General features: G+C 34.5%; 3 protein-coding genes and 2 long non-coding RNA genes across 12 annotated transcripts; 1 reads left to right on the top strand and 4 right to left on the bottom strand.

The window, feature by feature from the left end:
• Positions 1 to 4,618: 4,618 nt before the first annotated feature.
• LOC125058785 lies at positions 4,619 to 8,780 on the bottom strand. The gene is made up of 2 exons (XR_007118507.1): positions 8,644 to 8,780; positions 4,619 to 4,928 (listed from the first exon to the last, which is right to left on the bottom strand). It is a non-coding gene; the product is annotated as an uncharacterized LOC125058785 (long non-coding RNA).
• Positions 8,781 to 13,814: 5,034 nt separating this feature from the next.
• On the bottom strand, positions 13,815 to 101,047 carry LOC125058631 (protein hu-li tai shao). 6 transcript variants are annotated; one of them, XM_047662743.1, is made up of 22 exons: positions 100,768 to 101,046; positions 76,203 to 76,261; positions 49,463 to 49,582; positions 45,493 to 45,666; positions 44,128 to 44,260; positions 42,845 to 43,015; positions 41,509 to 41,676; positions 38,925 to 39,145; positions 37,100 to 37,237; positions 35,871 to 35,965; positions 34,794 to 34,911; positions 30,924 to 30,947; positions 28,305 to 28,415; positions 26,441 to 26,572; positions 25,159 to 25,318; positions 23,363 to 23,458; positions 22,548 to 22,619; positions 22,085 to 22,138; positions 21,143 to 21,292; positions 16,499 to 16,566; positions 15,944 to 16,086; positions 13,815 to 14,469 (listed from the first exon to the last, which is right to left on the bottom strand). In XM_047662743.1, the coding sequence occupies exons 3-21, from the start codon at positions 49,559 to 49,561 to the stop codon at positions 15,946 to 15,948; spliced, it is 2,325 nt and encodes a 774-aa protein (XP_047518699.1). In that variant the 5' UTR covers positions 49,562 to 49,582; positions 76,203 to 76,261; positions 100,768 to 101,046; the 3' UTR covers positions 13,815 to 14,469; positions 15,944 to 15,945. The 6 variants fall into 6 exon arrangements, with proteins under 6 accessions (XP_047518699.1, XP_047518700.1, XP_047518701.1 ...); XM_047662744.1 differs by lacking the exon at positions 76,203 to 76,261 and having other exon boundaries at positions 100,768 to 101,047; XM_047662745.1 differs by lacking the exon at positions 30,924 to 30,947 and having other exon boundaries at positions 100,768 to 101,047.
• Positions 17,889 to 21,136, bottom strand: LOC125058629. The gene has a single exon (XM_047662739.1). The coding sequence runs from the start codon at positions 20,518 to 20,520 to the stop codon at positions 17,971 to 17,973; it is 2,550 nt and encodes an 849-aa protein (XP_047518695.1). The 5' UTR covers positions 20,521 to 21,136; the 3' UTR covers positions 17,889 to 17,970.
• A 1,750-nt stretch (positions 101,048 to 102,797) lies between the features above and the next one.
• Positions 102,798 to 105,535, top strand: LOC125058647. Its single transcript, XR_007118462.1, has 2 exons — positions 102,798 to 102,935; positions 103,443 to 105,535. It is a non-coding gene; the product is annotated as an uncharacterized LOC125058647 (long non-coding RNA).
• Positions 105,536 to 116,162: 10,627 nt separating this feature from the next.
• LOC125058636 lies at positions 116,163 to 127,014 on the bottom strand. Of its 3 annotated transcripts, none has more exons than XM_047662756.1 (9): positions 126,896 to 127,014; positions 126,380 to 126,516; positions 126,040 to 126,104; positions 124,744 to 124,896; positions 123,370 to 123,455; positions 120,456 to 120,538; positions 119,758 to 119,850; positions 118,795 to 118,882; positions 116,163 to 117,287 (listed from the first exon to the last, which is right to left on the bottom strand). In XM_047662756.1, the coding sequence occupies exons 2-9, from the start codon at positions 126,512 to 126,514 to the stop codon at positions 117,160 to 117,162; spliced, it is 831 nt and encodes a 276-aa protein (XP_047518712.1). In that variant the 5' UTR covers positions 126,515 to 126,516; positions 126,896 to 127,014; the 3' UTR covers positions 116,163 to 117,159. The 3 variants fall into 3 exon arrangements, with proteins under 3 accessions (XP_047518712.1, XP_047518713.1, XP_047518711.1); XM_047662757.1 differs by having other exon boundaries at positions 120,456 to 120,535; positions 126,380 to 126,519; XM_047662755.1 differs by having other exon boundaries at positions 126,380 to 126,519.
• Between the last annotated feature and the right edge of the window lie 17,165 nt (positions 127,015 to 144,179).

Below are 144,179 nucleotides of genomic sequence, written 5' to 3' on the forward strand. Positions count from 1 at the left end.
TGAAGACATCCAGAGAAACACTATTACATTTTTTTTTGAAGTGGAATCTCGGTGTTGGCCTTTAGGGCCTTTACAGCTCAGCTCGGGCTGTTTTGGCGAGCTTAGCTCGGCCTGAGTATCACGTACGGAATGAGGCAGCTTATTTATATTACATAACCGTGGTGAATGATTTGTCATAACAGCTAGAGGTATGTCGAGGGGTATTACGCTAAACTTCGCAAAAGTGAAGAGATGGTACGACAAGGGATTCCATCAAACAAAATACATATATTTTAATAACTAAATCAATTTTTCTTTAACGTGTTTTCCGGAAACGCGTTATTACGTCATTTACGTCAACGGGTACGTTTTCATTAACGTGGAGAAGTGCCAGTCCGGTTAGGCGATCTTCAACCATAGAAGATCTTAGCCACGATTTAATTCTGCGCAACGTAGAGAAAGACCTTTCTGCTGTCGCTTCGCTGACAGGGTAGTGTATCCAATTTTCCTATTAGGATACATATTGATGTCACAATTTAAAATAATACTATGTTATGATATGTTGAAGTTTAGTCGTTCCGATTCCGATTGAGGTAAGGTCTAGCTAGACGTTTCATAGCGACAAGCGCGCGCAAATATGGCGCGGAAAATTCAAATTTTCGATGCGTTCATTCCCAAACTACTCCAGTCAAATTACGAAATAAATAAACATGAGCGAACACAGTTTGGGGATTTTGAGGATCGATAGGGGGGTGTATTCTGAGCATAAATTCCAATTTGAGGGGTTGTACTGAGGTCAGCTCAAGGTCATTTCGATACAAACGCGTTTAATTCGATATCTCGAGAATGGTTAGGTTAGGTTAGGACCGTCAGGACCACGAATATTTACGAATCACTTCCATCGACCTCGGGTGCTTAATATTCCGAATTTTATAACCTATTTTTCTATCAATAAATGTGTGAAACAGTTTTAATTTTTAATTTACTTGTTACCCAAATTAACCTAAGAATTAACCCAAGGATTTACCCATATTAAATACCTAATTTTTAAATAGCTTAATCGATTGACCTTTTTATATTGCGACAGTGGCGCGGATTTCGCTCGGTAAAGTAATCTATAACTCCGAAGATATTGGCATTACGGAAAAAAGTTTAAGAACAAAATTGTTCATAATTAAAAGATCTACACTTCGATGATCGGTAAAATTTAATAAAATTAAATCGTTGGGGAGAAAACGACGAAAAATTGAAAAAAAAGTAAAATTTCTGCCTTGCGGGAGTAATAACTTGAAAAATATTAATGTTATAAAAAAAAGTTTCAAATAAAAAAGTTAGTAAATTTAGTTAGGAAAAGAAAAGGTCTCTACAATTTTTCGCCTAACACTAACCATTCTCGAGATATCGAATTAAACGCGTTTCCATCGAAATGACCTTGAGCTGACCTCAGTACAACCCCTCAAATTGGAATTTATGCTCAGAATACACCCCCCTATCGATCCTCAAAATCCCTAAACTGTGTTCGCTCATGTTTATTTAACCCGTTTTTAGCCATAATTTGACTGGACTAAACGTTTGCCCATCATACAAAGTTATTATATTATATAAAAATTAATTAAATATTGAGGGTATGTAGTAACATATAATCTGTATGGCGACAAATTTATATATAAAATCATTATGTTCAATTAGTGGTCCACCTAAGTCCTGCTCAGGGGGGGGTCATGACCCCCATGACCCCCCCCCTGGATCCGCCGTTGAATGGCACAAAACTAAAAAATGTTTTCGATATCTCACCTATTACAAAGATTTATTTATTTATTTACAAAAATAATTAAAAAATACATATAATAATATATTTATAATATTAAATACATAGATACACAATATCACTACTGTGAAGTGTGAACTCACACTGCGATCATATAAAGATGTCGACAGTCGAAGACAGCATTCAGTAGTTGCGCCTATTTTTTTTTTGTTTTTTAATGTAATAGGAGGCAAACGGGCAGAAGGCTCACCTGATGTTAAGTGACACCGCCCATGGACACTCACAATGCCAGAAGGCTCGCAAGTGCGTTGCCGGCCTTTCAAGAATTGGTACGCTCTTTTCTTGAAGGACCCTAAGTCGAATTGGTTCGGAAATACTTCTGTGGGCAGCTGGTTCAACATAGTGGTGGTGCGCGGCAAAAACGGCCTTAGAAAACGCTCTGTTGTGGAACGACGGACGTCGAGGTGATACGGATGGTATTTTGTATTTTGCCTTGACGTCCGATGATGAAACTCAGCTGCAGGTATTAGACCGAACAACTCCTCTGAACACTCTCCATGGTGAACCTACTACGTCTTTGATAGCGGGGATCTGCAACACACTAACTGGCCCACAAAAAACCGAGTTCTTGGAGCTCACCACCCACCACGACATTAAGTAGATTGTAGGCCAACTATAAATCCCGTCTTGTATCTAATTTATTGTATCCCACGAATACTATTAAGTGAAAGTGTCATGTTAGGGGCCTCATAGCCTAGCGGTCTTCGGATTAAGTGGCAGCTAGGTGAGGGGTACCGGGTTCGATTCCCGGTTCGAGGGCAAGTTTTAATTTAATTTAAATTTGTTCTCGGCCTATGGGAGGGTTGTGCGGTACCGGGCGAGTGCCTAAACCGTACATGGAGGACATGGTCGAATTTCTAAGGCAAAAAGCACGAATTATAAAAATCCTATACTTGACGCTGGCTAATGCACAAACCGTGCCAGAGCCATAAAAAAAAAGTGTCATGTCAAACATAAATCAACCTATAAAGAGGAAAGATTTGATTGTTAGCATTGAATAGACTCCAGGTCTTCGAAAAATTATTCCACCAGAACCCTGAAATTACGATAGTCGGATAGTGTAACCCAAGTGAAAACTAATAAAATATTGACAATAGAGCAAAGTGATGTACTACAGTTTTATGGAAGACATTTTTATCTACGAAAAAGTCCAACAAAATATTATTTTTCCATTTAAAAGTCTATTTAAGATGGAGGTTCTATGTCCAACTGACAATGCAAGCATATTTTTTATATTTAATAAGTGCACAAAATAGAAGAACAAAAAAAAACAATATCTAACCTTAAAATATAATAACTAAAATATATTATTAAAAGGAGTCCCTTTAGGCAAGGTTCCGAAGATACTGGCAGCGTTCCCCCTTTGAATAGCTAGACTAATTCTTTGTCCGAAGTCAGATCTTCGGTCTCCTGTGATGACGACTTTTGATATTTCCTTAAAAAGCCTAGCGTTAGGACCCCACGGACCAAGGGTCTCGACACCGCCTAGACCCCTGTATTTGCAGGCTTTAGCTTTAGCCGCATCACAAGCCGCACCAGCTCTGTTGTTGGTTCCATGTAGATGGGAAGTGGCCAGTGTGTCTGAACAGGATGCATCCCATACCAGCATATTATGGTTCCGAAATGTTACATTGCTATCTACTGTTCAAAGTTATGTTTTTCCATAGGTATAAATTAAACTTCAATATTCATATTTAAGTTTTGGAAATAAAGGCTATTTTTATAATTATCAAATTGATATAGATGTACGATAAATATATCTTACTAGCTGACCTGGCAAACGTCGTTTTGCCATGTATATCATTTATAATAAAAATATTGGGGTTGATCGTAGAGGGGTGAAAATTAGAGGTTGTATGTATTTTTTAATGCTTTATCTAAAAATTAGGGGTGGACTACCCTTAACATTTAGGGGGATGAAAAATAGATGTTGTCCGATTCTCAGTTATACCCAATATGCACACAAAATTTCATGAGAATCGGTCAAGCCGTTTCGGAGGAGTTTAACCACAAAACCGCGACACAAGAATTTTATATAAGTATTAGATTTATCTGGTATTATTTATGATGATAATATATATCTTATTTCTTCATTATCCTAAAAGTTTACTGGTCAAAATTTTATAATAATTTTTAAGTTGTCAAAATTAGTTAAAACTGCGGTGCTGTGTACGTTTTTATCGCTTTATCCTAGCCCGTAATAACTCGACTGTCGGTTCTTTTGCTCACAAATTGGGATTGCTTTATCACGAAAATGCCTCAATATCGCAAGATATGAATAAAATAAGTAAAAAAATACAACATAATTGCAGCAAAAGACATCAGGCGATAATAGCAGACTACACGCAATAGCGTTTAAATAAGAATTGTTATGTAATTACTAACACTAGTCTGAAATAAACTTTTTCTTTTTCTAATACAGATATTTCATCTTTCCATTTCACATCAAAATATGGATAATCCCTTGAGTGTCGTTATATAGACTTTACACTGTAGGTACTTAAATTGATTTTACTTGTGAAGTATTGAATGCTATTCAAGAATATTCTTTTAGTATAATTATAATCTTGAAACTTGTTTTAGCCAGAAACAAAAATAATACTTAGCTTTTTATTTACGTTTTAATCAATCAACAAGTTTTATCTCTGGTTTAAGATACATTGCATTTTAATCGTGACAATAATTGCAGACACATTTAAAACTATTATTTTCCACGACTTCTTGAGAGATCGCCAGATATACTACTGTCAGACACCAAAGTTTGGTCCAACTTAAAGAGAGCTAATCAAAGGTTCAGGTAGCTTCAATAAATAGTTTATCAAATTATTTATTATTTATGAATATCATCGACAATACAGCAACACAATTTACGTATAAAACGAAAACAATCACTTAAAATAACCAAAAAGTGAATCAATAGATTACAGAGCGCCTTCCCAATCTGTGCATCTCTGTCACAAGTTAATCCTTTATAACATTGGAGTAGGAATTCGACGCACGCGCAACAGCAAACACAACAATGCGTGCCTTTAAAACTTCGCTTGCTTTTCTCTTTCACTGGTTTATTGGCACAGGATGGAGGCTTTTTATTCGTCTTTGACAGCAAGTGGAATTGTATTCCCTAGACACAAACGATTAATTTATTATTTTAATGACTTCTAATAATTTAGTATATTATTCTATTCTTGAGTATTAAAATTTTATTCCAATTAAATAACACAGATCCATTTTAAGTAAGAACAACTTCAAGACAATTTTATACCATTAACAATAAACATAATTTAAATTAAAAAAGCGCGTGCGTATAAGTACAAGGACAAGTACACATGTCAGAAGTGAAACTTCTTCGGCAAACTTATTTTTATGTCTTGTTCATATTTATAGACCACAAGCCCATGAACAAAAAATACCTGTGAAATGACCCAACCTGAATTACGCTTAGAAGGCTGTTACTATATCTGAAAATAGCTCTGAGCACTATGCCGTCATTTCTGAGTGGTACATGTGAGTACGTGAGTGAATGGACTTTCTCAGGTACAATGGGGGAATTTCGACTAATTATTAATGTACGGCTTTGTTATAAGTGTATAGATTATTAAATTAAATGTCGAAAAACCTAGTGCCGTACAAAAGTGATGGTGCCGGAAGTCGGTGCAAATTTTTCATTCGACGACAGTTGCAGAAGCAATATAGGTCATTTATTACTGTACGGCATTTGTGTGATTCCTTTTGGACACATATACAGATACTTTACCCATAACGCCGTACATATTCCCAGCGGAGCGGTCGAAAGCCAAGGGTCGGAACCCTACCCCTACACCCATATACCCTAAGGTCATTGTAAAATGTACGGCAACATGTTCAAAATATTATTTAACATGGACAATAATGTTTTATAACTATGCCGTCCAAATATTATAGTTAACATTTGTGTAATTAAATATTTATCGAAATTTCAGGATTTACCAAGTTCTTACTGCTGTAAGATCAGAGAATAATGTACGGCAACTTGTTTTTTACATAATGTTACTAAATATTACCGTTGTACATTATAGCCGTTCATTATAAATGGTAACAAATAAAAATATTATGATAAAAAATATATGAAATTTCCGAAATTAAGATGACTTTTCAAATGCTCCTAGAGTAATATGGGGAGTAATATTTTCAAAGATTATTGTTATTTTATATGTAACAAATATAAATAAACAAAAAAAACCAGATGCCGTACATTTTACTCCAGATTATTCTTTACAGCTGATAAAAACTTCGACGACGTTTGAGGTGTCCCTAAAGGTCATTAATAACTGTACATATCTGAGTATACTACCATAAGGCTGTAAAGAATATTTACAGCCTTATCGTACCAGCAGAGAGAGGTAACAGTCTCGTAGGGGATTTTTTTAGGCCGAATACGATAGATAATGTTTTTAATTTGATTAAAAAGATATATTCACGCTGTTCCTTTCTTTTAAAATACTATGTTACTTAAGAAGAGTTATTAGTTTTTGGCCATTCTTTCGATTGGCATCATAAAAGTAGGGGTGTTTTTTTTACATTTAAGTCGGTTCGATTCCCAGACGAGGCAAGTAATTTTAAAAAAATCTTTGAATGCAGAATTAATAACTTTAAAAAATAACATAAAGTCTTCTTTTAGTAAAATACCCTATCAACGATATTTAAGGTACTTTCCCTTCATTTCCCATAACTTTGGGACGCCCTGTATTGGTAGGCGGTGGTAGCGGACTATCGAAAGTGTACGGCATTTATCTTTTATTGAAGATTGTCTAAAGTATTAATAACATGTGTTATTGCCGTACAGATAAAAGTCACCGGAAAATTACTCTTTTCTGAGGAAAGTAATTTACCCCATACACCTATGTGTTCCACAAAAAATGTACGGCATGCTGGAAAATTTTATCTATTTGTGAAGTACTCTCAAGATCATTTAATTTTATGTTGTTTCATATCATCATCACCTATATGCTAATCAGACATATGTTGCGACCCTTGGCTTTCGACCGCTCCGCTGGGAATATGTACGGCGTTTACGGGTAAAGTATCTGTATATGTGTCCAAAAGGAATCACACAAATGCCATACAGTAATAAATGACCTATATTGCTTCTGCAACTGTCGTCGAATGAAAAATTTGCACCGACTTCCGGCACCATCACTTTTGTACGGCACTAGGTTTTTCGACATTTATTTTTAATAATCTATACACTTATAACAAAGCCGTACATTAATAATTAGTCGAAATTCCCCCATTGTACCTGAGAAATTCCATTCACTCACGTACTCACATGTACCGCTCAGAAATGACGGCATAGTGCTCAGAGCTATTTTCAGATATAGTAACAGCCTTCTAAGCGTAATTCAGGTTTGGTCATTTCACAGGTATTTTTTGTTCATGGGCTTGTGGTCTATTATACACATCTAAAACTTTAAATTTCCAAGACTTAGAGGGAGGGAAAAAGGAAGATATGTTAGGAATTTTATGGATAATAAAAACACGTTTTAATTTACAATTCATCATTTGAGATTTCTATAAAGTATTTTGCATAAAATATAAAGTACTAAGATTTCATGAATTCTCTTTACGAAATTTTAATTATATAAATAGATGGGAAGGTAATTCGCCCCTCTCACTCCCTCTCAATCGGTCTCAATCGCTCTCTCCCTTTTCTTCGACAAAAACGCTGCACATCATCGTGACGCTAATATTATTATTGTGTTTCATCCGTAAAAAATTTACCTCCATGCGCCTAAAGAAGTTTCACCTCAATAAATAAACAGCCGACGCGTACTCTTGTCTCCCAAAGCCGACAAACTACCTACCTAACAAATAACAATTTGCAACTGAGTACAGTCATCTAAAGTACTAAGGATTCTGTTCCTACTGCCTCGCAATCTGTGATGCCGGTCTTTTCCGACGATTTGTTGTATTGGTCGGGTTGAACATACGTTTGATCCCTTAAGTTGTACGTTCGAATCACAACTGCACCAATTAACTTTTCAGGGTGCATGTAACACTCACAAGAAAGGTAACATATTTGCCTATTAAATATCAAGAAACAGATACTTAATATGACCAAGTCGGATTGTTACTACTGGTTTTAGTTATGTTTTTAACTAAATAAACAGTAAAGTAATGTGCCCTAGTGGTTTCACTCAGGACAATTTAGAATTTAGATACAATATAGACTTGTAAGAAAGCAATCGCGCGCAGCATGAAGCCACGCATCGATATTAAATTATAAGTTTTATTTTAATTAAATTACTTAGTTCTGTTTTTGAGCTCAGGCGGCATCCAACATAATTTACTACTATATGTATCAGATACTTATGTTAGCGAAATGTTATATGTTAACAAATACAATATTACATCGACATAGTAGTATTTCAAATTGGTCGTATTAAAGTATTTTTCCCCATTGGAATTAATTTAAATCCCATTAATCTGTTCCAGCACCCAAAATCAGTGGTTTTTGTTGAGTGTTTTTGAATAAGAATAACGCTTTAATTCAACAGATATCATCTTCGGACCCATGGTTATGAAAATAAATGTGATAACGTTTTGTAAATATACAAAAAGCAAAAATGCGAATCCAACTTATCAAATCGCTTGAAACGAGAACAGAAACAGACTGAGGTGGGAAAAACTGTTGGTGTAGTGTGTAGTGTGAGATTCCTCGTATCTCAAATCTTGCTCTCATTTTAAAGCAAAATATCACTCGGCTGTTTGTATCTCAAAACACATATCGAGGTATTACTGTAATGTGTACGGGCGCAATTGATTTTCAAAGATTACTTGATCAGATTAAGAAAAATTACCTTATTTTTGCAATAGTTAGTAATATACTCCATCCTAGTATATATATTATCTAGGCGTCTTCATTTCAAAAACAATTAATTTATATAAATCCAAGATCTGATGACAATACTCTAAATTAGTGACTATTTCTTTTTTGTAATCGCCAAGTAATCTGTCAAATGATGAACCAGAGACACCAGACAGCAGAATGGAGCGACAGAGGTCGCTATTTAATAAGTAATATTATTTTTTAATTGATTGTAAATGTAATTTGTAACAACAAAGATAAAGTACTTATTTACAATTTTCTTAACGAAAAACAATAACTAACCTTTAAATATATTATTAAAAAGAGTCCCTTTAGGCAAGGTTCCGAAGATACTGGCAGCGTTCCCCCTTTGAACGCTAGACTAATTCTTTGTCCGAGGTAGCTGTCAGCTCTTCGGTCTCCTGTGATGTCGACTAAGCTTTTTGCTATTTCCTTAAAAAGCCTTCACCGTTCGAGCGACTGTTAAATGCGCACATAGAAAGAAAGTCCATTGGTGCACAGCCGGGGATCGAGCCTACGACCTCAGGGATGAGAGACGAACGCTGAAGCCAATAGGCCAACACTACTATACAAAAGATATACCTACACGTGTGAAAATTACATGAGAACTTAAGAAGGCCCAGCTCTAACCAGATCCACGCAACTTCCTCGCCAGTAGCCCGCAATATCGCGGCACAACTCACGAGGGAACTTTTTGTATTGAAGTAGTCGCATGGGTAGATGCTTAGCAGCATCCGCAAATATATAATGCAAATACCATTATGTAGGAATAAAGAAAATAATTAACACATCAAGGTTGGTATAACGACGATAAAAATCTCTATGGAGGCATTTATAACATTGAAATACACATTTCACAGTCCATTATCTGGCAAGCATTCCTGGTAGATGCTTTTGCGATTTTTTAATGGACAATTTTACTGTTAAAATTTTCAAATGTTGCTGATTTTTGAAGTTATACTTCTTTAGGCGCGTTATGAAAAATTGATGAGACTGAAATTTTACGATGCGCGCGCACCGTGACACAAAATTAACAGAATGAAGTTGCCCACGGAAGATGCTACGGCATTGGACATAATTTAAAAACAATATAAGAGATGTAAGAGAATAATAATAAATATTTATTTATTTAATTTTTTAAATGTAAATTGAACTTTATTGACTATAATGACTCCTTTTCTAGTCTTTGATTATTTAATTGTAATTAATTATTTGCATGCAATCAAAAACTATTTTTAATAATAGAAGAAGAAGTATAACTTTTTACGCGCGTACATAAGTACACGTACCCTTTTTTTTGACTACTAAAGTATAATTTTTATACAGTTTGCCCTGAGTATCATACACTTAGACTTCTAAGCACATTCTATTTCGTGTACGTTTGTTCAGAGATTTCTCAGGAACATAGTATTCGTTCATTATAATTGTAATAAAAACCAATTCCAAGTCGATTAAATAAAAACTGAAAATGAAAGGAATAAAAGTCACATTAAAACTAATAATTTATTTCAATACAAATACACAAAATTGCATAGAATGCCAGTGTCATAATTTTAAAGAGTACAGAATAATTCAGTTTTATAAGTGGACCATTGTCAAATGACGTTAAGATTCACGGAACGGGCTTTACCTGGTAAATGTTTATATTTTATAGTTAAGTAGAAAATTTATGGCAACACCAAATCATATAAAGTTCCAAATTACTGAGTTTTTGACTAAAACTTTGGGTTTACAGTCCCATTGGTGACTGAATTTTATTGCACCATTTTTATTAATGATTTGGGGCCGTTCAAGTATTACGTAAGCACTATAGGAGGCTGGGGGGGGTCTTTGATTTTCTTATTTAGTGATTACGTCAACAGTAATAATTTACTTTTGTACCCACACTAGGGTGGTCCTTATTTTTCGACTTTTGAATTATCCTCGGGGCACTTTCTCATTCGATTATATACCTCTAAATATGAAATACGTGTTTTTTTGTTTTTGTTTTTGTTAAGATTTAGAGGTCGCTACCAGCTGTCAAATTTTTTACAAATAAAATATTTTTTATATTATTAACAGTCAATTAGATACCAGTCTTGATGTCTCTTAATTGAGTGACAGACAAGCAACTACGGTCGTGACATCTACTTTGAAATGTGCAGGCTATGGTCCATCAGAATTTAATGTCAATAGATCTACTATGCGTCGGTAATGGGTCAAAAATCGCAAAGCTGTGCAGATTCGCTCAAAAGCGAGTTTAAACCTAATTCGTCATTAACAATCCATTGGGACGGTAAACTTCTCGAAGATATTACTGGACACAAAACTAAAGATCGGCTGCCAATTTTGACATCAGGATATGGAGTTTATCAACTACTCGCTATTCCAAAATTGGAACGTGGAACAAGCGAAGCTTGTGCGTCCAGCTGTCTATGAAGCTATAAAGTCATGGAATTTGAGCTATAAAGTAAAATGTTAAACAATGTTTTGACACTACTGCTGTAAATACCGGCTTAAGGCGTGGAGTATTCGTCCTTCTGGAGCGCAAAATGAATAAAAATAAGCTTTGGTTTGCTTGTTGTCACCACATAATGGAAATTATGTTGTCAGCTGTAGTGGATCAATCGCTTGCCCCATCTAGTGCTCCTGATATACAATTATTCAAAAGATTTAAGAACAATTGTAACACTATTGACCAAAGCGACTTCAAATCAATAACAGCTGATGACGCTGAGGCAAATATTCTTGCAGAAGTGGCCGCAGACAGGATTTCGTTTGCATAAAAGCAACTTCAAGTACATGAACCTCGACATGACTACAGAGAACTGTTGAATCTTACTATCATTTCCTTAGGAGGTGTTCCTGACAAAAGCGTTTCATTTCAGAGACCTGCTGGTCTTCATCGAGCTAAGTGGATGGCAAGAGCCTTGTACAGTTTAAAAATGTTTTATTTAAGCATCAGTTTAAGCTAACGAAGAAGGACGAAAAGGCTGTGAGAGAAATATGTATTTTCACGGTGATGATTTTTGTCAAATATTGATCAAGCAGTCTTCGAGTCAGTCAGCACTAAGAATCGACTTACAATTATTAATAGACCTTAAAGCTTCAACAGAAATATAGATACTGATGCGCTGATAAAGATTTTAAATAATTTGTCAGAAGACATAGTTTCGCTTGCGTTTTTCAATGACGAAGTTTCAGTTCAAGAAAAGAAAAAAATGGTAGAAGTACTCAAAATTTAAGGCACAGAAGATTGCTTAAAACGAATAAACCTTGACATCGCACACATCGACAAAAAAAAAGAAAACTTCGTCAGTAGTCATTCCTTAAGATTCTTCCAGACCCTAGATCGCTCATCATGTTTTTTTTAAAAGACGTCGAAACCTGGAACGAAGACGCTGATTATATAGCTGCCAAAAATATCGTTCATTCATTGCGAGTAGTGAACGACATAGCTGAGAGGAATGGAAGAATATAAAAAATTAATTACCACAAATGAAGAACAGAAGCAATATTTGCTTTTGATGGTAAAAGAGTATAGGATAAAGTACCCTAATACTAACAATTCAACCCTTGTATCTTTAAAATAAACAAATCAGATATCTATATAATATCTTAATTAATAACAATAACAATAATTTCGTAACATTTTTAAGACCTGGGTATAAAAATAAAGAATTCTAACAAATACAGATTTTCAATTTTTATTTAAAATTCAAACCTTGGTAGCGACCTCTAAATATCATTTAAAAATTTCAAAAAAAATACTGAAACACTTTTTTATGGTATATATCCAAATTACGTGGTGCCCCGCGAAATTAAAGAAAAAAAATTTTTTTCTTAGGAATAAGGACCACCCTAACCCACACATTGTCTATGCTTGAAAACGAAATGCATATTCGAGGTCTCCTACAAAAAATTAAAACGTTTATTTTTTTGTTGACAAGAGGGGGGGGGGGGGGAAATGGATAAATTGCAGTAAATCCGCTTACGTAATACTTGAACAGCCCCTTTATGGCAACACCAACCACTTCAAGATAATCTTTTAAAATCCAAAAATGACAGTTATTCACTAAAACCTTTAAATCAAGATGACGGCTAACACAGGAGTCAAGTTTGATCGCCATTTGGGTTTTATAGCCATTGATGATTGAATTTTATTGCCCCATTTGTAGTTAGAGGAAAGCTCAGTTTGTATTCCACTTATAACACCGAATGCCTTAATAATATTTTGTAAATACAGAATATTGAACCATATTTAACTTTAACACCAGGTGGCGTTTAACAAAATACTAAAACCGTCCTATAAAGTAGCAAAAAAAGTGTAAAAATATCTAAAACATGGGAAAATATTTAATGGCAACACTGGTGTTAAATATTAAGTCTATGGCCCAACGTCCGTCCTACTACAACGCTTTAATAAAAATCAACTTGTCATTTTAACAACGCTAGACTTATTCTAGGTAATGTCAAATTGATAAAACCCAGAAAAAAATAATAGAAAAAAATATAATTTCTTGTAAAATTATCGTAAAAGTAACAAACTGTACTTAATGATTACTCCAACATGGCGGCTTTGACGTTAGTGTTGCTAGTCAACAATTCCGTGAAGTGACATTTAGAACCGCCGCCATGTTGCATAAATCAGGGCATAAAATAATTTAAAAATCTACCAAAGTAGGCTAGCCGATAAATTCTTAAATGTACATTCATAGTGCTATATATTATATTAAATTTGTAATGGCAACACAGTACACGTCCGCCATTTTGCGGAATGTATGCGTGCGCATTTAAAAAGCACGAATGGCGTAGGGCGAGACCCCAACATTTAAGCATTACATGCTAATATAAAAAAATACGCAATGCACCGTCCGCTTATTTTGAACACCAACAAATTTAAAAATTTCATTCAAATCAACGCAATAATTTCATTGAGTATTTAATCGCTCAAAATTCGCGGACAAATAAAATTATTAAAACAAAATCTAAAATATCAACATTGGGCTTGGCAAGTTTCAATTTATTGCCATACGAAAAATTAATTTTATACAAAATTCTGCGTTTTAGCTTTTAAATGACTTATTCAGAACTAAATTTTTATCAAGACATTACAATTTTTTGTGCAATAACACAATTTATTTTAATAATTTCATTACTCCCAAATATTTTATTGACGAGGGTAGATACAAAAAATCAGACAAGTTCTAATTGGCCGACTTTTTAACCAGTGATTTAGTTCTGAATAAGCAAGCGATGCCCAGAGCCTAAATATTAAGAAATAAAACAACCAACCCAATTCGCAACAATAGTTTCAATTATTAATTATTAACTCGGCGGAACATATATTATTGAGTCTTCAGAAAGCTAAAGCGTGCATCTAAGCGTTCGTGCTATTCGAAACTGATTGAAACCATATCATTTCCACACGATATTTTATTTATGCATTAAAACGATAGCGCGTTTTAAAACACCACAGGCGCCATCTAGCGTAATATTATTGCCCATTTTTCAACATTATACAGGGAATGTAACTGCACACTGCCATAAACATATTATATATTAATCTAAGGTCCATATTCTAAAACGTAAGTCAAATATGTCAAACTTTATACAGAATAAAATGGTTTAACAGCTTTTGGAACTAGATTTAGATTGTTGACATTCTAGAATTTGGGCCTAGATCTAGTAACGAATTGTTTGGTTGTTTTATCTTTTAACCGGCCCGCCATAGGTGGGTAAACCAAGCGATAAAATTAAACTCTTAACATTACACGTATTTTGAAAGCGAGATGGCAGTGTAGTTTGTCAATATTATCTGTGAACAAAATGTATCCATTAATTAATACAATATAGTTGATATTAAAAACTAACTGGGCTCGAGACAAAATCACTTTTCGAATTAGAGTCTGGCTAATGAAAGAAGATAATTGAATAATTTGCAAACTTTCGGATGGCAACACAGAATGTCATTGAATTTCTTAGGTTAGTTTGATTTATTGTCTTGATACTTTATGCAATTACTCTTTTTTATTTGTATTACAGTAGAACCTCTATAAGTCGAACATCAAGGGAAACGCCAAAAAATTCGAGTTATAGAGTTTTCAACTTATGGAGGATTTCGACTTAGGCGGATTTTGATTCGACATAAAGAGTTTGAGGTTTTGAAACAAATGACTGGCTTAGCTAAATATCAAAGGGAATCAAAATTGAACACCTGACACAAAGCAAGCAAACACGTGTTTCCATGAGTCATAAATTTATTATTGTATACTCCTAAAATGTTTTCTAAGAAACAATAGTGTACTCACATTGTCGGCAAGTTCTTAAAGTCGGTAACTTATTTTTGTTCGAACAATAGAGATAATAAATTCCAAATGATCAAGTTGTAAAGGTTGTAAAATAAAACGTTCCTATGTTCGAGATACAGAGGTCAAATTTAATTTTTCGAGTTATAGAGTGAAAATATGTACCAAAATGGCTTGGAGGGACTCGGTGATTATTTCGATTAACAGAGGGTCAAGATTTCAAGTAATGGAGGTTTTGGTGTTTTAAGGGAAGGGAACAAAACATTTTTTCGAGATTTGGAGGTTTTTGACTTATCGAGGTTCGACTTAACGAGGTTCTACTGTATATATTTTTTCCGAATACTTAACAGGTATAATAGCCTAAACATTTAGATAGTTTCATAATAGATGTGAGAGACAGTGATAACAGCAATGATTTGGATTCTGATTTTGATTATTGAATATTTGATTTTGAATTTTATTATCGATTTGATTATTCCGAATAAAGTTGTGTTTTATAATAAATATAGTTTTAGTTTTCGATGCAATGCTAGTCATTTTAAGTATCAATAGTAAAAGACTAAATACTTTACAATCAATGTAAAAAATAATCAAATAAAATCAAGTATCAAGTAGGTTTAATCCACAAAATATATCGAACTTTTAGGGATTTTATTTTAATTTGCCGCGATTTTTCGTTATCTTCTTTCATAAGCCAGACTCTAGTATGAAAATGGTCACGTGACAAAGCGTGAGCTAATGTCATTCCCAGAAAAAATCGTTTCGAAAAGTGATTTTTCGCTTCATATTCATTTTCCTTGAAATTTTCGTAAGATATCTCTGTGCAATAAGAATACCTTACAAGTAAATAGGGGTAATAATACGCTCTAAAGCAATTGTATTCCCAACTGGAATTTCATTTTAACAAAACATTACTTACATTATTTTTGAGCACAAATATTGACTGCTCAAAATACAAAACTCAAAGAATTTACGCGAATATACCTCTAAGCTGGTTGCGGCGTGCTGGACTTCTCCTTCTTCTTCTCTTTCTTCTTCTTGAGGAAGGAAGGGGTTCTCAAGCCCTTCTTCTTCTTTTTATCCTTTTTGGGAGAGTCCTCGGTGGAAATTTCCTTGGATGGAGAACCCTAAATAATAACACTTTATTTATATCACAATAACGCAAATCAGAATTAAATAAATAAAGACAGGATGTAAATGTGTGGTTTTACTACTAAAAACATTTCTTCCAGACAACCCAAACATACATCATAATAATATAATATAGTACAATTATAATAATAATAATTGTAAATTTACATTTACTACCAGTTCGCAAGTCAAGGGCGTAGAGCGGGAAAGAACTCTCCGCCACTCTTTTTAATCGCTAAGTTTTGAGTCATACAAATTGTTTGAACTGGAGCAAATCAATCTCAAGGATTAGGATCATTTAAGTATTCGTCAAATTTATAAAAAGCTTTATTGATTAATTTACGTTTAACGAGGGCTTTGAATTTATTTAGTGATAATTCATACATCTTTACATATATTTAAACATACCTCTTTACTGCTGTGGGAAAAGGTGCTTTGATGCGCGTCCGAATGATCTCCGTTCAGAGTGTGTTCACCTGAAATTTTCAATTGTTTTTACTACTACCCTCAACTTAAGATTAATCCAACTTAACTACAAATTCAAATTCTTGTAAAATATACGCTTGTTCCTAGGTTCGATTCTCTGTCAGTGCATATCGTTCAACTATTTAAATATGGTAAAAAAACCTATCAAATGAAATTTTACATCTTAATCTGAAAATCACTCGAAACTTCGTTATTTAAATTTAAAAAATTGTGTTAATTTCAGGTAAGTTTTAATAAAAACAATTATCCAAGCAACCGTACTCATGCATTAAATGATTACTATAGTTAATAAATGTTATCTGAAAGCTCAGTGCAATTCAGCCAAGTTAATGCAATGATTAAAAATTTAATAATGTTTAAGCTTTTTAAGCTTGGATTCTTTAAACTTATTTAGTAAGCTTTAAGGAATTGCGAGCTCTTAGGGTAAGATTCAGGGCCAAGACTTATCGCCATAACTTTGACATACAGAAAAATCCAGTAACATTTTGACATGTGTCATTCTTAGGGCTGTCTCCTCTCGAGACGTTTTTAAATTCTGGACTGAATCTGATCCTCAGTCTTTAAAAACAAATACCTATTTGATTCAGCGTATTTCTGTCTCTGAATCTTACCCTGAATAGTTAGTTAGTTAGTTAAAGTTCCTTACCTTCTGTTAATAACCAATTCCCTTAAAATAAAACTTAAATAAAAATTCATGCAAAGTTTATTAGCAACATTCACAGTTCGCAAACAAATCTTAAACAGATGGAATTTAACATAGATGTTCGATGACATAAACAAACAAAAGTTTTTTGTAAGGAAATGAAGTACATGCTGATATCTACATTTAAAATCTCTTGAAAAAGAACTATATTAAAATTAATCTAAGTTAAAATCCATCTATATAAAATGTCAAACAAATTATTACAAACATCGTGCATTAATACTACTTATAATAAATATTATTTGTGTCAAGTATTTTTTGTTTGTTTGAATAATAATTTGTTTGACATTAACATAAAATAACAAACAAAATACACAGTGCAATGAATGACAAAGACCAATATAAAAACTACACTTGCGTTTGACCGTTAATAAGCCGTAGAAATTAAGACAGTGTCAGTTCTTCGTACTAAAAGTGTTCGTGTTTCTGTAATTTTTAATTCTGCGTCTACCCTCCAACTCAAAACAATGTTTGACGGAGAATGTCCTTGTAAGGCAAGACAGTTAATGTGTTAGTTTAATGTTTTATTAGCGCTAAATAGATATAAGAAGAAAATAAAGAATAATTAACACAACATAAAATGAAAAAAAACCATATCAGATATTACCATATCTTAAATCTTATGGGGATGTTCAAATATGTAAAATATTCCTAAATTATTAATTATCAATAATTCCTTTATTAACTCTTATTACAAACTATTTTCAAATTTAGAATAATTAAGATCGCTTAATTCAAAACTCTGGGACATTCTAAAATTGGATAGAATTCTATAAAACAATGATTCATCAGACGGTGGCCAACTTGTTGCCATTCGGCGCTTTTCACGTAAATCGTAAATCAACTTTCCTTCCACTATCTCGGACTCACAGCTTTCATATTTAGAAAATGTCTCGTTGGAGAAATTATTCCTCTCTAGCACTTCGCCATTATCTTTCTCTTCAAAATCGACGACGTAATAGCTAGGTATCGAATCGTCGTTGAATTTTTTTAATGACCTACCATCTCTTTCCGTTTCTATAATATCATCGGAGAAAGACACCCAATATTTTATACCGCCTCGGTGCTCTGTCTGGGACATTGAGTGTACTTGGGTCTTCTTTAAGAACGGTGAAAGTATTGAATCATCTCTTTCATACCGACTCGCATTTATAGGCGATTCGGGACATTCGAAAACCACTCTCTGTGGAGTTGATGAATGACTGAATCGCGAATCCACAAATGCTTCATTCATTTTATCCTGAATAACAAACGTTTCATTCACATCCTCTTTCAAATGTGGAGTAGTTGGTATTGATTTTTCTAGCAAATCACATATTGTATCTGATGATTCCTCGAAATTATGATTAAAATTCAAATTGAATTCATCGTTATCAGAGTTTTCATTATTTTCACTTTTAGGTTTGGCGTCTGGTGGACAATCAGGAACGTCACTGTCATTTCCATAAAAAGGTAAATCTTCATTGCTGTCAGATGTATTTGATCCTATGTTGTCTAAATACAGAGGTACACCGTGACTTATATCAAGTACTATATGTACTTCTTCAGACTTATTGTCGAACTGCTTTATGCCTTTGTTAGTATCACGTTTATCTTCTATCACATCTCTTTCAATGAAAGTGAAATCATGAAAAATCCCCATCCACTCCCGCGATGTTGTTAGCAAAATATCTTCAACATCAACAATTGTTATAACTGTTTTAGTTATCTGTTTTGATTTCCGACTATGACTCGAACAGATAGCTCTATTAAAAATATAATACAAAACTGCTTCAGCTACTTTTAATGAATCAGTAATGAAAGAGTCGGAAATATCAACAGGTGTATAGTCTAGAACATTATTTTCGATATCACTAATAATATCTGTAATAGAAAATAACTCATTCGGTTCATTGTTTGTGTCTTGAATGCTTTTCGCAAATAGATTTTCATCACGATAAAAATCAAAATTTATCTTACCCAAGATTAAATCTATTACTTCTGTAACTGCTTCCAATTTTTCAAATTCAGCTGTAGAATCGAAACTAGTGAGTGATATGGTACTCATTCCACAACTAGATCTTGCATCATTTTGCAGTAAGGTTTCGCGTTTAGGTGGTTCTTTCGGTCGTTTGAAATCATCAAAAAAATAATGTGTATCTATTTCTTCGTTTTTTGGTACAATCTTTGGGTCGGTTAAATCTGTTTCGGAGTGTTGTGTTTTATTGCTATCACTGGTTGATTCTTCATAACTTTTGGATTCCTCTAAAATAGGTTCTAATACATTATTTTTAGGAGCTTCTTTCTTTTTTAACGGTGAAACTCTTGGGCTGTCTTTCTTTCCATATTCTTCGCAGTAGAAGTTAATTGGTACTGAATAATCTCTTATATCTTTGTCGACGAGATTTTTAACTGGACTTTCATACACCACAGCATCAATATCTTCTAACATATCATCTGTAAAGCTGTGGTATTCACCTTCGGAGTCAAGTGTGTTATAACTGAAGTCAGTCTGTGTTTGAACTGTCACATATTCGGCTCTGAAAATACCCTCAGTTTTTGCGTCCTCAGTTCGTTGAACTTCAGTTGTTTCTATGTGATTTTGAGATAAGCAGTTGGTTACATCATCGAAATAGTTATCTTCATTAAATTCTTGACTCTCAACGAATTCCTCTTCACATTTCAAATCAAGTCTTGGTACCTCATCACATGTTTTAGTAATGTTTGGTTTTGAGTCGATATTATCTTCTTCGAGGCCGTTTGCTAAATTATCAATAGAATAATATAAGGACCCGTATTGTTTATATCTCGGGTCAATTTTACGCATTTCCCATGCATATGTATTATTTATGGAGCCGCAGCTGTCACATTTTGGTATATGGAAGTGTTCGGGTTCAGGATTGTTCATGTATGAGTTAACGAACGCGCCATGGGACCTTGTTCTGTAGACCGATGTGAATTCATTTTTGAGTTTTCTTGGCAAAGACCTAGTACGCATATGATATTTAGGAAACGAATCTAGGGATTGTAAAGAAAATGTACTAGAACAACTGACAGTGTCTTTATACACGGCTACAGTATCAGCACCTGTTAATTTTTGGTTAAGATTAAGTTTACATTTTGGTCCTTCGTATTTTTGTACAATATGGTTAAAATTAGGACTTCGGGGAAAGCTGTGAAGAGTGCGTTTGTGAGCGCCGTGCGGTGATAGCTTTGTACCTGTAGCGAAATGTTTGTTATCAAGCAATGCCCAAGCGTGCATACAATAAGAATAATGTTATGAACACAAAACAAAACGTACACAGTTATTATTTTAACTTAAGCAAAAAACTGATTTAATGTGGTCGTAAAGTCGATCATGATCATCAATGGCTGTCCCATATGGGCCCTAACCTCCCCAAGTATGTCGCCATCACAATCTATCTCAGGTCCAATGTCGAACACAGGAACATACTGTTGCATTCAGAGGTCACGTCAGCCGTATAACGTGCGATTAGTGGAAAAATATATACCCTTCACTGGCTCTCCTATTTAATACGTAACAACATTTCGTAAGCAAGAATCTCCTTTACATGAAATAAACACAAGAACAACGTATGAGTAGACGCTACAACAACGAAGACGTCACAATAAAACCAAATTTCCATTCATACTGATATTATGATGATTTTTGATATACTGCGTCCAGGTACCCAAAGTAAAAATACTCCTTTGCAATGTATAATGGTCTCTTTCACACAAACTACACATGCCATATCAGTTGTTCATATCTCTTTCAGACAAAGACATATTTTGCTCGCCTTCTTTTGCACAGCTCCCGCTATACATCTCTTTTACTCACATAAACGTCCCCATATAAACAAATATACCCATCTCCCTCCTACCTTTCACAGTCTGCTGAACGGCAGCGTACTGTGTACGAACAATCACGTGTTCGGGAATAATCGATGTTTCTGGGATACTTGGGGAAGTAACACCAGACGGAATGGAAGATGAATCCAAGAAGACCTCATCATCGGAGAGCAGGTTCGAATCTTTGTTAAAATTACACTTTCAAAATTCAAATAAAGGGGAAGAGAATCTTACGATTGCGAAATGGTTTAGCCCAGTTTAAGATCACATCCAATTATATCTTTATAATCGGTTTTTAATCAAAAATACTATACGCGACACATACAAGTTGACCCACGCGTTGCCGGCCTTTTAAAAATGTTGCTTATGGATATCAACTATTAAAACAGGCTGTGTCGTAATGTAGATGTTTGCCCTAAGATTGAGGAATATTCGCTACATCATTGTCACAGTAAAAAAATACAAAAACATGCTGTTAATAATCTTCATGCATGTGTTTTTCTAATGTTATAGAAGGCAAACGGACAGGGGGCTCATCGGATGTTAGGTAATACCACCGCCCATGGACACACACATTGCCAGAAGGCTCGCAAGTGCGTTGCCGGACTTTCAAGAATTGGTCGAATTGGTTCGGAAATACTTCAGTTTCGAGTCAATGTTTACTTTAGAAGGACTTAAAGTCTCTTTAATTCTCAACCCAAAAGCTCTAGCCATAGGTTGTGCACATCATTTACACTAGCTCGTGCACTCAAGAAAAATCGGCATATCGGACCCAAAAGTAATAGAAAAAAGATCTATGAAACTCATATCTGGTCCAGACCACGGTCGTAATATTATTGCTGCAATTTATAATTTTTGGACGAGACTTTCAATACCTTTAGAATACTAATGCATATAAAAAAGTCTGCCTATACTCCAATTAAAATTTAAAAAAATGTGGGTAGTTATTCGTGTTTTAAACCATAAAAACTAACCTCTAGTCCTATCGGCGTGGTCGCGTTCGGCAGCCAAGAAATCGGTTGTATCAACTACAAGGAAATATACATTCAAACATGCAAACATTCTAAATCCAATGCACTATTAAGTAATTTGAAAAAGAAAAAAAAAACGTTGGGAACATTGAAATAAATTTTTAGTAACTACCCACCCTCATGAGAATGAGTGAACTCATGTACTATAAACATAACTTAGTTAAGAATCAATCATTATTATGGAATTCAACAAACGTTTTCAACAGATTTTGTGAATTTCAAATTTAATAAAAAAAATTAGGTCCAAAGCAATTACGAGAAATTCATTTCAATATTTATATGAAAAACCCAAAAACCACTATTGGCTATTATTTATTATTATTATTATACAATTTAACAAATCATGAAAAAAAGGTCTCCCTACATCAAACTTCTAAAGGAAATGTCTGAAATTCAAAGAACTCACCATCACTCAATACCACTTCAGGTTGGCTCCTCACTGGCGCTTGTTTCGTCTCTATTCTAAGGACACGATGTTCTGAAAATAGAAATCATAAAATAAGCACATTTTTTAATCTTATATATAAAATTCTCGTGTCACAATGTTAGTTACCATACTCCTCCGAAACGGCTTGACCGATTTTTATCAAATTTTATATGCATATGCAGTAGGTCTGAGAATCGGCTACTATTTTTCATACCCCTAAGTGATAAGGGATGTCCGCCCCTAAAATTTAATTTTTATTTTTTGGACGAAATTTTATTTTTTGTATGATGTGCAATAAAAAAATAATATGAAATGTTAAAATAAGTTTCATTTTCAAAAGAAAATTTTAATTTTTTTGTTCGATAGATATTTTGTATGGATATAGAGAAGGTGGTAAATGGATATCAAAATTGAATTGATCAAGTTACATTTATTTGTACGCATAAATACAATTATGTCAATTTTTTAACGAACGAACGCTGCCGAACGCGGATGCCGATAGTGCCTCTTTGTCGCTCGTTCCGCGCTCTCGCTTGCACTTCAAGCCTTAAATGGAACGCCTCAGAGCGAGGTAACGCCGCATGAGTCATGTTTTTTCGTGCGTGCAGCCGGCATTATAAGACGTTGTCACGTCAAAAATATAAAACTAGCCGTACGATAAAGATTCATGTGCATATAAACAAACAATATTTTCAAACGACGCTTAAAACTCAAGCAAGAGCTCTGAGGCCGTATAAGGCACTTAATAGAACTTATTATATGAAAGTGAGTGAGTGATCGAATGAATGACTTACCATCTCGCGATTCTTCTTCAGTTTCAGAGGGAGCACTGGCCGGCGAAGTGATTTGAGCGGCGCTTATTGCCTCCGACTCGGATAAGTCAGTGTCATCTGTAATATTTAAATTATTGATTCATACATAAGTCTCGATCTTACCGAAACTTCTTTATCGACGTATGGGAGAAATTTTGTAGCAGGTTACGCGCCATGTTGCTTTTTGAAGTCAAACTTCTTTATCGGCGTTGGAAAAAAATTTACACACATTTGTCACATTTTTCGGTTACGCGCCATCTTTTTCTTATCCCTACCACGGTTGATCCGAAGAGATTCGAAGCCATTAGTAACAAAAATATATAATAACGATAACAATGATAGTAATACTAATAATTCTATTACAATTAATGAAATTCTGTAATAATCTTATTACTACATAGTACATAGTACAGTAATAAGTTAAAATGAAATAATTGTATTTGTATTCATGTCTATGATAATTAAAGCCTTTTGTTAAACTTTATCTAATTTAACTTTATTTAACCAATTTCTGTAAAGTTGCATATACCTAGTAGATCATTTTTCGAAAAATAAGGTCATAAAGAAGTTTCACTTCTTACGTGTGTGTACACCTAGTACACGCACACATTTTTTTTTAATAAATTTGTATGACTCAAAACTTTGTGATACAAAAGAGTGGCGGAGAGTTTATTGCCAGTACTTCTCTTCCGTTCTACGCCCTTGATTTGCGAACTGGCAGTAAATATCAAATTAGAAGCATTTAATAGGTATATCTTTATTGACGTTCATAAGTGTACATTGTGGTACGTAAATAAATTAAAAATAGCTCTACAAATAACCCAATTTAGAATTAACCCCCCAAACTTAGGTGTAATCAAGATGTGATGTATTCAAGATAACCCAACCAACTAAAACAAATTAATTCTCTATAATGACGTGGCCATAACTGAAAATAAAAAATCAATAATACTCCAAGATCGAAATCTTACATTACCTGAATGTATTTTCAAGCATATTTGAAATTATCCTTCAAACTGAGTGTACAACAAAAACTTTACGAGGATTTTAATCGATAGTTAGGGATATTTGAAGTTGGTTTTAAGACATTCTGTGGGAGTTGGCATTACTGTCACTATATTCGGTGACAGCGATAATATTAATCAATTTAGCAAGATTATTTTTAAGTTCATTATTTTGTCTTTATTTTTGGAGTTTACTCCTTAAGAAACGATTTTAGTTATAAGGCCCGGTACGGAAATTTTATGAGGAGTAAAATCAAGTGTAGACGAAAAGTTGAGGCGTTATGTAGAAAGAGACAAACATATATATCTGTAGGATTGAACGTGTAAAAGAATGAGATGGAATACATTACACAGACTTTTCTATTTTGAATTCACGTTTTGACAGCCACGTTACAACATTGTCAGTGTTGACAGGTGTAAAAAATAAAAGTAGATTGTCTAGCGTGCCATAGAGTTTTGTCAATGGTAACGGTCAGAGAAATTAAAACTAAAAAGATTGTTCATTCTTATTCTTCTCTTACTATAAAGGTAACTTTGGTCACAGAAAGAAAATCCTATTTGGGCATAGATGATGTAGGTACGTTTTATTACTACTACAAACATTTATATTATAAAAACATATATTCTTACCACCTTTAGTATGAAAATATGGTCGACAGCCACAGAACATTATCGCCATTTTAACGTTCGTAAGGAGTAAACTCCAATCGTGCGTCGTAGCTGACACACACACACTTTTTTTTTAACATAATATTATTATAAAATATTACTTACACTCGCTACGCTGCTTGCGCTCAACAATGCGTCGGTACTCATCAATTTCGGTGTCGGTTACATGATCGAATGGATTACGGGCGTATGGTGCGCTGTACACAGTTGCATTGTGTTGGTAGCCCCGCTGAATTATACCCTTCGATGCTGCGCCCATGAGCACCTGAAAAAGATTAATAAATTGTTTAGAAGAATTGTTTTGATTTCGAAGCAATCTGGTGGAAAAAATTTGTCCCAGATTTTGATGGTATCTATTCGTGATCATTTCTCGCCTCGATATCTGGATGTTTTATTGTTGTGTTGTTATTATTTTAGATTAAGGTTGGGTTTTATATAAGACTTGGTTATGCGCTTCTTGCACTTTAGCCATATTTTTTTTAAAGTTTTTTCCTTACTAGGGTTGCCTGGAAGAGGTCTTATTAGCGATAAGGCCGGCGGTTGCATCCCTTATAATTTTTATGTATTACTAGCTGACCTGGCAAACGTCGTTTTACCATGTATATTATTTCTAGGAAACATTTGTTTAGTTCCATAAAAATAACTATCTACTATAATAAAAAAGGGATTGATCGTAGACGGGTAATAGATAAGGGGATAAAAAATTAAAAACAAAAATTTTGAGTTTCAAAGATTAGTAGCCGATTCTAAGACTTACTGAATATGCATAAAATGTTTATAAGAAACGGTTGAGCCATTTCGGAGGAGTATGAGAACGAATATTGTAACACAACACTTTTATATATTAGATGTTATATGTTTTTCTATTAATGTAACGAAGTGTAAATAAATCAACCTAAATTCCTACATTTTATGTACCACACTTATAAAGATCTCATAATCATATAAATGAAACCCGTTTTCCGTTGTCACGACATAACATGAAAACGGCTTGACCGATTTGGCCAATTCTTTTTTTATAATATTCTTTGAAGTACGAGGATGGTTCTTACGGAGAGAAAACTTAAAAAAATTGAGTGAAAAAGTCTAAAAACAACACTTTTCTATATTCCCATACATAATATTCGTAATAATGCTTAAAAGTCAATTTGAACTTTAATACTATACCATAAAGTTCAAGTGTTAGTGGAGGGGTTCCGGGAAGGTAAACTTTTATTTTTTGACAATGTAATTGTTGTCTTATCAACTTTCTTTTTTTATCTTAGCTAGATCGGTGTCCCGAATAGCAGAAAAAGTATTAAAAAAAAAAAAAAGAATCGACTGTTAGGCGGTACGATGTTCGCCAGGCCAGCTAGTAGATAATAAAAATAATAATAGTGATACTTACAACATGATCTCCAGTATGCGTGTTTGCAGCATCTTCACCAACCATCTTGGCAGCTTCATCCCATGTCACTCCTTCCAAAATATGCGACTGCGGTCCTGCGCTGATCTTGTCAGCGCGTCGATTTTCTTTAATCTAAACGTGCGAATTATATTAAAATATCTGACACAACCTGTCAAATTCCATGCAAAGCAATATAATAAATAAAATAGTTTGGAAAATCCAAAAGTGCACGCCTCATAGCGGTCATTCACATTAAAAAAAAATCATTCGTTTACATTTATTTTTTACTTCTTACTACTTACTTAATATAATAAAAAAATATATTCCTCACATAACTCTAAGGTGAGGAAAAAATATACTAAAATTCGTATTTTAGTTTTTTACAAATTATAATTAAACGACAGTACTTAGAACGCTAATATTAACTAGGAATCAGCCCAGGGTATAACTTTATATAATAAGAAAAAAAGTATTCTGGTACGATAAATTTTTCGACCAATTTCTCTGCCACATACATGGATCCATAAACACAGACTGACGGACGTCCAAGAATGATTGATTTAAATGTTATTATTTACTATGTTAAACAAAATAATTGTTCATAAAAAATACCATGTGCTTGATAGATTATTTAACTCGATTTTAGTGCACTCATATTATCCTGTAAGTGTTATATTAGTGATAAAAAAGTCATTCATGTTTCGAAAGACTGGGTTTTTTGACATGTCGAGAGTAGAGCACTGCGAGGCGTGCAATTGAATGAAATATTCAAAAAAATATTCAAATATAAAAAATAATTGACGCAATTGGTATTAAATGGACAAGGTAGATTTTTTTATATTTTCTTTTTGAGCTCAAGTTTCAAAGTTCCAGGGAAAATATTATTTTTAAATATTAATAACTATTTTAGACAATGATAACAGACATTTTGACATCTACTCATTGGGATTAGCCGCAAATCAAATTTATAACCACAAATAAACCGATACATTCCTGGATTTGTGATGTGGTGAATAAAACTAGAATCATTGAATTTATTTCAAATGATTTTTTAGAAACAATCTACAGTCGACTCTTGATTATCATTCAATTCAGATTCCTTGACAAAGACTGGATAAAAAAAAACTTTAGAGGTGTCAAGGGACACCCGGATGGAACGAAATTCCTTTCGATTAATTTATATGTTAATTGGTATCACAACAGTATGATAGATTTTCTCGACACCAATCTTACGACGAAAAAAAAAGCCAACATCACGAGGTGTTCCCAGGCGGTCACCCATCCAAGTACTGACCTCGCCCGACGTTGCTTAACTTCGGTGATCGGACGAGAACCGGTGTATTACAATAGCAAATAGCAAAAAAGTGTCGTGACAACTTTTCGTAAGAATTTTTTCCGTCTTTCACAACGCGCGATAAGGAATTTCGTTCCAAAAAAAATCAATGTTAATTGGTGGGGACCAATTCAAAGTCCGGGCTTTCCAACATTTTATTGAAGCATTTATGTTGCACAAACTTGTTAATTGTTTTTTAAATTCTTTGAACAACAAGTGTAGTTCATTGAAAAAGTCATGTCCTCTTTTCGAAATATATTGTTTTTTATTAAATTGTTTATTATTTATTAAAAATACTGATATTATTTTTTATTATTTATTATTATGATATGTTTATTATTTATTTATGATATAGCTAGAATGCTAGTTAATTTTAACTCTGGGTAATTTTAAATTTATCTTTAGTCCCTTGAATTTCAATCTATCGAGAGTCGACTGTATATAAACATTAAATGATTTTTTGACAAATCATAAAAAAAAACTATGCATTTTACTGTTGAATATTTCAAATGAATAGAAACCTTCACATACCTGCTGCTGCAACTGCTTAAACTCCTTCGGATTGGTGTTTTTAGGCACAAATTGTAGTGTGTCGATTTTGACAGGCGTACCCGAGTGCGCAGGAGAGCCATCTTGCACCCACTTAGGAAAAAGATTCAAATTATTCAAAATGTTGCCTTAAGCGAGGAAAGGAAAGCGAGAAACCTGGTCGACATCGAGCATGTACAGTATTACAATCCCCATGCAAAAAAAAAACAAAAGAATCGAAAACAAAAGAATATCAGCAGGGACGCAAGGAGAGGATGGCAACATTTCAATCAATTCAAATCTTTTCCTACACTGTACATTCTCGATGTAGAATAAAATTTACAAATTTCATTCAAAAAACCAGGGTATTAATGAAATGCTAATGTTATGTTAAGACGCAACGTAAGAGTCCCGATACCAAGAGAAGAGAAAGAGAGCTGACTGTCAAATTTCCTATGTCAAATGTCATTCAATTTGGCAAGATTGATATTGCAATTTAAATCTGCTTAGGGAAATCATCCATATATCTACAGACAGTAAATAACTATTTACGAGCCGTAGTTGCAACGAGTTGTCTTATAACGACTGGTAGATATTAGCGCTAAGATTTGCATAGTCTGGCAAATGAAAGAAGATAATTGAATTTTTTAAATTTTCGGATGGCAACACAGAATGTCATTGAATTTCTTAAGTTAGTATGATTTATTGTCTTGATACTTCATGCAATTACTCATTTTTATTTCTATTATATATTTTTTCCGAATAGTTAACAGGTATAATAACCTAAACTTTGTTTTATTGATTTTTTGGATTCTGATTTTGATTATTCCGAATTAAGTTGTGATTTATAATAAATATAGTTTTAGTTTTCCATGCAATGCTTAGTCATTTTAAGTATCAATAGTAAAAGACTAGAAATGTAAAAAATCATAAAATAAAATCAAGTATCAAGTAAGTTTAAAACACAAAATATATCAAACTTTTAGGGATACCATACTAATTTTTTTTTAATTTGACGCGCTTTTTCGTTATCTTCTTTCATTATCCAGACTCTATGCGCATGCGACTCTTGCCAAATTAAATGCCATGTATGCCGCATTTTTATATACACCCGTTTGCACTGAACATGTTATTAATATTATTGTGTTAGTACTTCCTCCAACTGTTACAGGTCCATTCCATGATCGCGATATGCAAGAATTTTTGGAGTATCACTCCATTGAATACAATGGAATCACCCATAAGTATAACCTCAACGGCTGTATTTTCTTCTATAAGGGTGCGTACAGACTATGTAACATATTATATAACTTGTGTTTTATAACACGTCCACATTTTGTAACCTTGTTATTCAACATTATAACATAAAATATATAACCATTTTAAATAACAAAAGAAAAACAAAAAAACGTAGATGCTGGGTTCGTCCTAGCATACATATCAATAACATGTTTTATAACATTCAGTGTCCACGTTATCTGAAACATGTTGTATAGCAATGTTGTATAATATGTTATGTTATATAGTCTGTACGCACCTTAAGAGATTCAAATTGAAATTAGTTTACTAAAATGTATTTTAATACACAAATCTTGCCGTTACGATCATGCTATACACCTACGTGCTTTCATAAAAAAAAATCAGTCTTATTACACTATTGCCGTCTCTTTCCATCACAGCGTGAACACCATTAGGCAGAAAGAGACGACAGCGTATGCTTCGATTAGCCTTAATAAAGATCTCTGTTACCATTACTACGAGAATCACGTAACTATGGTAACCAATAAATTAATCTAAGCGTAATAAAGAATAAGTTTAGTGCAAACGGGTATAAAATTTTGACCTACATTAGAAAATATTCCATTTTAATATGTCAACGAAATTATGGATGATATTTCATGATTAAAATAAACAAAACACGATCTCACGTATCGATTTTACGGTTTTTTCTTTAACATAAATCTCTATTTAATAAGAAATATCGGGTATAAAGCTATCGAAATTTTAAACACTCCCCGAACGAAAAGTGATTTATTTTCTTTAACTCTGAACTCTTCAGTCAAAGTATCAGTTTTCCCCCTTTTCAAAACATTTTTTTTGAAGTTATACTTCTTTAGGCGCGTTATTAAAAATTTATGAGAGTGAAATTTTAAGATGCGCGCGCACCGTGACACACAATTAACAGAATGAAGTTGCCCACGGAAGATGCTACGGCATTGGACATAATTTAAAAACAACATTTGAATAATAATAGAATTTATGTTACACTTAATGTAAGAGAATAATAATAAATATTTATTTATTTAATTTTTCAAATGTAAACTGAACTTTACTGACTATAATGACTCCTTTTCCAGTCTTTGATTATTTAATTGTAATTAATTATTTGCATGCAATCAAAATATTTTGTATAATGCCAAAGAAGTATAACTTCTTATGCGCGTACATAAGTACACGCACCCTTTTTTTTTCATTTTTCTAAACATTTTTTTTATTAAATTAATAAGAATTCATACTCCTACATATAGTTCTCGGTAACTCGATACCCGATAAAAAAAATGACATAAAAAAACTTAACGGTCTGCTCAAAGAATGATAGTTTAAAAATATTTAACACAGTACCTCTTCGTTGTTAGCGTCGACCCACTGCAAAACATTATTAAATTAGTCACACGACACAAAAAAACATATCAAAAGCATTTCATTTGAGAGCGAAAAAATAGATGTTATTTTGTTTAGATTTATATTTATTTTTATAAGCACAATTTTAAGCGTATTTTCGTATAAAATCTCCATCCTTCTAAACCTCCTATCATTCGTAGTGACAATTGACAAGTGACACTGACATTTCTGAATGACAGTCCTGGCTTTAAATAGAATAATAATAAAGACTATATTCATGATAGAAATATGATTATGATGTATGTATGGATGTTTAAAGCATTACAAAAACTAGCCGAAGTGTTGCAACTAATCAAACACAATTCGTATAAGATATTAAGTATGCGTGAGTGTGTGTGTGTATGTATTTGCGAGTGTACCTGAGAGTTAATATAAGTGTGCGATGTGCTTGTATGACTCAAAAGAGTGGCGGAGTTTCTTGCCCGCTCTACGCTCTTAACTTGCGAACTAATTAATAATTTAGAATCAATTTAACTTGACAACTCATAAGTGTACTTGTTTACCTACATGAATAAAGATGTTTTGAGTTTGAGTTTGAACATCTTTTCTGGTTCATTAGTATACTTGGTGACATAATGTATATGAATAAAGTTATTTTGAGTTTGAGCTTGTGTCAGTGTTAGTTTTTAAAACCTCATAGTAATGCTAACTACGTAATAGCCTCTGTAGATTAGAAATTCATTGGGCTAGCGTAGTTTTTGTGTGTATAAGTTACATTTTAAACAACCGAATTAAATTTAGCGAACGCCATGTGTCAACAGGCAGGCTTTGAAGGAAGTTCGAAATTTAACGTCCTATTATTCGTTTAAGACTCTTGGTTTAATATCCTGATATACAACGACCTTCACCGAGATGCTTATTTAATGAAACGTATTTTATATTTAATTTAATATGTCAATAAATATAATCCATATGGGTTGCCTAGCAAATTTCAGTCCGGAGTATTTTAATTAATATTAAAAAAAAAAAAATTTAAACATTTCATCGGTATGATTATTAGATAAATTCTATACCAATCGAAAGTATGAAGCCCATAGAATATGCAAACGTTAGGTTGTTTTTAATCAATTAATTATTTATGTGTATATTTTTTATGTGACACTAAAGTATATATACATCTTTAGTAAAAAAGAAAGTTATAGTGATACATATTTAATACTACCCTGATTAAAAATATTGATTGAAAAAAAAATTTAAAAATGTACTACATGCAAATTATAAAAAAATATTTTTTTTTAAATATTAATTAAACATACTCTGGACTGAAATTTGCTAGGCAACCCATATGGATTATATTTATTGACATATTAAATTAAATATAAAATACGTTTCATTAAATAAGCATCTCGGCAAAGGTCGTTGCATACCGGGATCTTATACTATCTGAGAATGAACATAAAACTCAATCAAAAAATAAGCTTCTCAAAGTATAGCAAAAAGTATGAAAGTGGTGATTTGGGATTGTCTTAGGAAGAACTTCGGTGACGTATTAGGGGATCTACATTCAGGAAATTGCAGAACAGTTAAGATTCATGCAGATGCGAATTTGGACAGTGACAGCTGTCAAACCGATCGGATGTGTCATCCTTGATTGTTAGCTTACTGCATTCAGTAGTTTCATTTAATGTCACCAAAATAAATCTAAGAGATTTTATACGAAAACAAAAAACACACAAAGGCGTTATTACACTAAAATATATAATTTTACGCTTAAACCTATGACTTGAAAAGATTTTTTGAGCTTACAATAATAGATGATCTTCGCACATTTTCAATATATAATTATTTCATTATTTTTAATGTACCCTCATTTGGCTATAAAAAAACGAGGGTAGATCACAATATCATAAACTCCCGAGAAAACAACGTAATACAGAACAATTTTGATAAAAGTCTTTGTTTTTATTAATCTTGTGTAATTAAAAAAATGAATTAAAATGTGCGACGACCATTTTGTGATACAATAAGGAATGCTATAGTGTCAACACACCAACTGAAAGATTAGGAATGGGGCCCCAAACGTATTTTTTATTAAATCTTCAAGATTGACACTTTAAAGTTGGCCGGGTCTAAAACAATCTCGATTTTTTCCTCAATGAAAATCATCATTTCAACGACAATAATTTCGTCTTAACTCTTAAATGAATTCGCACATACGAGTACGTACATAGGTTCTGTACGTTTTAGACGTACGAAATAAATTATTTTGAGACTACCCTTTGCACAAATAAATGAAATAGTTGACACGATACATTTTGTATGAAGCAGCGCTTCGTGGGCGTTTTTGGTACCAGTAACTAAACTACTCTACAGTAGTATATCTCGCGTGTACGTGTAGTAAGCTGTATGGAATGTTCGAGTTGTAAAACTGTATAGGCTGTGCTAAGCTAAAAACCACACATAACGTTGGAAGAGATATAAATTTTATTAATTGTGAAATAAAAACATCTATTCAATATACCAAATGGGGCCCCAATATTCTTAAAACTAATATATTAATCTGTTTCGTTGCTACATTAAATAACAATCATAATTTCAATTAAATATACAACCGAGTAAATACAAATTACTATAGATAATGCGAATGTTGCACAGTAAATAAATGCTTTTTTGATTGACAACGAATAATGAAATATAAATAAATAATGTGCTTTATAGACCCATTTTTATTGTTTTAACACCACAATCGAAATTATTTATATATCCCAAAGTACGATATATTTTTTTTTTAAAGAAAGATCGCTCTGTTTTCGATGATTTCGTACAAAAATATTTGTATCGAAAAAAATATATAACCAATCAAGCCAAGTCTATACTATATGCTATAGGCCTTTATAAATAACACCAGTTATATGGGAAATCCCACGCTGTTCTTAATTCGTTATAATAAAGTATTATTTTTAATTAAATTCTATAAGGTTAGAATATACTGTGCAACAAAACGCATACATAAATGCCACTACAATATGTGATATTAAAAATAAAATATTAAATATCGTACGTACATGTGTTCGTGTCGTACGTACACGCGTACGTTGCATACGTACTAGATAGTACAATACGTGATTTATGTAGACAATAAAAACATTTTTTTTATATGATTTATATTTAACAATTACGCGTTCGTCCAAAACCTTTTTAACAGTCTGCAGGGTTGCTATATCAATATTTATTTGCATGTTAAGCATTAAGAAAACTGAAAATACATTATTAAAATTTGCTAACGAATGCCAATTTGTGCGTATTTTTATATTACTATCCTTTTTGTATTTTTATTGTTTATAATCTTCGACTGCAAACAATTTGAATAAAATATAGCTGCGAGATATGAAATTCCAATATTTATTTATTTTTTTAATTGTAATCAAACCAATTTGACATTTCTAACAACTTGGTGAGAAATGTTGGCATCAATGCTGTTTAATTGCTAAAGAATTTTAATATTTTGAAAAATTTTGTCACTCGAAATCTTAAACCAATTTCTATTAGTTAGAAATCTACTCTAGTTTATTGAAATTAACCGAGATGAAATGTAAAGAGCCTACTACGTAAAATCGATTAATTTTACTTCCCAAAGTCAACGGACTTTTTGTTATAGAAATGAATAAGGTTAATCCCCATAAAATTTGACAGACTGAATTTAAATCGAGATAATTTTTATTTGCATCTGAATTGTGAATATCTAGAAATTTAAACAGTGGACTACTTTTGTCTATTATATAAGTTTCAAAAAGCGAGTCTATTTTTTTTTACCGTAAAAAATGGTCTTTAACTGAGATTTTATTCGGCCTCAACCCTCAAATATTCTACCTTGGTGATCTTCTTGGGATCAGTGGTTCCTGTCTCTAGGACTTCCACCTTCTGGTACACGTTCGGCGAGTTCAGCCAGCGGGTGCGTTCACCTGTCTTGCCGCCCTTCTTCCATATCCTGTAATGATCGACAGTTTTTGATGAAATTGCACATTTGAAATATTCCCCATGAAGCATCATGGGGAATATCTTACTTTTCGTGCGATAAATTTCCTTAAAAGTATTACCCACTTCAAAATGCACAAAAAAAACATTTAATAATATTTCTGTCGGCCTTATTTTCAGATAATTTTATGTTTTTGGTAAATATTCTTGAAACATAATTTAAAGTACAAAAACCCATTAAAACAAACACTAACATCCAAACCACACCGCAATACAAATTCCTTTACTTAGAAAATAAATAGAGAAAACCAGAGAGGGAAAAGAATAAATCTATTGGGATATTCTCTAGAAGTGAAGAAGAATGTATTAAGTGTTAGCCGACTTAGACATCTCTAGTGCTTTCGAATGTTTATTATGAATTGTTTTATGTAAAGAGATTCACGATTATAGTGTGTGTAATATACCCAATATTACACACACTATAATCGTGAAAATTAATATAATATTGCTCTATTCGCAATATTTGCAATATTTACTTTTTCTTGGCGTATTTGAGGGGGTCCCTTTTGTAACGTACGTTACGATGTGGGGCGGGGATTAAATTACGCGTCATTGTTAATAAATTGTTCGACTTACACCACATAATAGTAACTGAAGAGTCACTAGGTGGTCACGAAACGTTTTACTATACTTGGGTACTGAAAAACGTTACGGCGAGTTACATGGGGGGGGGGGGGGGTCAATAATCTCCAAAAAATGCGTTACGTAATACTTGAAGGCTCCCTAATCAGAGAAATGTCAGTAAAATATATTGGTACGTCTGTGTAACTGTTTACGTAAAATTTTATTTTGGAGGCCTTTGTTCTATTTAAAAACGACAGAGAGAAAACGAACCATTGTAGTGGGTACAAATTCTATTGATCACGCATAGCATGAATAGTAATAAAAATACTTGGTAAAACCATTAATTACCCTTGCTTGTACAACTCTTCCTCTTCTAGAAGATATCCCAGAGATGAGACAGCCGGTGGTACCTCTACGTCGTTCTTCGGTTTGGGGACGTCGTTCTAGAAGAAAAAAAAAACAATTTTCATAAAAAAATTATAAAAAATACCTTCAGGTGAAGATACACAGGAAATTTAATAAGAGAAAGGAGAAATGAACTAAAGATGTGACAGAAGATAGATAGAAAGAGAAGAAATGCTGGAAAAGACAATTCAAAGGGCGGTGTCTGGGGTAAGTTTTTATTTCTTTATATAATTTTTTTTATTCATTTATTAATCAAGGGTTTTAGGTATGGTACCCTGATATGGCTTACTACAAATATAAAATTTTATATTTTCATCTAAATCAAATATACATTGATAGCTAAATTGGATTGTAATTGAAGATTATTTCTTTATTATTTTTAAGCCATTGCATAGCTTCTATCGCGGGCCTCGGGCGCGGAAACCGAATCCAGAAATTCGGTAACAAAAAAACCTTACGCGTTGACTGCGTATTCACATCTCTCTGACGAGATCGGTGCTACCGGTTCGCGTTAGAGTGAGACAGACTATATAGGCGAGTTAGTCTGATTCTGGTAGAGTGGTAGATTGAATTAATTTTTTAAAGAAAAAAATTGAATTAATATCAAAGAAAAAACATACTGCATAAATAAATAATTATAAGTGCATAAGTTGAAAAAAAATTATGCAATTTAGCTTTACCGCGGCAGTCCCCGAGTGCCACACGTTTTTTTTTTTTTTTTAATTTTTATTACCTGTCTAGTACCAAAAAGATATTAAAATCGTTAAATATTGAATATTAAGGATATCCAATACTTATATTCAATAATATATAAGCAACTAGCTGGCCTGGCGAACATCGTACCGCCTAACAGTCGATTCTTTATTGTTTTTAAATTCTTATTCTGCTATTCGGGACACCGGTCTAGCTTGTAAGATAAAAAAAAGAAAGTTGATAATACAACAAATACATTATGTCAAAAAATAAAAATTTACCTTCCCGGAACCCCTCCACTAACACTTGAACTTTATGATATGGTATTAAAGTTCAAATTGACTTTTAAGTATTATTACGAATCTTTTGTATGGGAATATAGAAAATTGTTGTGTTTAGACGAAATAGATAGAAAACGGGTTTCATTTTTATATATATAGATATGCTTATATATTATTCTTTCTACAATAGTTAATTACCTTAACAAGAGGATGTCTATAGATGTACCCGGTACGGAAACCAGCGTTGTCCAGCATTCGCATCAAAGCTTCAAATTCTTCACCACCAACACGCCATTTCTTCTCATCAGCTGGTGGTTTGTGGGTGGAATCGTAGATCTGTAATTAATTTTAATTAATAAAATCACTGTTAAGGCCGACAACGCACTCGACCTCTGGCATTGGGTGCCCATGGGCTTATATCACTAAACATAACTTAACAGATATAAAAAAATATCTGAATTAGGGGCCGTTCCACTATTACGTAATCACTATTGGTCTTTGATTTTCTCTTCTTTCCTTTCTTTTGAGGGTTCTTATTTTTGATGACTGGGCTGGGGGGATTTACATTGTGATTACGTCAGCAGTAATTATTTACTATTTCACTCATATGGCAACCCATAATACCATTTAAGATCTTTACCACATATAGTATAGATACTTTTTCTTTTTAATTTATTGAATTAATCCCGTTGAGCAATGTAATGGATGCAGCTCCTTACGAGATACAGCTCAAACAGTATTTTAAAAATGTATGTTTTAAAACGTCTGTCAACTAAGAACTTTACCAAGATACACTTTATCTCTTTAACTACTAAACCGATTTTCGTGATACTTAGGCGGGTCTCAAAGATACCAAATAACGACAAAACGGATTGGTTTTGAGAAATTTGTGGACAGACACACTAATGAAAATTAGACCACGCTTGGGTGATAGATCATAAGAAATTTAATACTATATTATCCAATTACAAAAAAGAAGTCAAAACAAATCAAATTCATAAGCTTTCTTGTTTTTTAAAGTATAAAAAACTTTGTGTACACGCGTTAGAAGTTATACTTCTTTGGCGTAACAAGAAAAAAATCTTTTCAAACATTTTATTCTACGTTTGTAGAAAAAACGACACTACAATAGAAAAACCTAAAATGTTGACTATAACTAAATTCAGAGTGTCGGTTTTTGTGACGGTGTGTGCACATCGTAAAAATTTACTCTCATAATTTTTTTCTAACGCGTCAAAAGAAGTACAACTTCAAAAATAAGCTAATAAATATAACTTACATAGGGGCCATCCATAAAGCACGTCACACATTGACGACTCATTGGTCTAGTGGTTAGTACCCCTGACTGCGAATCCATGGGTCCTGGGTTCGATCCCCGGCTGAGGCGAACATCGATGTGATGAGCATTTGGTGTTGTTCTTAGGTCTTGGGTGTTTAAATATGTATTTATTTGTATATTGTATATCTATCTATAATATGTATGTATATCCGTTGCCTAGTACCCATAACACAAGCTTCACCAGCTTAGCATGGGACTAGGTCAATTGGTGTGAATTGTCTTTAAAAAAAATATATATATATATTTAATACATAATGATGATACACGAATTTTAGGACTTTTGAACCCCTCCCCCCGTCCTTGTCACATTTTTATAACCCCCCCCCCCCCCCCCTCCTGATGTGACGTCACACATTTTTAAAATTTATGTATGTATTTAAAAATAATCTATAGAAAACAGCTTTTTTCATTTTTTACTTTTTTAAATAATAATCGCATAGCGAGAATGCTAAATTATTAAGAAATATAGATCAAGTTCGTAAATTTTTAAAATTTTTAATTCACATCCAAACTTTGCGTTTTAGTATTTAAAATTTTAACATGTGACGTCACAAAAGTATGGACCCCCCCCCCCATGCCCCTTGTCACACAATGTCACACTTCGGTGATACCCTCCCTCCCCATTAACGTGTACTTATGTACTTTATGGATGGCCCCCAAGCCTGAAATGAAAAACTTTCTGACCTGCTTCGCTGTCTCTTCGTCAAATACATTCAATTCGTCCAGCGGTAGTGTTGCCAGACGCAATTGGACCTCACATGCTGTATTCAAGTTCTTCGCTTGGTAAAACGCCTCTTCCAAGGTGGCTCCACAGCATAAGGCACCTCCACAACTGAGCATCAGCACTTTGGAGTGCGGTCCGAGGGCTCTTACAAGTTTATCACACTCTTCGTTGTCTAGGACACCTGGAATGCAGAAAAAAAATCGGTTGTCTATAAAGTCGGTTTACTGACGATAGTTGAACGTGACAACGTCACGAATCGCTCACTCAAGTAGGAGAGAGACAGATGTCGAACGCTGAAGAGCGCGGAGTCCGAATGTGCCTCTCTGTCGCTTCGCGCTCTCGCTTGCACTTCAAGCCTTAAATGGAACGCCTCAGAGCGAGGTAACGCCGCATGTGTCATGTTTTTTCGTGCGTGCAGCCGGCTCCATCGAATTATAAGACGTTGTCACGTCAAAAATTGTAGTACCAGCATGGGGCATATATATAGTATACTAGCAGAACAGCCAAGCGTTGCTGTGGCTAAGGTTTTGTTATATTACATAAAATTAAACTATTCAAGGGAAGCGGTAGTAGAACACCAGTCATGGGGACCACCATGCTTTTTTGGTGGTACTGCCATTAAATTGTAGCTTATGTGAAACGTTGGTACTTTCAACACAGCGCCATCTGTTAGAATTGTGGCTATCAAATAAAAAACAAATAATTTGCAATAAAATAATATTGCGGGTATAAATTGAGATGTAAGCTATCCTATCTTTTAAGTTAGATCAAACTGCACACGGTGTGCAAATTTGATTGAAATCTGTTCAGTAGTTTAGGAGTCCATAGCGGACAAAAAACGTGACACGTAATTTATATATATTAAGCTATATTAGTTTTTAATTTTATGGTTGTTTGTGTTAACACTGTTTATTGAATTAACTTGATTTCGCTGGTCGTGTCCACATGTTTTAGGAACGGCACCGCTTTTTATATTTTTGTATGTATGTCAATTAATATCATGTGTTTGTACTAATTTTGTGATCCAAATAAAAAAACAATGGGGCTAGGGACATTTCTACGGTTGTCAAGTCGAGTTTTAGCCCAAACTATGACTGTCGTGTGTCAAAAACGTCTTTATTTTGACATTAATTAGCAATTGCTTTGGAGGGAAAAGCTGATACTAGGCTTTCCACCAACTGGAATCATGTATAGCCACGAAAATCAAACGATGTAACATATTTACTAGCAATTTAATAAGGATTTTAATTTGTAATCCTAGAGTTACTAGAACTAAAAGTCTTCTATACCTACGGCTCGCTTATCTGCTACTTTGAATGGTCCAGTGAATAGGCTATCTCGCTCTTACAACTTGATTTTAGTAATCATGTATGTAATAATGATGAAAATATTGATATATCTTCCAACTCAACGTTACTTTGTATATCATGCTCTCAATAAGGTGTAATTTTAGTTATTATTATTTTTTTGCATTTTGGTGTGGTTTTAATTTATTTCTATTTTAGCTTGCTTATGTTCTAATATAATTAATGTGTATGTGTGTAAAATTTGTAAAGTCATTGGCGTATTTCAGCTCAATATGAAACATGGACTAAAGATACTACCTTAACCTGATGTTTTGTTTTAAGACAATTCACACCAATTGACTCAGTCCCATGGTAAGCTGGTGAAGCTTGTGTTATGGGTACTAGGCAACGGATATACATACATACTATAGATAGACATATAAATACATATTTAAACACCCAAGACCTAAGCACAACACCAAATGCTCATCACATCGATGTTCGTCTCAGCCGGGGTTCGAACCCGGGACCCATGGTTTCGGAGTCAGGGGTACTAACCACTAGACCAATGAGTCGTCCAAGATGATGAAGACATTATTATGTTTATGATATTTATGTACGAGAATAAGGCTGTCTACAGTCCATGTTTTACAAAGCAGATTAAATGTTATCAACCCATAAGTGTGTATAATACCTATATTATATAGCTAAGCCCTGCTTCATGCACAATATATACTCTATAGCCATCCTCGATTTCTACGATGCACGATTGGAGTTTACTCCTTACGAACGATAAAATGGCGATAATGTTCTGTGGCTGTCGACCATATTTTCATACTAAAGGTGGTAAGAATATATGTTTTTATAATATAAATGTTTGTAGTAGTAATAAAACGTACCTACATCATCTATGCCCAAATAGGATTTTCTTTCTGTGATCAAAGTTACCTTTATAGTAAGAGAAGAATAAGAATGAACAATCTTTTTAGTTTTAATTTCACTGACCATTACTATTGACAAAACTCTATGGCACGCTAGACAATCTACTTTTATTTTTTACACCTGTCAACACTGACGATGTCTTTCTACATAACGCCTCAACTTTTCGTGTTACACATAACGCCTCAACTTTTCGTGTTACACTTGATTTTACTCCTCATAAAATTTCCGTACCGGGCCTTACTCAAATCGTTTCTTAAGGAGTAAACTCCAAAAATGTTTTTTTATATCTATGGCTAAATTTGTGTGTTTAACTCACCCAATGGCACTCGATGGTAGGCCAGGATGCCAAGTGTGGCAGCCTCAGAGCAGAGTGCGAGAAGACCTCGCTTAGTGGAAGATATAGCGAGAGCGGACGGCGAACGCAAGTGTAGCACGCACCGGATATCCGGACGAGCTGCGTGCACGCTTGCATGGAGGGAGAAACCTAAAATATTTTTTTTTTTTTTTAAGACAATTCACACCAATTGACCTAGTCCCATGCTAAGCTGGTGAAGCTTGTGTTATGGCTACTAGGCAACGGATATACATACATATTATAGATAGACATATAAATACATATTTAAACACCCAAGACCTAAGAACAACACCAAATGCTCATCACATCGATGTTCGCCTCAGCCGGGGATCGAACCCGGGACCCATGGATTCGCAGTCAGGGGTACTAACCACTAGACCAATGAGTCGTCAACGCAATTTAGCAACATTAAAATTGCTAAAGCTATCCTTAAGAGCAGTGTTGGCCTAGTGGCTTCAGCGTGCGACTCTCATCCCCGAGGTCGTAGGTTCGATCACCGGCTGTGCACCAATGGACTTTCTTTCTATGTGCGCATATAACATTCGTTCACTTAGGAAAACATCGTAAGGATTGCCTTAGACCCAAAAAGTTGACGGCGTGTGTCAGGCACTGGAGGCTGATCACCTACTTGCCTATTAGATTTAAAAATGATCATGAAACAGATTCAGTAATCTGAGGCCCAGACCTAAAGAGGTTGTAGCGCCACTGACTTTTTTTAAACCTTTCCATAATTGTTACTTTACTAATAATAATAAATCTTCATTTCATTGTCTTTAAAAAAACGTATAAATAAACATGTAAAGTATTATAAACACTAATAATGAATCGGCAAGCCAGTTAATTTCTGTTATACAGCTTGTCCTTGGACATAGGCCTCCTCTAAAAGCTTCCACTCTTCTCGGTGTCTACTTATATCATCTTCCCATCTTTTTATTTGTCTTCCTTGTATTCTTTTGTTTATGAACAAGAAGACAAATATTTGTTATGACAAATTTGTGTACTAAATTGAAAGTTAAAAAAATTTACAACTCAAATAATATTATCTTATACTATATTATTGGATTATTTCAGCTCAATGCATTGTATTTTGTCACAAGTCACGACTCTGTTACAACATCAAATGTAACTTTTATTTAACAAAAAAAAAAACCCCTCATAGAAATAACTGAGTTGTCTTTTGGATATTAAAACCAAGCATATTATAAGTATACATTTCAATTGGTTAATGACTTACTTCATTGTTTTAAATAACCATTAAAAATTAAAGAACGACTCTGTATATGCCACGGTAACTCACCCTCAACATTAACAGGGAAATTGGTTGTCCCCTGGTCGACTACAGTCCCCTGCATATCCACTTTGACCAGAGATGACGCGGTCACCTCATGCGGTAGCAGACCGCGGGGCGTGGTCAGTACTTGTTCTACCGCCGTATTCAGCCGCGCTGTTATTTGGCCCGTGAAACCAGCTGAAATTTAGAAAATATATACAAAATAAATACCCCCACTTTTGAAGTTTGTTATAAATTTTTACATCACAAAACTATCGTTAAATTGCTTTAAAGAGATACATAAAAATTGTTTTTGGGACTGTTTAAATATTACTTAAGCACTATAGGGGGGAGGGGGATGTTTGAGTCTCTATTATTTTTCAGAGCTTTTCTTACTTTTGGGGGTGGGGGTTAAAATTTTTGACATCAAACTTCTTTATCGGCGTTGGAATGAAAGTTCTTTATCGACGTATGGGAGAAATTTTGTAGCAAATCGTCACGTTTTTCGGTTACGCGCCAAGTTGCTTTTTGAAGTCAAACTTCTTTATTGGCGTTAGAATGAAAGTTCTTTATAGACGTATGGGAGAAATTTTGTAGCAAATCGTCACGTTTTTCGGTTACGCGCCAAGTTGCTTTTTGAAGTCAAACTTCTTTATCGGCGTTAGAATGAATTTTTTATCGACGTATGGGAGAAATTTTGTAGCAAATCGTCACGTTTTTCGGTTACGCGCCATCTTTTTCTTGTCCTTACCACGGTTGATCCGAAGGGATTCGAAGCCATTAATAACAAAAATATATAATAACGATAACAATGATAGTAATAATTCTATTACATTAATGAAATTCTGTAATAATATTAGTAGTAATAAGGTAAAATGAAATAATTGTATTTGTATTCATGTCTATGATAATAAAAGCCTTTTGTTAAACTTTATTTAACCAATTTCGTTAAGTAGATCATTTTTCGAAAAATAAGGTCATAAAGAAGTTTCACTTCTTACGTGTGTACACCTAGTACACGCACGCATTTTTTTTTTAAAGACAATCCACTCCAATTGACCTAGTCCCATGCTAAGCCGGTGAAGCTTGTGTTATGGGTACTAGGCAACGGATATACATACATATTATAGATAGATAGACATATTTAAACACACAAAACCTAAACACAAAACCAAATGCTCATCACATCGATGTTCGTCACAGCCGGGGATCGAACCCGGGACCCATGGATTCGCAGTCAGGGGTACGGTACGGGGAATGGCCCCTTTAAACAAATATAGGGAAGACTTTTTGAGGATCATGTCACTCACTCTGCGTCCATCCAAACAAATCAACAAGGCGGTAGACGGCAGCCAGCTTGCAACGCAGTATCTTCTCTCCCTTCTCGTAACCCACACCTTCGATACCACGTATATCATTGATGGGGAGCACACAGCTCGGTCCCTGGAATCGAGGAAGGTCATTTAAAAAGGAGCTGTAAATTTTATTATTTATTTTTTTATTTTATTTATTTACACTTCGTTGCTTAATGATAAAAAAAAAATTAACAAAATTACAACTAAAGGAAAGGCAACTGGCGGCCTTATCGCTTTCAAGCGATCTCTTCCAGGCAACCACTGTGAGATAAGAAAGAAAATGTATTAAATTACATAACGTAGGCAAAAAGTGCAAAATACATGTATTACAAAAGAAAAAGAAAACAAACAATCTAAACTAATAAAAGATACATTAAAAAAAAACAAATTATACTAATAATAATAAAAAGTACACATGAATCATTTTCATTTAATAAACGATTTCATTTAATTTATTAATTTAAGTTTCCTATAAATTGTATGCATGTATGTTTGTCCACAAATTCATACGTATTCCAACTATGACAACAGTCCAAGTTACATAGATATGTATAATATTGGCAGGTAATTCATTCACTTAGTTTTACTTATTATTATTATTTTATATCTATTTAGTTATTATTACTTTTTTGTTCTTAATTTATTGTTGAAGTTATACTTCTTTAGGCGCGTTATGAAAAATTGATGAGAGTGAAATTTTACGATGCGCACGCACCGTGACACAAAATTATCAGTATGAAGTTGCCCACGGAAGATGCTACGGTATTGGACATAATTTAAAGACAACATTCGAATAATAATAGAATTTATGTTACACTTAATGTAAGAGAATAATAATAAATATTTATTTATTTAATTTTTCAAATGTAAACTGAGCTTTATTGACTATAATGACTCCTTTTCCAGTCTTTGATTATTTAATTGTAATTAATTATTTGCATGCAATCAAAAACTATTTTTAATAATGCCAAAGAAGTATAACTTCTTACGCGCGTACATAAGTACACGCACCCTTTTTTTATTTTGTGGTTGCTTATTTTTCTTTTGATAGATTGATTATGTTGTAATATAATTGATGTGTATGTGTGTAAAATTTGTGTCATCTGATCCTCGCGGAATACATCCTGACAAAACCGGGATTCCAAATCGGGTCTAATACCGAAAAGTCAATGTAAAAAATAATTACAAAAAATAATAATAAAATCAGGCACAGAAAACTGACCACCAACTTGCTTATTAGAAAAACAAATTATTACGAAACAGACACAGAAATCAAAGGCCCTAAAAGGTAGCGTCAGTTTTTTTTTTTAATTTACTCACCCTCAAACTCCCAGTATGCAGTCTGCCCCCAACCATCTCCCTGATGCGTTGCAGCAAAGGCGCATCGTTACCCTCATGCATCTGCTGGTCCAACACTCGTTCCAGTTCTTCCCGGAACAGTCTCGAAGACATTAGTGCCTCGACTCGCTTCCGGCGCTCCATTTCGCGAACATCCTGAAATACACAGTGCAAACTCTTTATAACGTATTTGCTATAATGAAGAACTTTCTATAACGTAAAAATAGTTACATTTGTTTGGACCCCATGCATTAATTCACTCGTTATAACGCAAAAGCCACTCTCTATAACGAAGAAATATTTACACATCAACAACATACTTAAGTGTAATTGTTTTTATAAATAGCTTACAAAACAATCCTTTTGAGGTGCCGAAATTTCTAAATTCCTAAACAGCCTTCTCGCCTTTGTTATTGTTTATTGCATGAACACGTGTGCTATTATTCTTAGATTATATTTCCTGTAGGAAAATTTGGTCTCAGTTACTAAACGCACCTATCGTTGACGGTGGTGCGTTGCGGTTGCTGGTGCGGTATACACGATAGTGTCTAAACTGTCAAGATGGCCAATTATGTGTTTATATAATTAACATATTGATAGTAAGAAAATTAGAAATTATTGTAATTGGTTAAATTTGGTATTTTTTCTATTCACTCCCTATAATGAAAACTCTCTATTACACTTTATAACTAATATTTAAAAGTAAGAACAAGTAAAATGAATGTTTTATTGTTCTTAACGAGTCAATAATTGTGACCTCGATTTCAGAAAGCTCCAACAACAAAGCTTTCTTTCAATAGGTACTTATCTCGACCTTAAACATGTGTTAATTGTCAAATAGATTCAGAGACAATAGATTATTCATTGGGACAAAATCCCATTTTAAGAGTCCGCTTATTAAAAGCTTCCCTAAACCCTGGAGAACGTAACCTGGTGGCAAGGGAGCGTTCAAGTATTACGTAACGTATTTTGTAATGGTGGCTGTACACACTCGGCGAGAGCCTCTCGCCGAGAGTCTCGACCGAGAGGACCGAGAGAAGAGCGCAGCCTGTACACACTCGTTACGTTATTTGTATTTAAAACACCGTTAATAATGGACGTGGAAACCTCTGCTGCTGTTTGTCTTTGTGCAATAAGTTATTATAATTTTCTTCACGTTTACCATTAAAAAAAATTACGAAGCCATGGCGAAGAAGAAGATGGTGGATGGTTACTATGCACCGCAACAGAAATAGGTAATTAGGTTCATAAAGTTACGTCCACGGTACGTAGCCATGAGTGAATCTCGCTTTTTCTTTAGTTCCTCAATTGGGATATCCATCGGCCGGCTTATTCGCATCCAAGCATCATGTAGAGATTGTTTATTTTTGTGTCCTACATCCTTCGGATTCCATAACAACGATTCCCTTTGGTAACACTCCAAAAACTCTAATTCGCGTTCGTTAGACCACATTGTGCGATACGTCCTGTCACAACCACAGTCATCGAGCAAGTGATTGAACGAGTGTGTAGGGTAGAGCGGGGCTAGTTGAGCATAGGGGCAAGTTGGGCAATCGAAATATCTCGGAAACTATTCACCTTACGCGGGAGTATCAAATAGCGAAAAGAAGGAGTCGTAGGAGAGGTAATCATCGCACCATAGCTAGTGGCAGCTCGACGAGTGAGTGAAGTGTCACGGCGTTTTGTTTATTTTGTGACCATAAAGTAAAAATATTGTTTATCGCAAGTTTTCGTCTGTCTTTGTCAAATGTTCTCTGTTTTCAATCAGGAGAGTGTTAATCTTTCAGAAGATTATTGTATTTTTGATTTGTAGATAGGTTTTGGGTCTAATTCTAGGCATTTATTTACAATCCTACTTTTCTTTTGAAATTCCGGGTTGGGGTAAGTTGAGCAACTATAGCTCAACTAACTCTACGACTTAAACAACTGATGAGTAATGAATCTTTTATTTTTGTTTGGATGCGGACTTACAAGAGGAAGACTACAAGATGTTCTTACACAACTGAATACTTAAATAATGCTGCAAAGGCTGTCCACGATAAGGGAAAAAGTGTGAATACCGCCGCTAAAGAATTCTGTATTGGTTGACTTTTAAATAAATAAATGAGGGTGATGATTCATTTATGGGCTATACAACACCGAGGGAAGTATATCCTCTCTCACAAGAGAACTGTTGAAAAAATTCTTGCTACAAATGGCTTTTATTCCAAAAGACGTCCGTCGCCTTGCCTAAGAGTGTGCTGAAGTTCCACCAAGCTGAATTGCAAAAAAGATTTCCGGAAAAGAATAGTTGATGATGTTTTAAAAACAAAAAAATCGTAGCTAGTAAACCAGAACCCACCAGCCTTGGTAATCTTTTTTAGAAATTATCGGAAGTAATGGATAGATATGGATGCTCATGTTTTGTTGATTCTAGTTTCGGTTAATTATACAAAGAAAATTTCTTTAAATGTTGTTGTTATGTCAATAAAAGACTATAAATAAAAAGCTGACTGTCCAACACATATTTTATTTCATCTCAAGTTAACATAGAACCCATGGTTTGGCCTAGACATTCTTAGTGCTCAACTTGCCCCATACCCTTGCTCAACTTACCCCACCTATGGGGTACATTGAGCATACTTGACTTTCTGCATTTAAACATCTGTAGCTATTATATTGGACTTGTTACAAAAAAATACTAAGGACACTTTTATTAAGGGATAAATTACTAATCCATCAGGACACATAACAACTCATTGAGACTTATCATTGAGGAGCTATATCCAAGCAAGTGAAAAATTGCTCAACTAGCCCCGCCCTACCCTACAGGTCGCTCTCGTTTTACTCGCGAGACCCTTTGACTCGTGCGCAAAAAACCGACAGGCGACCGAGAGAGGCGAGACCGACTGCGAGGAAGCGAGGCGAGACGAGAGCTCTACTGTACACTCTCGCCCTCGGCCTGTCTCGGGGTGTCTCGCCGAGTGTGTACAGCTACCATAAAACGTTACGACGCGGGGCGGGGATTAAATTACGCGTTATTGTTAATATTTTGTTCGACTTACACCACATAATAGTAACTAAAGAGTCAGTAGGTGGTCACGAAACGTTTTACTATACTTGTGTACAGTACTGTACTTGGGTACTGAAAAACGTTACGACGAGTTACATTGGGGGGGGGGGGGGGGGTCAATAATCTCCAAAAATTGCGTTACGTAATACTTGAACGCTCCCTAAAACCTTTACCACTATAATTTATTTTCTATAGGCCATCATAGAAACTATTAGTTTTCATCTCCACAGAGAAATTATTATTATTTTTGGTAAATATACACCATAATAAACATCACTATGAACTTTTTTGATTGAGGCGTGTTGGCCTAGTGGCTTCAGCGTGCGACTCTCATCCCTGAGGTCGTAGGTTCGATCCCCGGCTGTGCTACAATGGACTTCTTTCTATGTGCGCATTTAACATTCGCTCGAACGGTGAAGGAAAACATCGTGAGGAAACCGGTTTGCCTTAGACCCAAAAAGTCGACGGCGTGTAGCAGGCACATGAGACTGACCACCTACTTGCCAATTAGATTAACAAATGATCATGAATCTGAGGCCCAAACTATTCTTATATATTACTAGCTGACCGGGCAAACGTCGTTTTGCCATGTACATATATCATTTATAATAAAAAAAAGGGGTTTATCGTAGAGGGGTGAAAGTTAGGGGTTGTATGTATTTTTTAATGTTGTATCATAAAAAAATAAAAATAAAAAAATTATCTAAAATTTAAAATAAAAATTAGGGGTGGACTACCCCTAACATTTAGGGGGATGAAAAATAGATATTGGCCGATTCTCATAGATACCGGATAAGCACAAAAAATTTCATCAAAATCGGTCAAGCCGTTTCGGAGGAGTATGGCAACGAAAACTGTGACACGAGAATTTTATATATTAGATATTATACTTTTACTTACAGCATCAATATCAGCTGGCCTCTGCTTCAATCTCTCTTCTTCTTCCGCTGAAAGTGTAGCGTTGCCGTTTGGCAGCGTCTCTGTGTCTGTATCCGCCATTTTAACCGCTTATCCGCTCGTCTGTAATTAAATATTACTTATTAATTGTCTGTGGTTTACTTTAAACGATAGAAATACTACTTTAGTACATAATATATTCAATAAAGCTTTGATAGTAACAGTTAGTTATTTGTTTTTTTTTAATGGCTCCGGCACGGTCTGTGCATTAGCCAGCGTCAAGTATGAGATTTTTATCATTCGTGCTTTTTGCCTTAGAAATTCGACCATGTCCTCCATGTACGGTTTAGGCACTCGCCCGGTACCGTACAACCCTCCCAAAGGCCGAGAACAAATTTAAATTAAATTAAAACTTGCCCTCGAACCGGGAATCGAACCCGGTACCCCTCACCTAGCTGCCACTTAATAAGACCGCTAGGCTATGAGGCCCCCTAGTTATTTGTTATCTTGATGTAAATAATATACTAAATTAGCGTTTTCTAATTCTAACAAACAATCTTATTTCTTTTCATATGAATGGTTCGTCTTTTCTTCAGACAAAAAGACAATTCTAAAGACAAAGTCTTTCAAAAGACAAAGTAGATAAAGTGATAATTGCCCACGGACATTTGCAACGCCCGGAGCTAGCGGGAGTGTTGCCGAGCTTTCAGGCAAACGTACGCTTTCCTTGAAACTCATAAGCCGTATCGGTTTGAAAATACCTTGCGGTTTTCACACATAGGTAGTGCGCGGCAGAATGAAACGCCAGGCGTCGTCGAGATGGTAAGGACGGAATTTGGAATTCTGCCTCAACGTCTGATGATGGAATGGATGCAGCACGCGCCGCTACAGGGCGTCCTACACTGAACATCACTCTGGCAGTGTTGGCCTTGTGGCTTCAGCGTGCGACTCTCATGAGTTTAAAAGGAAGAGATTCGAAGCCATTAGTAACAAAAATATATAATACCGATAACAATGATAGTAATACTAATAATTCTATTACAATTAATGAAATTCTGTAATAATCTTAGTACTACATAGTAGTACAGTAAAAAGTTAAAATGAAATAATTGTATTTGTATTCATGTCTATGATAATAAAAGCCTTTTGTTAAACTTTATCTAATTTAACTTTGTATTGTCTTTGATTAACATAACTCATAACATTAAAAGAAAAACGCTTTTTACCGGATTAAAGTTATGTATTATTATAAATTGCCATTGAAATCAAAAAACACCCCAATTTCAATAGAGAAGACGGCCTAAAATTGTCAAACACCTGGGATCCAATAATATCCAAATTAAAATCTCAAAAAGAAAAACAATCCGCGAAAATAGAGGACACCGTGAGCCATTTTTGCCAAAACCCTCCATCTTTTAGTCGATACCAACTCCGGGGAAACTTTCTCTGCAGCTGTGATACTTTTTGACATTCAACATCTTTTGTCTTCAGTCACCGTGACCACGCACGCTGTAAAGCACGCGAAACGTCGGATAAATTTAAAATTATGTCAAATAGTTGTAAATTTATAATAATACATAACTTTAATCCGGTAAAAAGCGTTTTTCTTTTAATTTAACTTTATTTAACCAATTTCTGTAAAGTTGCATATAGTAGATCATTTTTCGAAAAATACGGTCATAAAGAAGTTTCACTTCTTACGTGTGTCCACCTAGTACACGCACACATTTTTTATTTATTTTATCTCTCTAGCAAACGAACCCGATACCCAAACGGTCCCTTTAAACACCTCTTAAACACACGCAATATTTACGAATACAAAACTTTCCCACGGGCTGCGCAATGAACATATTCGGGTCAGAAATGAAAGTGATGATGACTCCCGCCATTGTTGTGCAATCAAAATTACAGGGTATTTTAGTAATTATTTTAAAATTGTGAAATCGCAATCTTATAACAGTAATGCTTAGGGAGCGTTCAAGTATTATGTATACAAATGGGGTTTCCCCTCTTGTAGAATTACGCCTTATTGTTAATATTAGTTTCGACTTTCCAGTACTTTTCACCACATTGGTGGTCACGAAACGTTTTACTATTGGGTACAGACAAACGTTACGGTGCGTTACATGGGGGGGGGATTCAAGAATCTCCAAAAATTGCGTGACGTAATACTTGAACGCTTCCTTGGAGAGTAGTCATGGTTTAAGCGTGGGACTCTCAACCTTAGAGCCGTACGTTCGAATCACGACTTTGTTAAAATATCGCAACTATTAGTTTTATACATCATTACTTTTATACAGTAAAATCAATTTCACACGTTCACACCTGTCTCAAGCGTAACGTATTAACGGGTGTAACGGCGTTACCGCGCTCATGTGCTTAACGACGTCGTTAGTTAGCAAAAAACGTCGATTTAGTAAAGTGTTGAACTTCCATAATGGCATTGCAGCGTAAAGAGGAGTCTATTCTTTGTTTAAAAACATTCTTCTCTAATTTTATTCACACCGATGTTATAAAAAAAATCAGTAACGTTACTACGATTTTAGGTCTGGGCCTCAGATTTCTGTATCTGTTTCACGATCATTTGTCAATCTAATAGGCAAGTATCAGTCTCCTGTACCTGAGACACGGCGTCGAATTTTAGGGTCTAGCCGGTTTTCTCACGACGTTTTCCTTCACCGTTCGAGCAAATGTTAAATGCGCATATAGAAAGACCATTGGTGCACAGCCGGGATTGAACCTACAACCTCAGGGATGAGAGCCGCACGCAGAAGCCATAAGACCAACACTGGCGATGTTATAGGCGACGATTTCTAGGGTGTATAAGTTAGCTCATAAATATTTAGCTCTCTTACTCACAGAATCACAGAGCATTCTCCAAAATTTAGCACTAATTTATCATTCTTCGTATATTAATAGTTTGTTGTATTCTCTCACTTAGCAATCGTTATTAAGTATACACCATGCTATGTTTGCCTTTTAAAGTGTGTAGAATCAGTCATTATTGCTGTGTGTTCCTTTAAGCGCTGGCAAACCTTTTATAATGATCTGAGATGGAAACAATTTTTTTTCGTATATTTCAATCCATTTCTCATAAAATATGTTGCAATAACCGATCGATGGGTCGTTTTTGTAAAATATCCTTGAATTCGAGATCGAATTTTGACATTTATCAATCTTAATTTGCGAAAATCTGGATTAGATATCATTTTAAATTTAAGATCGAGTATAGAAAGCGGCTGTTAACTTAGTTAAATAGTTAAATCGGTACAGGGTAAAAAAAAGGTAAAACATGACAACCCAATCCATAGATTTAAGAACCCGTTTTTTATTAAAAATCGGTTACCATGGTAACAAAGACATCCTTCACCACGTTTAATTAAACATTACATTTTCTTTGCAAGCCTAAAAGCCTATATTATACCTTCCACTAACGGCCGTTGAACTCTTTGATTTATGGCTCGATAAAGGCAGGTTTATGGCAGAGCGAGAGAAAAGAACTATGACGTAAGTTATATGTTTTTGCCCGAATCTTGCGTCGCAACGCATCAGCGGATTTATTAATATTTTTCGTAAGCCTACAATCACAGCGATGACGTCACACCCTGAAACGCGCTAGCGAAGTATTTCCAGCTGTGCATATATACAGAGCTTCTGGACCTTAGTTAGCTGTTAGACGATTAGGTTAGAGGTACAGTACAACTTTCTCTACAAAGGCAATTTCTATTATTTTAATCAATTCAAAATCATATAGGTTACAATTACGAACGTCAAAAAAGAAATACATATTAAATGCTTCTAATTTTACATTTACTGCCAGTTCTCAAATCAAGGGCGTAGAACGGAAGGGAAAACTGGCAATAAACTCTCCGCCACTCTTTTTAATTGCCAAGTTTTTTGTTTTACACAATTTTTGTAAGGAGCTGCAACCATTACACCATTTTCCACATGCCATCATTAGTTATTAATAGTTAATTTATAAATTAAAAACAAAGATTTATCCTCTTTCAGCAAAAGGCATGGTGAAATAGGAGCACACACTTACATTCTCGTGGGAACAACACGCAAATACATAGTCCAAATAACTAACATCACCGCATACACGAATTCAAGTCCGCTATCTCTTCTTCACAAATTTCATTACTGTAGGTCGTGCTTGTGCTGTAGCCCTAAGCGATACATCGACTTGCTGCCTCCATTCTATCCTCAGCTTGTCTCAGTGCATTAGGGATGGTGGGACAATTGTCTTTTCTTTCCCCCCCCCCCACATTTCTCCTTTTCCTGCCTTCACTTGTCGAGACTATTTGGTTCTCTCCTGGCAATATGACCAAAGTAGCTAATCACCCGTTTATAAATGATAGTCGACAGTCTTGTGGTGATTTTTAGTCGGTTGAGAATGGACTTATTGGTTCTTTTTGCAGTCCATGGTATTCGCAACATTCTACTCTAACACCACATCTCGAATGCCTCTATCTTTTTCCGATCCGCTGCTTGAGACACTGGGTTCATATAGATGCACTTGTACCTGACCTGGTGCCTCAAAAGAACGCAGATTTATGAATTAAATGTTTTTATAAATTTACTAACATTATAAGTATTACTCTACTAATCAACATCTTGACTTATAATGATCTCAATTAAATGTTTTTTTATTTTATTCTTTATTAACATTCGCTGAAGGTGCTAAAATATAAATAATTAATAAAACTACTGTTACTCACACTATGTAGTTGGGTTCAACAAGAGACTGTTACATCAAGTCGACAGATATGGGTCTTGAAATGCTTTGTTAAAAAATTTATAGGCCACATTACGACGTGTGCGGTCGAACACACCCGGAAGTAACACACTGACTCACATTATCGATACATTCGTAAGGCGATGTTCAAAAATAACTACACGCTTATACAATGAACGCTTTCCTCTCAAAAGTTTAACCTAAAATCATCATTTAAGAACAGAGTAAGAGTGACAATATAAAACGATAGGTCTGGATATCCATAGAGATCGATGTAGGGAGTAGAGAAATGAGAATGATACTTGCTTACCCCTTCGGAAAAATTCCGACAGTGTACAAAAATAATACCATAAACTAGATATGTGGGAATCACTCTAAATCTTCTACCGCATTTACCATGGAGAGTTCTCAGAGGATTAATACCTCCAGCTGGGTTTCATCATCGGACGTCGAGGCATAATACCATTCCACCCCAGCTGCCCACTGAAGTATTTACGAACCAATCCGACGGTGGGAGGCTGGAAGGACCTCCATCTATTCAAAGTTAGAGTGTACTCCTCCCGCAAAGGCCGGCAACTCACCCACTAAAAATGTATGCCCTTGGGCTGCGATGACTGCCCTTTTTAGGCGTCCCGTAGGCTCTGTATCTTATTGACAAAATCGCATTTATCCTGATCCCTAGTTTACAATTCTAACCATAAGCTTTCACGTGTCAAAAGTAATTATACATCGGAAGCCTTATAACCACGCCCTACATCGGCCCATCCAGTGTAATATGATACTAACTCCCATTGATTTTACACAGCCAAAGGGATTCGTTATAATGGTGATCTGCTTGAGGTTTGACAAAGGTCACCGTACAATTGTGGTTATTAGTCAGTGACCTTTTGACATCCACAGACTTAGCGATAAAACCCGACTCTCGCACGAGAAATCCAACCTTTAGATATACCACTAAGTGTCGACTCAAAATTGGTGGTAACACAAGACTAGAGCCTTATCGTAGCACGGCCACAGGCAATCTGAATGGAATACGTTTAAAAAGAGTATTAAAATATCCATATGCTGCATCATGAACACACTCCACATAGACACCATAAAAAGAGTGGCGGAGAGTTTATTACCAGTTCATCTCTTCATCTACTCCCTTGATTTGAGAACTGGCAGTAAATGTAAAACTTGAAGTATTTAATGAATTTTTTTTTGACGTTCATAACTGTACCTACATGAATAAATGATTTTTGAGCTGACTTGACATACCATCACACAACACAGCCGAATTTACTATGTTAAATAATTTTTCATTTTTAAGTTTCAAATGTTTGAACCTTTTTATATTATGTATTCCATTTTTAGCGTAATTGCTTTTTGCTTTATATGATTAAAGTTAGTTCTAGAAGTACGAAATAAACAATTTCATAGACAAGAGAAAAAAGATAAATGTTTGATTACCCAACCTTTTAATAAAAATAATTTTCGTCTACCCTCTTGATCTCCCCAGGCATCCCATTTGTCCCTCTCAGAAGAACGCGTTTGGCCAAAGTTAAAGCATTCTGATAAAAGAGCTCGGTCTGGATATCACACATATTTATTACAATTTATCCCCCCCCTCTTCCTCTTGTCAGGAAAAGCAAGCAAAGCTCTTAAAAATAATAGCACATAAACGTATTAAGTTTTTGAAGGAATCCTCGAAAACGCATTTCGTTTTCAAGCAACAATGTGTGGATTATATGTGTAAAAAAAGTAAATAATTACTGTTGAAGTAATCACCAAATAAGAAAATCAAAGAAAGCCCCCCAGCCCCCTATAGTGCTTACGTAATACTTAAACAGCCTCTTTAACTTTTATTCCCTCTTAGTGTTTGTTATAAGCCTATAAGTGTATAACTCTTGTATTCATTTTTCTTATGTACCAATGTACAATTGTACCGAGCGTTTACAAGCTTTAAATAAAGAAATAGCCAAATATCTATGCTCTTTCACCTAGCAACACAGAACACACTTGACCGCTCGCGTCCAGTGACATGAGAACAATCGATTACCCGCTCGATCGAATGTGGAGCGATTGTATTCGATACATTATTCGATTATAGCAGATTAAGGTCGAGGTTTTCGTAATATTGTTTCAATAATTAATGAGGGCTCAGGAGGTAACATACAAAAAATGTATCTTATGTAATCGTGTTTACGTGGTTGTAGTTGAAATTCCGCCACTGAGATTGGCAGTATGTCCAGGAACAGAGCACACCAATTTTTTAAAAGGTTGTCAACGCACTCGCGAGACCTCTGGCATCGTCAGTGTCCGTGAGGACCTGCGAACGTACCATATATTTTGAAGTTTTGTCCGACAGATCAAAATCTTTCGGAAACTGAAAGATTAGTAGAGATTCTGGCCACAGATTGGCAGGATGTCCAAAAAGCAAGCAAGCAAGAGCAAACACATTTTTACAAGGCCTGCAACGTACTCGCGCGTCATCTGGCACTGTTAGTTGTTGTATTAATAAAAAAAATACACAAAAATGTACCTGCCTCAGGAATCACACTATATTAGCGAAAATAATCTGTGGAATTGGAATCACACTATAATCGCTAGTCTTTGAGATTATCGTGCTTAAATAGAGCTAATGAAAGAAGATAATTGAATTATTTGAAAACTTTCGGATGGCAACACAGAATGTCATTGAATTTTTTAGGTTAGTATGTTTATTGTCTTGTTACTTCATGCAATTACTCATTTTCATTTCTACTATATATTTTTTCCGAATAATTAACAGGTATAATAGCCTAAACTTTGTTTTATTTGATAGAATATTTCGTTTCTTTCGCAGGATTTGATTATTCCGAATAAAGTTGAGTTTTATAATAAATATAGTTTTAGTTTTCCATGCAATGCTAGTCATTTTAAGTATCAATAGTAAAAGACTAAATACGTATAGGTATTTAATTTCATAGAAATACAGTTACTATCAATGTAAAAAATAATAAAATAAAATCAAGTATCAAGTAAGTTTAATCCACAAAATATATCAAAGCGCCCCGCTTTTTCGTTATCTTCTTTCATTAGCCAGACTCTAGAAAAACAGAGCGGTCAGGTGTCTGCACTTGAACAAAAAAAAATGCGGGTATTCCATATAACGAACAAATTCATACTACCCTCACCGTATCAGGCGAAACCAAAGAAGTACTACAATTATTAAATTTGAAATTTCATCTACGTGTAGGTGGACGTTTCGTTATGAATCCATAGACGATAGAGGCAGACAATGGTAATTGACAGATTAGATCATTGGTCGGTCGTTGAACCCCCCTTGAATCTGTTCTAATCCGGAGATGAAGATAGACTGCGATTTAATACAAGTATTCAAGCATTTGACGAATCGTTTTATTGGTATTGAAACCAATACTCTTAATAAAAGACTAGAAAGAAAATTATTGAAACTTCCTTTAAATACTACTTGTTGTGTTTGTTATTTTCAGGAGAAGGTTGTTATGAAAGAAAAAATTAAGAAAATTGCGCAGAAAATTAGAAAATTTAAGAATACTCAACCACCATATTGAGTAATCCTGACTTTTGTATCGATAGCAAATTTTTTCTTTCAGTGCATAGCGCTTTTATAATTCAAACTTTTTTGAAGGAACCTTATGGCGTTTGATTTGAATCGATATAATCGAAATCAACAACATAGAAAGCGCTTGACCCCTATCGAGCTGCATAGTTAATTATACCAATTCGAAATCAATATTCATAGTTAAGACAGGACAACGTCTGTCGGGTCCGCTAGTCTACTATATTTATATATTCATATTTCTAGTTATGTTTAGTTTATATCGATATAGTTGATATATATACTTATTGTATTTAATAATTAGAATATAAATAAAACTTCCATTGTACACCTCACGATTGCCCTCAATATTTCCCGCGAAGGCGCTAGCCAATCACAGCAACCGCTTGGTCTGTGATACTTTACAGCTAAATACGAAGAGCGGTTTATTAAAATTAATGTAACCCGAACGAGCTTGCTTTGAACGTGCAAATACGCGCAGAAGAAAAAAATATACTAATATACAAGCTTTCTTTGTTCCAGCCACAGATTTGTATAAGTCACATCCGTCAATAGTGACTGGCGCCTCACTGACCCGACAACCGATCGATATGTCTCCACTGTACCACAGATTACTGAACACTGAACAGTGGTTCAATTTAGTTTTATTTGGTATTGCCAATTTTCTATACTAATGTCATAAAGTTATAACAAACGAAAATAATTGCTAATATAATTGCTAAACACAATATATATTTATTTATAAAATCCAGACGCGCAAATACTGATATCAAGTTAAAGTTTATTTCATCATCATCATCAAATTGACGGGCCTAGTTGAAAAGTACAAACCCATTTAATTTTAAAGTGGTAAGTAAAAAAAATAGAACACAAGAACAGAGTGTCTTCTCCGTAACTCTGAGACAATTTATTTTAAAAAAACGTGAGGCACGTCACCGATCTCGTCAGAGAGATGTGAATACGCAGTATTCGTTCCGTCCAGCTCTAACGCATATTGGCCGCACCTATATTACGTCATCACTCATCGTATGTTAGATTTTTATAAAAAATCTATGCAATAGCTTAAAAATCAAATGTCAAAAAGTACTAAAGCTTGACAAATGACAATTAATGTCATTCCAACATTAAAATATATGGTTTTGCGATTAATTTGAAAGCAAAAAGAAGACGCCGTAATGTAGGTTGAAACAATGTTGTAAGGAAATTTATTTTTTGAATACCCTTTATTTTTAAACATTGCTTTATATACCCTATAACTTGAATACCAATTTCAATATTCCGCTCATATTTTATGTCACGTTGAAGTTGTTTTCTTAATTCCTAAAAATATATGTATATACATTATACATTGTATATTCGCGGATGTTTGGCAGACCCATGCGACTTCTTCAATACGGGGAGTCCCCTCGTGATTGTGCGGCGATATTGCGGCCTACTGGTGAGGAAGTTGGTTGGTTTGGTGGATCTGGTTAGCGCTGCGCCTTCTTAAATTCTCATGTCATTTTTACACATGTATGTATATCTAACATATTTTCATATGTATCTGATTGTCCTAATTACCATCTCATGTAATTTTCACACGTGTACATATTTTTTCTACAATAGTTTCATAAGTATGATTATCCTAATTATATATTTATTACATAATTGGCTAAAACCATTCAACTATTTCATCAGATAAAACGCGAATTTGCATAACTAGTCTTTGAGCAATCATTCTTTCGTAATTCTGAAATCATTTGTTAGCCTCCGCACTTTCTTCGTCCAAAGCTTTTTCTCTTTCAGAGGCCCTTTCATCTTTAACCACTTTCTCAAAAGAAAATTTTCACTATCGATTCAAAACTTTACACATTCACACATCTTCTAAAACTGTCTTCTTCTTGTGCAACATGCGCATTGTAAGTTTTATGTAGAATTTATTAAGTCAAGTACCTAAAAACATTAATGTGTTCTCTTTTCACCGAAAAATACCACTGTATGTGCGTAAACTGTGGCGAGGGGGTCGCTACCCTTCGAAACCCTAGCGGTAGAGGTTTGGCTACAACGAGGCATTGCGTAATTGCTACGAGTCTGTTCGACCCACCCTTTTTGTTATACCAACAATTTGAAAACATTTGTTGTGACAGAGCTCGTAGGTAAGACTCAGCTGTTCACCTATGGACTACCTCTTTCTCTAATTATAATGACTGGAGTATTATTCATTAGTAACTAGCTGACCCGGCAAACTTCGTTACAAATTAGTTGAACGTAATTTATGATTTTGTGAAAGTAATACAATGAATACAAAACAAATATCAACACTACTTTATTAATAAATTAACACAAAGAACGCACACAACTATTTGACAACCAATATATATATGTAAATAATTTTTCATTAAAGACATTATTCTTCTTTTTAAAATATCAAATACGCCATTATACGAATATTGTGGATATAACTTGTCGATCCGAAGTCATTATTTTTTTTAAACAGAGGGCAAACGGGCAGGAGGCTCACCTGTTAAGTGATGCCCATGAACATTCTCAATGCCTTTAAAGAATAGGTACGCTCTTTTCTTAGGACCCTAAGTCGAACACGTTCTTTAATTTGAGGGGATAGTCTACCATATCGATGATCTGAGCATTGTATATTATTTGACAGTTACAAAACCCATGAGCATTCTGTATCGGAAAACTTTTTCCCGTTTTTTATATTTTCGTAAATTTTCTAATATGTTTTTGTCTATACATACTTTTATTTATTATTATTTTTTCTTTAGACTTTACTTTATTTTAGGTATAGTACCTAACGGGTTATTTTGAGTTTTTTTTTTTGTTAATAATTTTTGCAATTCTTGTAGTCTACCCTCTGTTGGTGTTTCTTTTTCATTGTTCCACATTAGGGTTGCCTGGAAGAAATCGCTTGTTAGCGATAAGGCCGCCCGTTGCCTTATAACTTTTGTAACATGTTTTTTTGTATTTTTGTTATGTGTATGTTTGTGAATAAGGTAACAAAGCATAAATAAATAAATAAATATGTTCACGGAGAGAAATAAAACAAACTAAAAACCAGTTCTCGAGTTATAAGCGTTCGAACAAACCCGACCTTATATTAATAATAATCCGTTACCGACTTAGAAGCGCGCGTGTTAAATTTCGTAGATATATGTTAGTACACATACAGAACGGAAAAACACCGCAATGTCTGAAATGCTTATGCAAACATGAAGTTAAAGTCATTTGCGCATCATACGCTTAATTGGCTACTCAAGCAAAGAGTGGGACGTGTGGTACAAGTCATAAACTAATATTTTTATAGAAATTTTGTGGTCTCCACTATAAATTTCTGAATTCTACTACAACTTTAAAATACACACATAACTAAGTACTCGTAATGTACCAGTGAATAGTGCGAGGGCGTCTCCTGCTAGACTCGAACCTCGGCTTGGGCCATCGCGGGGTGGTCATCCGCCTGAAGGGCAGGATTGAAGCTCACAAGTCTGAATTCCTGTTCGAACCGCTTTTAATTTGTGTTTGAGAAAGGATGCCACAACTAGTTTTTTTTATTATTTTTTATTTATTTATTGATTCAGAAGATTCACAGCACAATACAGAAATAGATGTATATATATATAACATTATGGGCCAATTAAAAATCTTCACATATAGTTTACTTAATTAAATAAATATTAAATGCTAACACGTTTGTATACAAAATAAAATAAAGAAACGCAATCTGAATTCAAGGCCATATAGGGTTGTAGCGCCACTAAATTGTAATAATCTTTAAATATTTTTTATGTAACAGGAGGCTCATCTGATGTTAAGTGATACCGCCCATGGACACTCTCAATACCAGTCTTTTTAAAGTCCAAAGTGGAATCGGTTCAGAAATACTTCATTCGCCAGCTGGTTCCACATAGTGTTTATGCGCGGCAAAAACTGTCTTAAATAGTTTGTCAATATTTTCAAAGATTTAAAATGTATCCAATAAAAAGGTTTAAAACGCTATCGCCCATGCATTATGCGCGTACGCAGTTATCAAATGTAATGATTCGCAGACTCGTTCATTGAAGTGGCCTCACGACTGCTCATTACGCCATACCTTGAGGATTATCAGAACAATACTGCACAAATATGCCCGGCGCCTACGCAAACTCGGCTCGGGCCATTTTTGGCATGTTTTTGGCACGTCTGAACTGTCTTATCCTGGTAAGGCAATGGTGCTTCCACCATACATTACCATAGCCGTTAGTGTCGCAATGTAACTTTGTTTAGGGATATGGAAGATATATTGACGTGATAACGTCTTTAAAATCGTTTTAGTCGGGTGACATGTTCAGAAACTTGTGTCACACCAAAACCTCACGAGCGCGATCGCAGGTATAACGAGAGAGAGACGGACCGATCTCCCGTCTCATCTCGAGCGCTGCCAGTCATTCCGTGAAACTTGTCACGCGGAATCCTCACGAGCGGAGGCTGGCATAGCGTTCGAGTGAGTGGACCGATCTTCCGTGAATAAAACGATAGATGTAATTTAAAATTTGAAAAAATTGTTATCTTCATTAATTCCTTACTTCCCAAAAACTTATATCACCAATAAGACGTTATCACGTAAACATCTCGATCGTAAACCTACTTTACAAACAACCAATTTTTTTTTTATTTTAAAATATATCTTCTCTTATCATACACAAGGAGAACAATCAGATACTTGTGAAGGTATAAACTCTAAACTCGACACAATTTGTTACCAGGACGACCATTAAACGATGAGCACAAACTTGATACGGGCGTGTAAAAGGGATATTTGTTTCTAACCGTGTACTACAGTGGCTACAGTTAAAAGGCCGGCAACGCACTTGCGAGCATTCTGGCAACGTGTTTACGGCGGTAACACTTAACATCAGGTGAGCCTCCTGCCCGTTTACATCCTATTACATGAAGTGTATAGTGATAGTGGATATATTTAGATAAAACGCAAAATAGGCAATTACTTATCATATATAAACCACTACCTACCCACCCCGCTTTTGTATGGGTAACCGTGAAAAATTATATTACTAAACCTTCCTCATGAATCACTCTAGATATTGGTGAAAAATAGGAGGTTTTAAAATTGACTTGTATAATATAATATAAAAGTTAGACATATGCTGTCCTTTTTGTAGGTTTACAACTTTCTCAATCATATATCTGTCATCGTTAAGGCAGCGTTCGTAAGAAACGATTTTTTCCGACTACCTTCTTCGGTAAAATAATTTTTAAAATGTTTATTTATTTATTTATTTATTTATAATAATAATAATATTTTTTATTAATCAGACAAATACAGTCCATTGATTGATTAGTGAGTTAGTAACAATAGTTTCTTAAGATCTATGTTAGAGAATTAGTAAAAATAAGGAAAAAGTAGTTAAATAAAAAAACTATCAGGTACAAAGCCCTGCGGAGATATCGGAGCAGTGTCGTAAATAGGGGCACTCCATTCTTTCGACTATCATCCGTAAGATGTTGCTTTATTACCTTACAAACATACACATAACAAAAATACAAAAAAAAAACATGTATTAACAATTTTTAAAATGACTGATTTTGTCAAAATTTATTGCATCAAAATCGGTTCAATAGATCCAGAAGATTACCCACAATAACCACGCTAACTTTACCTCTATATAATATAAGTATAGATTGCTGCTACTACCGAATTTTTCTCCCATAACTCCGCTAAGTAGTTTAACTAAACACCTCTTATTATACTAAGAGGGTAGCTAACGAATTTCTATTAACACAAATCTCAAACATAAACAATGACTCACAAAACAGCCGAGCAAAAGGCTTATCAAAATATATCAACACGTACAAATGGTGAGAGAATAATTTATTTTTAACCAAAAAAGAATTTATAGACGACCGAAATAGACGACGCGCGGACGTGGAATGCGCTTCCGCCTGTTCCAAATTTGAATTTTTTGATTTTATTCGTAAACGGTCATATCAATTAAACGTAAAGTATAAACATGTATTTATAGGGCCTCATAGCCTAGCGGTCTTATTACGTGGCAGCTAGGTGAGGGGTACCGGGTTCGATTCCCGGTTCGAGGGCAAGTTTTAATTTAATTTAAATTTGTTCTCGGCCTTTGGGAGGGTTGTGCGGTACCGGGCGAGTGCTTAAACCGTACATGGAGGACACGGTCGAATTTCTAAGGCAAGCACGAATTATAAAAATCTTATACTTGACGCTGGCTAATGCTCAAACCGTGCCAGAGCCATAAAAAAAAATTTATTATAATTAGAATTAGAATATTTTATTATAATCACTATCTAGTTTCGAAAATTTCCTCCTTTGTCATAATGTTTTCTTTTATGTTTCTTCATCACCGAGTGATAAATGCACATTTAGAAAGTCCATTCGAACCTACGACCTCAGGGATGAGAAGGTGTGTTGTTCCCACGAGAATGTAAGTGCGTGCTTCTATTTCACCACGTCTCCTGCTGATAGAGGACCAATCTTTGTTTTTAATTTATTTTATTATTATTAATTACTTAAGATGTCATGTTGAACATGGTGTAATGGTTACAGCTCCTTACAAACATTGTGTAAAACAAAAAACTTGGCGATTAAAAAGAGTGACGGAGAGTTTATTGTCAGTTCTTCTCTTCCGTTCTAAGCCCTTGATTTGAGAACTGGCAGTAAATGTAAAATAAGAAGTATAGTGTCTTTTATTGACATAACTTTCACACATTTGATACTAAAACAATTTTTTACCGGATTGAGGTTATGTATTTACAATTATTTTTCATAATTATAAATTTAACCGACGTTTCGCGTGCTTTACAGCGTGCGTGGGCACGGTGACTGAAGACAAAAGGTGTTAAATGTCAAAAAGTATCACAGCTGTAGAAAAAGTTGCATTATCTGTATTTGTTTCCCCGGAGTTGGTATCGACTAAAAGATGGAGGGTTTTGCCAGAAATGGCTCACGGTGTCCTCTATTTTCGCGGATTGTGTATCTTGAGATTTTAATACATACATAACTTCAATCCGGTAAAAAATTGTTTTATTATCAAATTAGAAGCATTTAATATGTATTTCTTGATGACGTTCATAAGTGTACTGTGACTTTGAGACGGCGATGTCGGACGCTCAAGCCATTAGGCCAACACTGTATGAAAAATACTTTTATGACTATAGAAGTATATATCTTTGGCAGTACAATATATGGTAATAAAAATGGCGACGCGCCGTCGGCCATTTTATTACTAACGTAGACAAATAGCGATTGGAGACTGTTTTTGTATCTGCTTTGTGAGAAATTCTCTTTCATTTCAATGAAGACATTTAAAAGTACTTGTATCAATTTTTTATTTACTGTTAGGAATTAACGCAAAATATATGTGAAATCTACTGTTTACACATACGTGTGTGACATATATATATAAAAATCTCTCTGAATTGTTTTACAAAGATAATTCATGTCGCACCTAAATTTGAATTTAATAAGTTTTCATTAAATATTTGTGAAAATATAGCTGATGTTTTCAACGAATAATTTTTTATAGAACCGGCTAGGCTTATGTTAAGTAATACCCAGATGGACTCGTGAGTATGTCGCCGGCCTTTTAAGAAATTGTACTCTTAAAGTAACCTAAATCGAATTGGTTCGAAAATACTTCAATGGACAGCTGGTGCCACATAGTGGAAATAATTACCTTAAATTAAATTACTCAAAAATCTTATATCACTTTACAGTGTACAATAATCCCATTTCGCTAAAACCCATATAAATTCTACCTGGTCTCAGATTGAATCTGCAGATAATCAGAATGATTTTTGGATCAAACACAGTTTCCTCCATGTCATCGATGGACCGTGATTCAAAGACTTCCTCGGGCACACGCTTCCACTCAGATAGTCATGACTTTTAATTAAAAAAAAAATAACTAAAGCCACAGCGAGACACAGCAACTCCATAAAGTTCCAGTTCGCAATCAAAATCCAGTCTGTTAGTTACGAAAGCGTTTCAAAGTACTTGACTTTTAAATGGGCGACTTTTAATGATTAATGTCAAATGAATGCAATTCCACCCCAGATGTGGGGTGGGGTGACTGTAGGCACTCCTTTTCAACATTTATATTCAACTACCTATACCCCGCGGTCTGACTCGCATAAAAATAAATAAATCAATGGAGCTACAACCTTTTTAGGTCTGGACCTCAGATTTCTGCATCTATGGCAAGGCAAGTAGGTGATTAGCCTCCTGTGCCTATCGCACGCCGTCGACTTTTTGGGTCGATGTTTTCTTTCACCGTTCGAGCGAATGTTAAATGCGCACAATTAGAATAATACTCCATTGGTGAACAGCCGAGGATCGAACCTACGACCTCAGGGATAAGAGTCGCACGCTGAAGCGTGTAGTTCATTAATCCTCCCTATAACGCGGTATACTCGGACCGCGTTATAAGAGTATTCTCGTAAAACCTTTTTTTAAACAATTCAAAAACTAGTAACTCGAATTTAATAGTTGCAAAGGTACGCAAAACTAATTATGTACTTGACAAATCATTATAAATTTCACACTACAGAAATATAACTTGAGAAATCTCATACCGGGAATACCGTGCTATATGGGAATTGCGTTATAGAGGGGATTACTGTACTATATAATCTCCTACACATATAGTATGACTTTCTTACATATTCTTTTTTCTTCAATTAAAAAATATACCAATACCATATTTTCCCCCTTTCAATATCTTAGTAATACAAATTCAATCAATACAAATAAAAATATTGTTATTTAATAATTTTAATACATTTCTGTATCAACATGTTTAAAGGAATTTTGGCATTATTAACTTTAATGTTTCGCTTCTGATATATAAACTGCCACGATAATTGGATTAACAAAATCCTGTTCAAACTCTCATTAGTGTAGATCAAAACCACCCCTTGTTAAGGGCAAACAACAGATTTATGTTACAATTTTCCATTCAATAGATTCAGGGCAAGAAGCTGATAAAATTATCTAACCCATTCGCCATAATATAACATTGTAAAAAAACATTTATTGTTTAAAAGCAGCAGGTTTAATTGCTATAGAGTGGTACTGTCATCCCCATATAGAAAAAAGTACACTTATCGCAAGCCAAGGGCGTAGAGCGGGCAAGAAGATCTGGCATGAAACTCTCCGCCCCTCTTTTTAATCGCCAATTTTTGAGTCATACAAATTGTTTGAACTGGAGCAAATCAATCCCAAGGATTAGGATCATTTAAATAATCGTCAAATTTATAGCTTTATTGATTAATTTTTTATTTTGTATTCAGTGATAATTCTCTAATTTCGCTTGGGAGTAGTAGTATCGTAGTAGCTTCCATCCTCGGCTGTGCACCAATGGACTTTCTTTCTATGTGCACATTTACCACTCACTCATAAGGTGAAGGAAAATATCCCTAGGAAATATTAGGGTTTTTACGTGTCAGACCAGAGGCTGATTACCTACCTGCCTAAAAAAAATATCAAAGAAACGAATTCAATCTGAGGCTAATACCCATTTGGGGTTATAGCTGATTTTATTTATATTTTATATGTCAAAAATTGTGTCTTTATAGTAGATTCAACCAGTACTTAAACGTATAAACCAAAAAATAACATACATGAGTCATACATGAACCCCATCAAATATTTTCGGCAAAAACGCCGACCCCAAACAACCAACACGATATCGTTTACCACGAACCTATTAGCATCGTAATTAATATACAAGAATACTTTATAAATACACGAAATGAATGAATGAAAGCCTGAGTGAGCAAAATGTACAGCCTTGGCTCGTACAAGGCTGTACATTTTGCTGTACATTCAATACACACAACCACCTCTAATTTATGTACTGTATCTGTCCAGCCTTATCTGTCTAACCCACATAGAGTTTTGGGTATTTAACAGTCGTGACTTAATGCTATCAATGTCAAAATAATTTTTTGTACCCATACAAAGTAATTCGAAAATTTATCTTCAAACACCTTTCAGCCTTGGTACCTATATTTTGTGGGTACCCACATATCAAAAACTAATCAAAGATATACCTTCATATTTTCAATTTCTATCAAGCACACAAAAGAAAGTCTGAATACTGTGGGTACCCACATATCAAAAACTAATCAAAGATATACCTTCATATTTTCAATATCTATCAAGCACACAAAAGAAAGTCTGAATACATCCTCAAATATCCAATTCCAACAAGGGCAAACTGATATCCTTTTGGAGTCGGTGAAATAATCACGACGCCTTCATTTCCCTTACACACCGATCGATAGAGCGTCGAACTTTGCCCTTGTTACTATGGGGAAGTTGCATGAAGAATTGTACCCATACAAGTGTTACGTCAGCGTAATCCATACTTTCCATATTAAAAAGTCGTTTTTTTTACTATGGAATATAAGATATAGGTATAACTTATTCCACGTCATTAAATTTGTATCTGTAGACATCCCTACTCATCGGCAAAGAAGACAGAGGGTGTAGGCCGAGAGAAAAAGCCGGAGTAAAAAGCTCTCGGTTCTCTTTTAAAATAGCAAATCATCAAACAACACTGATTTTAAAACAAATATCGCAAATTAATTAGAAGTAGGCTATCTAGCACCAGTCCCAGGCCCTTTTATCAAATAGATAATCGTTAACTTTATAGTAAGCCTTTTTACACAGCTTTACATACATTTCTTAAATTTATTAAAAGGCAGAGATAAAAGAGCTTCTGGGATTTTATTAAAGAAAAGTATCCCTTTTCCCAAAAAAGAATTACTGACTTTAGATAGTCTAGTACGGGGAAATTGGAAGGAAATATCACGAAACATATAGACATCTGTAGCGCCTTTGTAAGGATTTTGATGAACTAAGCAAACGACGGAGGCATTTTTTTACGCGTAGAAAAAAATACTTCGCATAATTATTGTCACGGCGATCCTCTTTCCAAGACCATATGTCATGGACTGCAGACACTGTACTTACAATATATTTAAGCCTTGAATTATTCTATTGAAGCTATCGCGGAATATGCTTAAAATGTGTAATAAGAATATGAATAGCGCTAATATCCTGCATCATGAGCACACCATACACCCCCTCACTTTCACACCATCACACAACACAACCTAATTAGAATGAGTTAAATGTATTTAATATTTTTTATAGATTTTTTCCGTCGCTAACCTATGAATTGTATTCCATTTTTGGCAATATCATTAGTATATTTGCTATGTACTGTTAGCTGTAGCATTACAAAATAAATATACGTTAAAATGTCCTTAAAAAATCCCCATCCAGAAACCAAACCCGCCCATTTACTTACTAAAATTATAAAACAATGGTTGATTGAGGCCAAAAATTAGATTCACGTTAATTGGTGGAACAGACCACATCTGTTACATATCTGAGAGCTTAGTCAGTGGGTTATAGGGTCATCTAAATATAGAGATACCATGAGGTCAATAGCCATAGAACTGCCGTACTTCAAAGAATGACATAATTCATTTGCTTATAAATTAAACAAAATTTGATACCGTGGAGCTGAATTATAGTAGCGACAGTATAGGTGACGAATATAAATATATAAAGTAATAATATATAAAGTAAGATTGTATATGTAATATATTTTATTTAAAAGAAATTTTAATTGTATAAACATTTGCACGATACTACTTTGATACTACTTTCGGTACTGCACTGTATAAAGCGCAAATTCGGCCCCACATGTAGTACCGTTCTCACCTCTGGGCAGCAGCTCCCCGGTACCTGCTCCATTCACTTAACCGTATTCAACGAAGAACGGTTCGAATCGTCGACAACCGATCTCTTTCCGAACGGCTTGATCCCTTGGCGTTGCGTAGAGATGTAGTGACCCCACACTATACATCTTCTACCGCATTGACCATGGAGAGTGTTCAGAGGAGTTGTTCAGATTAATACCTGCAGCTGATTTTCATCATTTGACGTCGAGGCAGAAAAAGTCCACACGTATCACCTAAACGTCCGTTGTTCCACAACTAAGCTATTCAAGATGTTTTCTTTGCGAAGTGTGGAATCAACTCCCGTATCTCCAAAAAAGAAATCTTCAAAAAAATCCATCCACTAAAAAGAAAGACGATTTGTAGAATATTTCTCGTTCCTCTAGTCTATGATGGGAGAAAGTGCAATAAATGTTATAAATTATTTATTCCTTTGCAAGGGGATACTGAATTATCCCCTTTCGAGGACTACAACTACAATTTACATACAAATAACTTAGGGTTGTACCAAAATAAAAGTCAATTATTAAGTCTGAAGCAAGTCGATTTTAATACACGCACACGCATTATCTGTACTATTGCAGTCTGTTTGATTAAAAATTATTTAGTAAGCTGTAATGTTTTCTAAATAAATAATAATTTATTTTATTAATATCTTTTTTGTATTATTTTAGATTAAGGTTCTTTAATTTTTACTATATTGGTTATGCACTTTTTGAACTTTACCCATCATATTTTTTTTTAGGTTGTTTTCCCGTACTGGATTGAATGGGAGAGATTGCTTGTTAGCGATCAGGCTGCCCGTTGCAAACCTTATCATTGTTATGTACATGTATGATGTTTTTTTTTAAATATAACGAAGTGTGAGTAATAAATAAATAAAATAATAAATAGCTAATAACATGGCGATACAAAAAACCAAGACTTTTGGCTTCGTTACCTTAATCATTTTAATTTTATATACCTACGTGTGTCAACCTTCTGTGCCTTACGTTTTTGGATATGAATTTTGTCTGTTTTCTTACAACGATTTCGAGCAAACGGTGATTAGAACAAGCGACCTCACGGCAGTTGCGTAAATCACTAAGATAACTATTGTTTGCTAGAGTTCTAACGAAAATTTTTTGAAAATGAAAAATGATCCCAAATTTACAATTACTACTAGCAATCAAGAACTGGCCAAGAATTGGCCAGTCACTCCACAGCCTTCTTCTGTTTTTAATAAAACTAACACACGTATTGGAAAAACATCGCCAATCGTTTTGGGCTTAAGACCCGATCGAACGAAGGCTGCGCGCGCGCAGGGTCAGCGACCGGTGACTCAGGCGCCCTTACTAGACGCCGTGGGCGTTGCCCGATTTCGCGATGTATAGCCGTTTTACCTACTTAAAAGATTGCGTAATAAACGTATTACATCGCTTCGTATATGTTTATTTTTTTTATTATTATTTTACAGAATAATATAAGGGAGCGTTCAAGTATTACGTCACGCAATTTTTGGAGATTATTACCCCCCCCCAGCCCATGTAACGCGCCGTAACGTTTTTCTGTACCCAAGTATAGTAAAACGTTTCGTGACCATCTAGTCACTCTTTATACCTAAAAGTTAACATTATGTGGTGTAAAGTACTGGAAAGTCGAAAATAATATTAACAATAACACGTAATTCAATTAAACACATTTATTAGCCGCGATAGCGAACACCACATCGTTCTCTCGCCATAGACGTTGTTTGCTCTAGATGTACAGAACTTGCATTACAGCTCGGGTCTGTACCTCATGCTCAACACGTTTTTTTATGTCATCACGAAGTCGCCAAGGAGATTTACAGACATGTTTCTGCATCTGTTTCATTAATATCTTTATGATGGGGGGCCGAGATCAAAAGAATAGCTGAACCAAACTGGTCAAATTGGATTCATATGATAAATAAAACTACTATTAAGAAAATAGAAAAAAAAGAAGAAATCGCTTAGAAGCAATAAGGCCGCCCGTTGCACCATATGTTTATTGTTTATACTGTAAGTGCAAAAGATGTTTTTAACTAACGCAAAAATACAAAAGTTTTTTTTATCACTCGCGTACAACAGTATAAATAATTGCTCAATGATAATATGCGATAAAATGCAATGCTACACTGATACTGATGAAGTGTGCGTCTGGTCATAACGGGGTCATACGACGATTTAGGCAATCGACACGATTATAAAACTAAGAAAGCCTAAGTGAGCAAAATGTGCAGCCTTGGCACGACATTTGATTTAACTTTTGGGGCAGACACATTTAGCTTAAACATTTTAATAGGTCCTATACACTTCAGCGTGCGACTCCCATCCCTGAAATCGTAGGTTCGATCCCCGGTTGTGCACCAATGGACTTTCTTTCTATGTGCGCAATTAACATTCGCTCGAACGGTGAAGGAAACCGTCATGTCGTAGACCCAAAAAGTGGACGGCGAGTGTCAGGCACAGGAGGCTAATCACCTACTTGCCTATTAGATTTAAAAATGATCATGAAACAGATTCAAAAATCTGAGGCCCAAACCCAAAGAGGTTGTAGCGCCACTGATTTATTTTTTATTGAAAGAAAACACTTTTTAACCGGATTGAAGATTGGTTTTTTCTACAGCTGTGATACTTTTTGACATTTAAAACCTTTTGTCTGCAGTCACCGTGACCACGCACGCTGTAAAGCACGCGAAACGTCGGTTAAATTTAAAATTATGTAAAATAATTGAAAATTAAAAACATAACTTCAATCCGGTTAAAAAGTGTTTTCTTTAAATGTGTAAAGGTTATGTCAATAAAAGACAATACTTTTTTTTATTGGTTCTTCAGCTGAGAGCAAAAATACATCATCTAGGATCCAGCTCCTTTGAATAGGGCAGACATATATATATGTCAAATGTTAACTAACAAATAAAATATGGTCAAATGGCATTGATACAATCCCGTCAACCTTGTAAATGTTTTTACTTCCATCTAGAATCTGGGTCAATTAGTGTCAATCTAACTTATGTCAACGAAACGTAATAATCGGGGAATACTCTGCGCACAGTAGACCGCATACCTAAACCTTTTTTTGACTCTATAGTAGCCTCTATATTGGGATTATAACACTCATATTTTTTTAATTGTTATTTTTAAATTTTATTTAATATAAAGATTAATAGAAGCTTTGTACAATACTGGCCTCAATGTTCCTCCTTGCGAGATCAACCGAGATACAACCTTTTAAAGGTCGGGCCTCAGATATCTGTTTCGTGATAATTTTTCTAATAGGCAAGTAGATGATCAGCGTCGACATTTTAGATATAAGCTTTTCTTCTCCGTACGAGTCTTAAGCGCACATAAAAGTTTGTTTACACGTTTTTGCAGAATTAAATAATAATAACAAGTATATCAAACATTACTTATCAAAACAGCGCGAAAAAGAACCAAAGAATTACGATAAAACATGATTATAATTACACCAACACAAGAATACCGTAATGCCATAAGGTGCTTATTTACTTTTTTACACATTTTACCCACACATTGTCAATGCTTGAAAACGAAATGCATTTTCGAGGATTCCTACAAAAAATTAATACGTTTATGTACTATTATTTTTAAGAGCTTTGCTTACTTCTGCTGACAATTGGAGGGGGGGATATAAATTGCAGTAAATCTGATTACGTTATACTTGAATGGCCCGTTAGATGCATATTCAGTTAGCTGTAATTTCTTGATGCGTACAATAAACAATTTTACTATTTACCAACTTCTAATAAAAAATAGTCCTCGCATTAATTACAATGCCAAAGTTCTGATTGCTAGGTATCTTAAATTACAACAAGACTATCATTATCAGTAATTGTTCCTATGTTTGTGTCACATTATTTATTTAATACATCGTTTTATTAGGGAGCGTTTAAGTATTACGTAACGAATTTTGGGGGGGGGGTCCATTTGTAAAACGTCACGATGCGGGGCGGGGATTGAATTACGCATTATTGTTAATATTATTTTCGACTTTCCAGTACTTTACACCACATAATGATAACTTTTAGGTATAAAGAGTCACTAGGTGGTCACGAAACCTTTTACTATTGGATACAGAAAAACGTTACGGCGCGTTACATGGGAGAGGGGGGGGGGGGTTAATAATCCCCAAAAATTGCGTGACGTAATACTTGAACCCTCCCTTAGCCTGCATGACTTCAAATCATTCCCTTATAATGGTTAATTTTTATTTACTGGCAATACTAATATCCACTAGCACAAGTATGTAGCACTATATTTATCTAAAAAAACTCAATATTGAAGTAAACATTCTATCATTCTCTGACGTCTGATGCTGAAATTAGATAGAACTCGTCATGTATACTTTAGAAACCGCTTACTGTAAATAGAAAATTCGTAACTTTCACCTAATGTGGAAGCGTACTATTTGTTTTATAATCAGTGGCAATTAGAAATTATATTTAAGCGCGAGTTAACTTCGGTGGCGGTTGTTGTAGATATAGGCCGGGAGATAGTGACACAAAATAGTGGGTCATTTGTACCAGTATGGCGATTCTTCTAGTATTTTTCGATAGTCCATAAAAAATAAGAGGCGGCAGTGTCATGCCAAACTTTTCCGGTGTGACTTACAGTCCGCCATACCGACGCGAATGTGTTGATTTAAAAAAAAAAAGGGTGCGTGTACTTATGTACGCGCGTAAGAAGTTATACTTCTTTGACATTATTAAAAATAGTTTTTGATTACATGCAAATAATTAATTACAATTAAATAATCAAAGACTGGAAAAGGAGTCATTTTAGTGAATAAAGTTCAGTTTACATTTGAAAAATTAAATAAATAAATATTTATTATTATTCTCTTACATTAAGTGTAACATAAATTCTATTATTATTCGAATGTTGTTTTTAAATTATGTCCAATGCCGTAGCATCTTCCGTGGGCATCTTCATTCTGTTAATTTTGTGTCACGGTGCGCGCGCATCGTAAAATTTCACTCTCATACATTTTTCATAACGCGCTTAAAGAAGTATAACTTCAAAAATGAAAAATGATGGTCATAGCGCTGGTACCGGCGGCCCAATCGCGTGGGCGTTAGTCGAACTCGTCGGATTAATTAGGGTGTCAAATCTGACATTGTTCTACTATCATTACGGTTTCTCCCAAGAAAGACTCCCACCAGGATTCAATTCCAGTTTGCAAAAGAAAATGTCTAGTGAAGCGGAACATGAAAGACAGCCATCAAAGTGATACTGATAAATTCTTTAGTTAATACTAGTATTTTCAATAATAATTGTTACGGATATAAATTATCCTTAGAAATAGCAGATAGAATATCATAAAGTAATTGATTCTGTTCTAAAGTGCACTCGTAAGAGACCTCGATAGTTAACAGTAAACAAATTCCCCTAAACACGCATATAATTATACTATAACCCAGACACAAAACCGGAAACAGGCCTACACTCGGTTAAATCACCTGACGGAACGGTATTACGCCACTTCCGTTACAGGACGCGACCAATTGGGAGCGCGGGAAGTCGCGCGGGAAGATGGCGCTCGCGATTTGAATTTCGAACGATACATCCATATCTTAAAAGTTTACGCAAAGTAGTTTTCGAAACATTATTTTCGATTATATATTTCGACATTTCTCATCAAAAACCTTAACATCGACTTTCCTTGTTATCATTAGATTTCCTTCCTTGTTCCTACATAAAATATCATGCTCAATACACAGTATACTGATTTGCAGGATTTGCAGGCAAGCCCACTTGATCAAGCCTTCTAGCTAAATAACTCAATAAATAACCCAAAAGATAGACTTAACAATTTTAATTTACATTTCTACCAGTGATGCGAACTTGGGAGTTTTCCCCCAAATTTAGGAGTAATCAAGATCCCCTGTATTAAAAAAAAATTCTTAAAAGGACGCACGATTCTATGCAATTTATATTAATAAACTAAATCAAATATAAACTCCAAGCGTAGCTATAACTGATTTCAGTTAAAAAGCATAATACTCCAGCATATTTGAAATTACATCTCAAACCGAGGGTACAACAAAAACTTTAGAGGATTTAAAACGATTTTAGGGGTATGTCAACTTGTTCCTAGTTCTGTAGAAGTCGGCATCACTGAACTCATTAGGCATCGTGCGTTCAACGCGGACGGACGTAAATACACCGCGATTATCATCCACGAACAAGCGTAATGTGTTATTGAAATGGAAATTTATACAAGAGGACGGATAGTATAATTAATGTCTTTGTCTTTACAAGACGTTATGAATAATCAGAATAATCAACACGTAAACGGGGCTATATATTTACACTATACACTGAAGAGAGCTTGGAAATTTTCATTTATAGGCAAGCTTGTGCCTGACACTTGTAGATTTTTTGGTCTAAGGCAAATCAAAATATTTTATTGGAGTTCTTCAACTATTATTATGTATTTAAACACAAACAGACATTTGTAGGTAAGGGAAAGATACAAGAACACCGCCACAAGCACTAATGGGCCGCGTGACCTGTATCTGTAAGACCTGATGGTGATTGTATTGTATCACCCAAGTCCCCACTCAAGTCAGGTGAGGCTAAATAGTTAATTATGGGTTTTTATGTAGTTCCATATGTTGTAAATCTACATACTAAAATACTCACTCAATAAATCGTAATGGCAATCCGTCGCGCCTCAAACGCCTCGTAGAATCATGCACAACCTGCAAACAGAAATGCCACTCTTAAATATCGCCAATTGGCAATTTGACAGTAAAAATATAGTATTATTGACAGTAATATGTATAAAACGTGGCATTAAAAAGCGTTATAGATAATTAAAAAAACAAAAATGGTGCGTGTTCTTATGTACACGCGTAAGAAGTTATACTTCTTTGGCTTTCTTTGTTTTTTAAAATATTAAATAATAATAAATATTTAACGTTAATAATTCAATTATATTTAATATTTATTATATTATTCAATTATTAATGAATATTAATAATAATAATAATTATTATTTTATTATATTATTCAATTAATTTAATAACTAGGTATGTTTCATAACCTTTTAACTAAGTAACAATAGGTCTTTGTGAAAAAGCATTGCTAAATTTCTTTGAAAAATAATTAAACCTCCTTTATTTGTTTAAAAATACTACAAAGGTCATTATGGTCATTTAAAATTCTTGGCATAGCTGCTAACTTCACGCATATTCTATTTCTTTTTACTTTTAGATTGTCTTATTCCCATCTCGCTCGCGCACGCTCGGGGCCCGGCTTGGTTTAAAAAAAATTCGTTAGTACTTCATACTGATAATTTTGTGTCACGGTGCGCGTGCATCGTAATTTCACTCTCATAAATTTTTCATAACGCGCCTAAAGAAGTATAACTTCAAAAATTAATAACTTGAAATTGGATAATTATCACTGAATAAATTAAAAACACTCGTTAAACGTGAATTAATCAATAAATATTTTTATAAGTTTGACTAATATTTAAATCCTTGTGATTGATTTGCTCCAGTTCAAACAATTTGTATGACTCAAAACTTGGCGATTTAAAAGAGTGGCGGAGAGTTTCTTGCCCGCTCAATATCTTTACAATCAATTTAACATCTTTTCTGTTGCCGTTCTTAAGTGTTACCTATATGAAAAAAGCAGTCACGTGACACAACGATCACAGATTAGTCGAATCGAAGATGACATAGTATGTCTGCAAATATTGTCTTCACATTATTACCTTATAAATAAAAGTAAAATAGTATTCTTAAATTAAACATCTGCATCTTCTACCGTACGGAGAGTGTTCAGAGGAGTTGTTCGGATTAATACCTTGAGTTTCATAATCGGAAGGCAGAATACGAATTTCCACTTCGACGTCTGTCGTTTCACAACTGAGCGAAACGCTCTTTTTGTCGCACCACCACTATGTAGAACCAGCTGCCCACTGAAGTATTTCCGAACCAATTCGATTTAATGTCCTTTAAGAAAAGAGCGTACCAATTCTCTATGTGATGTGCTATTGCTAGATTGCTCGCAATAGCACATCACATATCACTTCAGGTCAGCCTCCTGCCCGTTTGCCCCGTGTTATATTAAAAAAACGCAAAAACTTGACGTTTGTTTACGTGTTTACAGGCATGGCACGCCATACGACGCCATCTTTTCAAACCAGCGTTTTGACAAAATTTTAAATTTCGAATGTTTTATTCGAATTTTTAAAGCCTGAAGAGTACAATATGCTATACCTAGATGAATTAAAACCGAATTCTCAAATCACCCAATCAAATTTCGACCAATCAGAGGTTGGGTCGTTGTTACGGTAGTTGATTTGACCATTGATTGAAAATGACGTCACGTACCGTCCAAAGATTAACAGAGCGTAACATGACTAAACAAATGGTTTTCTACAGTGCGTACTATTTGTAGTCACTATGAATGAAACATGAGCATTTTCACGACCACAGAGTGTTAACCTTGGAGTGTTAGAAACTATTCAAAGATTTTAGAATATCATTTGTAAGAAGACGGGGGTAGATGTAAAAAAAAAATATAACAAGCTCCCCCCGTGAATTTCATTTCGAATTAATAGTACATACCAATATATGGAACACTTTGCTACCCCGTACTGTTCGCTTTTCCCGAATATAAACCGAAATTTTCCAATATTTCTCTCCATAAAAACCTTCATCAGAGTTCAAGGAATAAATAAATAAAAGATACTCGATTTGGTCCAGCCGTCGGAGTTTTGCGAGCAACATATTTTGCAAGTCATTTTTATTTATACACTAGACCCGGTGAACTTTGTTTATATGGAAAATTTTGCTACCCATAGACTGTCCACTTTTCGCGGAAAAAATCCGGTTTTTTTACTTGCCGTCAAATTTTCTCCTTATAAATACAGTGTAACCTCTTTTAAATAACACAAAACCCAAACATTAATTCACCCTTTATAACGCAACCGACATTCTATATTACGAAGAAATATTTTCATATTTAGACATCAACAACATATTTAAGTGTAATTGTTTTTATAATCAGCTTACAAAACTAACCTTTGAGGTGCCAAAATTTCTATAAAAGACACCTGAGGTCATAAACAGCCTTCTCGCCTTTGTTATTGTTTATTGCATTAACACGTGTGCCATTATTCTTAGTACATTGGCTGTAGGAAATTTTGGTCTCAGTTACTAAACGCACCACCGTCACCTATCGTGTATTATCAGTCGTAAACAAACTTTAAAATGCGAGATGGCCAGTAAAAGAAAAGCGTTATGTGTTTAGAATAATTTACCTATTGATAGTAATAAAATAAGAAGTTATTGTAATTGGTTGAATTTGTTTTTTTTCTCTTCTCTCCCTATAATGGCCACTCTCTATAACGAAAGAAAATGCTAGGGCCGTTGAAATTCGTTATAAAGAGTGTACACGGTACCTTCTTCAGAGTTCAATAAAAATATAAAACACGAATTGATCCAGCCACTTTTGAGTTTCTATTTATACATTAGATGATCCGGCAAACTTCGTTTCGCCTCAATATGATTTTACTTACCCTACCTTGAGTAGCTACATACCAACATCTTGCTACCCTATAGAGACTGCTATTTCGAAATGAAAACCTAAATACAAAAAAAAATCTCTCCATAAAAACCTTCTACAAAGTTCAAGTCATAAATAAATTACTGACATCGAATTGACCCAGCCGTCTTTCAGTATTTTGCAATTCATTAAAATTGATAAAGATTATTTTGGTTTAAATTTATGCCACAATACTAAAGCCATTGAAAAACCACTCGCTGAACCGGCATGGAGTCTTTTATAAACTTTTTCTTATATAGAATAGAATATGAAAACTAGCACGAGCTCCAACACGAACGATTTTCGCATTGCAGATATTTTAACCAATAATATAACTACAGCCTATACATACTTGTTTAGTTAACTTCTTTAGCTATAATATTATATATTATCTAAAGATGTATCCTTTCCAAAGATTTTCTTAAATTTCACATGAATCAAAACTTTGTATAAATTATTTTAAGCCAAAGCTCGAACTAATAGTACGACATAATACTCAAAAACTACTTGACTCCTTCTAAATTCTTGACAATATCTATTTACAAAAGTACTAATTTATGTAATTAAATTCACCACATCGTATATTATATAATATATCTATAGTATATATTACAAGCTATCTATTCTAAAATATGTGACAATTATGGTAAACAAAATGTTACAAAAAATACAATAAAAAAAACATTACACTTCCAGTTTTACATTTTACAAGTAATTTTTTGCTAGTAGCAGAATTCTTTTTTTTATTATTATTATTTTGTGTTTCTGTGTATGTCGTTAGTAATACATTTTATGTCTATGTCAAAAAAGCGGGTTAGGTATCAGATAATATTTTTTTTAAATTGATCAGCCTAAATAATAATAATTACCAGCAAAGTCACGGCTTCTACACCGCTTATGTCAAATAGACAGCTCTTCAATTTCTTTTACATAATTTTTAATACCATATTAGGTAAAACACTGATATTATCACGCGTGAACGATTCGGATGCTGAATTATACAACGCCTAAGCGTGGTATCTATCCTTATACAGACTTCATATTTATTTATTTATAAAAAAACAGAAAGTTAAAAAGATCATGTGTCCAATTCACACGTGGTAGAAGTGAAACCTTCAAAAACAAAGTTTTTATAATTAAAATATGTAAATTAGACTTTTTCTCTATCTAAATGTAGGATCTTTTCTTTAAAAAAAAATATATTTTAATGTTAAATTTTTATTTATAACTTTAATATCAATCTTTAATTGGTAAAAACTAAAATAATAAAAGTTTGAAATAAATTCACAAGATCCAACGTGGGAGAAAATGAGATAGGAAGCATTATACAGTGTATAAACTTTTAACTGAGTGTAGTACGAAGATTTCACTTCAAAAAGTTTCTATTACTAATGATTTGTAAATAAAATTGATAAATAATCTAATTTTATAATTAAACAACATACTTACTTATTTAATTTTAATCAAATCTGTTTTTTTATTTCAGAAAATGTTCAAATACACACTAATTTAAAGTTTATACACTGTATAATACCTCCTATCTCACTCTCTCCCACACCAAATCCTATTAATTTATGTGTCTGTCTCTTTTTACTGTCGCTTTCTCACTCTCTCCCACGCCAAATCCTATTAATTTATGTGTCTGTCTTTTTTTTACTGTCGCTTTCTCACTCTCTCCCACGCCAAATCCTAATAATTTATGTGTCTGTCTCTTTTTACTGTCGCTTTTTCCGTTGCATCCGGTTTGAAATCACAACGATTCTAAAGAAGTTTCACTTCAAAAAAAATTGTGGTCGAATATAGGTGCGGCAGGCACAAACATCATCATCATGGTCTCCATTCAATGAGCCTGCGGGTCTATGAGCGCTATCTGGCCAGCCACTTAGATATAATGCTTATAAAATAATAATGCTAATTAATAAGTTTACAAAGATTATTATCAAAGGAGTACAAACATTCCTACAAAAAGTTAATACATAAACGTATTAACTTTTTGTAGGAATCCTCGAAAATGCATTTCGATTTCAAGCAATGCAGATAAAGCAGACAATGTGTGGGTAATGTGTAAAAAGTAAATAATTACTGTTGACGTAATCACCAAATACGGGAATCAAAAAAACCCCCCCCCCCCCCCCTTTATAGTGCTTACGTAATACTTGTACGACCCCAGAAAGAAAATACATAAGAAAGTAATGACAGTACTATAACTGTGTTCGGATCACCATCCGATCAAATATCAAGATCATTCGGGCAGCCAATTGCACAGTCTAGATTTTTTTTATATAGAACAAGGGCATACGGGCAAGAGGCTCATCTGATGTTATGTGATACCGCCGCCCATGGACATTGGACACACTCAAAGTCAGGCCTTTCAGGAATTGCTACGCTCTTTTCTTGAAGGACCCTAAGTCGAATTTGTTCAAAACACTTCAGTGGACGGCTGGTTCCACATAGTGGTGGTACGCAGCAGAAGCGGCGAAAATATAACATAAAAGATCCTAGTCCTTCAATGAGCATACCAATTCTTAAAAGGTCGGCAGCGGACTCGCGAGCCCTCTGGGGTAACCCCTAACATATCGTAATATGTGATTTAAAAATGTACTTAGAAAATATTAATGGATAGCAAACGTATATTGTATATTTTTAGTTTAAATTCTGTAAATAATAATAAATGCTTCTTAGGTATTTCCTATCCAATACGATACAATACAATCATTCTCTCAATCTTCGTTCATTGTATTCAATAAAAACCTTTGTCTATGAATCCACAACGAAAGCTTGTGTATAAAAATCATAAGTCGGTTAAAAATTAAAAATTCACAAGACGTAATTGAAACAATGAGTGACGTCACCGCCCACCAGGTCGTTCACCCAACGATTTTTGGGACTGGTTCCGTTGGACGTTATTAATCATATTTGCTTCGACTATGGAACAGCGCTTTCGCCTTTGCAAATAGCAGAATTAAATTTAAATAATAATTCCAGTAATTTAATAGATTAGGTATCGCAATACATTGCGGAAATGCCAGTATTAAAGGGTACACCACTCCTTTTTTATTTTAGTTTTTTTGTATGATTTAATGGATGACATTTGACATCTAAACTGACAGATGTCTCCATAATGACGTGAAAACATTGATTATTATGAATATTTTTATTGAGGCTCGTGATATGTTATATGATACCGCCGCCCATGGACACTCAATGCCAGAGAGCTCGCGAGTGCGTTGCCAGCCTTTAAAAATATAAAAATAAATCGAGACGTTTATGCATCTTACATATTTTATTTATTTTCTACCATTACTCTCTCTCACTTTAGTCGGTAGCTCATGTTTGAGCGTCGTGGCTAGCAACATTCCCAGCAGTAAACCAACGAAGCGAATTCTTAGCCTCAACAAAATCGTCTCGTTATTTAACATATCTTTGTGCTAGGCGCGACAGACAGTCCCTTGCGCAGAGGAATCGGTCACCCACGTAGTCCTGGAATGCACGAACAAACTAACGCACATACATTTTTGAAGCAGTGAGGTCGGTCCGTGAAGCCTGCGAAGTAGCCAGGAAACTTCTGGAAGGAGCTAGACTGGCTTAATTAGCCAGGACTTTACGCACAACGGACCAATTGCGGAAACTGAGGCCACACTACATACATACATAGGTTTGTGGGCTGTGTGTTGGGTCAGGCGTCTAAGAAAGGATTAGTTCAGTAGTTCTCGAGATATACCCATTTCTGGAGGACACATGTATAATATAAACAATAGTTTAAAAAAACTAAATAACACGCTTTTAAAGCACATCAAACTAAAAAGTGAAAAATAATTCCTAATTTAGGCTGAAAATGGTAATGAACAAAAAATACTGGTATTATTGTGAAAAAGCGTGGGGCGCTCTGTCCTATATTTTTCGTCAATCGAGCAACCCACGCTTTTTGCAATATCACAATAATACCAGTAAATAAACTATTATTTATTTTTTAGTTTATTTTTTTTTTCATTTTTTTTTCGGATTATTTCATTGTTATCGATCTTTGACAGGTGCGCAAAGTTTGAATTAAATCTGTCCGTTAAAAGTGGGTCAAAATCGAGTCCGAAGGAGTCGGTCGGTCATACATACAGGTGAAGCTAATATAAAGCGTGTAAAAAGTTGACAAGTATTTGAAGTCTGTCATAAACACAAAAAGCACAGACATTTCAATAAAAAAGATGAAGAAATTTAACCATATCATATGACGTTAAGGCGCCACAGATGGCGCCACGCGAGATAAGGCTGTCCCTAATAGTACTAATTACAATTACAAATTACGTACGGGCGTTGTTATGAGCTAACTAAACACATACAAGGGCATAGTATTTAGACTCTCGTCAACGGAGATCTAGTTCTTAAAGGCAAACATTTAATATGGGCTACCGTCATATTCATAACAACTAAATCTAACTAATTTAAGTACATTCGTCTCTTTCTGTCACAATGTATTTACGCTATGTTTAAAGGAGACAGATCAGTAGATAAAACTGTTTTTGTTTTTTTTTTTAAAAAGAGGGTAGGTTTATAAATTCACGATTTCATTCGAATTTTTCTTTTTAAACTGTTTATTACAAAAATTGCTCACTTTTACTACACGAGACAAACGGGCATGAGGCTCGCAAGTGTGTTGCCGGACTTTTAAGAATTGGCTCTTTGCTTGAAGGATATACTTTAGCGGGCAGCTGGTTCCATAGTGGTGGTGCGCGGCAAAAACTGCCTAAAGAAACGCTTAGTTGTGGAACGACATATCCAAAACCTGGATTTAATCACATTTTTATACATCTTTCTCTATACAGAGTGATTGTAGGATTTAGAAATGTTTCGATATTACCCGAAATGAAAGATTTTCATAGTATTTCTTAATTTATTTGAAATAACAATTATGAAGTTATTAGATTGCAGGTAATTTTTAAATTATATTTAACATTATTTTTGACAGTTGAGTGAACAAAAATTCTATTATTTGTTTAGTGTCTATAGTAGTAAGTTAATTTCTTGTATTTTTTATTATGTAATTTTGTTTTCCTAATTAATTTCGTATGTTTGCGTTTTTTGTTTCGTCTGTAAATTTTATTCACTTATTGTTCACTCTTGTGAATTTAGGGTCGCCTGTTAGGGCAGGAGTGTTTTTATAAATAAATATATTCTTTTTTAAATCAGACCCCACCATTTCTACTGTTTTCTTGTTTCGTTCACTTTGAGAGATATAACCATCGCGGATACGGCAAAATACAAAGTAGATACGGCCCACAACGTCGATTCTTTACTTTACTAATTGCCATCAAAATCACAGACTTAACCTCTGATAACACGCGACGCTTAACAAATTGGTGTTGATTGAGAAATCGCACAAATCATCGCTCGGAGACATTTATATACGGTATTAATTGTACGCGACTGATAACACCGATCATGCGTTCGAAACCCAACTTCGAGTTAGTATTTCCGAACCAATTCGACTTGGGGTCCTTCAAGAAAAGAGCGTACAAATTCTTAAAAGGCCGGCAACGCACTCGCGAGCCCTCTGGCATTGAGAGTGTCCGGGCGGGCGGCGGTATTACTTAACATCAGATGAACCTCCTGCCAGTTTGCCTCCTGTTACATAAAAAAAAGTGCGTGCGTACAAAGTACACATGTCAGAAGTGAAACTTCTTTGGCAAACTAATTTTAAGCCTTGTTCATATTTATACAAATCTAAAACTTTAGATTTCCGAGACCTAGAGGGAGGGAAAAGGAAGATATGTTAGGAATTTAATTAATTTAATTATAATTAAAATATTAAGTGTCGAAAATTAATACAAATTATAAATTTAATTTTTTATAGAATTTTTTGTCTGAGATTTCAATAAATTATTTTGCATAAAATATAAAATACTAATAGTATAAGATCCCGCTATACAACGACCTTCACCGAGATGCTTATTTAATGAAACTTATTTTATATTTAATTTAATATGTCAATAAATATAATCGATATGGGTTGCCTAGCAAATTTCAGTCCAGAGTATGTTTAATTAATATTTAAAAAAATTTTTTTTTATATAATTTGCATGTAGTAAATTTTTTGAACTTTTTTCAATCAATATTTTTAATCAGGGTAGTATTATATATGTATCACTAAAACCTTCTTTTATACTAAAGATGTATATATACTTTAGTGTCACATAAAAAATATACACATAAATAATTAATTGATTAAAAACAACCTAACTTTTGCATATTCTATGGGCTTCATACTTTCGATTGGTATAGAATTTATCTAATAATCATACCGGTGAAATGTTTAAAAAAATATTTTTTTTTAAATTAATTAAAAATACTCTGGACTGAAATTTGCTAGGCAACCCATATGGATTATATTTATTGACATATTAAATTATATATAAAATAAGTTTCATTAAATAAGCATCTCGGTGAAGGTCGTTGTATAGCGGGATCTTAGACCATAATACATATCTCATAAATTCTTTTAACGAAATTTTAATTTTAAAAATAGATTTTCTATAAGGTAATTCGCCCTTCTTACTCTCTCTTAATCGGTCTCAATGGCTCTCTCCCTTTCTTCGACAAAAACGCTGCACATCTTCGTGACGTTTCCGTAAAAATTTACCCTCATGCGCCTAAAGAACTTTCACTTCAAAAAAAAAATACAAATCAATGAAACACACTGAGGAGACGGTTGCTGCGCCACTGAATTATTATTTGTATTCGGCCTTGAACATTTATCCGTTAACGTAACTTTATATGTAATTGTTTCGCACGTGATTATTAAACATATTATGATAAACAAAATGCTATAATTTTAGCATATATTAAGGACTAGTAGACTCGGCCAAGCGTTGCTGTGGCTAAGATTTTTGTTATATTACATAGTAGTAAACTATTCAAGAGAAACGGCAGGAGAACACCAATCCACCATGCTTTTTTGGTGGTTATGCCATTAAATTGTAGCTTATGTGAAACGTTGGTAATTATTTTGATAAGGATCAATACCTAGGCACGAATAAAGAGCCTTTTCCTGAAAAATTGTAATACATCATTTTGTTCTATCATTAATAGTTTTCGCAGCGCACGCGATTGAAGGGAGTTTTTTGTTTATTTTTTACACCTTGGGTTAGATTATTCAAGTTTCAGTAAGCATCCCTAATTTTTTTGAAAATGAATAGCCTATGTCACTCGTGAATAGTGTAGCTCGCCAACGGTGAAAGAATTTTTGAAATCGGTCCAGTAGTTTCGGAGCCTATTCATTTCAAACAAACAAAAAATCAAATCTTTCCTCTTTATAATATTAGTATATAGTATAGAAAACAAATTACTCTCCTGTTAAGTCATTCTGCGATTGGTATCAGAAAGTAGATGTGTTTCTAATGAGGCGAACACCTTTCTACGTATGTTTTAACATTTGTTTTTATTATTTAACCAGGGCTGGATTTAGACCTGGAAGTAACAAAGGAGTGGAGCCCGTCCCCAAATTATTTAAAAAAATATAACAGTCTTTCAATAAATAATTTATTGTGAAATCAAGTACATTCTTTTAGTATTTAACAGATATGAGCAGTGTTGGCCTAATGGCTTCAGCGTGCGACTCTCATCCCTGAGGTCGTAGGTTCGATTCCCGGCTGTGCACCAATGGACTTTCCTTCTATGGGCGCATTTAACATTCGCTCGAACGATGAAACAAAACATTGTGAGGAAACCGGCTTGCCTTACACCCAAAAAGCGAGCGCGTGCGTCACAAAAGGCTGATCACCCACTTGCCTATTGGTTTAACTAATGATCACGATCTATATATATATACTACAGATATATAAATATATTAGGAAACAGTTATACGAAAATAGATATAGCGTTAATGATATAATCGAAAATATTTATTCATCATTACTAGTCGGAATTTGAGATTTTTTCCGAGCCCACTATTGTGGCCCTGTAAAATTATGAAGATAATATATTTTTTACTCGTTATAAATAAAAGTCGTCTCGTGATTCTGCCATATGTCAGCGTGTAACATAGCATATAAAATCAGGCTTAAAAGGAGCGTAGCAACAATAAATGTTGCAAAAATGGGAAAACAAATAATAGTTTCACTCAATTTGGTTGTACGTGTGTCGAGAACGAGTTTAGGGACTACAGATTCAAATTGGAAGAGTTCTTATGGTGCTAAATAATTCATTTGCTAAGGTTGCATCACACTACGACCGAACTACCTAAAACAGTTACGCTACAGCTATGTTTTTGATTTATAACATATTACACATAGAACTAAAATATAGTACTAAAAATTAATAATTCCTAATTTAGACTGAAAATAGTAATGAACAAAAAATACTGGTATTATTGTGAAAAAGCGTGGGTTGCTCGATAGACGAAAAATATGGCACAGAGCGCCCCACGCTTTTACCCAATAATACCAGTATTTTTTGTTCATTACCATTTTCAGCCTAAATTAGGAATTATTTTTCACTTTTTAGTTTGATGTGCTTTAAAAGCGTGTTTTTTTGTTTCCACTTTTTAGTCCTAGCAGCAATACGTGTTGTCTCAATTTAACCGTATTGCTTTGTGGATTTAAAAAAAATTCATTGTTTTTTCGAGATAAACCTATGAAATTATTGTATTGTCGCTGATTCTTTATAAGCGTACAAAGTTTGAATTAAATCTGTCCGTTTAATGTGGGTCAAAATCGAGTCCGAAGGTGTCGGTTACATACATACATACATACAGGTGAAGCTAATATAAAGCGTGTAAAAATTCAAATATGACAATGATTGAGGGTACATTACAACCTAAAACTATTTATTATGTACAAATTGTGGGTACCTGTTATTGACGCATGTGCCGGGGATTCTTTGCTTCATTTTAAGTTTGTACAAGTATAAAAGAAAAGCAAAAAAGACTTTACTCAAATACTTTTAACCTTCACAGTGAGATAAGATTTGTGGTAACAGATAACTTCATCGATAACAACTTTTTTAGCTGATAATGCATTTTGGGTCTTTTGGGTGCGTTTAGGTGACGCAACTAAAATAACATTTAATTTGCGCATTCCTTTAACATGTGACGATGCAGCAATTGCTGCAGGTGCTTACAACAACCTTAATTGAAAAGAGTGATGGAGAGTAAGTAGCCAGTTCTTCTTGTCCGTCCTACGCCCTTGACTTGAGAACTGGCAGTAAATAAGTATATATATGTTACATTTTTATACCACAATGGAAATGCGTTGGCGCATCTACCCCACTAAATGGAGCAAGGGTACGTGAGACACGACTCATTCCAGGCACACTGCGGTTCTCTACTCAGAGAACCGGGTGAGTTATACCCACTAAAACACCTCCGGTAATCACAACATGACCGCATCAAAGAGGCGCTTTCGCTTTTCTATGTTGTCGACAAAATGATTTTATTTTACCTATAAATAACTTTTTAACGATTTTTACAACAGCTGTAAGGATGAATAACAACTGAACGATCGTCAATACTAAATTCCAGCCGTATCACCTCGACGACTCAATTGGTTCACAGCCGGTGATCGAACCTACGACCTCAGAGCTGAGAGTCGCACGTCGAAGCCACTAGGCCAACACTGCTCTACAAATATCAAACGTATATATTTCTCAGGAGTTTATTATAAAACAATGGTAGCAATAGTAAAAAGAATACCTATTGTTCCAATTATACGTTCATTTCCTAATAATAGACATATTTAGCGCTAACAGTATAAATCTAAACGTCAAGAGGGCAGGAAACCGCAACGGTACTCTATAACTCTCAATTGCGATTGGGATCCTGTCGTCTATGTCTAGTCTAGCAATTATTAAAGGAGGTTGACACCCCCGCCATGTAACGCGCCGTAACGTTTTTCTGTACCAGTTAAACGTTTCGTGACCACCCAGTGAGTCTTTATACCTAAAACAAAAAAGTCGAAAATAATCTTAACAATAACGCGTAATTCAACTCGCCCCGCATCGTAACGATTAACAAAAGGAAACCCCCCCCCCCAAATTCCCTAAACTGCACTGACTAAACTATCACCTTCAATGTTACAAAGTACCAATATTCGAAATTCAAATTCCTACGACCCACCCAATAAAATCACACCAAAAAACCCGAAACAACTTTAAAATTTTTTGCAACAGGACCTGTTGGGCCGGTCCACCGAAACCATGAAAGAGACAAACAAACCCGTGCGTTAGACAGAGACGAACATACGAGTAACGAAATCCATTAAAATACAGTCTCCCAGTTTTAAAACATTGCACGTTTTAACTTTGATTTTCTTATTTCACGATTACGTCAACAGTAATTATTTACCTTTTAACACATTACCCACACATTGTCACAACAAAATTCATTTTCGAGGATTCCCATAAAAAATTAATACGTTTATGTACTACTAGCTGGCCTGGCGAACATCGTACCGCCTAACAGTCGATTCTTTATTTGTTTAAAATACTTATTCTGCTATTTGGGACACCGGTCTAGCTAAGAAAATTGATAAGACAACAAATACATTATGTCAAAAAATAAAAATTTACCTTCCCGGAACCCCTCCACTAACACTTGAACTTTATGATATGGTATTAAAGTTCAAATTGCCTTTAAATATTATTACGAATATTTTGTATGGGATTATAGAAAAGTGTTGTTTTTAGACTTTTTCACTCAATTTTTTTTAATTTTTCTCTCCGTAAGAACCATCCTCGTACTTCAAGGAATATTATAAAAAAAGAATCAGACAAATCGGTCAAGCCGTTTTCATGTTATGTCGTGACAACGGAAAACGGGTTTCATTTTTATATATATAGATTTATTTATTTATTTATTTTGAGAACTTTGCTTACTTTTGCTGACAAGAGGAAGGGGGGGGGGATAAATTGCAGTAAATCTGCTTACGTAATACTTGAACGTCCCCATTGGACAACAATGGCCATATTTCATAACAATACTATAAATATGAAAGACATTCAATGATAACAGATCTAAAATGGAGTACATAGAATTAAGTATATAATGATACTATATCCTCAGTCGAGTGGTCGCGACCTTGCCAGCTTATTCATCATGATGTCACTACTCGACTCATCTGCTTATTTGAGGTTGATTGTACATTTGATATGTATATCAAGATTTTGAATTTAAACATAAGGGTGTGCTATTGTTTAATATATGACCGTCAAAAATTGGAAATATAATTTAGTAAATCAGTTTATTAGACTGTTTTAACACTACAATTTCGTTTGTAATACTATATGTTGACTTATTATTTTTTTTAACATTAAAACATTTGTTATTCGAATAAAATAACAGGTATAAGTAATGAAAAGGTATTGCAGATATTTTATATTCTTTCATATTGTAAAGAGATGGCTGTGGTTGGCTTTGCCATTATGTGCATATGTTATAAAGAATATGAAAAAAAAAACAGTGGCGCTACAACCATTTAAGGCCTTAGATTTCTGTATCTGTTTCATGATTAATTCTCAATCTACGCCCAAACCCAATTTTCAATCAGACCGTGACAGTCGAACGATCTCCTATCTGCATCCCAATAAACAAACCCTACGAAGACAATCCATTTTTGGCGACGGATAAAATGCTCTTTGTCGTTTTACCGAGTTTTCACTCATATTTGATAATCAATGTTAACCAAATAAAGTAAACAAAACCATACAAATAACATTAAAATATAAATGTGTATGTTTAAAACATAACAAACAGTTTTTTAATTTTTTTAAAAACTGGTGTAAGTTAAAATCTGTTAAAATAAATAATTTACTGTTGAAATCGAGCTTTCGTCAACTGTCATTTTCATACAAAGGTCTATCCACAGACACCGATACGACCTCCCATGGATAGCTTTTATCGACAGATGGCTATTACAATCCGTTGATTGGTTATTGGCACAATTGTTACAACATTTGGATTAAAATTACTATGGATTATGGATTGAGATAGGTTATTGGGTTCGGGCGTTAATAGGCAAGTTCATCAGCCTCCTGAACCTGACACACACCGTCGACTTTTTGGGTCTCAACCGGTTTTCTCACAATGTCACCGTTCGAGCAAATGTTAAATGCGTAAACAGAAGGTCCATTGGTGCACAGCCGGGAATCGAACCTGCGGTTTCAGGGATGAGAGTCGCACGCTGAAGCCACTAGGCCAACATTGCTCTTTCGGATATGTTATAAACATAAAACTAATAATAGTTGTTTTATATATTATTCTGAGTGTATGTATAATTGATTGCTCGTACTAGCGTTAATATGTATTCGTATTTTCTTCATAATATTTCGTGTATATGTGTCTGTAAACCGCTCAAACCTTGTGACAAGTCTAGCATTTGAATCATTGTTTCGTTATAAGGTCCAAAAAATAATAATAGCCTTTTGTTTCAGATACTTTTACACTTAAACACATTTATATTTCTGTCTCATTCTTTTTAGATATCTGTGTGCTCATTTATGGCAAAGGTTTCTTTAGGTCTAAATTGTCTATCCCTTTTTCGTTTATTGTAGCTTGGGCATTACTTTAAACATGTAGTAAAAATTGCATTTATTGATTATTCAAATATTGACCACCAGATAGTGCCACATGTTGACAGATAATTTTATATCATGACCAATTTATGCATTGCCCTATTAAAGTGTATTTTTACTAATTTTCAGCATGTCTTATCTGTTTTAATTACCAAATCACGGGCGACGTCAAAACCATCTTCATAAAACTTTGGGTGTTCGCATATAAAATTAATATAAAAAATCCATTCCAAAGAAATAAAAGGCATTACGCATATGCCATCGTCCTGTTTCCGACCGGTTCGGATCTAAATGGCAAGCTTTTAACATTTTATGCAACAATCTCGCAATTTGACTTTTGTAATAGCAAATAACTGTAAATCCGTGCCATCGCATACAAACGCAACTATTTATTATTATTATTGAAATGAAATTAGATTGATTATTCTGTTTTCAATAGACAACGAAATAGAAAAAGCTAATTTAGTATATTATTTATCTACATCAAGATAACAAATAACTAATGTTACTATCAAAGTCTTATTAAATATATATATATATAATTTACTAAAGTAGTATTACTATCGTTTAAAGTAGACCACAGACAGTTAATATACAGACACCGAGACGCTGCCAAACGGCAACTCTACACTTTCAGCGGAAGAAGACGAGAGATTGAAGCAGAGGCCAGCTGATATTGATGCTGTAAGTAATATATTAAGTATAATCTAATATAAGAATAGTTTTCATAGTAAATAAATACATACTTCACAGTGATGTTTAGTATAATAGCAGTATTCAGCACTAAGTTCTTATTTATTTATTTGTAAGTTATCTTACACATATATTATGATATAAAACACTTAGACAATATACAAAAGCAATACAGATTACATTTATAAACAAAATATACGAAACAGAAAACATAAGTAGGTATATTAATAGACAAAAAAACTGAAGACTGCTAAACAAAGTCATAAATATATGTATATATATTATAATTCTCTTGCCTTGGATTATAATGAAGTTTTAAAAAAACTTTGTGAATGTTTTTATACCCTAAGTGATAAGGATCACCCCCAATTCTTTTTTGAAATCTTTATTTTACGATTTGTCATTCAAATATACATCTAACCCTTAATTTGATAAAGGTGATATATAAGATGGATGAATTGTAAAAAAACGGCACAATAAGCTATGTTGAATCAGCATACAAATGTCCACATACAATTTAAAATAAATTATAATGCCATTGTATGCAATACCTACTTGTCTATACCGACGCACGCCTTTAAACTCTAATCACATTCCCTTTCAAAGGTGATCTGTAAGTTCTGTACATACCCTCACTTTCACACCATCACACAACACACCCGAATTATGTATTACTTAGTTAAATGTATTTAATAATTTTAAGACTTTTTGAAGTTTACTCCTTAAGAAACGATTTGAGTTATAAGGCCCGGTACGGAAATTTTATGAGGAGTAAAATCAAGTGTAACACGTTATGTAGAAAGAGACAAATGGATTGAACGTGTAAAAGAATGAGATGGAATACATTACACAGACTTTTCTATTTTGAATTCATGTTTTGACAGCCACGTTACAACATTGACAGTGTTGAGAGGTGTAAAAAAATAAAAGTAGATTGTCTAGCGTGCCATAGAGTTTTGTCAATAGTAATGGTCAGTCAGTCAGTGAAATTAAAACTAAAAAGATTGTTCATTCTTATTCTTCTCTTACTATAAAGGTAACTTTGGTCACAGAAAGAAAATCCTATTTGGGCATAGATGATGTAGGTACGTTTTATAACTACAAACATTTATATTATAAAAACATATATTCTTACCACCTTTAGTATGAAAATATAGTCGACAGCCACAGAACATTATCGCCGTTTTATCGTTCGTAAGGAGTAAACTCCAATCGTGCGTCGTAGCTGACACACACACACTTTTATTCCTTTTGTAAATGTTTGAACCTTTTGTATATATTATGAATTGCATCGCTGGCTATATCTTTTGTATAATTGTTGAAGTTATACTTCTTTAGGCGCGTTATAACGATATAATTAATATAATGAGAGTGAAATGTTACGATGCGCGCGCACCGTGACACAAAATTAACGAGAAGAATGAAGTTGCCCACAGAAGATGCTACGGCATTGGACATAATTTAAAAACAACATTCGAATAATAATAAAATTTATGTTACACTTAGGGGCTGTTTCACAATGTACGTATAAGTTCTGCATAAGTTCCAAATAAGCTATTTATTACTTATTGGTAGGATAAACACTATTGTTGCGTTTCACGACTGTCAGATAGCGCTATTCGTCAAATAGTCCACAAGTCCATCATAAGTTATGAGTCGATGAAGTGTCAAATAGTACAATTTACCTTCCAAATAACTTATGTGTTGCATAGCTATTTGGTTCTTTATCCATACATTGTGATTGTTGACTATGACTCCTTGTCCAGTCCAACTATTTAAGCGCGTAAGAAGTATAATTTCTTACGCGCGTACTAAGTACACGCAACCTTTTGTTTTTTTTGTTATATATAATTTATTAGCTGCACGATTACGACAAAAAAAAACCTTGTAAACTTTTTCACAAACCATTCCCTACGAATCTACTATCACTGCTTATGTGGTAGAAATCCAGTTCCCATACGCGTGTCATGGCCATATCAAATCAACTTTCTGGACGCAAGCCAAGCGCACTTGCGAACTACACCTCGTAGTGTTTAGTAAATAATTCTAAAATCCATATTAAAAATAGACTATTCGACAACGCGCCGTGTTTAAACTTTGGTTAAAACAGGTTATAACAAAACATTTAGTACCAAATTTAACCTCACATCAAATGAAACAAAAATTGAGAAGAATGTGTGTGTTAAAAAACTTGTGAATGTTATTATATCGCCCCAAAAACCAAGCGTAGTGAATGTTCTGTCTGTTTTAGTCAGTCTTCGGACTATTTCCTCTATAATATATTCCTAATATATAATAGAGGAATAATATGTTAAATTTTATTTTATTTATCTTTAACTAGCAAACAAGGCGCTCGCCACCACCACGCTTCGTTTTATGTAACATTTCGTTTGGTGATCCCGCTTTTCTGTTGAAATTTTTCCTGAATTTTCTTTGCTATAAACCTCACGGAGCCCGAGACCTTTCCAACGAATGCAAAACCGTGGAAATCGGTTCATGCGTTCTGGAGTTATAGCGTCAGGAAGGAAAACCCGACTTATTTTTATATAGTAGATTACATATTAAAAACACTTTTAATTGTATAGCAGTGTTGACCTAGTGGCTTTAGTGTGCGACTCTCATCCCTGAGGTCGTAGGTTCGATCCCCAGCTGTGCACCAATGGACTTTCTTTATATGTGCGCATTTAAAATTCGCTCAAACGGTAAAGGAAAACATCGTGAGGAAACATGTCTTAGACCCAAAAAGTCGACGGTGTGTGTCAGGCACTGGAGGCTGATCATCTACTTGCCTATTAGATTTAAAAATTATCTTGAAACAGATTCAGGAATCTGAGGGCCAACCCTAAAGAGGTTGTAGCTTTGTATTATCTGTATCTATGTCACTTGTCGATTATTACTGGGAAAAATAAAAGTGTTACGTTGTGCAACAGAAAATCTCAATTTCATTAAATATGATCCGTTTCCGAGAATGTGCTTAAAAACATTACACTTAAGACACTTAGCACTTGTTCTTTGAACCCTACATAGACCGTCATACTCAAATATTATCTAGTACATATATTTATATATGTCACCGTAAAATCGTAAACACCGTTAGATTGTAATCTATCTGGCGAGATTATGAACTGTCTAAAGATTGTAAACTCAACGTACTGCTTACAATTTAACGTATTATTATTCGGTAGATTGTAATCTATCGCAGTGAAACCGTCAAAATACAATCTTAAAATTGACAAATTGTTAACTGTCCGGAGGCTGTCCCTGATTGGTCGGCTTTATAGTAGACCGTTCAATGTCCAAAGAGGTAGGAATGAAACACGGGTATCAGTCAAATAAACTGAATACACTTCAAGAATTGTGATATCCAGTATTCATTCATTACTTAGTAGGTAATCAATAATTCTGACATCACATGGTAAAAATTTTTTCGGTCGAGCCGTTTCGGAGGAGTATGGGACCGAACATTGTGACACGAGTATTTTATATGTTAGATTTTGCAAAAAATCTATATTTTTGTTAATTCTTAGCTCTCCTTGGAACTTGAGGCTTGAGACAAAACCACTATGCGACAGGCGTGACCCACAAACGCAAAATGAATTTGTATAGGAATAACATTTATTAGGTCACGTGACCATTCTCAGTCCCCTAGTAGGCGTTTAGTATCACCTACGTTATGAATCGAAATGCGGTAATTTTCCATACAAATCGTCGTTCACATTTATGCCGTGTTATTGAACGATTTTAACAGATTAAAATAACCAATAACACACTATCACTAACTCTTATCAAGACCTAGTTTAAAAGCATTGTAAAACGCATGTGTCTATCCAATTTTGTAGCTCATTGGCAACGGGCCACGATGCGGCGATTACGTCATCACAGTAATTGACTATGAAATGGGAATTATAGAATTCATTTTAGAATATATATTCATCATCAGCCTAGTCTATGGTTAAGATTCGAAGACTCCCAAATGTCAAAATCAAATTACAGTCATTCTCATTTCTGAATCTTGATATAGGTCTAGTCATAATCAAATTTACAGTATTTACACTTAGGGGCCGTTCAAGTATTACGTAAGCAGATTTACTGCAATTTATCCCCCCTCCCCCCCCCTTCCTCTTGTCAGGAAAAGTAAGCAAAGCTCTCAAAAATAATAGTACATAAACGTATTAATTTTTTGTAGGAATCCTCGAAAATGCATTGCAATGCATAGACAATGTGCGGCTAATATGTAAAAAAAGTAAATAATTACTGTTGACGTAATAACCAAATAACAAAATCAAAGACCCCTGATACTGCTTACATAATACTTGAACAGCCCCTTACAGCCAGTTCTCAGTTCAAGCGTCTGAAGAACTGGCAAGAACAAATCTGACAATTGTTTAAACTGTCAAGATTATCTGTTTTAAAAAATATTTGTAGGCTATAGTTACACAATGCACCACGTCATCAATAAACAAACATTGAGCTTTCATCAACAGTAGACGAGTAATAGGAGCATGCACTGATACACAACACATCATATATCAAAGTGCATCACAGTTGAACACAACATGCAACTTCTCAATATTATGTATGACACAATCAGCATAGACTTACTACACTTCACTAACAAAATATGTATAACCAAAAACAAAAAACAAATAGTAAGTTAATTATTTATATTCAAAAAAAAAAAAAAAAAAAAAAATATGTTTATTATGGAACGTAAGATACATGTATCACTTATTCCACGTCATTAAATTTGAAGGCATCCCTACTCATCGGCAAAGAAGACAGAGGGTGTAGGCCGAGAGAAAAAGCCGGCGTAAAAAACTCTGGGTACTCTTTTAAAACAGCAAATCATCAAACAAAACTTATTTATAACAAATATCGCAAATTAATTAGAAGTAGCCTGTCTAGCACTAGTCCCAGGCCCTTTTATCAATTAGATAATCGTTGACTTTATAGTAAGCCTTTTTACACAGCTTTTCTTTAATACATTTCTTAAATTTATTGAAAGGCAGTGATAAAAGAGCTTCTGGGATTTTATTAAAGAAGAGTATCCCTTTCCCCAAAAAAGAATTACTAACTTTAGATAGTCTAGTACGGGGAAATTGCAGCCTGCGTTTGTTCCGTGTATTAACATTGTGCGTATGTTCTATTCTAGTAAACTTATCACTATTTTTGTATACATACATAATATTTTCATAAATATATTGCGAGGGAAAGGTAAGTATATTAATTTCCTTGAATTTATCTCTAAGAGATTCCCTACATTTTAAATTATAGATTGCACGAATAGCCCTCTTCTGCAGGATGAAAATAGTTTCGACATCAGCAGCATGACCCCATAATAATAAGCCATAAGTATTAAGCTATGAAAGTAACTAAAATAAACAAGTCTAGCTGTATCAACATCAGTTAGAGAGCGAATTTTTTTAACCGCGTAGGCTGCAGAACTAAGTCTCTTCGCCAATCCGTTAATATGAGGGGACCACTGAAGTTTTGAATCCATGGTGATTCCGAGAAATACAGTTGTATCATCCAGATTCAAATCCTCACCGTTTATAATTGGTCTAGTATCCATAATCCTTGAATTTTTTGCACAAAATTTAATGCATTTTGTCTTTTTTGCATTAAGTAGAAGGTTATTCATACTAAACCAATGGACAACTTTACAACAACAATCAGTTGAATTAAAAAAAATTTATAAAGATTTAATTCTTTATTCCTAGTATGGATATTCTTAGTACATCAAATATAAGTATAAATATAATGCCTGTTTTGTATAATAAAATGTATATCGTTTTCTATGATCAACATTATACCTACCAACAACCTATTATTAGAAGAGCAATTTGAATTTTTTATGGTAGATTTATGTGGAAACAAATTATTCTTTGGGCAAAAAACTAGATTTTGTAGTTACAGTAAATTAATGGATTAACTTTATATGTTATATCTAGGTCAATTTAAGTGTCCCTTCCCTTCATCCCTGTTAAATGCAAATAAAAATAGGTGTTTATTCTGGAGAATCAACACCTTACATATACAATATGCTATTCAATGTCAACATGTATGTAACTAACTTATTAGTTAGGTGTAATGATGATGCCATTTCTACCTATATATTTTATAAACATAAGTAACACTTATAAAATATATATTCCCTCATGACTACTTTCTAAATACACATCCTACATAATATTACTTTAGTTATATGTAGAGTATGGTACAAATTCTCTGTAACTCTCAGCAATTAAAAATTCAATTTTGATATCAGAATGCCAGCCATAAAAATGAAGTTATTTAAGGCCGGTTAACCAACTATTATATAAATTTTTATAACATTATCTTTCATAGGAGCTATTTGTCCACTATCAGTCACTGATAAGTGATAACCTGTTTCCACTTATAATTTATATTTGCTTTTTAAATCTCAATAAAATACCTAATAAATTGTTAAAATATATAATTGTAATTTTTTTTATTTCAGCAATCATAGCCTGAATATCTACTATAGATATAATTTATTACTCTTTGTTTGACCAAATTACTACATCCTTTAAATATTAAATGAATAATTATGATTATGAAGAATACAAAGAAAGGCATATGGGATATACCGCTTAAACAACAATAAAAAACTGACTATTTCACTAGAATCTACTATGATTCTACTTGCCATACAATCTAGCTTAACAATTGAATAAAAACTGCTATTCAACAAAAACCATTAAATTTGAATATTTTCTAAATTTCAATGCTATATAGATGTCGAAACAAAAAATTAGAATCCACGCACAGACAATGGACTTCAAATAACTGTGACAAAAAATTAATAGCACTTTTTGAGTCTCAATTTTATAACAAAAGACTTCTTAGATTGTCAAGACATTGTAAACGCTAGAAATGTCAATGTTTCTAACTGAAGATACTTATCATGGGTAAGCTTTTAGTTGAATTGTTTCTTTATTAAAATCAAAGTATTACTCCGATCTAGCTTACAAAGGCATGCATCAGGGTTATATATTTTAGGACTTTAAAATGTGTCTTAAATTTATATAATTTAGTGCAAAACCTTACCAAATTTATAGTGAGTATAACTTAAAGTTGGTTCTAAATCGGGTATATACAATATCTCAGTGACTTTTACCACACATTTAAGTTTAACAGAAATTACTACATTATAGTAAAACAGAAATATTATTTTGAAATAGTGTTGCATATGTTACCCATAACCTTTAGGATAATTTTTGGCAGTCAGCCTAATATGGCAAAGCTTGAGCAAATACATAACAATCGTAAAAGAACAAACAAAAAAATTTATGATATATATATAGATCTTGTTTCACATAGATATTAGGCACAATTTAATTTAATAAACAAAGAAATTTTTAAATACTTTAAATATCACTTACAGCATAATAAATTTGTATAAAAGAAAGTTGGCCTTTCAACCGTAAATTAAAAACTATTCAATAAAGCTAAAAATAAAAACTAACTGTCCATGACATTTGAAACGGGTACATCATTACTACCTATAACCAAACTTAAAAGGTCTATTTAATGATACAAGTTTTTGTAAACCATTATTCAGAGATACTTGCATGAATGTTTCACTGCGAATATTTGAAATAGAATAAATTGGGATTGAACACATTCCCACATTTTTCTTTAAGTGATATCAAAATGAACAAGTTACCCCACCCTCAGAAAAAAAAATCCGAGAACTATAGGGCTTGATTTATTTAGAATACAATAAATAAAATGTATTATATTCTAGCCACTACATTTTATAGTATCAGTTTTTGCCATATTAATTTGATTACATAATCTAAAACTATGAAAAAAATGTTGATAAAGATTTAAAAGAAATTAAAGACGAATGAGTCGTGTAATTTTTCAGTTAACCCTGAACAATCTCGATTAATAAATCCGAGTCCAGTAGTTACGACAATCCAGCCGAATTATAAAGCACTATTCATTGAGTGTATGTATCAATTCAAATAACATTTTAATTCGATCGGGTTGGATCGTCAGCCCGCGCCCTCAGTGACATCACCTCTTCTAGTAGATAACAACCAATTGAAGTCACGCCCAGTATATTTTATAGCATTCGGCACGTAATTATCAACAAAAGGTGAAAAGAATCACGTACAATCTAGATATTAACCTATTAACAACTATATACCCTATTAATGTTTTTAGAAAAGATCAAGATGTGTAATACGATAATAACATAATTCTAGCGCCGAAATTCACTCAGACGGCGTCTTAGTCATTATGCAGCTGAAAGAGCTAAAAAACGTCCTATTTATATTGACAGTACGACAACCACACCCATAATTGTTAAGATTATAGTTTCGTATAAGACATTTACAAATTAAAATCGTATAAATGAAATTAAACTTACAGGCTTGAAGCAAGACAATAAGGAAGATAATTATTTGTCACAGCACAAAAATCACTTCACTTAGCGAGTAACTGGAAACTTACACTAAGCACACATACGACATTATATTGCGAACAATACGTGCACAAAACGTTATTTTGTGTTTATTAATGCACTAGCACCACCGACATTACGCGTCAATGCGTTATTTCTTTTTTTTATGCGAAAAAAGAAGCTAGTCCGTACCGCTACCAAAGATCGATGTCGGCTTTTGTTTCGTTTTTTCGCCGACAATTATTGGCGTCGCTAGCGTAGCTATAGCAGATGTTGCCATTTAAAATTTACCATAGACAATAACATTTTTTGTATATTGTCCATAGTTATTGGAGGCAATTGCCATATCTTACATTTTATATTTCACCTAAATTATTAATAAGCGTTTATTGCATTGCTGAAGGAGCGCAATATATTTAATAAATCACATTTGACACCTCATTAAAATTAAATAATGAAACTTTGTTAGACTAAACAGTTTGCTTAACTTTTCAATTACATATTTATTTTGATAAGAAACTAGAAGGTAATTTTAAATGAATATTAACATTTTAATTATACTAAAAGTCTAATTTGTTTGATATTAAAATACGAAAGTTTCTATGTAATTAAAAAAATTATAATTGTAATACCTATAAGTACATTGTCATAAAAATTTGATTCCGAATAACATAATATGTTGAAAACCTATATCAATAAATTCACTTTTATCGATGTTGAAGTCGTCATTCTGTTCATGAAACTAAAAACTAACAGATGTCAAATGTGATCTATTATCTGGTTGTTCATGCGACGTTCTTCAGGTGGGAATATATTTCACAAGTGTACAATATATTTATGTTTAATTAGCTTTATAAGCTTAAGAGAAGGTAAATCTTAATAATAATTGTTAAAAAATAAGTTTGCTTTCATTCTTAATTATACGTTTTTTTTGGGTTTAAATAAAATAGGTAGCCTCTATTTGACTATCTGACAATTATTTCAGATTATTTTAGAACCTGTACAAATTATTATTCTTAGTTCAAGAACCTCAAAGCGCTTCTATAGGCAAGATGGTGAAAATGATTAAGTAATTCGAAATAACTACTTAACATCTCACTAATTCTTTTACCTATTAAAGCAACTTTATTAAAGAGTAACTAATTATGATACTTCTTTAAAAATATGTTTTACATATAAATAATATACTTCAGACAGGCATCTCAAAAGTTTCGATTAATTTCAACAAACATTTTGAATATAAGTATTACAGCAAAATTTTTTATGACGCTATGTGTTAATCTACGTGATACTAGGCACTCAAAAGATGTAATAATTTAATTATACTTAAATGTTGGGTAGTTTTATTGCACTGGCAAACTTTTAACTGCGACGTTCCATATCACGCTACGAGATCTTTCAAATGGTAAACGGTTTATTAAAAATTTAACTGAATATTTTATATTAACTTTAATATAAGAATTATTAATTAAATTTGAGTAAAAACATACAACCATACAAATATACATGTCCCTGAATAAAGAATGAAGCTATTGGGGAACGGAACGTTTGCCATAGCGTCTGTCAAACATCAAACTGTCATAGTCAAAGATTGTATTTAATTTATAAAATGTAACTCATTCATATTCAAAATGGCGTGCAAGTAGGTTGTGCGTTACTGTTATTTTAATTTTTAGTTTTTATTTTACAAAGTTTACATATTGTTGACTTAAAATAGGTAAGTATTATTGATATAAAGTGTATTTATGTGATCAAAAGATGTGGGACTGATTCCATTATTTGATTTCCAGCTATAATGGGCCGGTCGCCTAGTCCCCGCCGGCGTGACCGAGATGACAGGCGGGAGCGCCGTGACCGTGATCGTGATAGGGATAGACGCAGGCGAACGCGATCACGATCACGGTCACTAGAACGCAGGCGACGATCCCCAGACAGAGAAAGGCGGCGCTCGCCTTCGCCGAGACGACGACGTTCACGGTCTCTATCTCCTGGCCCAAGCACCTCCTTCGTTCCTAAACTTAAGAAAAGTTACGTCGAGCGACCCATCGTCACCCCAGCTGATTTAGAGGGAAAGTCACCAGAAGAGCAGGAAATGCTTAAAACGATGGGCTTTTGTGGCTTCGATACAACAAAAGGTAAGAAAGTTGAAGGAAATGTCGAAGGTGACGTGCATGTCGTTCTAAAACGTAAATATAGACAGTACATGAATAGGAAAGGAGGTTTCAATCGACCGTTGGACTTTGTCGCATAATGGTATCGCACAATCTTGGACCTGCAGGGTCGTAGCCATGTGATAGTTTTAAATCTTGTCCTAAAATCTAGTTTAACTGGTTTTATTCCTATAGAAAGAACCCCATTAAAATATCTCTCACCTTAATGCAATCCTGTTGGAAGTCTATTCATATAAGGGGTGTTCAAACTAGTTCATAGCATTAAAGAAAGGTTGCTTATTATAGAAGAATAATGTATAACCGTAAACTAATGTAGGGGACAAGATTTAAAACACATTTATAGATTTAAGTGTTATATACAATTTTTCAATTCTGTATTTATATAAGTTATAGCTGTGATGATATTCAGAAACTAAAAATTAATACGATAAGCCTAATAATTTGGCATTCAAAATTGGAAATTACTTTCAGGACTCCCGTGTTACAAAAAGTTTACAGATGCACCTCAAAAAAATTTTAGGAACAATCGAAGAAGGTAAATTTGTCAAAATTTAACACAATTCCTGTGAGAAAATTATAAAGTTTACATCATAGCTATAACTTAAATATTCTATAAAGCAGCTGAGTTTATTCAATGAAACCATTTTACGGTGGCAATATAAATTCAGCTGTTTATGTTTTGCATAAGGATATCGGTGTAGCATCTCAACTTTGCATTACTAAACTCCCATGAAGCTTAGAGGTATTAGTTATAACTGAACACATGCACTACCATCTCTATCAGTGATAATAGTGTCGTTTTTGTAGACATTCTATTTAATAAGATTTTTACTTTCTCTAGGCCAAAGGCAGCCATTAAATAGCCTTTAACTGTTTTTTTACAGTTGTTGGCAATAATCAAACATCACTGTAAAACAAATGATTCAATGCCAGACTTGTTAACAATTTGCCGACAATTTACATCTTGAGATAATTGGAATATTATATCGATTTTAAAAGTTATCCTTCGTCTTAGATATACACATGTTACCAAACATGAGTCTTGCAAGTTGAGATGTTATTACCAACTAGAATAGGCCGTTACACTGTGCCCGTGCGTTGCTTACGCCCGCACGGTGCCCGAAATAGCGCCATGCGCACCAAGAAACATGTTGAAGTTGGCTCTGAAGCGATTTGTAAGGTCTTAGTGAAGTAATGGACTATCTACCCTCATTCCAAACAATATTATTTACCTTCTATACAATCATAGACTATCTACCCTCATTCCAAACAATATTATTTACCTTCTATACAATCTGCACTTTCCAGATTATCTTATAAGCTCAAGCCATTCAATTTAAATCATTCAGCCTTCACTAAACCGTTAATAAGACTGAAGCTAAAGTGCCTTAGTTTTAAGTTTCCCGCGCGACGTGTCTTCAATAGATATATTTTTACACATATACACCCCATACCCCCAATCCTCCACAACTACAATAGTTAAAGATTGTCGAGTCATAGTGTTGTTTTTTTTTTTAATTTTCCATAAACGAATACAGCACTATGCCACGACAGTCTCCATAGACAATATACAAATGTTATATTATTATTGTATTTTTATACGCACCCACGTCGCGCGGGGGGGCACGCATGGCGTTTGACATCGCGTCAAAGCCAACTTCACTTGTTTGTCACAACACCAGCACCCCCTGAATGAATCAAACTAGCGAAAATTTCAAAGAAAATTTAAGTATCAAGAAAAATGTGATTTGGATTATATTTGTATAAAGCAGAGTTGTTCGTTTGTTTGTGGACTTTTGGCGATTGTCCAGTTAACAAAAACTCATGCAGTTTGAAATTTAAAAATCAGTTTTACCACTAACATTTTTGGTTTAATCACCAAACCATTTAGTAATTTTCCATTGGAAAACCAGATTCATTCCCACGTGTATATACCACGTTTTTTTTAATTCCAAAATTGTAAACTTTCGGTCGTAAGTGTAAATTGAAATAAGTATAAGATGTTTGTACAATTTCATTAAATTAATTTCTCAAACACATTTATTTCTGTTATAAAAACATATGGTACCAAAAAATGTGTGATTACAATCATTTTAATTCCATATTGTCTACTAATGTTTACTAAGCCAAGAGATTTTTGATTCAAATTTGAGTGTACCTCCACTAAAATTTAAAATTCTGTTTTGAATTTAAAAAAAAAAAGTCTTAACTCTTGCATAATTTGAGACGATATAACAATCTTCGTAAACAGTTCGATTTATACGATGATATAAAAATGATTGTGAACTCTTAATAATCTTTAGTTTTCTGTACCATAAGTAAAAAGAACGGAATGAAAATACAAAATTAGTTTTTAATGTATGTATATTTCGAATAATAACAAAAAAATACAAAATAATTTAATTTGAGACGTTATTTTCCACATTTGTTTTCGTCATATGTAATAGAAATAAATGCTTATGTATGGTTTTGTAATTTCTGTTTGATCACAGATTTTAAGGTTGGTACGAAAATATTGTTTGTGATCAGATGTCGAAAGTTTGAATTAAATTATGAGTTTAAAATTTGTTTTTTTAACCTATCCAACCCCAAACCTTCAACCCATGATTCTGTGCATTCACACTTCAGAGCCAGGCTGCGCAGGCGAATTTTGCATGTGAAATTAACACTTGTTCGTAGTTGCGTATCAAATCTGTTAGGCAAAGACTTTTAACATCTTCGAGATAATAAAGAAAAAAAAACTTGATTATCTGGGACCTGGTGAAGACATCATCAACTCGGTTGTTCTTTCTGTTTTACCTGAACCAATAATTTTTGATGAAACTTGCTTTAAGTTGGACAAATATGTCTAACCCTAACATCCTCTCAAATGTAACTATACCATCTGGGGCCCGTGGCAAATTCTTTTGATGTCCCTATCAGTAAAAATCGCCACGTCGTACTTAGTTTAAATTTAATAAACTTCGAGATTTTCAGAGTACTCAATTACACGTTTATGTCCCACTAATGGCCATAGGTCTCCTCTCTCAGGCGAGAGGGAATGGTCTGTAGTTCCCACGCTAGCCCAATGCGTATTGGAGACTACACATTCATCCATAGAACATAATAGCTCTTGGCATTTTTCCAGCCCTGCCACCCTATTGTTACGCCACTGCCTACTACTAGCATATTCTAGTTCCAAGCCCGAGTTCTTAGAAAAAAAAACCGGCGAGGTCCCGCACTTCGTCCATTGAGCGTCCGTCTTGCGCTCCCGATTGACCCCACAGTGACCCAGGTCCACAAGCCTTGTAGACGCCTAATCCCGGCAGAACCCACACTTAGGTGTGAGGTGAACAGCAAGATCCCATTAAATTAGTTTTTATAGAATGTGAATGAATGATGTCCACAGCTGCCCACTGAAGCATTCCCGAACCAATTCGACTTAGGGTCCTTCAAGAGCGTACCAATTCTTAAAAGGCAACGAGCGCTCTGCCCGTTTGCCCCTCACGAATTATGAGAGAAACAGATGACCGTCTATAAATAAAATAAAAATATGTTTATTATGGAACATAAGATACATGTATCACTTATTCCACGTCATTAAATTTGAATTTGTAGGCATCCCTACTCATCGGCAAAGAAGACAGAGGGTGTAGGCCGAGAGAAAAAGCCGGCGTAAAAAACTCTCGGTACTCTTTTAAAATAGCAAATCATCAAACAACACTTATTTTAAAACAAATATCGCAAATGTTTTAGAAGAAGCCTCTCTAGCACTGCCCTTTTGTCAACTAGATAATCGTTAACTTTATAGTAAGCCTTTTGACACAGCTTTTCTTTAATGCATTTTTGCAAATTTATTAAAAGGCAGAGATAAAAGAGCCTCTGGGATTTTATTAAAGAAGAGTATCCCTTTCCCCAAAAAAGAATTACTAAAGGGCCTGATCGACGGACGAGTAAGACCGCGGTTTTATGGCTCGTCGGTAAAGCTCGCCGGTGTATCATTGCAAAACCACGGTTTTAAATACCGCCGAGCCTGGCTCGCGGCTCGTCGTCGTGTTATATTTTTTACTCGGCTCGCCATGCAAAACCGCGTGTCGATCACGGCCGGCGAGCCGAGCCGTCACTTTTCGGCGACAGCGCTAGAGGACGGATGTGCGCCAGAAGAGCTGTGTACCTAGTACCTACCTACAAACTTCGCGTGCGTGCTCAGTCCGTGTCACAATAATGGATCTACGTATAACCAGCGGCACGTAAGTCTAGCGCTGGCCGATACGTGGAGGGGATTGCTGCGCATGTGTACTGTCGCGCGGGGGACAAAATGCGACTGGAGAGCCAATCGACGCTCTTCATTCCGCTAGCCCCCCTCAGGTACCTTATTTTTTACTTCTGCGCAATAACGGTCAGCGCTATTTTTTTTTTTTTTTTTGAATGGAATCTCGCTGTTGGCCTTTAGGCCTTTACAGCTCAGCTCGGGCTGGTTGGCGAGCGTAGCTCGGCCAGAATGGCGTTTTTCCCGCGACTAGCGCAAGGGCGTCTCCTGTGAGACTCGAACCTCGGCTTGGGCCGTCGCGGGGTGGTCAATCGCCTGAAGGGCAGGACGGAAACTCACTGGAGTGAGCGAAGTGCTAAGTAGAGGTCCTCGCCTTCCCCGGTGAAGGCGGTTTTTAACCCTAATCTGTGTCTGAATGCTTGGTTGTTATTATTGGCCGCGCGGGCGGCTTTTAATTTAATGTGTTAGCTACGTTAATTGGATCATCCGAATCCTTTAGTGTGTAAGTGTACCTGGGCCTCCTAAGAGCCTTTTGTGTCGGGAAGGGGTAATATGGTCGTAACTATTGCGGTGTGCCGGATTCCACAAATTGCCGCACGGACTTAAGGAGCAGGGCGTGCTCGGTTATTACCTCCACCTTGGTGGACGCAGTTTTGGCGGACTTAAAGGCCTCCGCGAATGCGACGAGTGCGTCTAAGTCTATAGCGTCTATAACGCTGAACGCAAGATTAAAAGCGTCGCGGACGCTGCCTGACTCCTCAGTTGCCTTTACGGGAGGGCTGAGGGCTTTAGGAGGGCTCGCATTTGATGTGGGCCTCTCTTTTAATATAGGGTTTGGCGCAGGGACCTGGGAAGGCGCTGCGGTTGCGGGTTTAGATGGCAGAGGCGGGAAGGCTTCTGCCGTGAGTTGGGGAGGGCCCTCCGTAACGGAGGGCTTGGCCCATGGACTAATACCGGGAGGCGGGGCCGGCACGTATGAGGGCTTTGCTCCCATGCCACGACGGGCCGCGTCGCGACCCACCATGCGCCAAGACGGCGGTTTATGCGCCTTGGGGGCTCTAGGACAACCGCGATAATTCGCAGGGTGCCCATGTTGCCCGCAAAGCACACACGCCGGCGGCTCAGCACATGGAAGAGTACGCTTGCAGTCCGATGTGCCATGGTCGCCTAGACACTTGACGCACCGCGCCCTTGCAAAACAGTTACGGGCAGCGTGCCCGTAGAGTTGGCAGCGATGACACTGCCGTGTGAAAGAATGTTTGAGGGGAGTTTCAACCCTCAACCCCGAGAGCTTACAACACTCCCGAAGGTTAAAAATCTTTTTCCCGCTCGGAGTAGGGTCTAATACTACGAGTACCATATCGTACTCTTCTTTAGTGGTGCGGTTTAACATGCGGAATACATCCCTTACGGGGTATCCCTGCTCGGTCAGATCTGACTGGACGATCCCGGAGTCTATTTCCTTAGGGATGCCCTTGATGACTACCCTAAGGACGCGTTCCTCGGGCAGGGGGAAAGTATGACCACCGATACCTTCGGAGCGAAGGTAAGAGGTAAGGAACCGGTGGTGCTCAGGTGTGAACACCTGTATACAAATGTTATCCCTCAAAGTTCGGGCTTTGTAATTTATCGACTTTGTGTCGAGAAGCTTAGAGAGGGTGGGCCATACGCCCTTGTCCCTAACATAGACGGGCGGGGGGGTTTTGATGCGATCCGCGGGGGCGGGGGGCGCAGGTTTGTCGGATTTGTCCGATAACAGCGAACTTAAATCCCTCTTCGGAGGGTTTGTCGGCTGCGTGGGCCTTTTCGCGGGTGGGCCGCCGTTAGCCGAACGCTTTTTCTTACGTCCGACGGTTTGGAATCCGTCGGACTCCGAGGAAGATGATAAAACGGCTTCGTCAACCGTTTCCGCCGGAGCGGATTGGGCCGACATTGCCGACAATGGACGCGCTAAATTTTCCGCCTCCTCATCGCTTACGCTTTCCACTTCGGAGAGTGGTGAGCGCGAGCGCGAGCGAGGGCGGGATTGGTCGGGTGAGGTTATATTATTATTTGTTCGCGGTGCCTTCGCGGAGGCATTTTTCGTCGTCCTAAACGGCGGCGGGGACGGCGAGCGAGGTGAGTCCTCACATTGTGACTCGTAAAATTCCGTAATGATATCCGGATATCTATTTCTTAAAAAGTTTAAGAATAATTTAACATCGTCGGGGGGTTGAGCCTCGGACGCCATCCTGTATGCGGGAAGCAAGACAGTTTGGCGGCGAGTGTGTACCTACGTCTAACGTGTGAGTACCTAAGCTGTGGTTTGCCCTAATATGTATGTGTCTCCGCTGGTGATAGCGGAGGTGAGGTTTGTCACAGACCTAACCAGCCCGCAGGGGTTTGGGTAAATAGAGCCCCCACGGAAGTGACAGGACCCGTCCAACAGTGGACCTGATTGAAGCCGGTCTCAAGAGAGTAGTTGGAGTGCCTACTCCCTAACAGGTGCCTATTAAAAGGCCCGGCTGCGCACAGGACTTGGAGGAAGCGGAGGGGCTGATTCGCGCCTTGAAAAAGGCACGGTGTATGCACCCCGGACAAAACACCCGCACAAGGCGTTAACCGTTCGATAACCGTTTGGCACCGTTAGGTGGCTATCGGACGGCCGCAGGTAAACCCGCGCTCATAAATTGCAGCCTTCAACACGATGTCCAATCACCGAAGACGCGAAGCGACCAATGAGAGGGCAGCGGGCAGCAAGGGCAGCGGTCGGACAGCGCGTGCGCACTGTACAGCGGCAAGCGGCGATGACTCACAGCGAGTGAGCGAGATGGCAGCAGGATGGCGCGTTGGCAGGAGCAGACGTCCGCACAGGTCGGCAGTCGGGCGCAGAGTCAATGGGTCGGCGCTAGAGTTTCGTGCCGCTACTTATACTTGCTGCCACGATTTTATAATACAATTTAGAAATGCCTTTCGAGACTGTCCCTGTTTATGGCAAACTAAATCAAGCTAGTATAAAAACAAAGCAAATAGGCTTGCAGCATATAATAAACTCGTGGATATTGCAAAAAAATATAAACCAAACTCGGATATAACCGATATTAAGAAAAAAATCATTAAAAATTAAAATAATAAAAAAATAAAACAAAGAAAAAATAAAAACATAAAATTTATTTATCCCATGGCGAGATAACACAAGGCTTCAAACTCGGAACAAGACATGTTTGCGACTGTTTTGCTTGCTAATCGATCAGCACCAACGAGCCGCGAGCCAGGTTCGTCGGTATTTAAAACCACGGTCTTACTCGCCCGTCGATCATAGGCTTAACTTTAGATAGTCTAGTACGGGGAAATTGCAGCATTGTATATTAGAGGGTTATAGGTATAGCATTGAAGGTATGAAATGAAACAAAAAAGACAATATAATATATTTATAACATTTACAACACTCATTCACAACACAATGAAAATCATAATTATCAATACATCTCTATTACTTAGAGATATGTACGCTTATCAAGATTTTTATGTTACACAAATATGGGGTCGATTTTTGAATTGTGACCAATTCATATCGAGTTGGCGGTTCGTGCAAGCGAACAAAGCTTCGAATGCAAAGGGGGAAAAGGTTATTTCGATTCTCCCCCTCTTTTCAGCAAAAGTAAGCAAAGCTCTCAAAAATAATAGTACATAAAGGTATTAATTTTTGTAGGAAAATCCTCGAAAATGCATTTCGTTTTCAATCATAGACAATGTGGGTAATATGTGTAAAAAGTAAATAAATACTGTTGGCGTAATCACCAAATAAGAAAATCACAGACCCCTATGGTGCTTACGTAATACTTGAACAACCCCCTTGGTAATTACACATGGTCAGCCTAAGTGTGGCTACACCTTTGTCAAAGTTCGCCGAATAGTAATTCAGGTGCAATTCAAAAATCGACTCCCATTTAAATTTCTATTGAGGCCATAGCTCGTATACGTAAAAAACATCGAAAATTAACAAAAGATCTCGTATCTTAAATAACCATAACGAACTAAACAGTTCTTGAACCAATTATATGAATCTGTCAAACACAAATTATGACATACTTGACGTTGACGTTACGTCAAATTCGCTCTATGGCCTCTACTCTACATCTTAGGCTTAGCTCGGGACGTATTTATTAAGACGCATTGTAAACTAGGTATTTCATCTATTTGATTAATATCGTATAATATTAATTGTATTTTTGAAGTAAAACTTCTTTAGGCGCGACTAGGGAGTAACTCAGATTTTTTTTCTGACGGAAGTAACGCTTACTTGTATAGTTAGTCTGTGTAGTTTCCGCTATTATAACATAATAAATAATAATAATAATTCGGATTGGTCGTAAGCATATGTCAATTGTCATATACTCCACGCTTCTTGACTTATACGCCAGCTAGTGGCAAATATCATAATCAATCAGGATTATTTATATCCAAATTTTTCGTAAATATTTTAAATTGCAAAGTTTTTTGAAAATCTCTAAATATACTTATTGATTTATTACTTTTAAAATAAGTAAATAAATAATAAATTTTCTGACGATTGCGACATTCTATAATATTCAATAACAAGGTTATATTGACATGTGCTGATCTAACCTTCGTATTTGAATAATATTTGTAAAGCACATGAATAATAAATATAATTAAATTATAATATGATATTTATTATTTAAGTTAATATTTAATCATTTCAGTGATATATTCCATCAACGCTAAAGAAGTTTTACCTTAATCGCGCGTAAAGGTTACACGCACACACTTTTTTTGTAGAGGAAAGATGTTGTACTGTACGTCTAACTTGAAGGGAGTTTTTCGGCCGCAAAGGATATATATCATATATGTTAACGTAAAATTGTAAATACCGTTGGATTGTAATCTATCTCGCGAGATTATAAACCGTCGAAAGATTGTAAACTCAACGTACTGCTTACAATTTAACGTATTATTATTCGGTAGATTATAATCTATCGAAGTGAAATCGTCAAATTGTGAAACGGTACGCACCTCGCGCGCTGATTGGCGCTTTACAGTAGACCGTTATATGTCCATAGAGTTAGGAATGAAACAATCGTATCGGTCAAATAAAATGAATGCACTTCAAAAATTAGTAATTATTACTTAATAGGTAATCAATAATTCTGACATCAAATGATGAAAAAAATATCCGTTCAACCAATCAGCGCGCGAGGTGCGTACCGTTTCACAATTTGACGATTTCACTTCGATAGATTATAATCTACCGAATAATAATACGTTAAATTGTAAGCAGTACCTTGAGGTTCACAATCTTTCGACAGTTTACAATCTCGCGAGATAGATTACAATCTAACGGTTTTTACAATTTTACGTTGACATATACAACTAGCTTAGCCATTGGGGTCTTCGTGGGTTAGTCTGGTAGAAGTCATCCCTTTAAGTTAGAGGAACAGTACACCATCTTTCCTCTATATTGGTGACCCTGATGTGGCACTCTTTCTCTATCTGAACTGTCATGATATTGTCAGATTAGTGCTTGTACCCTTATGGTATATATTTTATTCTTAAATGCACCTAAAAAAACTAAGCTATGGGCAAAATTATTAGGAACTTGAGAATGCTTTTAACTTTATTATGTCTTAATCTAAAAACAACCAGCAAGATTACTCTGTAAAACCTAGCCCAATGAAATCCTTGATAAAACATTTAAAGTTAAAAAAATTGTTACAGGATTCTCCTAAACTGCTTAACCGATTTCAATCAAATTTGCACACCGTGTGCAGTTTGATCTAACTTAAAAGATAGCTTACATCTTAATTTACACCCTCAATATTATTTTATTGCAAATTATTTGTTAATTATTTGATATGATAAATAGATAGTAGCCGATTCTCAGACCTACTGAATATGCATATAAAATTTGATAAAAATCGGTCAAACCGTTTCGGAGGAGTATGGTAACTAAGATGTGACACGAGAATTTTATATATATAAGAAGATTTTCCATTTGTTAGATAATAATTGGAATAGGAATTTTGATGGAATTTCAAAATTATAATATGCGCTGTAGCATGGTGCGAGTGACAGTTGCATAATTTTTTTTAAATTTAATTTTATTTGTAGACAGTTGTACAGCTGAAATACTACGTCATAATTTATAAATCGCGGCAAAATTCAAACGAGTGAAACGAAACGTCACATGCTACAGCGCACATACTCTAGACATCAGTTTTAAAGAGTAACCCTGCAGGTTGTTTAGCAAATAAATATGTGATATTAAAAATAACTTTTGATACATTCATGTAAATTGTAGCTATAAAACAATATAACATCTAAAATAAATAATTATAAATGCTATACAAATTGTAAAAGCTATCAGATCTCATTGTGTAACTTTCAACCATGCTCAACCTGTCGTCCTATGCTCAAGTATTATTTTGTGCAACAATAGTTTAATTATAAAATCGTAAGTGTTATATATGTCACCGTAAAATCTAAACACCGTTAGATTGTAATCTATCCCGCGAGATTGTGAACTGTCGAAAGATTGTGAACCTCAACGCACTGCTTACAATTTAACGTATTATTATTCGGTAGATTGTAATCTATCGAAGTGAAACCGTCAAATTACAATCTTAAAATTGTCAAATTGTTAACTGTCCGGAGGCTGTCCCTGATTGGTCGGATTTATAGTAGACGGTTCTATGTCCAAAGAGGTAGGAATGAAACACGGGTATCAGTCAAATAAACTGAATGCACTTCAAGAATTGTGATATCCAGTATTCATTCATTACTTAGTAGGTAATCAATAATTCTGAAAATAAAAAATCTGAAACGTAACAATATTTTTTGCTCAAAAATAAATTAAAATTGAAAAAGTAATGAAATTTTCTTTCATTTCATTTCCAACACTAACTTAGTTATCATTCAAACTGCACTTTGGTCAATCGCTGATTAATTTTACTTCGCAACAATTTCATATAACTAATTCTAAAGCTACGATTACTTTCGACACGACATCAATTTACATTCATCAAAACAATCAATTTACATTCGACAACAAACGAATTAACAAACAAATATGGTGGCGCGGGGCATATTCTGTTCAACCAATCAGCGCGCGAGGTGCGATCCGTTTCACAATTTGACGGTTTCACCTCGATAGATTACAATCTAACGGTGTTTACAATTTTACGGTAATATATAGAATTCATTACGTCCAGTACCTAAAATCATTAAAATGTCAAATGGAAGAGACTAGCCCACGACACAGGGGATCCTGGCACTCGGATCTATCTATCTTCTCAATCCCTATGCTCAAAATGGATTCTTGTTTGCACAAGAAAATTTCATAGAAATACAGTTACTATCAATGTAAAAAATAACAAAATAAAATCAAGTATCAAGTAAGTTTAATCCACAAAATATATCAAACTTTTAGGGATAGCATACTAATTTTTTTTCAATTTGCCGCACTTTTTCGTTATCTTTTTTCCTTAGCCAGACTCTATCTGTTCGTCTCTTTATTTATATTCTGTGATAAAAAGATAGCTTTAGGAGTTTGACTGAATTAGTTCTATTAATAAAAACGTGAATTTCCTTTATAACTAAACTATCATATTTACATACATAGCCAAAATTTATTGTTTTGTCTCACTCTTTTCACTCTAAATGAAGTGAGACAATCTATCTGAGGCCTATAGAGTATCAATATGTTTACATTATTATTATTGAAGTGAAACTTCTTTATCGGGGTTGGAAAAAAATTTAGTGTAACATTTTTTCGTTACGCGTCACATTTTTCCGTTACGCGCCATCTTTTGAAGTGAAACTTCTATATCGACGTATGGGAGAAATTTTGTAGCAGGTTACGCGCCATGTTGCTTTTTGAAGTCAAAATTCTTTATCGGCGTTGGAAAAAAAATTACACACATTTGTCACATTTTTCGGTTACGCGCCATCTTTTTCTTGTCCCTACCACGGTTGATCCGAAGAGATTCGAAGCCATTAGTAACAAAAATATATAATAACGATAACAATGATAGTAATACTAATAATTCTATTACAATTAATGAAATTCTGTAATAATCTTAGTACTACATAGTAGTACAGTAATAAGTTAAAATGAAATAATTGTATTTGTATTCATGTCTATGATAATAAAAGCCTTTTGTTAAATTTTATCTAATTTAACTTTATTTAACCAATTTCGTTAAGTTGCATATAGTAGATCATTTTTCGAAAAATAAGGTCATAAAGAAGTTTCACTTCTTACGTGTGTACACCTAGTAAACGCACACATTTTTTGTTTTGTCTCACTCTTTTCACTCTAAATGAAGTGAGACAATCTATCTGAGGCCTATAGAGTATCAATATGTTTATATTATTATTATTGTAGATTTCTTTAATAAGCAAAGTTTTTCTAGTTTTGTCTTAATTTTATTGGAAGCATATTTTTCCACTAACGAACATTATTGAATTTTAAGAATGACATTTACAGATACAGAATATGAATGATGACAGTTGACACTGTCAACACAATGTTTGTTCAAATGCTTTTGGAGTTTACTCCTTAAGAAACGATTGAGTAAGGCCCGGTACGGAAATTTTATGAGGAGTAAAATCAAGTGTAACACGAAAAGTTGAGGCGTTATGAAGAAAGTTTTGACAGCCACGTTACAACATTGTCAGTGTTGACAGGTGTAAAAAATAAAAGTAGATTGTCTAGCGTGCCATAGAGTTTTGTCAATAGTAATGGTCAGTGAAATTAAAACTAAAAAGATTGTTCATTCTTATTCTTCTCTTACTATAAAGGTAACTTTGGTCACAGAAAGAAAATCCTATTTGGGCATAGATGATGTAGGTACGTTTTATTAATACAACAAACATTTATATTATAAAAACATATATTCTTACCACCTTTAGTATGAAAATATGGTCGACGGCCACAGAACATTATCGCCATTTTATCGTTCGTAAGGAGTAAACTCCAATCGTGCATCGTAGCTGACACACACACACTTTTTTTATAATCACGTCGTATTTATTGATTTATTCATTCAAGTCATTATGAACATACTCCATTAAGAAGGTTGTCAAAGTGACAATTGACTCATCATAATTTCCGATAGTACAGTTTGAGTATTATTTCTTTGCTCTGTCATCAAAAATTATATGGAAAAAAGAGTGCCTTCAATCTTATGTGGTTATTTATTTGACATCCGGTATCCAGCTGGATCTAAAACTTGAGCCGCATAGGCCGGTTACCTGATAGTTACCGAATATCATACACACATATAGTGTGCGTGTATCTCCCTATCTATGTTATATGTATTATGTATTTATGACATAACTTCACATTTAACTTACGTATTATATTGAATACTTGCCCCAAACGTGTTTGTCAATAGTTAGTCTGGTAATATGAAGTAATACAGTGTTTCGGAGATTTTTACACATTGTTTCGACATTTCAGACAGCTTTTTATTACATTTCGACATATTTCAATCCTGTGCATGTATGAACTTCACATTGGCATTTTGATTGTATACATAAAGATAATCACAAATTAAACAACAATTACATTATAGTAACGTAAAAAAATACTGAAATACGAGATCACATCTGACAACCATGACTTTTTAACAAAATGTTTACTGAGAACGGTCACGTGTTGTTTTGACAACTATTTCATCGTATAATAATAGTAAGATACAATATACGTTCATATTTTTTAATAGTTTTGACAGCTATTAGCATTCATTATTTTTTTTGACAACCATGTATATATAGAGACAATAAATTTACATATTATTAAAATCACGCAAATTAGTCAACTTATAAAAGCATTAAGATCATAATTTACAACATTTTGACATTCTGAAATAACTTAAATGTGTAGACTTGAGATCATGTTTGACTTTGACAACCATTAAGATATGACAACACACCTTAAAATGGCGATGCCTCGTCCAATGTATGAAGCCAGTTGAATATCATCATATTACGCTCATACTTTGACAGAGCCCTTCCTCTTTCCCGCTCGAGGTCAGCTGTTGTCAAAGCTAAATGTGCCGCTTCTGAAAATGACGTTTGTCAAATTCAAAATCATTTATTCATTTAGGTAACACAATGTACACTTATGAACGTCAAAAAAGAAATATATGTGAAATGCTTCTAATTTTACATTTACTGCCAGTTCTCAAATCAAGGACTTAGAACGGAAGAGAAGAACTGGCAATGAACTTCCGCCACTCTTTTTAATCGCCAAGTTTTTTGTTTTACACAATGTTTGTAAGCTGCAACCATTAGACCATGTTCCACATGACATCTTAAGTAATAATAAAATAAATGAAAAACAACGATTTGTCCCTATCAGCAGGAGGCATGGTGAAATAGGAGCACGCACTTACATTCTCGTGGGAACAACACGCATTTAAAGCTACTGGAGGGCCTGGAAGTGAGAGCCTCTTCCATAAACGCAATGCACTCGCAAACCTCCTGATGGTGTGTCCATGAGCGGCGGTAAACATTCAACTTTAACTTTAACCCAGTTTGCCTTCCGATCCAAAAATAATTAGTGATAAAGGGAGCGTTCAAGTATTACGTAACGAATTTGGGGGGGGGGGGTCCTTTTGTAATACGATACGGGGCGGGGATTGAATTACGCGTTATTGTTAATATTATTTTCGACTTTCCGGTACTTTACACCACATAATGGTAACTTTTTGTTTTACTATACTTGGGTACAGAAAAACGTTACGGCGCGTTACACGAGGGAATGATCTCCAAAAATTGCGTGACGTAATACTTGAACGCTCCCAAACCTGCTCTTCAAAAACGATTATAAAAAATAATCAAAAATGATATGAGATATTTTTGCGTCTGTGAAAAATATTTTTGGGAAATCACCACTAAATCAAAAATACTATAGAAAAATGACAAAAAATATGAGATTTCCTAGTAAAAAGCAATAAAATACTTAGATGAAAAAATTAGATGTCAGAAACAACGGAGGGTAGGACGGCCGAACGTATAAAGGCCAGCCGTTCTTGCGAGGCATTTCTCTTTGAGCCGTCGTGCTGTGCGGACGTCCGTTAAGGTCACAAATCACTATGATATTATCTATACCTACTCCGATTTTTTAATTCCGTAGAATTCTGACAGCTATCATTTTTTATCATGTTAGAGATGGCAAACCTTTTTAGCCGGGCACATTTTCAATACGAGTCTGAACATCTGAGTCCATACATAGATTTTATTTGTAAGTGAATGTATCCATTTTATTAAAAAGGTTTACCAAACCTGGAATTAGTAGACAGTGATGCCAGCTAAAGAATAAAATAAAGTATTTAAAATTAATTCGATATATTGCTCGTGATATTGAAATATTTGTTATTTTTGTATTAGGTCACTTGAGTAAGTAAGATTTACCTTTTTTATTTAATTTTTATTGCCCTCAAATGGGTCAAATTTGTCCATTTTACGTAGCAACTTTTTTAGTAGCAACACTTATGAAATGTCAGAATTCTACGGAATGAAAAATTTGTAACATTTTTCTAATGTTTTTAAATGTATTAAAATTACCTTCATGAACGAAACTTGTGTTTTTAGTTGGCACTGTGATGGTGATAGGGCCCGGATTCACAGCTGATACCGCACTTGCCGCGGCTGCCTGATAAAGAAATAATTTTATTAATACCTAGATGCCACCACGAACTTCGTCTCGCCTTAATATGGCCTTTTAGTAGCTACATACCAACACATGGAACTTGCTATGCTACTCCATAGAGACAATTTAAATTTTCAAGACAAGCAAGAATAAGAAAAACAAAAGATCACGAAAGGGAGCGTTCAAATATTACGTAACGCAATTTTTCGAGATTATTGACCCCCCCCCCCCATGCAAGTCGCCGTAACGTTCAGTACCCAAGTACAGTACTGTACCCAAGTATAGTAAAACGTTTCGTGACCACCTAGCGACTCTTTGGTTACTATTATGTGGTGTAAGTCGAAAAAATATTAACAATAACGTGTAATTTAATCCCCCCCCCCCCATTACGTTACGTAACATTTGAACGCTCCCAAACATACAAAATCTAAGGCAAGGCAGATTGAAAGTCTGGCTTTCAAAGATCACTGTTAGAGTATTAGTTAATACTATTATATCAAACAATGTTTGTAGGCGAGTTTAACAATTATTGCATTCCCCAAAAAAAAACTTTTTCAGTGGCGCTACAACCTCTTTAGGTCTTGGCCTCAGATTTCTGAATCTGTTTCATGATCGTTTTTAAATCTAATAGGCAAGTAGGTGATCAGCCTCCTGTGCCTGACACACGCCGTCGACTTTTGTGTCTAAGACATGTCGGTTTCCACACGATGTTTTCCTTCACCGTTCAAATGTTAAATGCGCACAGAAAGAAAGTCCATTGGTACACAGCCGGGGATCGAACCTTCGACCTCAGGTATGAGAGTCACACGCTGAAGCCACTAGGCCAACACTGCTCATAATTGAAAATTAGATTTCTAAATATTTTTTTTTTTTTTTACCTCTAACTTGTCCAAATTAAATTCAGATTGAGACATTCTCTCCAATGCTCTGTAGGTCGTGATCAAACGTCGTTTGATGTAGCTTTGGCGGACCTGAAATTATTATTTTTTTAATTATTTAGAAAATTTTATTATGTTTAGACTAGCGAACTGTGGAATCGACTCCCGGTGGGGGTCTTCCCTCAGAGATAAGACCTCCAAATGTTTAAAGGGCGAGTATACTCCTCCCTCAAAGGCCGGCAACGCACCCACTAAAAATGGGTGTCTATGGGCTTCGAAGACTGCCCTTTTTGATCGTCCCGCAAGCTCGTTTGCCCCCCTATTATATATAAAAAAAATTATGCCTCAAAAAATACTAAACCGATTTTGATTAAACTTGGACTATGGATTTAAGTTTTATTTATTTAGCATACATACGCCAAATTTTAACAAAAAATATTATAAAACAATTAGGCATTTAAGTAATTTTTGTACCAGAGTCTATTCACATTTTATTTTTTTAATTTCCCACACTTTGGGAATTTAGGTCACGTGGAAGGCAAGAAAGACACTGAATCTAATTCCAACAATATAGACATATCATTTATTATAAACAAAAACACACACAAACACAAAATAACAATAATCGAAGAAAAAAAAAGGAAAAAATAATATCACACAGTCTTCTTTTTGAAGTCGGTTAAAAATAGCTAAAATACCTTTTTATTGTCTGTGGGAAGCGTCCTTTGGGGGAGTGGGACCGGCTGCGACCTTTGTGGTGATGGTAGCTGAGAACCACCTACTGTCAAATCACTTATTAATTCCAGAAATTGATTCCATTTGTTGAAATGAAACTTTTTTCGGCGCATGAGGGTAAATTTTTTACAGAACGTCACGAAGATGTGCAGCGTTTTCGTCGAAGAAAAGGGAGAGAGCGATTGAGACCGATTCAGAGAGAGTGAGAAAAGGCGAATTACCTCATAGAAATTATATTTTTAAAATTAATATTTCGTCAAGAGAATTTATGAAATTTTTGTATTTTATATTTTATGCAAAATAATTTATTGAAATCACAAATGACGAATTGTATATTGAAATGCCACGTTTTTTACAATTTAACTTTTAATATTTTAATGACAATTAAATTCATTAAATTCCTAACATATCTTCCCTTTTCCCTCGCTCTAAGTCTCGGATTTTTTTAGACTTGTATAAATATGAATAAGACTTAAAAATTAGTTTGCCAAAGAAGTTTCATTTCTGACATGTGTACTTTGTACGCACGCACTTTTTTTAAAATAAATACGAGTAAAACTAACGCTTAGAGGGACTTTCATAACCGAGGGCAACACTGGTCATACCTATCAGTGTTGCCTGTTATGATAGTTACAGTAATAAAATATATCATTTACAGTACTTAGTTTATTAATTAAACACACATTAAAATTATACATCAGACTAAAGGTTGTTTCTCGAGTCTCGATATAGCAGTGACGGACGGAAATATCAATCATAGACAATTGTATTGTATCATTGTACTCTGATTTTTAATTCCGTAAATTCTGACATTTCATAAATGTTGCTACTAAAAAAGTCTTCACCGAAAAAGGGACAAATTTGACCCATTTTAGCGCAATAAAATAAAATGCTACGTATTTTTTATATTTTACCTACAAAAAGGTAAATCTTAATATCACACTATCACTTACTCAAGTGACCTAATACAAAAATCACAAATACTTCAATATCACGAACAATATATTGAATTAACTTTAATTACTTTATTCTATTCTTTACCTGGCATCACTACCTACTAATGCCAGGTTTAGTAAACCTTTAAAAAAAATTTTTTACTGTTTGTGATGAAAAGGGACGTAATTATAAGTTGCCGTAAAACCACTTTTAATGTTAAGCACCGCAATTAATAGAATTAATACATTTACTAACAAAGAAAATTTTTGTACAGTCAGGTGTTGGCTCGTATTGAAATTGAAAAATGTGCCCGGCCAAAAAGGTACGCCATCTCTGACATGTCAAAAAGATAGCTGTGAGAATTCTACGGAATTAAAAATCAGAGTATAGTGGTGTACATATTCCTAACATATTCAATAGTGATGTTACAACAGCCAACATGTCTTAGACAAAGATGTTTGACGCTAATTATCTTTGGTTAAGCATCTGGAATAACACTTTCCTTTTTAAGACCCCTTATGTGTTTTCAAACTCAAAATAACTATATGCATATAGGTAAACAAGTACTTAGTACTAACTTATGAATTGTCAGAAAGAAGTTAAATTAATTGTAAATTTACATTTACTACCAGTTCGCAAGTCAAGGGCGTAGAGCGGGTAAGAAGAACTGGCAAGAAACTTTCCGCCACTCTTTTTAATCGCTAAGTATTGTCATACAAATTGTTTGAACTGGAGCAAATCAATCCCAAGGATTAGGATCATTTAAGTATTCGTGAAATTTATAAAAATACTAGCAGACCGGCCAAGCGTTGCTGTGGCTAAGGTTTTTGTTATATTACATAGTAATAAAGTATTCAAGGGAAACGGTAGGAGAACACCAGTCATGGGGACCACCATGATTTTTTTGTGGTTATGCCATTAAATTGTAGCTTATGTGAAACGTTGCTACTTTCAACACAGCGCCATCTGTTAGAATTGTGCCTATCAAATAATAAACAAATATTTTGCAATAAAATAATATTGCGGGTATAAATAGAGATGTAAGCTATCCTATCTTTTAAGTTAGATCAAACTGCACACGGTGTGCAAATTTGATTGATATCGGTTCGATAGTTTAGGAGTCCATAGCGGACAAACAACGTGACACGTAATTTATATTAAAATTTATTGATTAATTTACGTTTAACGAGGGCTTTGAATTTATTTAGTGATAATTCTCTAATTTCGCTTGGGAGTTAGTTGTAAAAATGAATACAATTTCCATATAAGGAGTGGTTTATCTTTAGGAGCCTGGTTGGTCGTACACTCAAATTAGTTCTGTATTATACTGGTGAGTCACCATTTGCTTTAAAATCGTTTATATTTTTTTGTACATACAACAAGGTTTCAAGAATATATAGACCAGATAGTGTCATAATATATAAACGGGTTTTTAAAGTTATACTTCTTTAGGCGCGTTATGAAAAATTGATGAGAGTGAAATTTTACGATGCGCGCGCACCGTGACACAAAATTAACAGAATGAAGTTGCCTACTAACGAATTCTTTTTAAACCAGCCAGGCGCCGAGTTAGCAGCTATGCCAAAAATTTTGAATGACCATAATGACCTTTGTAGTACCTTTTAAACAAATAAAGGAGTTTTAATTATTTTTTCAAAGAAATTTAGCAATGCTTTTTCACAAAGACCTATTGTTACTTAGTTAAATGGTTATGAAACATACCTAGTTATTGAATGAATAATATAATAAAATAATAAATAATAATCATTATTATTATTAATATTAATTAATAATATACTAAATATTATTAAATTATTAACGTTAAATATTTGTTATTAATCATTTAATATTTTAAAAAAATAAAGAAAGCCAAGGAAGTATAACTTCTTACGCGCGTACATAAGTACACGCACGCTTTTTTGACCTTTTGATAATACTCACCAGCCACCCAAGTGCTGCAAGAACGTGATGCTGCATTCAAAGTTAATGCTTCCAGGGCAGCGCATAAACCAACTTCTGAAGTCGCGCTGCAAAAACATATTAACTAAAGTATTTCGTCTCTTTCTGTTGAATTGTGTTTACGCTACGATGAAAAGAGATAGATGATTATTTTAGCCAATTAATATACTATTACAAATCTCAGGTACTACTTTGGAGAAGTAGTCACTAAATACAAGTACTTTACTAGTTTTTTTTTTCTTCAAGAAAATGAGAAAGGTACTCTGCAACAAAGACATCAGTTTACACCTCCGAAGAAGGAAGCTTCAATGTTACATCTGGCCAGTTCTAAAATATGGTTGCGAAGCTTGAGTCTTGAAGGAGGCAACCATTAAGAAACTCGACGCCTTTGAAATGTGGTGTTACCGACGAATGCTGAGGATAAGCTGGGTCCATAGAGTCACGAACGAAGAAGTTCTACGGCGCGCACAGAAGATTACCGACTTCTTCAAGTCATCATGATGGGCAAGGTCGAGAGGAAAACGCGTTGGCGGAAGGAGGAAGTCGTGGCTCGGCAATATCAGAGAATGGACGGGAGTGGCCAGCGTAGAACAGCTGATGCGTTTGGCGAAGAATAAGAAGTATAACCTTCAGCAGTGCAGAGGCACTTCAAGAAGAAGAGTAATCCGTATAAAACATAGTATAGGAGACCTGCTGCAGCTGAAAGCCAGCAATTGGCGGGAGCCCAGGACAGGGAGCGGTGGAAGATTCTCATTTCGGATAGCAGAGCCAGCCACAAGTCATATCCCATTCAAATTAAAACATTCAAAATAAAATTTAATTCTAAAGTCTATTTTTGAAGTTATACTTCTTTTGAAATTATACTTCTTTTGAAATTATACTTCTTTTGAAATTTTACGATGCGCGCGCACCTGAGACACAACATTGTCAGTGTGATTATAGACGGCGCGAGCGAGATGGGAATAAGACAATCTACAAGTTAAAAGAAATAGAATATGCCTGAAGTTAGCAGCTATGCCAAGAATTTTGAATGACCATAATGACATTTACCTTTTAAACAAATAAAGGAGTTTTAATTATTTTTTCAAAGAAATTTAGCAATGTTTTTTCACAAAAGGTTATGAAACATACCTAGTTAGTAAATTGAACGAATAATGTAATAAAATAATAATAATTACTAATATTAATTATTAATTGAATAATATATCTACTAAATACTAAATATTATTAAATTATTAACGTTAAATATTGATTATTAATTATTTAATATTAAAAAAAAAATAAAGAAAGCCAAAGAAGTATAACTTCTTACGCGCGTACATAAGTACACGCACCCTTTTTTTTTTAATTACTTACGATCTGACAGGCGGTGGAACACCCGGAGCAGACACATCACCAGCACTGAATGACCTGCGAAGCCCCAATTGGGCACAGAGGGACGCGCAACCTGCCAGTAGGTCACGACACGCGTCACTCTGAAGCGGTACTGCCGGTGAACCGCGACGGAGGCTGGAATTTGTTTAATCATATTAGAAAACTAGTGGACCCGACAGACCCTAAGATATCTAGCATGGACTAGTTTGTCAGAGTCGTAGAATAGTGACGGATCTGACAAATAGTAAACTTTACAGGGCAGCCATTTCAAAATAATATAATCATGTTAGTTTTTTTGTCATAACTTTTGAAGTTATACTTCTTAAGGCACGTTATGAAAAATTGATGAGAGTGAAATTTTACGATGCGCGCGCACCGTGACACAAAATTAACAGAATGAAGTTGCCCACGGACGGCGTTCGACATAATTTAACAACAACATTCGAATAATAATAGAATTTATGCTACACTTAATTTAAGAGAATAATAATAAATATTTATTTATTTAACTTTTCAAATGTAAACTGAACTTTATTGACTATAATGACTGTCTTTGATTATTTAATTGTAATTAATTATTTGCATGCAATCAAAAACTATTTTTAATAATGCCAAAGAAGTATAACTTCTTATGCGCGTACATAAGTACACGCACCCTTTTTTTAAATTAATATTCTGCAATTATGAAAATTGGCATACAAGCAAACAAAAGGGTTTGTTTTAAAACAAAATAAAAATAATAACATTAACACGGTTTTCTAGAAAAATCACATGCTTCTATCAAATCCGTCACTTTACCGACTGATTTGAAATTTAAAACACATGGAATATTTTTTGAATGTAGCCGTAATATTTAGTCAATGTAGTATCCAAATACATATTATGATAAAAAAGTGGATATTGGATTTTTTTCAAATCCGACATTGTTTTATGACGAGATGTTCGGATTAATACCTGCAGCTGAGTTTCATCATCAGACATCGAGGCAGATTACGAAATTGCATCCGTATTACCTCGACGTCCGTCGTTCCACACTAAGCGTTTTTGAAGGGAGTTTTTATCGCACACCACCACTATGTGGAACCAGCTACACACCGAACCGATTCGACTTAGGGACAAGAAAAGAGCATACCAATGCTTAAAAGGCAATGCATTTATTACTAGATCCATATATTTTTACCTTGAGGACTTTTTCAAAGTATTTTTTATTATATTTATTTATTCTTCTAAATAACATAGAAAAAATAGAATTAATTACAAATGTATCAATTTTATTACCTTAATGCCTTTCCTTCTGGATTGGGACTAGCGACACGAAGTGATGGCTCCGGTCCTTGGCCAGCCTGGAAACCATTACATAAATGTTATTAAAGACCGTTCAAATCACAACTGTGCACTAATAGACTGTTCTGAGTGTGCACTTCAAACTTGGTCATATGGTGAAGGAAAACATCAAGGAAACCTTAATGCATTAAACCAAAAAAACTACGATTGGGCACAGACTCCTTCTGGACTATTAAGAAAGAGATCAGCCTACTGTACCTGACAAATGCGGTTAATATTTAAATTGAAGGCATGCCGGATTTAAACAAAGTATGTGAAAGTATGGGCTACATACCTTACAGGCGAGCAATCGCAGTACTCTAGCATCAGAAGCAGCAGATGAAACACTAAATAGAGACAAATCTGTTGTCACAGATTCATGTGATGGGGAACGGGCTACCCCCATCCCTCTCCACTCCCCCGTGCACATCTCTACTAAAAGTGAAAACTTGTAAATATTTTAAAGTAATATTTAAGAAAATTAGATAGTGGTAAAAGGAATAGTTGAATTTCCCAGAATATTTATTTTAAGTTATTAAGAAGAACAAGGAAACTCCATTATAAGATAGTTCCTTAAATCAATTTTCTTTAACAAATGTCACATTAATATATTATTTAATCGTATAAGACACAAATCAAGTGAATATTTAGTTTATGTTATTAAATATTAATATGAATGAGATTATGAAATGAATTAATAATTTAAAAGAGATATATAAATAAGCTTTTTGGTAAACAAACAAGCCCCGGCACCTACGCCGAAAGTTCAAACAGCAAAAACATTGGTTTTATTTTAAATACTATCCCTTACCACTCGTATTAGGCTCCACGGCGATTTTTTTTAACAAAGCTCGTTTATATATAAATAGAATTATATTTTTTCTGTATAATATAGTGAAATCGTGAAAAATTCAAGGTTTTTGCGTCGATTTCAAGTTCAATGTCAAGTGTCAGCTGTCATATTTCATTTGGTAAGTGTTCTGTGATTGCAAGTTCTTAGCTCTGTCCGATTATAATATAATTCGGTTATTTAATCCCAATTAAAATTCATGATTAAACAGCTTATTAATAACATTAATTATTAAATATTTTTCCAGGATATTTAACCTTGAAGGAAGTGTTTACACTTTTTTTATTGAAAACAGATGGCGCTAGTTACCAGAATCTAATAACCTCGATGCTCGAGTATTTATTTAAAGGCTGTTGGTATAATGATTACCAAGATAATTTTTAACCTAAATTTTAAAGGTCAGAGAAAAGGATCACAATGAAGTCGGGACATAGATGTGACTTTAAAGTTCTTTTCCATTATTGAATATTTAAATAGGATAATCTTTATAGTTATTAATTCTTGGTACAGAAGAAACATAACTAAAAATATTTCTTTTTATAACATACTAGTAGACTCGGCCAAGCGTTGCTGTGGCTAAGATTTTTGTTATATTACATAGTAGTAAACTATTCAAGAGAAACGGCAGGAGAACACCAATCCACCATGCTTTTTTGGTGGTTATGCCATTAAATTGTAGCTTATGTAAAACGTTGGTATTTATTTTGATAAGGATCAATACCTAGGTACGAATAAAGAGCCTTTTCTAGCGGTGGTATTTTAATAAAAAAATTAATAAAAGACGCTTATTGTGACGTAACTATAAAAGATAGAGCCATGCTGTCGCGACATTTTTTATAGATAGTGATGTGTCCTGAAAAATTGTAATACATCATTTTGTTCTATCATTAATAGTTTTCGCAGCGCACGCGATTGAAGGAAGTTTTTTGTTTATTTTTTTACACCTTGGGTTAGATTATTCAAGTTTTAGTAAGCATCCCTATCCTATGAAACATGCCTATGTCACTAGTGTAGCTTGCCAACGGTGAAAGAATTTTTTAAATCGGTCCAGTAGTTTCGCAGCCTATTCATTTCAAACAAACAAAAAATCAAACCTTTCCTCTTTATAATATTAGTATAGTTAAATCACAGCATACATCATAAAAAATTATAATGAATGTTTGCTATTGACCTCAGTATCATGGTTTTAACCTTATGTATAGCATTTTCTCTTAATGTTTACGTAAAAATTGCGTAATGATTACGTAGCATCAGAGTAATAATAATTTTAAAATTATGAAATACTACGTTTTAGTTTCATCTGAAAATGCTTAACTTAGAATAAAATTGAATACGAAATAGTTATTTGCGTCGTATTTAAATCGTATACATAAATATTATTACACTTATTGATTCCGTTTGAATCGCTACATGCTATCGTCCAACGTTGAGTTTATCAAGGTATTGCTTGCTTAAGATTGGACTACATGACGCTGTCGCAATAAAATACAATTTATAACCTACATAATATTATGTTCTCCATGCCGACTTTCTATCGACAATTGCCATGTACGTGGAATGTAATATAGTACTCAAGTATATTCGAAAAGCCTCAAGTGTACTTTTTAACCGACTCCAAAATGTGAGTGGTTCAATTCGATGTTTCTTTTGTAATTTTACGAGTTTCTCCAGGAGGAGGCTTTTACCCAAAACTCATACTGCAGAACATAAAGATACGGAAATTAAATACTGAACAATAAGTAACGTAAGAGCATAATAACAAAAGTAACACCCGTTTGTAATTTTTTAACAGTATTGAATTAAAGTGGCTTTAATATTATGTATAACTTTCAAATTACTATGGAACGGATTTCCAAAATAACGGCAGTTTTACCAGAATAGGCGCAGGTGTTACATGTTCCACAGGACAATTGTGTTTATACATTCCAAAGTACTGAATGCTATTGAAATTTTTCTTAGTGAAATCGAAATTGCGTATTTTATATTTCAGCCCTATCTGGGAATCAAACACGAGACACGATATGCAGTCACGTACACTTAAAATTCCATCCATTTAAAATGTGAGGGTACATACTTATGTACCTGAGTCTGGTTAACCTATTTTATTGTTGTAATGAATTGTTATGTCCATACACGACACTTTCTTTAGCGAACTGTGAAATCGACTCCCGGTCTTCCCTGGGAGATGCGACCTTCAATTGTTTAAAGAAAGAGTAGCCTCCTCCTTCAAAGACCGGCAACGCACCCACTAAAATGGGGGTCCGTGGGCTGTGATGACTGCCTTTTTTGGGCGTCCCATCCCGAGGGTATCGAATAAAGAAAATCAACCCCTGACTTATAAGTTAATGCCTCGCAACTTCAACTAGGACAGGTTAAAGGCAGAGATTACTCACCGTTAGTTGTTATTTTAATTGATATTAAAATTAAATCGCCATGTAAACCCATCTTAACTTAAAGCCGAATACATAAACAGAAATAGCGTCAAGTACTATATCATTGTTGTATATACTGGTTGTAGCAAATACAAAAAAAAGGTCAATTTAAAAAAAATAATAATTTGATCCTTTTGCTTTAAATGTAATTTTTTTATTCCTGTCGTATTTGATAAACTAGCATGTACTCTCTCACTCTCTCTCTCCTTTGACACATGCTTAGAATATTTGTTTAAATAAAATTATAAATAAACAATAAATTAACACTATAACTTCACGTTTTTGACATACACAGTTCGCTATTAGCCTCGACTTTGAGTGTTTTTCTATAACTGTCAAAACATAGACTATTACTAGTCTTTGTACGTCGAATGCAATTTTTTTTAAATTTTTTTATATGTAAGTTCTGAAGCAACGTGTAAATATGACATCACAAATTTTACACATATCATAACATAATATAATATTAAAACATAAGCAAGCTAGCAAGGGAAAAAATTAAATAGGCAACCACAACATAAAAAAACAAAAAACTAATAATAATAAACTTAAACCTCATTAAGAGAATGATAAACAAAGTTACGGTAAGTTGGAAGATGGTTGTAAAATATATCAATATTTTCATCAATTTTAGTAATTGAGTTGTAATAGCAAAGTAGGCATTTTTTTAATTTGCGCTTAATGAATGCTGTCTCCGACTCTATCGACATCTTTATATGTTCACAGTAGCGATATTGTGTATCTTATGTTTTTAATATTATATATTTTATTATCTTTAACTTTTTTTCGATATTAACGTATTAGCTTAGTACTGTAAGAATATTTATTTCTATAAATAAAAAATAAACTTAATTATAGGTTTTAGGAAGAAATCACTAGGAAATTGTTAGTGAAACACAGTAAATAAAATAATGAAAAACCCCGTTACCAATGTAATTGCCCTCAAGTGGGACATGGGCCCCACGTTGGGAAAAGTCATACTATAATTTATCTAGTCACTTTGTACAACGTCGGTTCGTACTGACAGCAGCATGAGTAATACACATGAAACGTGTCACACTAACGCACACATTGACAATTCAAACATTCGTTGGTGTGTTACTAACGAATATTATTTTTTAGGGATTCCGTATGTTTTATTACATAACAAATAATAATGACTATTATTTTTCAAACTGAAACCTCAAAATAACTTTATTCATATAGGTAACCAAGCATGAATGTCAGAAAAGAAGTTAAATTGATTGTAAATTTACATTTACTACCAGTTCGCAAGTCAAGGGCGAAGAGCGGGCAAGAAGGACTGGCGAGAAACTCTCCGCCACTCTTTTTGAGTCATACTAGAGTAAATCAATCCCAAGGATTAGGATCATTTAAATAATCGATAAATTTATAAAAAGCTTTATTGATTAATTTACGTTTAACGGGAGTTTGGAATTTATTCATTCAGACAAATGTAGCTGCATATTTTACGGAGCTGGATATCTCGTGTGCCTCTATCATTTTTAAATTCCTCTGCTTGAATTGACCAGGACTCTGATCTGTAGTGTGGTATACTTCAATAAATGTATATGTTAACGTAAAATTGTAAAAACCGTTAGATTGTAATCTATCTCGCGAGATTATAAACTGTCGAAAGATTGTGAACCTCAGCGTACTGCTTACAATTTAACGTATTATTATTCGGTAGATTGTAATCTATCGAAGTGAAACCGTCAAATTGTGAAACGGCCATTTTCTACTTTTCTATTGGTTATAAGAGATGTGACATTCTCATTTTTTATTGGTTATAAGTGATGTGACAATCTCTATAAATTAATCGAATCGATTATTTCCTCATTTGTTAATTTTAAAGTTGAACCTAATCGAATCGATTATTTCCTCATTTGTTAATTTTAAAGTCAAACCTAATTTAACCATTACTTGTCAAATGTACAGACATTACATTAACTTCATGTTTCAATTAGTGTAGGGTTCCGAAATTTTTTAAATTATTCAAAAATAAAAAATGGCCGTTTCACAATTTGACGGTTTCACTTCGATAGATTACAATCTACCGAATAATAATACGTTAAATTGTAAGCAGTACGCTGAGGTTCACAATCTTTCGACAGTTTATAATCTCGCGAGATAGATTAAAATCTAACGGTTTTTACAATTTTACGTTAACATATATAACATACTAAGATTACCGTAGTATTGATTTTATTTTTAATTTACGCCGCAATGACGTCATTCTATTATTTTAGAAAGAGTATTTACTGGTTATCTTATCTCAATTGTATTAATCTTATTACTCATAGACTATAATTTATGATTAGCGTCTTTTATCAGTTTTTAATTTATTAAGATAGCTTCGCACTCCCATTTAAATATTGTTGTTTCTTACAACTGCCAAATGGGTAACTAATTAAAACTGAGCGCCTTACAAACAGAAGAAATTTATGGAGATTTGACAGTTGACATTTGACTGATGTATGTTACACTAGGACATGTTTATAGTCTTCTACTTATTTCGGCATATAATAAAAATAAATATATAAATCTAATTGATTATTTAAAAATAATAAGACATCGACAACTTTCTCTAATTTAATCTATTATAGAACAAACTGTTTTACATAAGTGGGCAACATTATTTTGAAAATATAGACTTATTAGCGCAGAATAGTATTCATGAAGAAATTGTTTTAAACGAAAAATAATCTTGTCCTATAGTGGTTGTTAAATTGCGTTTTTATCTTTGATTGGTTTGTTAAAACGGTACCCTAAGTACGTAACTTGAATATTTCTCAAGATAATAAGCAATAATGTTAATTAAAATAATGTAATTGTTAAGGAAATTTTCTTAGCACATAGAGGTCATTCAAGGGCATTTAAAAGTACAAATAATGAAACAGATAAGCACGTTTTTGTTAAAACATTGGCTTTTTAAACCTTAGTAGTACGTAAGCGTCAATTTGACAGTTGTCTTTAGTTTATGACAGAAGTTTTTTGAAAACGAAAATATTTATGGTTATCTATGATATTGTAATATTTTTTTTGCTAATTTGACATTACTTGAAATAAATAATTATTTAGAGATACAAACATGGCGATACTAAAACTCATAATATTTCGATAACAAATTATTTCATTTACAATAGGTACTCGAAAATAAGGATAAAATTGTTTATCTTTTTGTATGTTTAGCTTTAACTCAGATATATCAGACCCATTTCAAAATATAATAAGAGTAAAAAAAGATTAGATTAATAGCATTTAAAACCATTCAATCTGCGAACGATTTTTTGACGTATGACACTTGACATTGCAATTTCAAAAATCAGTAACCCTAATTCCTAAATATTCTTAAATATCAAAACTAAGAAAATAAATCGGAAGAATTTTAAAATTAAAAACAAGTTTGGTTGTGTGTGTATGCTTACATAATGCATAAGATGTGTCTGTATTTGTATGAGTATGAGAGTAAGTATGCAGTGGACATGACGCTTATTTTTGTCTATGCTTTTATTATTGAAATGTCGTAAAAATGTGGGTCATTTTACTTTATAATCTAATTATAAATTTGATATTGTTGTTATGACAAATTTTCAAGATTTCAAGGAACAGTATTAATTAATTTTGAACATGACTTTAAAAGGCTATTCAACATATCATACCTGTAAAATAGAGTCCTGTATCTCTTCACATTTAACAGATTAAAAAAAGATAAACATAATTCGTATCAAAGTAAGAATAATAATAATATTATCTATATTAAGCCGGGCGCATACATACTGATTCCTGATCAGAAATCCTGATCAGGTTTCCTAATCAAGAATTCCGTGTGGAGAGCGCACACATTCTGTTTTTTGCATTCGGAATTTAAACGATCAGTTCGATCATAGACGCTTGTGATAACGCACGAGTATGGACGACGAAGACGAATTGATGCTCATTGCTCTTTTATTGGCGCTAGACAAAAAGGGCATAAAACGTCGTTATTGGGTGCATCCACCGAATACCCAAAGATTAACTGAGAGTCAATTCTATGTCAAAAGAGCAAAGTTACGGGCATACCCAGAAGAATTCTTCAAATATTACAGGATGTCAATGAAATCCTTTGATGAGCTTCATAATAGCATACGAGATAAAATAAAAAAGCAAATCAGCTTTCGGAGAGCGTTACACGTCGTACGTCTACTCGGCACAGCGCCAACGCGATTCTGAATGAAAATTTCCGTACGTGTGCGGCGATCGAGCCAAAATGTATGCGAATGCTGCGTTCGGGGTGACGTCATCAGGTTTTTTTCCGTTCTTCCAAAACGAACGCACGGAGAAATTCCGAACCGAATGTCAGGTTTTTTTCTGTCCGGAAAAAGTAAGAACGGTGTGCGCCTTGTCGAACATTTTGTATGCACGCGGACCATTCAGGTTTCCGAATCTGAAACCCTGATACGGAAACCTGATCCGGAATCAGTATGTATGCGCCCGGCTTTAGTCTGTCGTTATTGTACTTGATTGTCAGCGTGCGTGTTGGACGGAAAGCAAACTAAAGCTAGGGTTGTCACGCGATTAATTATACTAAATAATAATAATAAAAGTTAGTATCGGAATTTGTAATCTAGAGATTACTTATTCTTTGAAATGATACTGTGATTATTTTGTAGCGACACCAACAATCACAACGATGACGTCATACCCTGAAACGCGCTTACAAAGCATTTCCAGCTCTATATAATAACTAATAATATACAAATATTTATAACCTTTCAATAAGCCACTAGAACCTTCGGGCTAGTTACGATCGAGGATCTTACCTTTCATTTGGAGGAAGAGAGCAGTGAACACCTTCCTCCACAAAACATCATGTTCTATTCAGTAATTTTAATTAGTGGTAAGAATTAAAAAGGTTTACCTGGGTCCCATTGAGCTTCCGCAATCGAGGGTATAACCAGCTGTATCTCGCACGTAATCCGCACATTGTATGTGATGCACATTTCTGCTTGGAAGTGCACAAAGCACCTGTATGGTAAAGCTTTGCCAGGGTGTCGGACTCGTTCTGCGCTCTAGAGAAACTCCTGCTGGCACATTCGCTTAAAAGTCTTTTAAAATATGTGTTTATTCAGCTCTTTCATAACCAATTTAACACTATACATTGTACTCAAACTGTAAGGTTCAGTCAAATGCGTCAAACTTCATACATTTGACACCTTTTGAAACTAGATTCCAGACCAGCCCGGCGGCTGATATTGGTACTACCGTCGCCGTTTTGAAATGTCAGACTGACATTTTCAGTTATATGTTATTTCTTAGTGCGTACAATAAATAATTTTACTATCTACCAAAAATAAAAATCCAACTAAAATGTAGGTGTTTTTATTTCTTGCATTATTAATTACAATACCAAAGTTCTGATTGCTAGGTATCTTAAAAGATATTATATTAATAGTACAGATAACAAAACCATAATAAGTTTCAGTTAGGATCAGTTGATCAGACCATAATAGGATCAATTGTTCCTAAGTTTGTGTCACTTTTATTTAAGCCTAGAACTTTTTTAGATACTAAATTATTAAGTTCGCCTGCATGACTTTAAATTATTCCCCTTATAATGGTTAATTTTTATTTACTGGCAATATAGCCATGACAGCGACGCTTTTACCGGCCTAAAAAAGTATGTGGCACTGTTAGATACAATTTACAATATGGCCGCTCGACGCCATATTTTATGTTTAAATCGTTGACAACCCTGCACATGTCAACACATAGACGTTATCTATAAACACACATGCACGTAACGAATTAGGGTCGGATCTATTTGGGCGCTATGTTGAATTTAACATATTATTGTCTTTTTTGGTTTAATATCTAATCTAATATATATATATAGAGTGTTGGTCTATTGGCTTCAGTGTGCGACTCTCATCACTGAGGTCGTAGGTTCGAGCCCCGGCTGTGTACCAATGGACTTTACTATGTGCGCATTTAACATTCGCTCGAACGGTGAAGGAAAACATCGTGAGGAAACCGGCTTGCCTTAGACCTTAAAAGTCGTCAGTGTCAGACACAGGAGGCTGAGCACCTACTTCCCTATAAGACAAACGAGCATGATACAGAAATCTGAGGTCCAGACCTAAAAAGCTTGTAGCGCCACTGATTTATTTTTTGGATTTTAATACATAAATTATATCTAAATGTTATCAAATATACATAATAAAAAAATAATTTAATGTAATAAATAATTATAAACATTATTACGTATTTACTTTGAATTATATGTCACCCATACATACGGTTTACGGTTGTGTTGCCGTCCTTTATTAACGCTCATTTCTTCAAGGGAAACGAGACTTATCCCGTACATACTGAATGTTAAATAATTAATATATTTTTTAAAGTGTCAACCATATAAAAGGAGGTTTACGGGTGTGTTGCTGTCCTTTTGAGACTTAACGCCGTGACTCCCGTACATATTTAATGTTAATTAGTATATTTTAAATCGTCTTAATATGTTCGTATCATTGAATTATATTTTTTACAGTCGGTCGAAGTTTCTAAAAAAAAATATTTACCTATAAAATTATCATATTACGCTTTTAGTGTGTGCATACATTGGGAAGTTAGGGCTGTCACAGAATAAATTATATTTTGACATATGACAAAATATGATTACCTAGACTGGCCTAGTGGCTTCAGTTCTGGAGGACCTGGACTGCGAAGCACACCAATACATCGATCCTGACCCAACTCCGTATACGGACTCGTCCGTCTACCATATGCCGATAGCCAATTGTATTTTACTTCGGCCATACAATGCGCAGACGCATGAGAACTTGGAGAAACTGATCGTGGTGGTTAACACAGAAGGCAAATCATGTGGCCGTGTACCAACCAGATGGACCGATCAAGTGACAGACTCATCATCCTCAAAACCTGTAATAGAGGCGCTGGACAGAAACCAGTGGAAACATGGTCCGGTCCATATGTTTTCTTGATGACCACGACGCTCACACATGAGCGTAGTAGTTCTGCAGTAGAAGAGAGAGGCTTCAGTGGGTTCGAAAACTAGGTATCAATAGACAAAAAACTGTCTGATGTCTATGACAGCCCGTATGAAGAGAGACACCGTGAGGTCATAGACCCAAATCGGCGTGTGTCAAAGGCTGATCACCTACTTGCCTATTAGAAACATCACGAAACGGATACAGAAATTTGAGGCCCAGATCTTAGTTTATATTATATTTGTGAAATTGGATATTCTCTTTTTATGCTTATTTAACTGTCAATGTTTTAACTGATTTAAATTTTAGCCGTCAAGAGTCAAGTAATAAAAAAGGGTATTATGTTTTAATGGATTAGCAAATTAGCTTTAATTAGTAGCAACCCTGACCCTACAAACACATAGAGAAGATGTACGTACAAGATTGCACACAAATAAACATCGTAGGAAACACGCACACAGTGATGGAGGATATATGAAACCGAATGCTTGTCAAACTAAATGGATACGGCTACTAGGGATGGGATATAATCGATTATATTTATATCGCTAAATCATACATTATATTGGTATAACATGATAGATTTTTGGATTTACTTCTTTTACTATACTGATATGCGACAGATGATCCAGCGAATTGTATTTTACCGAGGGAAGGGAGCATCCTGGATACAGCTTTCGGATACCCAAGCCCACATATGGTTTTAAATTTCTAGCACTACGTGAAAATATATAAGTGCCCTTTAACCTCCAGACTACCTCCAGACTTAGGTTCGTTTTCCTGCAGGAGTTAAGTTCAATTATTGGTTCTTAGTAAAAAAAATAACTCAGTAGCACTTAAATATATATATGTGTGATAATAAAAATATCATATATATAAAATTCTAACATAAAATTGTCTTTATTAGTTATCTAAGCATTTAATTTACAATAATTCAACATCTTTCTAAAAGTGTTAAAATTTTATATAAAAACCAATTTATCTATATATTTGCTGACTAATACCACAAATAAAAAATATCGATAACTACTTATCGACAGTAGTCAATCCCTAGTGGTTAGGGAGCAAGGTATGTTCGCATTATTATTAGCAGACGTAAAGCTAAGCTTACATTAAAATAACAACGTGATTCCTCATTTTCTTTCAAAAATTAATATATCTTTAAGGTCCTTCAAGAAAAGAGCGTATCAATTCTTAATAGATCGGCAACGCACTCGCGAGCCCTTTGGCATTGAGAGTGTCCATGGGCGTAGTCACTTAACATCGGGCCCGTTTGCCCCCTGTTCTATAAAAACAAAAAAATATGTGCAAACACATTAGTACTATGAGTGTGCAGCTGGTTCCACATATTGGTGGTGCGCGGCAATATATAGGATATATAAGATTATCTATACATACATACACACACATAATATCATATCTTAAGATTCAGAAGCGGCAGTCAGTGCTCAGTTACGTTAAAAACGTTTTTGACATATGGAAGTGACAGTTCAAATAAATATTAAGTTTCTGTCTGCCAATTTAATTCATATTAGCGATTTGATTTGAAAAGAACATTGATGCTTTTATATTAAATTCAATTTAACGTAAATGTCATCATTGCGAAGTGTACGTTTACCTTTATAGCCAAGTGTATTCAAGGCCTTATCATAGACTAACACAGATAGCGACGCAGATATGTTTTTAGTTTTTGTGCATATTTAAAAGTAGTTTTTACGATTAAAAATTAAATTAATCAATCAGATTTCTGTACCTCTTTCATGATAATTTATCAATCTGATAGTGCGTGACACACGCCGTCGACTTGGGTCTAAGGCACGCCTGTTTATTTGTTTGTAATGTTTGCAAACTAAAAAAAATGATCACCCACCATGGGCTTCGATGACTGCCTATTTTGGGCGCCCCAAAGTACTACATTTGTAACGAGATTATGTTATCAATATCTAGAATGATTCATGGGTAAGGTTTGGTCGTTAGCATAACTTAAGTTAAATTTATAAAATTGAGAGCTTTCCATAGGTGCATTTCATTGATTCCAAAAGAAGTATCCATTCACGACGGCGGAAGTAAATTTCGTTTTAAAATAATGCACTATTCTGAAATGTTTTTTATAAACATTAAGACTTAATATAATTACGCCTAATTAATTCCTTGAAACAATACTATTAACAAAATATAATACCGAGAATTGTACAAAATTAGCTATGTATATATATATTCAAGGACTCAAGTTGTGGAGGAAGAATGGTGTACTGTTCCTCCAACCTAAAGGGAGGGTCCTCGACCAGTCTAACCACTGACTGGCCCGAAGTCCCCAGTGGCTAAGGTTAAGTCAAGGTTAACCCTTAGCGGCCGGAATAACTTCGTAAACGAATTTCAGGGTATGATGTCATCGCAGTGATTTTTAAGTGCAGAATGTAGATATCACTTCAGAGTAAAGGTCAAACGGATCTATTCTCATTATTTTCCCTATTAACACTAATACAATTAAATAGGGTAACTATCACAAGTTTTTATGTAACACGAAGCAAACGGGCTGGAGGCTCACCTGATGTGTGATACCACCGCCCATGGCGTCACATTCCAGAAGGCTCGCAACCTTTTAAGAATTGCTACTCTCTTTGCTTGAAGGACCCTAAGTCGGTTCGGAAATACTTCAGTAATTCTCAAACTAAAAAAAGCCTTTGGAATTAATGAATATGTTCTTTAGGTTTTAAATTACCGAAACCGCGGAGAAATGCTAGCGTAGATATGATACATACATTTCATAAGGATATGACATATAATGACTTTTCGTTCCTCTTATCACAATCAAGCAGATAAGGTTTAACAAATAGTACATCAAAGATAATAAAAGTTTTAAGATTATAGTTTTTGTGCAATTCCACATTTCATACCACTGGCCACTATAATGTTTGGATATTGGAATTGAGAAGCATTTTTTTTAGTGAAAATAGACATTTGAGGAGTAGTTCTTTAAAACTGAAGACCACTCAACATAAAACAAATTCCCTAAAGAACTTTCTCCCAAACCGAGTAGTAGCTGACTAGGCTTTCGGAAAGTGTAATTAGTGCACCATCTTTGAACTCTTTTAGAAATATATTGGATAGTTTCTAATCTAAATAATTCAAATCTCCAAATACGTGCGCATTAGCTTATTAAGTTGCTAGTGTGTTTATATACATAATAAAAATTAATAATACCAGTTTCACCAGCTAGACTAAAAACCAGCAAACCAAATATCACTTACTCAGTTAAAACTGTCTTATCGCATGTTGGCGACCAAGATACTATTCCTTCGACTTCAAATTATCGACCAATTAACATTGATTTTATTAATTTCTTCAATAAATTAATTCTTGGGACACATGAATTTTTTTACTTAAAAGGGTTCCCAAATCGCACACAATGTAATGCATATGTACTTATAATGAATAAACACATTTTTTTTTATTAATTAGTGTCAAATTGAGAGTCCACGCCCCATAAGTGTCCCTGTGGCTTTGAAGTAAGTTGCCTTGGACACCATGGCATACACTGCCAAAAGAGTGCAGGTCGTTTTTCTCGTCATGCTGCGCTCAACATTATACTCCGCTCTCTTGCCTCCGTCAATGTTCCAGCAATTTCGGATGGCAAGCGGCCGGATGGAATGTCGTTGATCCCTTGGAAAATTGAGAGTTCACAGAGTTTAAAAAAAAACATGACGATTAAAAAGAGTGCCGGAGAGTTTATCGCCAGTTCTTCTCTTCCGTTCTACGCCCTTGATTTGAGTACTGGCACTAAATGTAAAAATAGAAGCATTCATGTGTATTTCTTTACTGACAAGTCATAAACAATGTGTTAACTATATGATTAAATGATTTTTGAATTTGAAAACTTAAAGATTGCATTTCATTAAAATATTACGACGCATCTGCGTATTGAAAGATATAATCTTTGCATCTAAACACTGGAATTGAAGCTCGAGCCAATTTCGTAGTTTTGAAATAAATAAGAGAGTCTTACTTTAATTGTTGGTCGTGATTTAACCGATTTAAATAATGATTAATACCTAACTAACTACTTAAAGGTGAAGGAAGTTAGGATATTAGGATAACAAGCAATATATCTTAATATATATAAATTACGTGTCACAATGTTTGTCCTCAATGGACTCCTAAAGTACCGAACCGATATCAATCAAATTTGCACACCGTGTGTAGTTTGATCCAACTTAAAAGATAGGGTAGTTTAAATCTCAAATTATAGTCGCAATTTTAATTTATTGCAAAATATTTGTTTATTATTTGATACAATTCTAACAGATGGCGCTGTGTTAAAATTATCAACGTTTCACATAAGCTATCTACCTTTCACATACGTTCTCCTACCGTTTCCCTTGAATAGTTTACTACTATGTAATATAACAAAAACCTTAGCCACAGCAACGCTTGGCCGGTCTGCTAGTATATATATATATATATATATACACTAGCGGACCCCACAGACGTTGTCCTGCATGATATTTCAAGCGATTAGGATATTAAACAAAGTATGAAAGTACCGACTGCAGCGCTATCCGCCGGGCTTAATTGTGAATCTTTACCATCCAGGGCTCCACCCAAACACATACAAAAAATTTCATTCAAATCGGTCCAGCCGTTTAAGAGGAGCTCAATGACATAGACACGTACAGTAGAATTATATATATCTGTGAGCTATCCGTGTAGTTAGATAAAATTTGATTGAAATCGGTTAAGTACAAACAACGTGACGCGTAATTTATACATTTGAAGATACATATATACATATATTTTTCTTATATATGTGTAAAGAAATACTTATATTTCCTTGATTAGATTCTTTAGTTTAATTATTATGTGTTATATGTTTCATTCAATTTGTTTGTTAGTCTGTGGAAAAACCACTCATCCCTGAGGTCGTACGTTCGATCCCCGGCTGTGCAATGGACTTTCTATGTGCGCATTTAACTTTCGCTCGAACCCTGAAGGAAAACATCGTGAGGAAACCGACATGTCTTAAACCCAAAAAGTCGACAGCGTGTGTCAGGCACAGGAGGCTGATGAACTTGCCTATTAGATTTAAAAATGATCATGAAACAGATTCAGAAATCTAAGGCCAAGACTTAAAGAGGTTGTAGCGCCACTCATTTATATATATACAAGTAGACTCGGCCAAGCGTTGCTGTGGCTAAGATTTTTGTTATATTACATAGTAGTAAACTATTCAAGAGAAACGGCAGGAGAACACCAATCCACCATGCCTTTTTGGTGGTTATGCCATTAAATTGTAGCTTATGTGAAACGTTGGTAATTATTTTGATAAGGATCAATACCTAGGTACGAATAAAGAGCCTTTTCCTGAAAAATTGTGATACATCATTTTGTTCTATCATTAATAGTTATCGCAGCGCACGCGATTGAAGAAAGTTTTTGTTTATTATTTTACACCTTGGGTTAGATTATTCTAGTTTTAGTAAGCATCCCTAATTTTTTTTGAAAATGAAACGTAGCCGTAATAGTAATAGTGTAGCTTGCCAACGGTGAAAGAATTTTTGAAATCGGTCCAGTAGTTTCGGAGCCTATTCATTTCAAACAAACAAAAAATGAAACCTTTCCTCTTTATAATATTAGTATAGAAAAGGATCATCTCGATATGACTATTATTTATTTCGAGAAATCTTTGTACAATCATTTATTTATTTATTAGCACTTAGTTGCAAGTATAATAATATAAATACAGTACCTACAGTTAAACTAAAAAACTGCCGGCCTTATCGATTTCGATATAAAATAAATAAATTAGGTACATTAGAATTGTTAAAGGGATATAGTTTACAAACATACAAAGATTCCTTCAAGAAATGTGTTAAATTTTATATAAAGACCTATAGGGGTTCTAGCTATTATTATTAACTAAAGCGCCAAATGTAGAAAACATTCGACATTTTTCAAGGTCATATTTATCAATATTTATCGAAAATTGGATAAGCAAAGCAAATTAATATTAAATGTTATTTAATAACATTGGATTAAATACCCTCACTGCGCATGACGCGAGTGTTGTCAATGTCAAAATATATAAACGCCAAAACCTCTTTTCATAAAAACAAAGAAAAAGTAATTCACGAACTCAGAGTCGTGAATTAACTAGGAGAACGTTAATAAATAAAGTTATAGAACACCTGTTGTTAAGTGACGCCGCCCATGGACACTCACATTGCTAGAAGGCTCGCAAGTGCGTTGCCGGGCTTTAAAAATTGGTACGTTCCTATCTAGAAGGACCCAAATGGAGTCAAATTGTTTCGGACATACAATTATGTTCCACACAATTATGTTCCACATAATGGTGGTGAGCGGCAAAAACTGCCTTAAGGCCCTATACCAGCACGAATTGTGTCAGTGTCTCGGGGTGGACTGCTGGGCGCAGTGGAGAGCTGGAGCACTGAGGCGCGCCGGCCCGTAATAACAATTAGTTATGTAAAACATTAAATTAATGTAATTTTATCAATATTTCTGAAATGGATTACTTGTCTTGCGATAAAATATATCGTGTAAATTTCAAAATCATGTTCTACATACATTTTCGTCATAAAATGAATTCGAAGTGTCAGAAATTGGCCATGTTAAAAAAAAAATTCTATCGAGCGAAGTTATTTAAATCGTGTATCGTATAGATCTTTCAAAATGGATACATAAACTACTCAACTCCACAATATATTTTTTCCATTCGCCCTACATCAAGAAACGATGACGAAAAGTGGAAAGAAACAATGTACTTTTTTGGAGTTTGGCGACCATATAGGTCCTTCAGAAACGCTCAGTTATTGTAGGGACATCGAGGTTATACGGATGGTATTTTGTATTCTGTCTTGACGTCCGATAATAAAGCTCGTAATGCCTTTAAGAACACTCTTTTCTTTCCCTTAGTCATACCTTTTACGATTAAATAGCTATATTAAATGTTATAATTCTTATATTATTCTAGCTATTCAAAGGGGAACGCTGCCAGTATCTTCGGAACCTTGCCTAAAGGGACTCCTTTTAATAATATATTTTAAGGTTAGTTATGTTTTTCTTTTCTTATTAATGAATTTATTCATGATACAATTGACATAATTTATGGTTTACACTTACAAAAAAACAGAATAATAAAAACAATAACTAACCTTAAAATATAATAACTAAAATATATTATTAGAGTCCCGTTCGAAGTTCCAAAGGTACTGGCAGCGTTCCCCCTTTGAATAGCTACACTAATTCTTTGTCCGAAGTAGCTTTTTAATTAATTGAATTATGAACTTAAAATTGATAATATGATACGTTAGCCGCGTCAGCAAGTTAGATACAGCCAGGCAGGTGATCAGCCTTACATGATAACTGGGTCAAAAGATTTCCTCACGATGTTTTTCTTCATACATAGCGTAGATGCTCAAATAGACAGACCGTTGGAGCATTGGGGATTGAATCTAGGCCAACATTGCCATCTTAAATTGGGGATTGTTTTGAAACATCTATGGGAGACAGTTCTTTCAAACAAAGACTCTCGGACAAACACAAAAGCTGGAGAATATGAGAGTCTTTCCTCCAACTTCGATTTTGTTCCCTTTGGAGTAGAGACTCTTGGGCCATGAGGTTCCGGTGCACAGGCGCTAATTAAAGATTTAAGTTGGCGTCTGGTAGATAGTACTGCCTTGCGATTCTGTAACTCACTTTTCGAAGTCTCACAGCGGTTTTCGCAGCGGCGGTCGCGCTTAAATCAGTCGTGAAGCAGTCATTTTATGATTTGCCATTCTGATAAGGATGGAGCTTGTAGTTTATTGTTTA

Source organism: Pieris napi, chromosome 18 (assembly GCF_905475465.1).
Source record: "Pieris napi chromosome 18, ilPieNapi1.2, whole genome shotgun sequence".
NCBI lineage: Eukaryota > Metazoa > Arthropoda > Insecta > Lepidoptera > Pieridae > Pieris > Pieris napi.

Excerpts from the sequence above, each read along its gene's own strand:
- LOC125058631 (XM_047662744.1), bottom strand. The coding sequence starts at position 49,561 with ATGGCGGATACAGACACAGAGACGCTGCCAAACGGCAACGCTACACTT. Across the intron at positions 37,238-38,924 it reads ACGAAGAGACAGCGAAGCAG|ATCTACGATTCCACCCACAA; the intron begins GTCAGAAAGTTT and ends AATTAATTACAG. Across the intron at positions 22,139-22,547 it reads TGAAGTGGTATTGAGTGATG|TTGATACAACCGATTTCTTG; the intron begins GTGAGTTCTTTG and ends ATTTCCTTGTAG.
- LOC125058636 (XM_047662756.1), bottom strand. The coding sequence starts at position 126,514 with ATGTGCACGGGGGAGTGGAGAGGGATGGGGGTAGCCCGTTCCCCATCA. Across the intron at positions 126,105-126,379 it reads TGCGATTGCTCGCCTGTAAG|GCTGGCCAAGGACCGGAGCC; the intron begins GTATGTAGCCCA and ends AATGGTTTCCAG. Across the intron at positions 118,883-119,757 it reads TTAATTTGGACAAGTTAGAG|GCAGCCGCGGCAAGTGCGGT; the intron begins GTAAAAAAAAAA and ends TTTCTTTATCAG.
- LOC125058629 (XM_047662739.1), bottom strand. The coding sequence starts at position 20,520 with ATGCACGCTTGGGCATTGCTTGATAACAAACATTTCGCTACAGGTACA.